The sequence below is a fragment of the Leptosomus discolor genome, chromosome 3 (genome assembly GCF_034619465.1).
Source record: "Leptosomus discolor isolate bLepDis1 chromosome 3, bLepDis1.hap2, whole genome shotgun sequence".
Lineage (NCBI taxonomy): Eukaryota > Metazoa > Chordata > Aves > Leptosomiformes > Leptosomidae > Leptosomus > Leptosomus discolor.
Genome location: NC_141393.1, coordinates 71761839 through 71883734, shown reverse-complemented (window position 1 = coordinate 71883734; position 121896 = coordinate 71761839). Strand labels below are relative to the sequence as shown.

General features: G+C 53.3%; 4 protein-coding genes across 9 annotated transcripts; all 4 read right to left on the bottom strand.

Moving 5' to 3' along the window:
• Positions 1 to 463: 463 nt before the first annotated feature.
• UAP1 (UDP-N-acetylglucosamine pyrophosphorylase 1) lies at positions 464 to 8513 on the bottom strand. The gene is made up of 10 exons (XM_086462545.1): positions 8195 to 8513; positions 7904 to 8108; positions 6889 to 7064; positions 6436 to 6608; positions 5079 to 5272; positions 4552 to 4695; positions 3940 to 4128; positions 3428 to 3475; positions 1294 to 1360; positions 464 to 1028 (listed from the first exon to the last, which is right to left on the bottom strand). The coding sequence occupies exons 1-10, from the start codon at positions 8511 to 8513 to the stop codon at positions 936 to 938; spliced, it is 1608 nt and encodes a 535-aa protein (XP_086318671.1). The 3' UTR covers positions 464 to 935.
• Positions 8514 to 13109: 4596 nt separating this feature from the next.
• UHMK1 (U2AF homology motif kinase 1) lies at positions 13110 to 25253 on the bottom strand. Of its 2 annotated transcripts, none has more exons than XM_086463467.1 (8): positions 24955 to 25253; positions 23451 to 23745; positions 20474 to 20665; positions 19598 to 19692; positions 18572 to 18648; positions 15292 to 15390; positions 14243 to 14331; positions 13110 to 13749 (listed from the first exon to the last, which is right to left on the bottom strand). In XM_086463467.1, the coding sequence occupies exons 1-8, from the start codon at positions 25251 to 25253 to the stop codon at positions 13603 to 13605; spliced, it is 1293 nt and encodes a 430-aa protein (XP_086319593.1). In that variant the 3' UTR covers positions 13110 to 13602. The 2 variants fall into 2 exon arrangements, with proteins under 2 accessions (XP_086319593.1, XP_086319592.1); XM_086463466.1 differs by having other exon boundaries at positions 23451 to 23743; positions 24968 to 25253.
• A 2474-nt stretch (positions 25254 to 27727) lies between these two features.
• On the bottom strand, positions 27728 to 73797 carry NOS1AP (nitric oxide synthase 1 adaptor protein). Of its 5 annotated transcripts, none has more exons than XM_086462938.1 (12): positions 73693 to 73797; positions 63438 to 63509; positions 41624 to 41716; positions 41184 to 41257; positions 40436 to 40544; positions 40057 to 40198; positions 38698 to 38861; positions 38016 to 38183; positions 34685 to 34850; positions 33966 to 34115; positions 28316 to 28583; positions 27728 to 28220 (listed from the first exon to the last, which is right to left on the bottom strand). In XM_086462938.1, exons 1-12 carry the CDS (start codon positions 73795 to 73797, stop codon positions 27728 to 27730), a joined length of 2004 nt encoding a protein of 667 aa, XP_086319064.1. The 5 variants fall into 5 exon arrangements, with proteins under 5 accessions (XP_086319064.1, XP_086319065.1, XP_086319066.1 ...); XM_086462939.1 differs by having other exon boundaries at positions 38722 to 38861; XM_086462940.1 differs by lacking the exons at positions 27728 to 28220; positions 28316 to 28583 and adding an exon at positions 38299 to 38319 and having other exon boundaries at positions 33712 to 34115; positions 38016 to 38164; positions 38694 to 38861.
• A 45428-nt stretch (positions 73798 to 119225) lies between these two features.
• TMEM121 (transmembrane protein 121) lies at positions 119226 to 120164 on the bottom strand. The gene has a single exon (XM_009952401.2). It carries the CDS (start codon positions 120162 to 120164, stop codon positions 119226 to 119228), a length of 939 nt encoding a protein of 312 aa, XP_009950703.1.
• Between the last annotated feature and the right edge of the window lie 1732 nt (positions 120165 to 121896).

Genomic DNA, 121896 nt, shown 5'->3' with positions numbered 1-121896 from the left:
TTCCAGACCTGTAAGGGAAAACTCCTGCCCAGGGGGCTATGGGTGGCTGTGCCACCCTGCCCCAGGGCCTGCAGCAGGACTTGGGAGCAGCAGAGGAGCCAACTGAGAACCATCTCCCCTCCCAGAAAAGAGGGGAGGCAGCACAGCCACTCTGACGAAGGACACGGGGACACCATGCCAGGCTGGCTTCACCGAGAGCGCTCTGATGATGTCGCACACCCACTCGTTCCTACCTGCTCAAGGCTTGCCACCACCTGCAGAAACTCAAGAGGAAAGCGCAGCCCTTCGCTTCCTCCAGAAACGCTGCAAACGAGCACCGTGGGTCAGAGGACCCACCTGTGACCCCCCTGGGCAGCAGCTGCTGCCGAGCTGGGCACTCGACATGACACAGTCAGACCTCTGCTCTATGAGTAGAGCCTCTATAGAAAGTCACTGTCACTAAAGCACCACCAGATGACAGACAGGAGGGACTCAAGAGTTTAATCAGGTGCTTCCAGTTCTGCAACGTACAAAGGATGACCAAAAGGGAGGGCATGGGCTATGACAGGGACCCTAATAAAAAAAATAGTCATGTAGATTTGAGAAAAATAAAAATTCAAGATTAACCCCAGCCCCGTACCATAAAAATTGTCTGCATGTACAATGACTATTACTATATACATGTTTAAAAATAAATGTACACACAGCTTGGAGTGCAAAGAGCAGCACCATAGCTGTGCTTCATGGCAGGGGAATCCATAAAGTGTTCGGGTTTTAAATTAAAATATAAATAGAAGCATACAGCATGCCAAAAACTGAGTGGGTTACATCCTCCTCTGCACAGGGCCAGAGCGAGCAGGATCAGCCCCTACCAGTTATAGCTATAAACCTTCATGTGTCCGAATTCCCAGCCCGCCAGGCGGGACAGGCAGCCCGGCTTGGGCACCACACTGCCGCTACATCCCGTTCTTCACCAGCTCGTGGATCCCATCCTCGTCGATAATCAAAGGTGTGCGAAACTCACGGTCCTTCACATACTTTTCCAGACCCTAAGGGAGGACAAAGCAGCTCATTAGGAATCCACCATGCACCATCTGCTCCGTTGACCTGCTGAGCTGCTCACAGGTGGCTCTGGTCCCCTCCCGTGCTGATGACTTGGAGGGCACTGCCTTAAAAAGCTCCACAGTGAATTCAAGTCATGCTTTCGTGGCTTACCCCCCTCCCCAGCCAGGGCTCACACACACCCCCTGACAGCTTCCCCACCTTCCCAGCTAATCTGCATGGGCACCCAAGCTCCGGAGAGCCAGTACTCACTTCTCCTCCGTAGGAGACAAGGGGAGAAATTTCACACTGGATTGGCAGGTCGTTTGCATCCTTCAAGCTGCAGAGAAAAAGTCAGGAGAGTTAGCCACATCCCCCAGTCAGGGGATGCGGATGGGGCCCGGAGATCCCACAGACGCCAGTGTAGGGGGTCAGAGGCTGTCTGGGGCATCGGTGGCTGCCGGCCCACGCAGACCCCACCAGCACAGAGCTGCCCTGGGTTAGTCAAGCCTTGCGTGCTCTCCACGGAGATGCGAGCTCAAGTTTAGAAACCAGCAGCGACTGAAAGGGAAGACAGGTTCAGATGCAGCTTTAATGAGGATCTACGTGCCTTTCCGTGTGTGCAACTACAGCAGCGCCTGTGCCCGCAGCCTGGACCACAGCCCCAGTATATTTGATGCCGCATGCAAGCTAGTCACCCCTTCCTCCTCCTCCACCTGCATCCTTGGGGTGATGAGAGATTCAATCACAGCACCTTCCTGTTTGGCTGGTCACAACAGGTCTTTTTTAAAAACACAGTCCTTGTTTAAAGCACAGCCTTGTTTAAAGCACAACCTGAGGGCACAGGGTAAGCCTGTCTGCTCACTCAGAAATACTCCCTCTGGCACTGCCTGCTCCTGCTGCCTTCGCCTGTCAGATCAACTGTCTCGGCTCCTCTGTTCTGCACGCAAGGCTGAGCTGGTGAGGACAACGGCAGACCCACACCAGCACTGCCCGCCGCAGCCCAGCCCCGAGAACAGCCGCAGCAGTGCTGCTGGGCAGGGGTCTGCGTGGGGTCCCTGACCCCGCTCCTCCTGCCATCAGCCTTTCCAGGACTCCCTGGGTGCCCCCTGGATCCAGCCGGCCCGTAAGCCTGGCCAGCGGGTGCAGCCGTGTGGAGGTGACGAGGAACCATGGCAACACCCCAGGGTGCCCCTTCACACCCACTCACCCCCGCAGCCAGACAGGCATCGCAGGACGTCACCTGTGACAACACCCTCTTCGCCCAGGTCGAAGCCCGTCCCTGCTGCCACGCACTTGGCTCAGTCCCCTCCTGTCCCAGCTGTGAGTAAATAAAACTCACCCATCCTAACCCAGCCCTTGCACTTGTGTTTACCTTAGAGTCATTTCAACATTAAAAAAAAAAAAAAAAAAAAAGGATGGCCATTAACTGTCAATGAAGGATAAAGTGCATCCTTTATCCTACATTATAACTACTGTGATGGCCTAGTTATAAGCCCGAAAACATCTGGAGTCTGGAATTAAAAACAGAGACCCTAGGTGTACCCCACCAGAAAATACAAGCTCTCCCGAAGGGAGGGGAAGGTAACAAGCTTCCTTGTCTGCAAGTCATTGACACTCACCAGCTCCAAGTCCCAGCCGCACAGACGTGCCCTGTGCCTACAGAACACGCTGCTATTACAGAAGTTGCTTTAACACTTCTATCAATCCTGTTTGCTTTTGTAAACTTCCAAGCACTGAGCCAGGGGCTTTCCCTGGTGTCACGATCCAGATCTTCAAAACCTCAAGAGCTGAAGTCACACAAAGCACAGCTGGCCGCCCACGCTGAGATTTGCACATGCTACATCAAAGCCTGCCTGACGTTTACTTAATGGTTTTAATCCCATTTCAATCTGCCTGGATGCCTGGCAGACACCGGGAGGTGGCAGCCGTCTCCAGCTACGGGACCGGCCGGGATCAGTCCAGGCTCTGCTACGCTGTGACGGACAGGGAAGCTGTCATTGAAGGGACACACCAGCATGTTTCCCAACAGCACGCTGCCTGCGGGGTGACCTTTAGGGGCTGCGTGCAGTCAGCGGCCAGCTGCCTGCTGCCCTGCATCTGTACCATTGGCACAAGACCCTTCCAGTTGTCCCCGCCGGCTGCCTCTACGGAAAGGAGCCCAGGAGGGAGCAGACGCCGCCAACCGCCCGCCACCACGAGAAGCGGCATCCACGGGGTGCTGCAGTGAGGCATGCCCCCCTCCCAGCATGCGGCCCCGAGCCCCCCGGTCCTGTTAGTCACTACAGGCGCCTGCCCAGCAGCGCGCCCCCAGCGCAGCGACCGCAGCCTGGCACGCTGCTTCACCTACAGCCTGTTAGTACCTAAGCACAGCCCCGCCACCATGCATGCTGCACGGTATAGTTACTTGTCATTGACATCTGCTGGGGTGGCATCTGACCTTCCGTTTGTGACACTACGTGGGAATAAACAAGGGTTAGCAAGGGTGGAAAAAAACAGAGCAGAACAAGTCTGGGGCTTGCTGTTCCCCAAACAGGGGTGGTGGGAGGTCTCTCAGTCGAGGGATGTCATGACCCCAGCCTGGCTGCTGCACAGATCTGCTGGTGTGCTTGGGCTTTAGGGAGCCAACTCCTCCATGCATGGGCAATCTTGGCAGTGCAATGGAGACTGGTAGGATTTGTTTCGTGGGCGTCGAATCAACAAGAAAAGCTCCTGCCAACTGACCGAGTGCCCCTCCTGCAGCCACCGCCCGGCCTGCACCCGGCTCGGCCCCACGGACCACCCGGGAGAAAGGACCCACAGCTGGTCGCTCCAGCAATGCTGGTTTCAGGAGTGCTGAAATGGAGAAGGGCTGGGGACTGCCCAGTGCTTAACACCCAGCCCAAAAAAGATGCAGGAGTGCCGGGGGCAGCAACTCACCGAGGGATGGCAGGGATGCGTGTGCCATTTTCGTCCACGAAGTGCCCTCCCGCATTGAGAACCCAGCAGTGGTGCAAGGACATCAAGGCGTGTCGGGCTGTGGTGGGGTTGTCCTTGCCGTTCTGGCTGTCCGCATTCTTCAGGGGAGAAAACTCGTCCTCACGCAGCACCTCGTACACCACGAACTTCCTGGGGGGTGAACAGGGCGCAGGTTTGGGAAATGTGGCCGCTCCCTGTCACTTTGGCTTCTCCCCCGCCAAGCTGACTGAGCTGGGGCCATGGCCCCCCAGAGCCCACACCCACAGGATGTCCTCACAGCCATGAGGGAGGGGAGGAGAGGACCTGGGCTGTAGGTTCAGCAGATGCTCCTCTGGCCCAGGGGCAGGGCTCAGCTGAGCAAGAGGCACGCAGCGCCTGTCCCTCCCGCTGCTCGTGTCCCTGCTCATGTCAGGGCACAACAGTCCACTGCTGCTGAACAGCACAGGAGCTGGCATCCTGTCCCCACCCTGGGGCACTGCCAGTGAGCACAGCCCTGGCACAACCCGCAGAGGCTCTCAGAGCTGCCCAAGGGAGGGCAAGCAGCCTGCTCCCCACAGACAGAAAAGGGCGTACTTGGAAAACTGGAAGATGTCAAAGACAAACTTTTCCATCTTGATCCCATTGGGCTTCTCGGGTTGGATCAGCTGACCTGTAGCGATGTCCACGTGTGGGATCTTCTTCTCGGCTACATGGTGCTGCAGCTGCGGTTCGTAAGTGCTGCAACAGGCCAAGAAAGAGCTGTCGCTTGCCTGAGCAAGGCCTGTCTTCAGCCCCTCAGCTCAGACACTACTGCAGCAGGACAGACACTTGCCCTCAACCCCAGCCACCCTGAGGCACAGGCTGCTCATCCCCACGGCAGCCAGGAGAGGACGGCCCCACATGCCTGTGTTCTGGCACCAGCAACCACTGATGGCCAAGGGAAACTTTATCTCAAGGAAGGGGGATCTTGTAGAAAGGTAGGGGTCAGGCCACCCGTGCATCCCAGCATGCCTGCAAACAGCTGGAGCTCAACCAGCAGAAAGCAAGGTGCAGGCAGCCAGCTCCGTTTAGCACTGGCGCTCCTCCTCCAGCAGACCGGCAGCACCCCAGCAGATCCTTACTTGACTACATCTTTCAGGAAGGCGGTGGTGAAGTAGTGATTGGCAATGTTGCCCGCGTTGAAGAGCAGCCGCCCATCCGGGCCCCGTTTCTGAGCAGTGGCCAGGGAGATCTCGCTGTACTCCACCACTTGGTAGACACCATCCACTCGGCACACCACGCCAACCGGCTCCGTGGGGTTGGTCTTCTCCACCACCTGCCCAAGGGAAGCACTGTCAGGGAAAGAGCCCCAAAGCCCTGCGCTTCAAATACACTCCCTTGTATCTAGCAGCCCCTGTGGAGGCATTTTCCTGCACAGGACAGCAGAGACGGTGCAGGGATAAGGATGCTGGAGCCCTCCCCTCCCAGGTGCTTCTGGCGATGATGACCAGAGGAGAGTGGGTGACAGGGTGCCAGGCCCACCCAGAGGGCACAGGCAGGATCTGGCAACAAGCCCATGTGTGGCTGGCAAAGGGCATGGGTATTTTTAGCACCCAGCCTGCACATGAGCAGCCAGCTTGCTGTGCACAAGCAGAGCCATCCTGCTACACCTGATCTCCCTCCTCTTCCTCGCACCCCATACATCTCCCTCTGGGCATGGGCACCCCTCAGCAAATCCATACCCGTCACTGCCACCATAGCAGGGCGGCGTGCAGGGACACAGCACCTTCCCCTTTCCGCACGCTAGGGTTTGTTTCCTCTTCTCACTTGGGCCAGAAGGAGAAACTGCTTTCTCTTTGCCAGCTCACTTTCTGAAAGCCTCAAGGCCAGCAAGCCCTCTCACCTGTTTTCTACAGCCAAGCCCAATGCAAACAGCCCTTTTGGCTGTTAACCCAGCCTTTAAGTAAAGCTTCAGGCGTGCAATGTCCTACCCACGAGACACAGGGCTGGGCTAAGCGTCAGCTGCACTCACCGTGTCCTGGTCTGCTGCCCAGGACGTCACGGCTGGGGACAGTTGGCAGCCTGTGGCAGGGATCTCGGCTGCCTGTGCTCCCCGCAGCCACCCAGGAAACAGCTGCTCAGTGTCTGGGTGGGGACTGGGCAGCCCCACAGGGCTCCTCAGCAGCTCTTATGCCCAGGGACTAGGGGACCTGTGAGCCCTGGGGCTGTCGGTGCCACATCCCCGTGCAAGGCGGGAGAGGAGCAGCACCAGGCAGCGGTCAGTGATGCTCCACATCCCCCAGGATGCCACACCCAAGGGGCAGGTGGGACTCTAGCAGCACTTGTTACTCCCCCAGCAAGCTCCTGGTGCTTAGCTATCCCTCCTGGCTGTGGCAAGCCGGCAAAGGAAGGGTAAGGAGTCAGCGAAGCCAGGCAAGGAGCAGGACAGACCCCACCCTGCTCCAGGGAAGCGGTACCTGCCTGCCCTTGAAATCATACCTTGGCGCCGCAGTCTGCTCCCTTCTCCAAGCAGAACCCGATGAACCTGGGGTCAGCCACCTTCACCAGGATGTTGTCCACGCAGTAGACATGGACACTCTGCACGCCCCTCCGCTCCATGTCATCCACAATGCCGTGTGCCCCCAGGGCCCGGTACAGGCCACCGTTGCCATCTGCAGCGGGAACAAACCATTGGGGCCACAGACACACCCGGTTATCTCGTCAGTCACCCACACTCATCATCCTTCCCCACGGAGCTGGGCTGGAGGGTCACCAGCCCAGGCATACCCCACCCTGCTAACTCCTTGCCAAAGTGGACAGCTCCCAGCCTGCGTCACCCATGGGCCATGTTGTGCTGCGAGACTACCCCACGCAGGCTCTGGCCCCAAATGCTTGTCCTCAGCACTTGTGTCTCGCCCCATGCACCCCTCCCGCCAGCTCCTGTCTACTGACCTGGTGCCATAGCAATCTTGCCCTTCTCCTCCAGCAGGATTTTCCCATCAAACCCCAGGGCAGGCAGCATGCCCTGCTGGAAGAAGATGACATTTTCCTTCTTCAAGCCAAAATAGCGATGCTTCAGGAAGAACTCCTTGGTGGACTCCATAGTTCGGCCGCTTGTCATGATGTACCTGTCGCAGTGCAGAAGAGACCCGATGAGCAGGGAGAAGAGGCAGGGTCTCGTGCCCCTCACCCCAAGTGTGGTGAACCACTTCAGCCTGTTACCGCCAGGACAGGCTTCTTCCCACCACAAACATTTAGAAGTATCTGTCGCACCTCATCAGCGAGCCAAAGAAGAGCTTCACCCCTCCTTGCAACATGCATCTCCAAAACTCCACCACACCCTGTGCAGCGGGGGACACACCCAGCTGCAGCAGCCAGCTCCTGCCATGACGCCAGCCTCCTGCTCACAGCACCACTGCAGCCCCCGGCCTCCCAGCCCCCCGCCTTGCATGGCCGCTGTCCCACGCAGCGGGCTGGCCACAGGCAACATGGCACACGTTCCCAAGGGCCATGGGGTTGAGCCTGACAAGGTGGCATCTGCCAGTGCCACCCTCTGGGCCTCGATCCGTTAACTCCAACAGGCTACGCCCATAGTAATAGCGCTGATGTCAAGAGGATCCATGTCAACCCCAGGGCCCTTGGGCTGCCAAAGGGGTCTGCACCAACCCACAGGTCCTTGGCCTGCTAACACCAACAAGGCCCACTCACACCGACCCACAAGACCTTGACCCACTAAGGCCAAACAACGGGGCTTTGACCCAGCCAACACCAATGGAACCACACCAACCCCTGCTTAACCCACCACCACCAACCAGGCTGATCCCAACGCAGCCCTGCCAACGCCAACCCACAAGATCTTGACCCAACCATACCAATAGGGCCCTACCAACACCAAACCATAAGCCTTGTCCCACCAAGGCGACCCCGCGGGGCGCAGACCCACCAAGGTCCAGGGCAGGGCGCTCACCAGGGGATGTGGCAGGGGGTGCCGTGCTGCTCCTCCGCCAGCTGCTGCAGCCGCCGCAGGCGCTGGGCCTGGAGGTGGAAGAGGGTCTTGCGGGAGGGCAGCCCCACGTCGCACATGCCCTTGGGGTAGGGGACGCCGAGGCGGGTGCCCTGCCCGCCGGCCAGCAGCAGCGCGGCCACGCGGCTCCCCGCGATCTCCGCCAGCCCTGCGCCCGGGAAAGCACACACGCGTGGGGCCCACCGCACCGGCACCGGCACCGCGCCGGGCCCCGCCGCCGCCCCCCGCACCTACCGCGGCTCTCCCAGCGCGGCAGCAGCTCGCGGTCGCGGGAGGCGCTGCCCAGCACATCCCGCGGCACCGGCTCCATCCGCGCGTCCAGCCCCGCCGCCGTCGCCGCCCCACCGCCGCCGTCCCCGCGGGCGCGGCGGAAGAAGCGGTTGATCTCGGCCACGTCCATGTCGCGCAGCTCCGCCGCCAGCGCCCGGCGGGCCGCGCCGCCCAGCTCGGGCCAGAAGCACAGCACATGGCCCTGCCCGCCCGCCGCCAACCGCTGCCCCAGCGCCGCCGCCCCGTCCCCGGTCGCGTCCCCCTCCGCCGCCGCCGCCTCCATCCCGCCCGCGGCCACCGCCACCGCGCCCCCGCCGCCCCTTTATAGCCCCCCGCCGCCGCGGGGCCGCCAATGGCAGGCGGCGGCGGCACGTCCCGCGCCCTCACTGGCTGCGGGGCACGGCGTCACCATAGCGGCTGCGCCCCGCGCCACGTGGTGCCCACCGCCCGCCCAATGCGCGCCGAGGTGGCGCGTGGCGGCCCACCCACCCACCCACCCCGGCGGCACCTCCAATCGGAGCGGACGCTGCGACGGCGGCGCGCTCGCGCCGGCGACTGCCATGGCAACGCCCGCCACGTCAGCGCGCAGCCTCCGCGCCGTTCCCGGGAAAGGGGCGGCCCCGGGCCCCATCCGTCCATCTCCGCCCCCCACCCCCGGTCCCCTCGAGGCGGGGCGGGAGCGGGGCTTCCCGTAACAGCCCCACCCCCTTCCAGCTGTTCCTCCCCGCTCCGGGCCCACGCGTGAAGCGCGAGCGGCGGCCGCCGTCCGCCCCCTCATTCGGGGAAGGGCGGGCCCTCCAGGGAGCGTGGGGCAGCAGCCCCCCCTCCCCGCAGCAAGAGCGGGGCAAAACGCCGACCCGCACCCAAAAAACAACGCCGAAGAGGGCAGGGCAAAGGAGGAGCCCCGCAGAGAGCCGCCGGCGTCCCGGGAGCCTTGTCGGGCTCCGCCCCGGCGCGCAGCGCTGCGGAGACCCCTCGCCTCGTCGTGAGGGGAGCGTGTGGTAACGTCAGCGCGGGCTACAGCCAAAAAACCTGGTCACCCCGCCGCGGCCGCACCCCCCCCCCCCCCCCCGGCTCCGGAGCCGCGCACCGCCCGCGGTTGCAGTTGTGCAACTCGCAGCACCTCCCGGGGGAGCGGCCCGCGTCAGCCGAGCGGCGACTTTCCCTGCGGCTGATGTCACTTCGGAAACCGTTACGCCACAGCGAGCGTGGAAAGCGCCCGTGTGCGCCGTGAGTAAGCGGTGCTGCCGCGGGAGGCACAGCCCCAAGGGACAGGGAGGGGACGCGGCGGGCACTTGGCCGAGCCAAGGTCGCCCCCCGCCCTCGGTGCTCCCACCGGGATTCTCAGCCACACTCGTGCATGGAGCAAACGAGTTCCCACAGCCGCGGGGGCCACGCACAAGACCCCAGCGCCAACACAGCTGGGTCACAGCCCTGTCCCCCCCCTCCCCCCCGGACAGACACCCTGGCGCAAGGTGGCGTTTCACCGGCAGCCCCACAAGACAAGCCTCCAGGACAACCGCGTCGTACTGAAGCATCGTTTATTAATCACCTGGATCAAGCACACATCTGCTCAGCCACGGCGCGTGACAGGGTACAACAGTCGACATCTAACCCGAAGGGAGGCACGTGGTTACAGGGTCCGGCACAGCAGGAGGGCGCGTACTGAACGCTCTGGAAGGACAACCCTGGTGCAACGCGGTGCTCAGGCTACGCTGTTGGGAGGCTGGAGACCAGTGAGAAGGAATTGAGGAATACAGCTAAGATCAGGGCTGACTTGTGCTTCGGCCAGTCATTGAGAAACCAGTTACCCTCCTTGCATATAATAAATAGGTGGAAGAGCAAAGAACCTTCTCTCTCCGTCACTGCTCCCACATAGACATCGGTGGCAGAGGAAGGACAGTTATTCTTCGTTTGGCAGTGGCATTTCATGTCAGACCAGCTACGAAACCCAACTACCACCCAGGAATAGCTGAGTGCCAAAGCGTTTTCCATTCACACGCACGGTCTGAGGGGATGGTGCCTGCCCTGGCATCCCACCGGAGCAGCACCAGCCTTCCCTGTCTGTCTCCAGAAGCTTCACCTTTCATCCCTTTCCCCTCCAAAGCAGATGTCTCCCCTTCAGAGGCAGCCTGCGGGTCTTCACATCTAGCTGTCGCCTGGCTAGGACTACATAGGTCAGTGCTACACCGAGGGCTACTGAGAGGGAGCTTTGTCAGCAGCACAGACCAAGAAACCCAGCGAGCATCTGACTGGAAAGCCGCAACACTCCTGCAACTCAAGCAGGCAGTAATTTGGAGATGAGGAAAGCCAGGCCCATCCAGGCACACACCATGACAGATGCCATGGATTGAATCACCACACACACTGCAGATACAATCTCAAGTTAAGAAACTCACAGGTTTTAGCAGGGCTGAAACTTACACCAAGCCACCAACAGATCACTGAGACACCAGAGTGAGCTTCAGCTTGATAGAAAAAGGCTTTGAAGGCAGAGGGTGAGGGATAATGATAAAATGCTTCTGCTCTGAGAAGCTTCTAAACCTCCCTGTACCCCTCAGCCTGCAGAAGGAAGCCAGGGGCTGGGTCCAGTGACAGGACAGAGATCAGCGTCTTCAACTCTTGCCAGCAGGAAAATAATAACAAAAAAAGCAGCTTTGGGGTTTTTGCCCAGCTCGGTGCTCAAGCCTGGTCAGTAAGCATCTGGAGAGAAAATCTGGTAGCAGGAGTTTGCATCTTGAAGATTTATTCAGCTCCTATTAAAGCAGCTGAACAAAACCCCAGCCAAACTCTGGTGGAACAGCTCTACCATGCTGCAGGAACAGGTTGTAGCTTCTCTCTAAAGATAAATCCTGGCACAGCTCTTTAACTTTAGTTGCAAATCCAAAGCATAATTCCGACCAAAAAAAAAAAAGAGACATGCTTGAAAGACAACATCAGCTCTTAGTCCTAGACAAATGCATGTGAGAACTCAAATGCATATACGACCTGCACTTGCACCCTGACATCTCCCTGTTCCGATATCGCTGCAGGTGACAGACCTCACACCCCACACCCAGGGGAGCTCCCCATGTCCCCATGTGGGCTGGCACTCAGTGGGGCAGGAGCTCTCAGGTCTGTTGCTGCCAGGTGACAGGCACACAGGGAGCCAGTTTAATGCTGCTGACGCAACAGCATTCAACATCTGAATTTCTGGGCCAAAGTGCTTTCACCCCTGGCTCAGCCCACCGGGGACAGCAACAACTGAGAGCTGAGGAGGTCACTCAATACCTACCAATACTTAGAGTACTTTAAACACTGCTCTTCACGTAGGAAAAACCTTCACCCAGTTAATCATCCCATTCCTCCCAGACACTAAAGGCGCTTCACTGCAAGGACAGTTCAATTAAAAGCAATGAATCACACACCCCATCTATGCAAAGCCGCCTTACAGCTAATGTACACCAAAGTATCATCATTCCCAGAAAAAGTCTGATCAGCAAATCACACCTTAAAATCCACTGTGGCATTATTTTTTTTCCCCTGGAAAACCTACCACCTCAAAGGCAACATAAAAATTCAAAGAGATTGGTCCTTTCTGGGGCAGCTTGGGAAGGTGCACAGTAGACAGGACACTACACCAGCAGAGAGAGGAACCCAAGACTTGTGAAATGCTACAGACATTGGGTCTCCTGACACACTGCACACACATGCACAGGGCAAAAATCAAGAGGAACTTTTAAGTGCAGGATTCCAGCAAGTCCAACATCAGCAAGATGCAAAAAGTAAACTGCAAGGTAATTTAGATATTATTCCAGGGAAGGTCAGAGATGGTTCAGGCAGCTGCCTGCAAGTATTTCAGCTAGAGAAAAAAAATTCACTAGGGCTCTCCTCCTCAGCAAAATTGGTACCAGGGCCACAAGCCAGAATACACTGGTCCCCCTCTAAGTAGGGCTGTTTCACCCCGCGCTCGCCAGGAGCAAAGCGCCCACCCCTGCAGGGAGAGGCTCCGCTGGGGGTATGGGTTTGCACACCCCTGGGAAACAGCCACTGCCTACTCCATGCGGGCAGCTGCGCAGGCGAGCTGCTGCCTCTGCGTTGAAGCCACATGAGCAGAGAGCATGCTCAGGGGCGAGCAGTGATGCTGCTCACCCAGGTTCCCCCCCCCCCCAAAACACACGGCTGTTGTCCCTAGCACTGGGAAAGACCTCCTCCTAGCCAGCCAAGTCTGACCAAGCCCTTTCCATACAGGATCTCAGATTGCCTCGGGTCCTTTGTGTAACCTATGAAGGACCAAAAGTGTCAGTGCTTCTAACCTACAAGTCTAATGGGTTAATGCAAAACCGAAACGCACAACACAGAAAAGCCAAGCGTGGGACCTACGACACACAAATATTTGTTCTTTCTTAGAAGACTCGCAGGCCAGGAGCCCTGCTGAGACACAAAGAATACTGCGCGCTGTAGCACTCCTTTCCAAAAATACCACCTAAAGACGCTTACGTATTACAGGTGATTTGGCATCAGAGCTAGGGAGCATCAGTGCCAGCACAGGGTATATGCTAGAAAGATGACTCCACATGACAGGGTTTTCACATCACCTCAGGCTACAAAGTGCTTACAGGTTGTGTTGGGACTGAGGCTGGCACTGCTCTGACAACATGTATCCATCATCAGTCCCTGCCCACCGCAGGCCTACAAGCAAGTTCAGCTCACAGCAGGCAGCGTCACCCACACCTCGCTGCCTAAGCCCAGCATGCTATCTGTGCCCCATCAGATGGATGGCTCTTCACGAGGCAGCAAAACGGCAACACCGTAGGCTCAGCAGATCTGATTCCACTGCCTCCCTCTGCTCTATGTGATGTGAAGACTCAAAAGTCCTCCCGGTCTGGTTTAGAAAGGATGGCGCTTCTGCTTTCTTTATTTATTATCAACAAAAAGCAGGGAAGCCTTCCTCCTCCTCCCCCGCACTGGAGAAGAGCACATGTGTCAGAGGAAAGCTTAACAAAGAAATCCTCTTCCTAGAGCAAAGTCAAGTGCTAAGGCCAAGACTTCAAATAGTCTCACTTCAAACCACTTGAAAGCGCTTGTCAAGATCTGCTTGGCCTCCCAGGCTCCCGCAGTCACCACTCCTGCCGCCCGAGCGCCCGCTGGGGCAAAGCCACACACCCAACGTAAACGAGCAAGCACAACACACACACAAGCACACGCTGAAAGCCATCCCGGCCTCCTCTGCACATCACAAAGCAGCAGTAAAGGTTTCAAAGCCCAGTTAAGTCCTTTGCATCTCTCCTTCACAGATGACTCAAAAGCAGGGCTAGGAAGCTCTTTTGTACATTCAACTGTAAAACATGTGAGGAAGAGGAGCAGACAACTCTCCTGATTGTTGCTACTGCCTACAGCAAGTTTTGGTACAGATATCCTCTCTTATAGGCACTCAGGGGGTAAAACGTAGCCACAACAAACTTGCCATCAAAAGTCTTTCCAGTCAGCATTTTTTGGGCAGCTTTGGAATCACCAGCGTTTGCATATTCAACAAAGACCTGAAAGAGAGAGAGGAGAAATTGCACTTCCAGGGCCGCTTGCCACCCGCCCCCTCCCACCCCTGCAACCAGGGAAACAGTTCCCGAACAAATTTTTCCCCTTTATCCCTGGTTGAGCCCACAGCGGCAGAGCTAAAAAGGAGCGAGTTATATCTCTGAACTGGAATTTCACCTCTTGCTCCTTATTTCTAAGGGCAGCATATTTGGTGAGGTGGGAGAAAGGATGATGATGCTCTACATCCTCAACACCTCATCTCCCACCCATCAGCTTCTCCCCTTCCCTCCTGTATCCCATCTCCCCTGCTAAAGCTGTTTAGGGACCTGCCAGGTTAGGCCACCTTACATAACCGGGAAGGAACCTGTGCTGTCCTTCAAGACAACCAGCTATTTTTAGCACTGTCATCAGCCAGGAGATTTCCAGGAGATGAGCAGCAGTCCTGCAGCACATGGAGTGTATGTGGGAATATGCAGCCTCTCCTCTCTGTTCACTTACTTGGCCTTTACCAGGATTCTCCTTTGGAATCAGCAAGGAAACCACCGGTCCATATTTCTGACACTCCTCCCTTATGTCTTCTAGGATATCTGAGAAAGCAAAGAGCTGGTTGTCTTTCACTGTGCAAACTACGATGAGCCAAGGAACAAAGGAAAGCCAGATGAACATGTCAAGAACACTCCGTCAACATATAGCCTTTCCCTCTCAACTGAAAATAAACAGCTGAGATACACCACAGCAGAAGCTGACACTGCTTAATGGCAGCGTAACAAGACGAAGAGTCTGAACTGAGGCTCAGCACAGACCTGCAGGCAGCGAAACCCTGACAGCAGGGTTGGGAGCACATGGACAGTGCTTTTTCTTGCACACAAAGCGTGGCCTTCCAGTAGCTAAAACGTTTGGGATTTGTGAGTGCTTTTTTTTTTTTTGTTATGGCGCTTGGAGGAGGGGAACTAAAGGAGCTGCCACAAACCCTTCTTTGTGTGAGCAGAACCCAGCCTTTTAAACTCATATCCCCAGAGCTCTCTAGCTTTTGCCACTCACGTGGATCTGAGAGCAAGCAGAAATGCAAATTCCACCAACATGCCTTGCCACCTACCACGTATAGGTTTTGCTACAGTTTAAGAACTCCAACAAGATATTTCAGTTCTCTGCTGAGATCTTGGGTAAGTTCATCAGCAGACTTCAAAGGATCTCTGCTACTGGGCTCCAGAGTCCTGTGCACATCCAGCAGAAGCTCAGAGCCACAAACACATTATGAGGTCTGTGGGCATTCAACCAAAGAAGAAAATCAAAACAAACTTTTTTTTTAAAAAAAAACAACTGAGATCCTTCAAGAACTCACTACAAGCTCTGCTTTTTGTCAAAATCTCTTAGTCAGAGTTGGTGCAGCTGACCCACTTGGTATCGAATCTCAGCTGAGCAGCTCTTTCTTCGCTGTGCTTGTGCCTCTTAAATTGCTCTTCTGCTTGCTCTCGCACCCCCAAACCCAACCAACCAGAGTCTGTAAGACGAAGTTGCTATATGGGAATTGCACAGCTTGCACCAACCTTCATATTCTTCTTCGCACTGCAGAGAAGCATCGCTTAGAACATTTAGCAGCCTCAGCACAGGCGTGGGGAGCATCACCAAATCTTCGATATGGGGAGCTGTTTGACACACACAGAATTAGAGAAAAGAAATCAAAGTCCAAATGAGGAAGAAAACAGGAAATTGACTCAACAGGCACTATCATACACAAGCACTTACTGCTCTTTGCAGTAGTTTTGCTTCTCTCCACTATTACCTGCATTTACAGCCTGTATTCTCCCTCTTTCCAACTTACCTTCACTTATGCACTGAGAGACTCTCCCAAAGGGTTCAGTGCACTCTGCAATTAAACTGAGGCCAGCACTTGAAACTGCTTTCAAAATTACAAAGCTAGCAGAAATTAAGACTAGAGTTATGTCTGCTTAGCTCAGATTCAGAAATTAATGTGACCTCAAGAGCTATGCTAGTCAAGCAAACTGCCCCGTACATACGGAGAAGCAAGATCAAAGAACTACTCTGCAACGGACATCTCCTGTTACTGCCACCAGACAAGCTGAAAACAGGCCGGCCAGCTTCCGTAACTCCCATTCTTAAGGCACAAGCCCCAGCTCTCTCCAGGACACTTTTCAGCTCTTCCCTAAACACCATGTAAACCTTCCCCCCTTCAAAATCCAACTGCAATGTATTGTTTAGAAGACCACCATACAATCTTGCAACAGAAATGGGGAAAACTACTTAGCTACTTAAACAATGCAGTGCTATAGAATGAGGCGTGGCCACAAGGTGGGCAAGCAGTGATCCTGTGAACAACTTTACAGGGGCAGAAATAAAGTGCGCTGCCACGGGGTGCTTGGCTCTAGAAAACAGGCAGCTCCAGGATGGCCTGGAACAGAGTAGCATGGATACAACTGCGGAAGAAGGGAACAGCCAAGGCGGAAAGACTAACGCCAAACTAGGAGAGTCACATCCAAGAGGACAGGTCTAGAAACTCAAAGCAGCAGGGGCAGTGTCACTTCTCCAGGGACAAAAACTTGATTTCATGTTCCTGAAAGTGACTGGCAGGCCAGTCATGAATTTAAGATCTGGGAGTCCAACTTGCAGTACCTGGAGAGTGTTAATGTTTTTTTATTGGTATTGGCAGCTACAGTAGCCGAACCTCACAGTTCTCCCACTTGACAGTGGGAGAGGGGAGAGAAGAGGGAAGAAATGGCTCCAATTCTCCAGTCTAAGCCTTCTGACTATGTTTGCAAAGATAGCGGGCTCTTATTTCCTTGGGAATTTTTTGGAAAGGAAATACATACTGTGTGCTTAGATTGTACGAGGGATCTGACATCTCCACCAGGCAAAAGACAGAAAATGTTCATTTCACAGTGCAAGAGGAGATGCTAAACAAGCACACACGCTATGAATCTCCTCCTACCTGAGTCCTTACGAAAAGCTTAGGTTATGAAAGGCCCCATCAGTCTAGACAACGCCCAGACAGCACTCAGGGACAGCCCTTTGAAGAAAGGTGCTGCATTCAGACAACCAGCTCCAAGTGAACCTCTGGGACCATTCTTCCACACAACTGTTGGCAAGCAAGAGACAACACTGGATGAACTGGGGACTGAAAGAACATTTAAGTATTGCCTCGGCCTTATATGCTGTCCCTTTTATTCAAGTAAGTCTGCCCTTCATTTCACATGTCTTTTTTCAGAAAGGGAGACAAACCAACCCCTAGGACTCAGAGCCGTCTGGTCTTCCTGTAACCAAGTGACAAATGCATTTCTTGCAATGCCCTTCTGCCCTAGGAGGTACTTTCTGCCCAGTCCGTCTGCTCCTCTTCGAAGTGCCAGGTGATACCAACCACACTGACAACACAGAGCCTGCAAGCAGCTCAGGAAAGAAGTTGATGAACTGGAAAGTCAAGACTTGGCTGTAAATGACAAGGAAAGACATTCTCAGCTGTCTTTGCTCTAAACAGAAAAAACATGTCCAAACGAAAGGCAACGACAGATCATTTTCTGACTTCCTAGGAAAGCAACAGTAAATGCCTCTTTGTGCAGACAAGCATATGTTCAAGTTTGGCAAAGAAGAGAACCAGCAAAGAACTAAGAAAAATTGAAGCTGTTATATAAACTTGTGGCACTAACCACAGAAGCACCTTCCTAGGTACAGTTAGAGGTCTGTGCATTCAAAACTAGGCCAGAAAGCACTGCCAATATCCTATTCCCTCTGCTCTAAAGCCATATTGGCTGCAAGGTTCAGAAACGGAAGGTGTCTTTGATTACAACAGTTCCCATTTATGAGATGCAAGATGTTTGAAAACAGGAATGGATTTGTTACCTCTGCTTAACACACAGGAATGGCAGTATCTTGATGTGACCTCAAGAGGCAATACTTAACAACCTTCACTGCCAGGTACACCAAGCAGCTTAAGAAAAGCAGGGCTAAGGCTCAAGGGAAAATGCTAGCCCAGCCAGAAGCTGGATGCCCAAAGCATTAATTTATGCTGCAGAAAAGCTGGATGCAGAGCTCTTCACTGGTGTTCTTGAGAGCAGACAAGCTCTGGAGAATGCTACCGTGTTGGTTTTGGAACAGAAAACAGGGAGGTACCCGAGCCTAAGCAGGGCGGTCTCAGCCCATCTTTTGCTGCCAGCCTGCAACCCACATGGGGGCGTCCTGGGGAAACACTACCGTTTTAGTAAATCGAAGAGAAAGTGCCAGATGAAAGTGACAGTGACATCTGTCCATGACCTGCCACACAGGCACCAGAAGACACAGGCCACTCGCTGCAAAAATAGGCTCACACCACAAGAACACACTGGGACTATGCGACCTGTGCAGAGGAGGCAGCAGCAGATGGTACCACCAACCACTGCCCCAGTCGCTCACATTCCTGGCTGCTGAACTGGAAAACACTTGGCCTAAGAAAAACCATCCACTCACTGTAAATAGCACTGCACTCTTCAAAAGCACGTTAATGGTCACAATATTAGGTAAATAACTTGGTTATTTCTGTCCCCTCAGATGAATGCTGCTGCCAATACACTCTTGGTCAGTTTGACCTGGGCAGAATCTAATGGAAGTCCAACCAGGGAAAAGCGACAGCCCGCAGGGCTAGAGGGGCAGGGCAGCACCGAGAGCACAGGCATCGCTCCAACCTGCCTGCTGTGCTATCACAGAGGGCTGGCGAGCGCTGCAAAGAGCAAAGCAGCAGCCACGAGGCCAGAAGCAGAAACAACACAATTTAACTGCACTCTGTGCAGCTCCCGGGACACGCTGAGAGCGCCGCGAGCAGGGGCAACGTGCAAAGCTTACCAAAGGGAATGCTGAAGAACGGGCTGCACAAAGCCTTCTCAGCGGAGGCTCGCTTTCCTTGGTCACAATGAAGCATGCTGGAAGAGAAAACACCGTTATGCTCTTGCACGTGATGTTCCTGCATCGACAAATTCAACACGGGCTGGAAGCCAGTACAGAGGAATACCCTGTCTTTGGGGTGCTTATGGTACAAAGAGAAGAGTGAGAAGCACATCTTCCAATTCACAGCTGAAGCACACCAGAAGGATCCCCTGAAAGCATTTTGGGTACACGGTACAGTAGGCTTTCCTCCTCCTTAGCACCAAATGATGGAAGTTGCTCACTTACAAGTTCACAAGGAACAAGGCATGTTCCAGCTCCACCTCCCCAGGCCGTTCAGCCCATGTCTCAGGCACACACGCATTCTCACGAAAGTGACTGCACCCAAGGAGCTCCTACATCTTTCCACAAATGGGATTCAAAGCAGCTAATAGCCCAGGGCTTGCCTGAGAACATTCCCTACTCAGCTTTACCAGTGGCTCCTGATGCTATTTCTGCCAAGCTGTGTCCTCATTCACTCTGCAGCCTCGGAGCAGAGTCACAGGACAGCAAAAACAAACCCCTCGGCAGACATCTCAGTAGCATAGAGCTCAGAGAGCTGCACAAGTGCATTTGAATCTTGACAGCAGTGGAGAAGCTGTCTGTCCCCCTCCTGCATTTCTGACATCACTCCCCCACAGCAGCAAAGTCTCCAGCTTTCTCCAAATACAACGTCATTGGCAGGAAGTATAAAGCTTTGAAACAGCAAATTATTAAAATCATGATGGACATTCTTTATGTGCTTACTGCAAACTGCGCCAAAATCAGAGGAGCCGAAGCATCTCTGCTAACCCTTGCACTTGTTACCAGCACAGTGGCAGGGAGGTTTCTTTTTTTAAAAAGAAAAAAAAAAAAAGTGTTAGGTGTGGGCTCTAAGTTACCAAGAGGGAGGCATGAGACTTTACTGAGCATACCTTTAAGGAACAGTTAGTAAATATGACAAGATACCTTTTGATAAGGTCTCTGAGGTGATAAGCTGGAATGGCTGAATTGACCACCCCTTCACTGGCAAATATGCGATCAATGATGGCGGAACTGTTTGTCTGGAAAGAAAAAGAAACAGTGCTTAAGGAGGGCAGGAGGGGGCAGGGCACGGGAAGACCAGTGCAAAGCTTGCAATATCCCATCGTTTTCTGGGCTGGACGTAGAGGGCTCTGATACTGTGGCGTTTTGTGAGAGATCCCCAATGCTCCAGCGTCACGTTAAACCATCAGGCCCACACCAGATGAAGTTTTCTCATTTGCCTGTCCAAAAGCGAGAAATTTCCACATGCAGGCAAATTTGCTACTACTATGGATGTTCTGATACTCTTACTGGCAAGGAGAGCACAAAAAAAAAAAAAAAAATCTATTTCATACAGAACAGAGGACAGAGTCAGGATCCAGGCTCACAACACAGAACCTTCCTCTCATTTTCTTGGGATATAGACTTATAAGAAGATCCCCAAATTAGAGCTAACTTTAGACTAAAACCAGCACATGATTCCTCTGTCATTGTGCTGCTGAACTAGCTGGCAGCCATCAGCCATCCATTTTGTTCGTCCTTCTGTGCCACACTACAGCCAGCATAACTCACCTCCCAAATCTTGGCAAGACACATGCTCCAAACAGTCTCCTGGAACCCTCAGCTTTCAGCAACCTGAACAGAGGCAGCATTCACACACACCAGTCCCACAGGGCAGGCAGGTCTTTAAGGCTCTGGAACCTTAATTCTCTGGAAATGCTCTCTAGTTGCCAGGTGCTACCTCACAAATCCAGGTTACAAACAACAAGCAGGAGGACTCGTTTGGTGCAAACAAAAATGCCTGCAGCAGCTCTCGCTCACCTTCCATTCCTGAGATTGGACTGTATGTTTCAGTTTCATTCCTGAGAACATTTCCAGTAAAACGATTCCCAGACTCCACAGATCCACAGCAGAGGTACACTCCGTCTCACTCTGGAGCCCTGCCTGTGCCAGGCAGTTCTGCAGTTCTGCCTCTGGAGCCCGATACCCGTCTGTCTGAATATATTTCACATCCTACAGAAGATCAAACACACACAAAAAGTTAATTTTCCAGATTCAGGTTCTCCACTCTATCCCTAAATCAGTTCACAGAGGCCCTTCCAAATGGGTCACCAAAATACTATCGCTAAACTGACCAAAAGCATTGCACAGCCAGTCGTGTTAGGCTGGCAGTCCAGCTCACTATACTGCTGTGTTGATGCGGAAAAAACCCAGATTGTCTGGAGAAGAAAACATCTCCCAGCAAAACAGCAGGCATCCCACTAGCATCTGATCTCTCTGAAAGACAGCACTGCTGGGAGGAAGAGGTGGATGACACTGCGGACTGGCCCATTAACTTCTCATAAGCACAGAAGACGCTAGAAGTTTCAGGATAACGGTCGAACACCCACAATCCTCTCCCACGTCAGCTGCATGAGAGCACAAACAACCCAGTCTGAACAGTAACAGCTGCCATTATTCAAGTACCGATGTTCTCTGGAACAAAACATTGAAAGAACGAAGCAGGCACCTAACACTCAGACAAGGAAATTATCAAAGGCGCTTCCCACGCACCTCTTTCTTCTTCCCCTCGCAGCCAGAAGCGCTGCAGCAATCAATACCTGCCCTGCTGCCATGGCCGGCAGAGTGAAATAAAATGCCCACACGCTGCCTGCTTAAAAGAAAACAGGAAATTATAGAATCACACAAGGGCTGGCTGGAGGGGCTGCTCTGAAGATCTCCACCCCAGCCTCCTGCTCACAGCCAATACCCCATCAGTCAGCTGCGGCTTTGTCCAGCCAAGTCTTGTAAGTGTCCAAAGACAAACTGCACGCTGCGTCGTTTTAACACAGGAGGGCTCATTTTAGACACACTGATGCCACTCAAGGAATGGCAGAAGAATAGGCAAGCCTACTTCCCGGATAAGGTGCAGAATTGGGAGTTCTTACCAGGGGAATATATTCAAACCAAAATTATCTGGTTCTATGATTGAAAATAAAGTTTACAAAAGACATTTTCAGGCAACAGAGCTCGAAAGTGTTTTATGAACTTAAAAAAAACCCCTAATACCCAAATTGCTCATCAGTGTCCCTCCTATCAGCAAAGAGCAGAATCTCTAGCGTGGCAAAAGCAGTAGTTTAGCAGCCCCACCAAACAACATTTAGAGATAAACACCGTGGTCAACAACGACCATTGCGAGATGGGATTTCACTCCCACCATCTAAAGCATTTTGAGAGATGTAAGCGGCTGAGACCTTGCTCTATGTGCAGCCATTCTCTGTTAAACAGTAACAGCAGGAAAAGTTATGCAAGGATAAGCTCGGCAGAGTTGTCACAAATAAAAGCAGCGTAGTCTTGACTCAGATAAGGAAATCATGCACGTACGCCGCTGGCCAAGGCAGGGGTGGTGAGGGGAAGCACATTCAAAGCAGGGTCAGAAGGTTCACCCGGGTAGCCAGCGTATTTCTGAGAATGGACAAAGTAAACTCAGCCCAAAGAAAGCAGATTGGAAGGAACCATGGAAGCAAATAAAACACCTGATCAGCTATCATGAGGCAACTCGCAGAGCAAGCAGCACAACCCTGACCTGAAGGAAAAAAAAAATATCTGCCTTAGACACAGGACACCAGGAGAATGTTTTTTGCTGATAGACAGCAACAGATTACCAGCGCAAACCAGCGTTCAGCCAAGAACGTGGGAGAACTGAAGAACAACATGGAGGAGTCAAGAAGTACAAACATTAAAAACAGCTCCTGCACCAAAGAATTCAGAGGCACGTCAGCCACACAGCCCTCTGATATTTACAGATCAGTTGGCTGTACCGTCAATACCAGGTAAACCAGTAAAAAAAGTATAGGAATTTGAAACCTCTAAATGAGTAGAGTGCAGGGGGGAGTAGGGACAAGCCAGGACAATGTCTGCACAGAAAAATCAGAGCTCGCTTACTAGACTTACTGCCCATCACACAGTGACTAAAGGCAAATTTGCTAAGAGGCTTCCTGATGAAAAAGCTTTACTGATACCCCTCACAGGTGGTTACTGAGAAAGGGAGGGGTGAAAGGAAGCTCTATCAACCTCCTGAGGCTCTCTGCTTTCATCACAGGCCATGGAAGAGAATAAAAAGGGCAAGGACAAGCTTACAAAACCCACTGTCACCAAAACAAAAAAGTAACAGCACGAAGAGGGAGTGACAGCCCAGCAAATGGAAAAAGCAGAGCAGAACAGGCAAAGATCTGTCCGTGTCAGTACAGAATGGCCACTGCCTACCCACAGCCAGACTACTGGCTTTCATCAACACAATGACACGGGAAAAAAACATCCAGACTTCCTGAGAAAGGGAAGCTGCTAAAGATAGGATGAGAGTAAAGACAAGCACAAGGATGCTGCCAGAGACAACGCAACTGACTGGGCAGGCTGATGGTGAAGCCTGGATTACTACTGATGATGATAAGGGAGAGTAAAAGGAAATTCTACAGATCTGAGTGCTCCCACTCGTCTGACCATGTGAAAACTAAGAAACTTTCCAGGAAGCTGAGACACCACTTTTTTTCAGTGCATCATTAACTTTGGAATTTGTGGTTACATGTAGCACAAAGGCTAGGACATCAACAGAAACCAGAGACATGCAAGGAGAATGGGAACACAAGCTTCTGTTTCTGAGGCCAGAAAACATTTTAGCATTTTCCAGGAAACCCTCAGCACCAGCTCAGCTACTACTCTGATCAGGTCACACTGACACCTACACTCACGAGCTGAAAGAGCTACAGACCCACACAACTCAACACAGAGCCAACTGCTTTGAGAGCAGCACGTTCCAAACCTGATTCCCCTCTTTGAAGCTAAGTCCAAAGTCAATGAGCTTAAAGCACTCCTCCTCTGCGCTCCACAGGATGTTGCGTGGCTTGAGGTCTGCATGCACATAGCCTTTGTGGTGCAGGAAAGCCAGGGCTTCGAGAACATCTCGGGCACAGTGCTGGATCATCCACATGGAGCAGCCCTGGTTGCTGGAGTGCAGCAGCAGCTCCGACACGCTGATGTCCAGCAGCTCCAGGAGGAGACAGCGAGATGGGCCATTCGCAGAGTAGTGGTTGGTGAACACGCCGTACAGCGTCACTATGGTGAGACACATTGACAGGCATTGGTAACAAGCAATTACACGGCCATCACGCTCCCCTCGCTCTCCACTACTTCCTAGAAGACCACAAAAGGTGCAGGAGGCAGCTCATCTGTTTCGATTACAAACCACGATGTTCAGAGAGATGGAGAACCAGACTTCTGAGGGAAGCAGCAAGTGAAAACAAGCCATGTCACCCCTCTAGGCTTCAGAGAACAGGCTGGTCTCACAATACCCCCCCAGGCTCTGCTAAAGCGATGGGGCTGGGCACTCCTGCTCAGGACAGTCTCTGGGACATGGATAAGCAGGTCCCAGCAGGTAAAATGGAGGTAGTATCACTTTCTTTTGGGCCATCTGTCAATCACTTCCAGTGATCAACCTAGCACAGTGGGAAACTGAGCTCCGTCTGGGTGTCCAGGTATATTACAGCGTTAAAAAGCCTTTCACATGGACAAAAAAAAAAAAAAAATGAGCATCGGGAGAACCTGGGGGCTTCCAGCAGCTGTCTCTGACGTGCAGACTTGCTCCCATCCCAAGCCCATTCCCACCCACGCAGGCAGCACAGGGGCTCCTGCCAGAGCCAGGCCGGCAGACACCGCCCCACCACTGCCCCGTAGGCAGCCTGGCTCTTGCTGGGGTAGCTCAGGCAGCCCTGCCCAAAGGAGGACTCGGGGTGCCCCATCCGGGGTGCCCTACTCTGCCTACCCAAAGGGTGACACCCATGTCCTGCCGGCTCTTGCCCAGCCCAGGGGGCGCTGGGGCAAGTGGGGCCTGAGTGACCTGCAGGCCCCCAGCCTAGAGAAGGGGTGGGCTACCAGGAAGCCCCCACCATAGGGACGCTGCTTTGGGGTGTCCAGGCAGGGGGCCCTCAAACCTGCCTGCCCAGGGGTGCCAATCTAAGGGGCATGCTGCTCTGGGGGTCTCTAGCCCTGCCTATGGGGATCAGTTTGGGGGCGAGGGAACCCATATTCCCAAAGGAGTTGGGGATACCCCTGCCTGGTTGGGAGTACCTTTTCCTGGTTTGGGGGGGGGTGTCCCCAATCAGATGGGGGGGGCTGCTTTGGAGATACCAGCTTGCCCTGGGGGAGAGGACTCCGGGGACAGCTGGTGTCTGCGGCGGCTCTCCGAGAAGGGTCAAAGGGGTTCGCGGAGCTGGGGCGGGGGGGAGGGGGGGTATCGGGGGCTGCCCAGGCTGGAGGACGGGGGGGTGGGGGTGCCGTTACCGATGTTGCGGTGCCCGCGGAGGTGCTCGAGCGCGGCGCGCTCCTTGCGGAAGCCGTACTCGGCGCAGTCGGCGGCGGGCGGGCGGGAGCCGGGGCGACGAGCGGGGCCGGGCCGCGGCGGGGGCGGCACGAACTCCTTGACGGCGCCGGGGGGGGCCCGCGGGTCCCCGCAGCAGCGCACCCGGTAGACGGAGGCCGAGGAGCCGCTGCCCAGAGGCGCCTGTACCTCCCACAGCCGGCCCAGCGCCTCCAGCAGCGGCGCCGCGCCCCACACGCACCCCGACATGGCGCCGCCCTCGCCTCACATCGCCCCCCCGCCGCTCCCGCTGCCCCGCCGCTGCCGCGCGATCGGCACCGACCCCTGCGCCGGCCGCTGCCGCGCTCCGGCCGCCATGACACCGGAAACGGGGCGGGGCGGCGGCGGCACCGCCCGGCGGCACCGCCCCTCCCGCGGCGCGGGGCGGAGCCGGCGGCAGGGCGGGGCTCCCCGCCTCTCAGCCCGGGAACTGGCGGGCTCCGGTACCCTCAGTGTCCCCGGGGTCCCCACCCCTCAGCCCGGGCTCTGGCGGGGGGTCCCGTCCCCTCGGCCCGGCCACCCACCGGAGCCCGTCCCCTCAGCACCCCCATCGCCTCAGCCCAGCCACCCACCGGGGCTCCCGTCCCCTCAGCGCCAAGCACCGCAAGGAGCAGCCATGTCACCCCCTCAGCCTGGGCACCGCCAAACCCCCCCCGCAACGTCGCCCGGCTCCCCAAGGCTGTGCCTGGCTCCTGGGGTGGGAGCGCCCTTTGCAGGTGTCAGGCCTCCGGCAGCGCTTTTTTGGGGACATTTCCCTTAACCCCGTGGCTTTAACCCGTTGTCCTGTGCCATCAACCCCAAGCCTGGCGCCGGAGGGCAGCTTTCCCTGGCACCCCTCAGCTCCGTGGGGCTGCTCCCTCACTCCTCTGCTCTGCAGCCCCCATGTAGGAGTGCCCGGCGGGTCCCCGGCTTCATCAGGGGGCTTCGGGGCTGTGCCGAGCTGGTGCAGGCTGTCCCCTCCCATCAAGGGACTGCTACACGCCAGTGGGTAAAAAAGAAAAAAAAAGTTTATTGTGCAATCTGCATCTTTTGTCCCAAACTACACCCACACCCTAGACAACATAAATAGAGGGACTGGACCAGCAGTGAGGTTCCCCTGTGATCGGCGGGGTTGGAAGATGCTGGTTCCCCAAGGAGGGTCTACGAGCCCTTGTTTCTGTCAATATGTACAATGCAGTGTAGGTCTAGGCAGCATACACATATACATACTCATATAGATTTCTGTTTGTGGGGTGGCATTGGCCATGCACCGCATAATCACATTATACACAGGCTGTGTCACACCTCAGCACCGACTGCCAGCTGCCCGCGGGCTCTGTGCGTCTCTGGCGTCCCCTTCACTCTTGAGCAGGGCCCTCCCAGGGGCCAAGCACTGCGGAGCCCCGGTGCTGCCATGGCACCCACCACACCAACAGGCAAGGAGGCAGAGTGGCGGCTCCCAGGACAAAGGGATCTACGCTTGCAGCCGCCTTCCTTCAGCAGGACTGCAATGCGGCTTTGAGTGGTGGAAGACATTTCTTCAGCCCGACCACCCTGCGTGGCCCAGGAGGAGCTGCGAGCAGAGGTGCCCCATCCACGAGCCCCTAGCCTCCTCCAGCCCAAATCTGGTCTTTGGAGCTTCTCCTCTCAAAACCACCTTTGTGGCAAGGATGCATATAAAAGCTCTAAGAAAAAGTGCCATCTCACAGCTGCTTCCTTGCACCAACCCAGGGGTCCACAGCGTGGCGAACCTCTCCTGTAATTGATTGGGAAACAATCATAGAGCCGTATCAGAGGACCGTGTAGCTTCTGGTATCCCAGTCTTGCTAAGACATCACCGCTGCAGGAAATAAAGGAGAGCGGTGGTGCCGGCCCACGTGGAGTAGGCTGCCTGCCTGGGCAAGTCAGTCCAGACTGTGGTGGCTGGGACGAGACCAGGACACAAGTGGGAGCCGGAGGGAGGGTCTCACGGGGAGTTGAGCTCCCTGCCAGAGTACCCTGGCCAGCAGCCATGTGGCCCCAGGCGTCCAGCCCTGTTCCCTGCCAGAGCCCACACCATGAGCCGGTCTCCTGTGGTGGGGGCTCCACTGCAAAAAGAGATGGCACTGGGAGGACTAACGCCAAGGGCTTGGCACCTGAAGAAGGCCTTGGGGACATCTGCCATCCCAGCTCCCTGGCACTGGGCACTAGGGCTGGGTGAACTTGCTGACACACCAGGATGGGGTATCAGTGTAAGCTGGGACATACTCCTGGCTGCAGCAGCCAGCCCAGATGTGGGGAACCATGGGGGACACGTGGGAGACACTCGCCCCAGCACAGCTGACAGGGTCGGGGGCAGGCTGGTGTTTCTGCACCCATGAACAAGGACACGGGCTGCTGAGCGGGCCCACTCTCGGTTCCCAGCTCAGCATGGGCTCTGGCTGCAGACAGGATGGTGGCACCATGGCAGGACGCGAGCTTTGCACTGACATGGGCGAACAGACCAGGGACGGGGCTGCAGAAGCCATGGCAGGACAGGCTGTGTCCCTCCTGGGAATCTGGGCAGAAGTGTGGTGTCACGGCTCCCCACACTCCACGCTGTGGCAGCAATGGCTCCTGACACTCGCCCCTTTCCAAAATAATGACCCCAAAAATGGCAAGTGGCAGTGAGAGACATGTTTGGGAGAGCCAGCCCCCACAGTGCCCCTGTCACGGCTCCCCTGCTGCTACTCGAAGGACAGTAGGTCGGGATGGGGGCCCTCCACCTCCCAGCCGGGGGTGCATGCCTCTGGCCGCCCTGTGCTTCCCAGTGGCTCGTGCTCCAGCCCCTGTCTCCGGGAGGGCTTCTCTGTGCGGGGTGAGGTCTCAGTGGCCCTCTCGCCTGCTCGCCATTGGCTCTCCAGGCTGCCCTTATGGATAAGGTCAGGCACAGGGAAGGCACTGGTGGGCTGGTCCCCACTGGGCTCTGGAGTGCCTGTCATGCTGGGGACCCCAGGACATTCTGGAGGGGACGGGTCCCTCATCCCCAGCTGCTTCTCTGCAGCGTCAGGGTGGTCTGTGGGTGGTTCAGGGGGCTCCTCCATGCTGCTCCTTAGGCTGGTCCCCACTGGCTGTGGCGCGATGAGCATGTCCTGCGGGGTCTTCAGGGCACGTGGCGTCCGCTTCTTGGCAACTGGGGGTGGGGGGTCCAGCCGGGGAAAGGCATCCAGCCCCGCAGCCCTGCAAGCACAGAAGTCACACAGAGCCCCATGCTGAGGCCCCTCCAGCCTGTCCCAACAGCCTTGGCGCAGAGTGCACACCGTGGGGACACTCACCCATCCTCACTAGCTGCCTGTCCCGTGTCCAGCATGGCCCCAGCGCTGGCGTTCACCTCCATCACCCCCACGCTGGGGAGGCAGGCCGGCTCCTTGCGGCGCAGGAGGTCATTCACCTTGGCCCCCATGGCCTTGCCCAGGTTGCGGAGGTGCTGGGTGCCCGCGGGGCGGGAGGGCTGCGGCGGGGTGCTCGCCACGGCAGGGACGTGCTGTGGCCGCGGGGTGGGTGCCGTGCTGGCGCTGGCGTTCTCAAACATGCTCTGGTCCACTGGAGGGGGAAAGGGAACAGAGAGGGGGCGTGAGCCAGGCTGAGGGGGGACCCTGGCAGGGACAGCATGTCCCAGAGCTGCCTGCCATGTCCCAACCCAGCAGCATCAGAACACAATTTAGGGGACAGGAAGGCTGCTCCTGCAGCCTCGTAGAGGCTGTGGGCAGCCAGGCCATGCCAGGGCTGCACAGAGCAGTGCATGCAGTGGGGACAGCATGGGGCGAGACAGGGTAGCAGCAAGCCCAGGGCTCCATGTTGGCACTGTTAACACACCGAGAGAATCTCTTACCTGACACTGAGCGACTTGGGAAGCAGGTTGTGGAAGGAAAGAGAGAGAGAGAGAGAGGATTTACAAAGAGAATGGCAAGAGGACAGTGTGCCTGTCCCTTCCATGCTGCCGGGTGAGGTGTGCTGCCGATCCCGTGCCTGGAACTGTCACGCTGTCTGCGGAGATGGGACTCCCATGGGGCACTTCTCGGCCAGGCACCCATGAAGCAGCAGGGGGTTCTCTAGGGGCACCCACAGCCTGGGCTCTGCACTGCCCACCCCACCAAAGCTCCCTCTCCAGCCCCGGCTGGCTGTCCCCTGGTGCTGACCAAGCTCCCCAGATATGCTGGGGGCTGAGCACACTGCCCAAGAGCATCCTGCTGCGCACCGTACACATGTGTGACATGTGTCATCCCTTTGTCACATCAGCCAATGACAGCATGGGCACCATGGCGCAGGAGCCAAACACCAGTGTCCAGTCCACCTTTTCCATCGGGGCCATGCCCCACGACACCAGGACAAGAAGCCCAGAGGCCCCGTGCCCTTTAGTCCCTGCCAGCCCGCCTGGTGAGCCTGGCACCCACCAGCTGCAGCCAGGCAGGGAGTGCAGGCAGCCGGCACTGCCTGTGGGGAAGGGTCCCCCTTGCACCTCCCGGGCACGGCCATGGCACCATCCAGCCTCACACGGCACAGCGAGGGCCTGCGGGCAGACAGGCCGTGGAAGGGTTTGCCTGGGCATCTCCTCCTGCACAGGTGGGGAAAGGGGACTGGGTGGGTCTGTGGCAGCGGGTGCTTTCTGGGAACTTGATGGGGTTCTGCAGTCACACCCCACCTCTGAGCTACACTGGTTTCTCTCCCATGTCTTCCCAGCAGAAATCCTCAAACCTGTGGATGCTGCCCCTGGGACCACCAGCTTGGCCCCCCCGTCGCTGCCCTGATGCCAGTGCAGCTCTCTGTGGGATGACTCCAGCGGGCTGCTGGGTGAGCCTTGTGCTGTGCCGGCGCCTCGGTGCTCGCCAGCATCCTGTGCCCGTCTCTACCCATGTCCCATGGTGGGAGGGACGGTACCCTCCATGGTGGGGGGACGTATTGGGACAGAGCCAGCCACTCCTGCATCCCATGGAGACAGACAGAAGGGTGCCCAGCACTGCTCCCAACCCTGTGGGGGGGGCTGGGCTTTTACAGGGACCCCCAACTCATTGCAGGCCCTTTCCTCTGCAGCCCGTGGCCCCGCAACCCTGCTGGGCACTGAGCTCTCTGCCCACGCCCGCACCATCTACCGGCCCTGGTTCTCACCCTACAGCTACTTCGTATGCACCAAAGGAGCTGCCCAGCAGCACCCGAGCCTCTCCTCCAGCCTAGCCACCAGCACCCAGGAGTGCGAGGAGCCTGATAACCTCTCAGAGATCATCTGCTCCTCCTCTGACTCCTCAGATGAGCCCCAGCCCCCCAACAGGAACAGGCTGGCCAGCAGCAGAGCCAGAATCACCATCCGGGACATTTTCGCTGCTTCCCAGTTGCAGCCAGTGCCCCAGCACAAATACCAGTGCATGTCGTGCTGCCGCATCTTCCCCACGCTGTGGTCAATCAAGACCCACATCCAGAACAGCTCCCAGGAGGGCTACAGCTGCAAGGTGTACTACCGCAGGCTCAAGGCCCTGTGGGAGAAGGAGCGCAAGGCGCAGGAGTCTGCAGCCCCCAGGGTGCCTGTGTAGCCCCATCAGCCAGGCAGCCGCCGCGGGAGGGCACTGCTCCATCGCTCCTGCCAGCGACAGAATAAATTGTTTTAGGAGCAGCCAGTCCTGTCTGCCTGCTCCTCTTGCCTACATACCACTTTCACCATCCTTTAAAAGAGAGGCTCTTCCCGACTTTTCCTTTGCCAGCGGACAAAAATCTCCTGAGCCCCTGAGAGCACTACTTAGCATCTCTGCATCTCCATGGGGAGCTCTGCAGATGCTGGGAACGCCCCTGCCCCCCGGCACCCTCAAGCTGTTGGGTCAGCCCTGAGATGAGCCTGCACTGTGCAGTGGCTGAAGGGGAAGACTGAAACTGCTCTACTCCCAGCAATGTTCGGGGCACCTCACTCTCACGGGCAGCCTGTGGCTGGCACCACAAGCAAGGGTCCCGGAGGGCAGGATGCTTAGGTTAGAAGGGGTCTGTGCAAGGCCAAGGGATGCCACTGCTGGTGCTGGCTCCCCGTATGGAGGGGAAGAGAAGTACAGAGAGAGAGAGAGTCAGCGAGAAGGAAGAGACAACAGAAAGTCTTGAGAAATAGAAAGATTTATTTAGCAAAAGCCAGTCGACTAATGACAACACCCAAGGGTTAAGTGCACTTACATTGACAGACTGGTTTCCCAGACAGATTGAGTCAACAGTTAGTAACACGACAGTTGTAGGAAAAGAAAGGACAAAAATATAGCTATAAAACCCCAGTCAAGGTCCATAACAAAAGTGAGAGGCTAGAGAGGCGTCTTGGAGGCAGCGCTGAGTTAGGAGAGAAGGATCATTTACACATGTACATCCGTTGTGCGGCAGGAGACTGGCAGGGTCCCACCTGGCTCTGGCAGTCCCTCTCAGCCCATGGGGCATCCACCACTGTCCCCTGTGGGCAGAGTGCTGGGCAAGAGCCCGAGCTCACAGCTGGTCCTGACAGCTCCTCGTGGGGCATCGCCCGGGCTGCCCGTGTGCAGCAGGGACGGGCAGGAGCAGTGGCAAGGGGAGAGGCTCAGCCCTGCCTGCTTTCTGAGGCAACCCAGTGTGCAAGAGACCTCTTGCCTGCTGCTGCTCCTCCTGGGCACCACCTTCATCTGTCCTGTGCGTACGGCCGAGCTCCTGAGGTCCCCTCTCCAGCACGACCCATCTGCCCACGTGGAAATCCCTCTCTGAGCTCACCTCCACCTCTCTCTCTTGGTGGGGACCAGCCCCCCACTCCTTGCCTACACCTCCAGCTGCTGCAAGGTGGCAGGGGGATGTCAGGGCCCTCAGCAGAGAGGCTGGCACAAAGCGGCACACGACAGGGTGTATAGAGGTATCGGTGCCCAGAGGACAGGAGCACCCGGGACACCCTGCAGCCAGCACCAGCTTCCACTCTGTCCCCTCTGTGGTTGGTGTGGGTCATCCCCTGGACACCAGGCCACTGCTGGGCACACTACAAACATGTCATTCCTTCCCACTAGGACTCTAGCTCCTCACAGCATCCAGCCTCCTCCTATAGTGCAAGCTGCATAGCACAGCTCATACTGACCCTGGGGGGTCTCACTCTCATCTCACTCCTCAGCAGCCCTCAGTCCCAAGGGGACCAGGGCAGAAAGAAGTGATGGACCTTCCTCAGCTGCTGGGCTAAGCCCTGGAGGAGAGCAAGAGCTCGTGTCTGGGAGATGCTCAGCTAGGGGTTAGTTGCAGGCAGATCTAGCAGAGACAGAGCTGGAGAAGGCAAGAGCAGCATGGAAGCAACAAAGTGAAGCAGAAGCAGGATAGAAGGGTGGATGGTGAGGAAGACAACTATGCCAGTCCCCACTTGGTTGAATGTTTCCACAAGGAGCAGGGGACACACCAGGACTCTGGTTCATACCCCTTCAGCCACGGCCTCTTTAGAGGCCGCAGCAACAGGCAGCTGATAAATGTGCTTGCAGAAAAGAAACAAGCTCTGGATCCCTTGGAGGCCCCCACAGACAGCTCTCAGCCATGGGTGTCTTGGGGTCTGGTGGAGGATCCTGAGATCTTGGATTCACTTTTCTGGAGGGCAAACCAGAGATGTAAAGGACCTCCCCTGCAGACACCAGCAGTTCACTCCCCATTGAGGGGTGGCAAGCGTGCCCATCCCTGCGCATAGCCAATGCCAGCACTGCATCCCCCAGCCCTGGTCTGGGGGCAAACAACTGCTTGGAAATGGGAGGGTTTGTCTATAAAGCAAAGCAGGGAGTTTGAGGTCCGGGGAAGTGCTTGAAAACGTGACTTGAGAGCACCAGAAAGGCTTTGAAGCCTGGCAGCCATGCAGAGGAGCCCAACGACTGGACAATGAGGGGAAGGACACCTCACAGCCCCGTGCTGCGTGCCCTGGCTCCCTGCTCCGTGCCTTCCTCTCCGCTCCACAGCCTGGGAGAGGAGCAGGCAGTGCCCACATGCCCTCCACCTGCCTCAGGCAGGGACAAAGCCTGTCCTGGAAATGCCACCCTGCCAGGAGCTGCCTGTGTCCGACCACCCCGCACAACCTCATCCCTTCACCTCCTTCCCAGGCTCATCTCCACTGACCCCCGCTGCCTCACCTCACTCACGCACCCACGCCGACAGTGCACCGTCACCAACCCTAACGGTCCCACTGGCATGGCTCTGGCCTCATCTCCCACCCTCTTTACCACGCAGAGAGCCAGGCCCCCTGCCAGTGGCTCTGTCCCTGCTCACCGCCCCAGCACTGCCTCCTTGGTCCCTCTTGTCCTCGCTCACTGCTCTGTGCCTGCTCTCTCATTCCCCCAGCAAAAACCTCCATCTGCTTTACTGCTTCCCCACCAGCAGCAGTGGCTAGTCTGGCAGGGAGTCCCTTGCTTCTGCCTGACCTCAAAATGCAGCTTGCAGGGGGACAGGGACCAGGGGGCAGCAGAAGCTGTCAGCTCACTGTCCGACGCGAAGTGGGGACGCTCCAGCTCAGCACACAAGCCCATGCACACTGGAGCACAGCATGCCCAGCGCACACCCTCGGCACGGCTCCGTCCTCACCTCCGCCGTGTGCTGGAAGCTTCACGCTCCCTCCTCTGCCCCCTCTCCCTCCGGGCTGTCCCATCCCTGCCAGGGCCAGGGGGCTACGGCCACAGCCCGCCCCAGCTCCGGTGGGTCCCAGCTGCTCCGCACCGCCTCCTGCTGACCCCTACACTGCGATCTCGTCCTCCAGGCTGTCACCCAGGTCCTGCCTGGGCTGGACGTGGAGCAGGCGCGGCGGTTCCTCCTGGGACCAGGAGTCACGCTCCTCGCTCTCGTCCGTGTTGGACTCGTACTCGGAGGCGATGCCCGACTCGCGGAATTTGATGAGCTCCAGGCTGCCCAGCGCCGGCTCCGGGGCAGGCGGCCCCGAGTCCGGCAGAAAGCGATAGCACTCCAGCTTCACCAGACAGTCGTTCCTACCTATGGGGCTGCCCAGGGCACTGGGGAAGCCCGAGCTGGGGCCCAGTGGCGGCTGGTGCGTGTCCTCGGGCTGCGGGGTGGTCGGGTCGCAGAGGACAGGGAGGACGTTGGAGCGAAAGGTGATCTCCAGCAGACTGTCCTGGGAGCCTGCTGCAAGAGAAGGGCACGGCTGAGAGGCAGGCAGTGCCACCCTGGCTTGCCTGGGTGTCCCCCAGCCACTACAGCTGGCTGCCGGCTGGCCAGAGGAGGACAGTCTGGGGCCGTTTCAGTGTCAATCTCCCCACTGCCACTGTTTAGAGGGGCTCATTTGGTGTCACTGGTGACAGGAGCTGCTGCTGGCCAACAAAGAGCCAGTTTTGCAGGATAAAAAGTTATCTGTCTCCCACCCCAGCTCCGGCAGGGAGCTGATGGCCACATCTGCTGGAGAGGAAAGTCAAGGAGGGGTTGTTGGGCAGGTAAGGAGCTGGCCTAGAGCACGCAGCCACTGGGGAAAGCAGACATACAGCCGACAGATGTATGCAACTACCTGTCTATACAGCCCTCCCCATGCTCCTTCCCACGCTGCATGCAAGCACCCTGCTGCACACACACAAGCCAGGCCAGATGGGTGCTAATATTCCCCTACAAAAAAAACACTGGAAATGCACACAAACCCCACATACATGTCCTCCACAGACCCGGCTAGCTGTGAGGGGAGAGGAAGGGGCAGGAGCACTTACTGGTGTTGTTCCCTGCCAGCTTCAGCTCCAGCTCCTGCACCTGCTTGACCAGGAGCGAGATGTGCTGCAGCAAGTCCTTGTTCTGGAGCAGGAGCTGATGCACACGAGCCTGGGCCTCCAGCCGCGCTGCCGCCTCTGCAGCCAGCTGGTCCTTCAGCAAGTGGACCTGTGTGAGGGGAGAGAGTGGGTGAGCATGTAGGAAACGCTGCTCGAAGGCTAAGAGCTTCCACTCCAGATATCCCTGCTCCTCTACCAGGGCTCACCAGCATCCCACCAAATGATTTGATGAAGAAGCCACTCACAGATGTGATGGGGAGAGCGGGGGCAGGTGGCAGTGTCACACCAGGGCATGCTCAGCAAACCCAGTGTGTGGTCCCCTGACCTCTCTGATGGAAAAGCCCAAGGCAAAGAGAGGCGGCACTGACCAAACCATCGGTCACGCACACGTGCCACGGATGCATGAGGGAAGAGCAGCCCAGGAGGAAGCCAGATGGACATTGATGAGAAGACACGCTCAACCAACTGGACGGTGCTGCAGATGCACGACGGTGCAGCCACGTGCTGCGAGCTGGCCCTGGACGAGCTGTCATTCCGGGCAGGTTTCCCAGAGGCAGGGTCCTGCCAGCGGCGTCTGTCACTAGCAGGGGCTGGAGCATGAGAGCCGCCCTGGAGCTGCAGGCTGTGACAGGAACGACACGCCTGGAGCAACACAGATGGCAAAGTGCTGCTGAGACATGGTGGCTCTGGGGACGTGAGCTGGCTGCTCGTTCTGGCCCTGGGAAGCAATGCCTGGACATCAGCCCACGTGGAGTCCACAGGCAAGAAGCCCATTGATTTCAGCATAACTACCCATACGCAAGCATCTATATCACCAGCACCATGTCCCAGGGAGTGTGGGATGCTGCTGGGTGAGACCAGCCAGGAGTCCCCGCCCAGGGGCAGCTCTCTGAACTCAGCCCGAGCAAGGAAACCGCAGGAGCATACTCTGGACAAGAGGACAGCAGTGCAGAGCCACCCGGGGGCCACATTGACTCAACATCCCTTCTTGCAACCCACCCATGACTCCTACAAGAGCTCCTCTCTCCAGCAAGGACTAAGCCAGCCAGGCTCGTGGGGCACCAGGGAAGCATGTATTTAAAAACAAACTCACAAAAACCCAAAACACAACACACCCCACCCTGCCAAACAAAAAGACAATTCTACCTTGGCCTAGAAAGTGACCTTGGGGAAGAGGGGGGAGCTCTCTGTAGCCTGCCAAAGCTGTGAGCTACAGTTGCTGGGCCCCAAAAGCAGCACAGCTGGGGGTCACTTGTCCTCCTGGATGGGTACCAGGAGGCAGCACCAGGTCTGCTGGCAGGCAGGTGTTCCCTCGTTTGTCCTGAGCTGCCCAAACATAGCCAGCAAGGTGGCAGGGCAGTGCCCTTAGCAGAGCAGAGTTGAAGCACAGCGAGCCTGGGTGGTGGCAGGAGGCCAGGCAAGGGGCTGGGACTTGCAACTGTCCATGAAGCCAGACTAAGGGCAAGGGGGTGCAATACCTTACACTCTGAGCAGGCAGCACAGAGTCCTTTTGGTTTGCCTCTGGGCCCCCAGCCAGGTGAGACATGCCACACCACTGTGCCAGTGGTGGGACAGTGGGGCACAGTGGCATGGTGGGACAGGGACCCTCTATGCTGGTGGGTGAAGCAGAGACCTTGAGCTGAGCTGGTAGAAGTGGAATCATGTTTAAATGTTAAATGGGTGCCAAAGCTCAGTGCTGGCAGCATCAGCCTGGAAGCTGTCCTTCCTCACAGCTGGCAGTTGTCTCCATCACAGGCGCCTGCAGCAAGGCCGAGGTGATGCTCAGGTGATGCTGGGAGAAGATGCGAGAAGAGCCCAAATGTCATGTCTTGCAGAGGGGCAGTGGCTTGTGCCACCAGCCCCCTGGGGACAAGATCCAGGAAGGACTCCTGGCCTTATTTCAAGAGAAGGAACCTTCACAGGTATCTGGAAACACCTTGCAAAAGCAAGTCTTTGGTCAATGAGGAAACTAAATGACATTTTACCCTCAGCCAAGTAATTAGAAGCTGAGATAGCTATAAACTAAGCACAGATCCTGGGCAACACCATGGTTCTCCCAGTTTTGTTAGTAGAGAATCAAGCCTGTGCCCATCACCATGTGTTCAAAGAAAAACTGACTTGGTACTTTTTGAGAGAAGAAGTGCCACTGACAGAGCTGTTGATATAATGCATGCAGTCATCTGAAAGGCATTTGACATGATAGGGCCCAACTTTTTCATTAACAAATTACAATGATACAAAATGACCACAGCACGCATGCTGAAAGGATTAGAGAGCAGCTAAGTGACAGCTCCTGGGACAAGAACCATCTTGAGGTGGGCAGAGGTCCAAAGCAGGGCGTCAGCCCTTGAAGAGAGAGGGATGAGGCCACCAGCTGCCACCTCAGGAGCCAGCCAAGAAATGGTGTTACTATATTTCAGATTTTTTTAATCTGAAAGTAGGAAGAAAAAGAAATCACCACTCAAGGTTCTGCAGGTACACAAAGACTGGAAACTACCAAAGGTGAGCAGTCCCTGCCACAGAGGGACCTGGCTTTGCCTGGCAAGCTTTGCCTGTAGCAACATTATACTTGGGCAGACACAAAGGATCCCCTGAGGATGCAGGTCCCTCTTCCAGAGGGGAAAGCAACTTCCCAAGCCCATGACTCCAGAAGGCACGCAGGGTCTCAGGGCAACAGCTTGGCCAGAAAGATCAACACTGATGTTCTGATGTGAGAAGAGGAACACCGCGGTAAAGTGCAGAAAGGCTGCTGGAGCCGATCCCTCAGGCAGGAAGAAAGTCAAGCAATTGCAGAGAGCTCTGTGAGGGGTCAGGGAACAAGTGAAGCTAAGGTAATGAGTTGGATAAAGCAGCCAGAGCTGCTTAAATGAGAAATACCTGCATGGAGAACGAGCTGCCAGCTGCACAGCCCAGGCAGCAGTCAGCTGGAGCTAACGCTGAGGCCAGGCATTGGCAAGCAGACAGGGGCCAAAGGACTGAGAAACCTGGTGGCAAGCAGACCTAAGCACCTCATCTTTTTGTGGCAGGACCAGGGCAAATTGACACTCTTCTCCTCTTGCTGCTCAGCCCAAGGAATGGTCCCTCCCCATCCCCTGTGCCCCAGCTTCTCCCACAACCACTACCTGAGCACCTCTGCCCAGAGGCAGCCTGCCTTCCCCATGGAGCTGCCTGCCTTCAGCACCGCCTCCAGGCAGGGGATGCTCCAGCAGCACTGAGGGGCTCAGTCGCGTGCCCCAGCCCTATCATTGCCCCCCAAAAAGAGCAGAGGAAGAACCTGTGCCACAGCCACTTGCGTCTGCTGCTGCTGCTGCTGCAGGAGCTGCTGGAGAAGCTGCATTTGGTGGTGGGCAGAGAGGGGCGTTCCCAGGTCAGGCAGCTGGGCAGACGAGGGCAGCAGCATCTTGGGTGACGCTGTCAGGATATCTTCAGGGTGGAGGCAGCCCTGCAAAACAGTGGTGTCAAAAGTGTGATCCCACGTCCCTCGCCACAGATGCAGCACAGAGCAGCCCGCCAAAATAGGCAGGAAAGAAGCTTCTGCACTCAAAGCAAATGCATACTTTGCTGGGGGTGCTGAAAAACTTTGAAGACAGTATTTTTTCAGTTTTGACAACAGCCCAAATACTTTTGTAGAAAATTCCCCAAAAGGCCAACACTTCCCATGGGATTTTCTACTGTATCAAAAAAGGTTTTTGTTTTTCATGGAAAAAAATCCCTATCAGCTCTGCCCCAGACACTTTCCATGTGGCTGCACTTAGCTGAGCCTCAGCACAGCGCTCTTCGGGAGTGCCCTGGGCCCCGAGCCAAAGGGCAGCCCTGCGGCGGGCAGATGGCTTTGATCTGGGAGCCGGGGAATGCTGCACAATCCCTCCTGATCCCCGGGGCCCCAGGATGAGCATCAGAGCTGCGGGGCTGGGGCCGCGCTGTGCTCCGAGAGCCGAGGGCAGGGACCCACGCACCTTGGCGTCAGCATAGGCGCTCGCCTCCTTGCCCACGGCATCGAGGTCGGTCACGCCGCGGCTGAAGTCGAGGATGTCGGCTCCGGGCAGCGGCAGCTCCACGGCATCGATGTCCGTCTCCTCCGCCGAGGTGGCCGCCCTCTCCGTGCCGGTGAGGCGGCAGGCTGCAGGAGCAGTGTCAGAGCAGAGCACAGCCCGCTCGGAGTGGGAGCTTGCTACGGTGCACCCATGGTACGGTGAGCGACACCCACTGCCCCCATACCACCCACCCTCCAGCTCTGCGAGGAAGCAGGTACAGAGCGACCCAGCCGCGCTTCCTGCTGCTGCTCGGGATGGAGCTTGGCGGCCAAAAACACACCCAGCCCCAGCCACCAAACCTGGGGAACAAAACCCCTGATATGGGACAAATGGGCCATCAAGAGCAGAACACACAGAGAAATCTAAGGAAAGGTAAACAAGAGATTATGGGGGGAAAAAATAAAACAAAACAAAAAAACGGATGCTCAGAAATCCCCAGGGAACTGCATATCATGGCCAGGACACTGTGTGGAGGAAAACCAAACAATGACCAGTCCAGGACAGCCCAGTGATTAGGTCATCACGACAGTGCTGGTTGCAGAGCAGGCAGGAAACACATGGCACAGCCCAGGCTGCTCCTGTTGGGATGGGGGGAACTAGCATCCAGCACGGGGCTGCAGGGCAGGCAGCCCACACATGGACAGGCAGCAGGACCCCCCAACATCCCGACGGGCACTCAGGGGTGTTTGACCAACCTTTCGTAAAACATGTCTGCCCTCCAGCACAGCCGCTGGCACCAAGGAGCACAGCTGGACCAGCAGCCCTCCAGTCAGGAGCATCCCTGTACCCTCCAGCCACAGGGTTGAGAAGGGAGAGGGAGTCCACAGGCTGCCTGCAGCCCCGGGAGCTTGATGCAAGACCCCAAGCGCAGCTTCACACATGCAGGGAATGGCAGAGAGCCAGCCCCAGCCCGGCAAGCACCTCGGGACACAGGGAAGGTCTGTGCTAGGGCCTCTTCTGTGGAAGCAGCGAGGAAATGTTTGCAGCGTGTGCAGCCGAGCATGGAGAGTATTTAGGCGCCCAGCAGAGTCCCAGGCGCTGCTAATAGGCTCTCAGCAAGGGGGATGTCTGCGAGGATGATGGCTAACACCTAGTGAAGGCTCCTTGCTGGGCAAGATCCCAGCTTGAGCCCGATGTGCTGCAGGCCAGACTGCTGTGCAAATCCGTTCTCCACAGGTGTCGCCCAGCAAGGAGTGGTATGGGAAGACTGTGACTCTGCAGACTGCGTCTGCCAGGCTCCAGGACACCCAGACCACCCCCACCTTCGCCCTCGCAGAGTACCTGGGACATCCAGGTCATCCCCGTTCCTCTCACTGTCTCCGTCCTCCTGCCCGTCTGCGTTTTGCTGGGTGTGCTGCAGGCTCAGCTTATGGCAGACCTCAAAGGCCTGCCCCACCGTCCGGACGATGCGCATGGCTTGGCTCTGCAGGGGGCAAGGAGTGGAGGAATGTAACCTCAGCTGGGCTGCCCCTGCCCAGTGACCTCCCAAGCCTGGCGCAGCTCTTGGGGGTCTCCGTGTGCTGCTGCAGGGACTGAGGCACCAGAGCTCAGATCACCAGGGTGCTCCGGGCTGCCAGCTGCAGCGCAGTGCCATGGGGTCCTCCCCCAGCCGCCCCACTGAGACCCTGCGATGGTGACATGCACATCCCAGCATCTTTACCTTCTTCTTGGATTTGAAGACATTGCACCTGAAGACATTACTAGACCCATCCCTAGCAATATAGCTGAAAATCTTCAGGTCCTGGGAGTCATGAGACACATAGAATATCCTGCAAGGACAGAAAGGAGGGTAGGATATCAGCTACAACACACATATTACCCACAGTGCCCAGGAGACAGGCAAGGCCGCAGCCAGCACTTCCCAGGGCACGTCCTAGGGTGCTGGCAGATGCCCAGCCTCTGCAGCACGTCCCTGCTAAAGCCCATCAGAAATTTTTTTGGCAGTGGTTTTGCCTTGGCTGGGAAAATTAGCCTGCTGACTCAGCATCAGCAAGCTTTTTGTGAAGGCAGCATGGGGCTTTCTCTGCTCAGCCCCCAGGGACAGAACTGGCAGCCCAGGAACCTTCCAGCGACTGAGGAGAGCAAACCTCACTCCTCCACCTTGCCTGCTCGGAGAGCTGGCCTCCTTGCTCAGGCACCTGCTGCCCCCTCCCTGGCACAGCTGGGGCCATTCCTCACTCGCATTCAGCTTTCCCCCGACACAGACACCCCATGCTCTCAACTTTTGCCAACGAGATGGAGGAAGACAGCTAGTGACTTTTGGAGAGCACAGCAAGAGAGGGCAGCTGCCCTCTGCGGGGACAGCGATGGCTCTTCGTGGTCAGTCCCCAGCACGGTGCCAGTGTGGTGTAGGGTAAACGGAATGGCAGAGCCACCCAAGTCTCTGTCCCCTCACCAAGCAGGCTTACCTGTAGATGGGATCGTGCATGACGAGCATTTTGTTCTCATCCCAGGCCCATTCTTTTTTCTGCAATGAAAGAAGCTGAAAATCAGCACGTCAGATGCTGCCCTTGAGATCAAGGACAGGGCAAAGACAGTCCAGGGACAGACCTGGGAAGCTCTTGTCACAACTCTGCTGCTGCTCTTCTGCAACCTTTCACCAAGGGCCGGGTCCTGCAGGGGACCAGTGATGTCCCACATAACCTCCCACAGGTGCCCCCAAGCCCCTCCTATACCCACAGCAGGACTGGCTCAGCCACCCTGCAGGAACAGTGCTCATCCGTGGCTGATCCCAGCCCATCCCTCTCTCTCCCAACCCACCAGTTTCTCAGAAATTCAAGGACACTGCAGGTCGCTGCACCATGAGGGGAGGGCTCTTACTGCTGCCCCAGGGACCAGGGCTGCCTACCTTCTTCTTCTTCTTCAGAATGACCTTCACACCATCCACTGACACGATAAGACTCACTTTCTTCTTCTTGATATTCTTGGCTTTAAACTCATACTGCAGGGAATGGAAGAAAACACCTGAATTAGCCTTCCTGTGCCAGGAAAGCCCAAGGGAGGGCTGAAGAGGCTCCAATAGGAAGGGGCAAGAGGGACAGAGAAAGGTTTCCGCAACCCCATGTGCCTCCCTGAGCACATGCCCGCACCAGCCTGTGCATCCATGCTGGGACAGGACAGGGGGCCTTTTTTGGCCCGCACTGTCCCCGTGCCCAAAATCCAGGGGAGCACACCCCAAAGCGATCAGGCCCCTGGATGTGGATAATGCTTTGCTCAGCCCAGGATGCTGCTGGAAATGTTAACTTGTGTTTCAAAGGCACTCGCTCTGCCCCTCCAAAGGGCTGTACCTTCCTGGAGAGGGACCCCCACCTCTACAGCCCTGCCAGCCCCCAGGGCTCTGCAGCCCGGACGGGTTTGTCCCGCTGGCTCGTGGCCATTGCTGAGCTCTGGTAAGGGAAATGGCATTTTGAGTGGGTTTTTTTTGGGCTCAGTATAAAACTGAAGATGATTGCTGAAGACTCTGTGAACCTCTCCAGGGAAAAAGGGATAATGCAATTACCCACTTCAATTAGAAGTCACTGGACAGGAAAAAAACCCCACAGGACCTCCAAAGATCAGTGACTAAACACAAAGCTGTCGTCTGGCCCAGGGAGAGAATGAGATCCCCCAAAACCCAGCCACTTTTGCATTTAGAGTCTCCCAAGCAGGGAGGGGGCTGGTTGGGTAATAGGCTAGATGAGCCACTAGGCTGAGTAACCTCCTGCTCTGGGACTTTTGTGGAGTCCCATAACCAGTCTACCATGGGTGCACCCACATCAGGTACCTGATGTGCTAGTCCCACAGGCAGGGTGCTGTGCACAGCCATGGGGACAGATACTCTGCGCCCGCCCAGCAGCAGAAAAACCTGCACCTCACGAGCCCAAGGAAGAGGAATTTAATTTATCCTCTCATTATTTCACCAGTGTCTCTGGAAAAAGAGCACAGGGCAGTCGCCCCGATGCAAAGCCCTGCCTCCAGTCTGCGCCAAGCCTCCATGTGACATTTCCAGCACTGCATGATGTATTAACTTTGGCAGCCAGAGCCAGCAGGCAGGAAAAGCTGCTGGCCCTGACCTGTGATCGAATGATAAAAGACCTGAAAATACAATTCCTCAAAGCCATTTTGAAGTTGCCCACAGGGATGGGAGATACTGATGACTCAGAAAACAGCGAGGGGAACGCAGCTTTGCCCTCCCCAGTGTACAGATAAGGCAAGCTGTGCAAGCCCACCCGCTCTGGGGCTGAAGCCATGGTGATGGGCTAGAGAAAGCAGAGCTCAGGCTCCCACCACGGCTGCAGTCAGCTTCAAAATCTCCAGCACATACACATATGCTGCTTTGCAGGGCTTATTCCTCATGGAGAAGGGTCTCACCAGAGTCCCTCACCAAAGAGCCCACGGGGGTGAGTTTCCAAGTCCCATCTCTCATATTCCCCTTCCCTGACATTACAAGCAGAGGTGAAAATGCACCTAAGAGTCCCCTCTCTGTGCCTTCCTAAGACCCCCAAACCAGTACCGAGACCACAGCAGCGTGTCTGGTACTGAACACTAAAGGAATGTTTCGATTTAGCCCTGAAAAAGTGAGCTCCAGCCCAGCTACCTTGGAGTAATTAACTCAGCCCCTTCTGAAGCTCTGCATGCAATTTTTCCAGGGGCCGCTGGCTGAGCTGGATGCTCTCCGCAGCACCCGGAGTGACTGCACGGCACCTTGTGGAACTGCAGCCTGATTTATTGGTCCTAACAATCATTGATTATAAACATCAAGTTGCATCTCCGAGCTGCTGGAGCCACGGGGTTTCTACTCTGGGCCACCCCAAGCGCTAATTAATGTGAACTTAGAAGAGACAGCAACCCTGAAAAATACCTCAGGGTTAGAGAGACTATTTTTAGCCTGGTTTTTGGGTGAGTAACAGCCCCAGGACAGCAATGCAGACAGGCCAGCCAGGAGGTTTCAGCAAAGATGCTGCCCAGCCCCCGCATATGTTTTGGGGACAGAACCAATGCAGAGCTCCTCGGAGAGGCTTCCGCAGTCTCCGGCTACAGGCAGGAGATTCTGCCCAGGCTCGCCCCAAGGCTGGCAGAGGGGAGTGCTGTGCGGAAAGCTGTTTTCCCTCTGCCACGCTGAAGCCAAAGTCCCCTTGTGCTGATGGCTCACGGTAAAACTCCAGCAAGAACTGACGGGAGCAAAGAAGTCAAATCCTCAGAAGGGCTGACCAGCCAGATTTGTTAAGCCCTTGCGTAAATCCCAGCCTTTATTCTGATGCTGAGGCAAAAGCCAAGCTCCTTTGCAAGTCCGAGCCATGCGCTTAGAGAGCTACTGCAGACCCTGCCCCAACCAGAGCTCGTTAGCGCAATCATTCCAACGAGTCCAGGAGCTCTCTGGGATACATTTCCCATGCAACAAAGCGCAGTTCTAGCCAATAAAACACTAATGAACTCATGTCCATTGGGGTTCTAATGAAACACTAACCGTAATTTAATAACAAATTAGTGAGGAAGAGGATTCAATAAAACGGCAATTCAGCCGAGCCGCCTCTTGCACCTCCGGGCTGCACGGGGCAGGCACGCCAAGTCCCATGGGCCAGGGGATGCATTGCTGATTTTGAGGGGCTTTCAAATTTGAGTTTGGGTAAATGGGTGCAAGAAGGGAAGAAAAGCACCCGCGTGAGAGAGGCAGCAGACCAAACCAAAAGAGAGTGTGTACCGCTCTGCAGAGCCCAGCAGGGCCATCAACGCCACTCGTGTGCTGCTTCACGTCTGCTTACAGCCACAGCATGCAATTTGCTCTGCCTTGTTCACAAGGCTAATTCAGCAAACCAGAGGGGTTTCACCCCAAGCAGTAGCTTCGGCTAGGGTCAAAGGGAGTGTTAGGTTTGTACTGTTTTTTTAAATGAGATTTGAGCCACAGAGACTGTAAGGGATGAACCCAAAACTGTGCAGGGCTCAGACCTCGCAGCTCACGGTGCAGCAGTTCACATTAGCAGTGACAGCAGCTGCCTTGCCCAGCCCTGCTCACTGCCCTGCCGTGCCAGGATGCTGCTCGCTGGTTACAGCAGAAGAAAGGCACGTCTCACCACGAGTCCATGTACACCCCAGCAAGCCCCTGCAGCTCCCAGGAAGGCAGTGGCTGATGGTCACAGTCAGTACGAGGCACCAGGTGAGGCACCAGCCCAGCAGCAGTACTTGGGGCTGGGCTGGGCGCCCTGAGTCCACCCCGGCTTTCACCAGCCCGGGAGGGGTAGTTGGCCCTATGCTACCTCCTTGGACTTCTCCAAAGCAATGGCAAATCCTTTCGATTAGCAGACTACAGATGCCAGTATGGGCTTTTTGTTCCTGAAGGCTGCTGGATGTCTCAGATGGTCTCACCGACATGCTGCACATTGACAGGACCTGCCCTTGCTAACACCTGCTCTGCAAGTCCGTTTACTTAACGAGGCCATAGAAGACCTTTCTCTGTATGACTGATCAGGACCTCCTTGGGTTGGAGCTATCCTTGACCACAGCTCTGCCTGCTGTGAGCACAGAGATCTGCCAGGTCTGCCCATGTTTGTCAACATCCCTCCTTTTGCTGTGAAACAGAAAAAGAAAGCTTAAGAGGGATGCAAAGCACTAGAGTTTTAGCTTTCCCTGTTGCTGGGAGAAGAGCAGAGACGATGGCAGGGTTGGAAATGCCACCAGAGGGACTCTGAGATGGTGTGCACAGCCACAGCAACTGTTGCTGCACCCAAAACCAGCAGGTACTGCCTGAGCCAGAGCAGAAAATGTACACATTTCTAGGGATACTGGATCAATGTCATACAACCCTTGCTGGGAATACACCCTGCATCCCCAAAGGTGTTCTAACAATCACAGTATTGCTGCTAACGAGCTTCTCACCAAGCCAATGAAAAACTGAGTGTGTGGCAAAGCAAAAGCGGGGTTTCTCAAAGCCACCAGTGTGGGACCCGCTCTGCTGCTGGGAGGGGATGCTCGAGGGGGCAGCTTTGCTACACATTGCAACAGAAGCAATAGGAACACCTCTGTAATTGGGTGCAGGGACCTGGGCGGTGGCAATTCACCCTGTGCTCTCTGGATACTGCACTCTGATTTTAGGTGACTACCACAGGAGAAAAACCACATTTCCCTCCCTTGAGGGAACTCAGCTACTGATAGCTCTAGTTTGGAGAGCTGAATCCCAGCATACTGTTTAATAAAGAAATGATACAGAAATAATTATCCAGCTTGGGATCAAGAAAGGAAAGAGGATTTGTGCAACTTTCCCATGATCCCCTTTGGTTTCACATCATGTAGCATTTCACTGTATTACTTATAACTCACTAAATGGTGTAATGGGCAGAAGAGCTTTCTTGGCCTTCAACCTAGGTAGTTTGCCCATCTTGGGCACAGTTCTAGATCTTTAAATATCTGTAATCATACTACAACTTTGGGTTAATTATATTAATTATTAGCTATAGCAATGCGGCAATCTCAGAAGATAGACAAGAAATAATTTCAGGGAAATGCACGGAAAGTGGAAAAAGCAAGAGAGAAACTTGTCTGTTCCTGGACTTGCACAGCTCCACAGTCAGCCTCCAGCTGAAGCTCTAAGCACTCTACTAAAGTTTTTAAGCAAAGATTGAAAATGCACATTTCAGATATGCCAACATTTAAAAATAAAAACATTCAAGAAAAAAGAAAAAGGTGGTCTTACTAACGACAAAGTATTAGATCACTTGTAAACTCCAACCAGCTATTTAGTGAATAAAGATTATCCCTTAATTTTACATTGTCCACCAAAAAACATGTTCATCGTCTCAATTAGAAAAGAAACCTCTATTTTGTCAAGCATGAGGGCCTTGCCATTGACCTCAGGTTAGTGGAAGTCTATTTTCAACATCTGTCTTTTATGTGGAGTTCACTATTTAAATAACTTTAGATGGAAAATAATGCCAGCTGGTGTACGCATCATTGCGCAACACATTCCTACTGGCAGAGTATTAATATTGCCCTTCCTGGAGAACACAGTACATATGTTGCTTAATAGAGGGTGCATGTAACCTTGTCAGCTTAGACTAAAATTATGTATGAATCTGAGTGTGATGGGTATGTGTGAAAAGCATGGAAAACGCAGCACCCTTAGAAACGTGTTATCCATCCCTGTCGCACTGTTTCTACACGGTAAAAGCGTAAGAAAACTTGTAACCACGCACTGCATGCAAGGTTAGGCAGATCAGGGAGATGATGTCTTTCTAGATTCATCATCCCCCCACACTCACAAGCAGCTGAAAAAGGTTTACCTGAATAAAAATGCCCTCATTTCATTCCAGCCCACCTAAACTGCAGCAGGTACAGATTTAAGTCTGCCCACTAGCACTCTCCAACAGTAATGGTAGGTACCAGGAATGCTATATGGTCAGATTGTGCTAGAAGAATACAGATAAACAGAGTTTTTGTTAACGGATGCTCTCCTAAATGCACCGAGCTGTCCCTGACCCCTTCCATCTTTATCGCTCTCCTCCTCAAAAAAAACCCAACCAAGTACACTTTACAAGCTTGTGCTGGGGAAAGAGCGGTGGTCTGCGAATTCAATTAATGGGGAAAAAGGAATTGCCACAAAACTTGTTGCTACTCTGCTAGCTCAGGAGGCAAGAGAAAAAAAAATCTGCTATAAGAAAAAGCATAGAAGGGGATATATTTTTTGCCATAAACCTGTATTTCTTTGTATTTATACAGAAAGGGCACGGAACTCTGAGCAAAGCCAGATCCCACTGAGCCACCTTTGTTGAATGCGAAGGGCTGGCTGGCGAGGACCCTGCGACGTGAGCAGCCCGAGCTCTGCCTGCGATGGTGCCCATTCGCCTCTCCCACAGTTCCAGCAGCCCACTTAATCACAGGAACGAAACCACGAGTGCAGGGCTGGCAGGGGAACAGGGCAGGGTGCTGGCAACTGGTGCCCACCTCCCCCAGCACCCTGGGGCAGCTCCTCCTCATAGCTGGCTGGCAGAGCAGCTCATAAAATACCTTTACAGTTAGACTTTAACCCAAGGTCAGCTCAGGCTAATGAAAGCAGGGAGACGTGGCAGACTAGTGAAGGCTTTCCCAGCACTTTGGGCACTGTTCTCTTGATGAAGAATTAAGTTATTACAAAATGACAGCTGAGCTTGAGTTCAATCGGCACAGACTCCATGGCTCCAAGAATTAATGACTGGGGGGTGGAGAAACCACATACCTCGCAATTTCTGCTGCTGAAAATACAGGGAATGAAAGTAAATCTCAGCAATGTACCAGAGATCAGGCGTAACCTGCAGGAGGGGAGCCTGAGAAACCTTGCTGGGATCCTAACGGCAGTAATTGGGAGGAACAGCAAAGAACAGCACCGTACAGAGGAAGAGAATTTCACTTTACTGAACCACACAAGGAAATGGCACCAACACCGGTGCCCTCGGATGACTCACAGCCGCCTACGGGCTGTGCAGGAAAGGGAACCCGAGAGGGACACGGGTCTTCCCTGGCCGGGGATGCCGAGCCGCCCCAGGGATGGGCATGGAAAGCAGGGAGCAGAAGGAGCAAGAAGGCAGCACCTGGTGCTCGCTAGCCCCTCGTGGGGTAAACAACACCTGTAGCTCAGCACCGGGGTCCTCTGGGAGTGCTAGGAGCAGACCGCAGCCAGGAACATCTCACCTTTATTTCCTTCTGGCACTTTGTTAACAGGAGGAGGAGCATGACTGCCAGCGTTGGAGGGGCTGCAGCACGCCGAGGCAGGCAGCCGCAGCACAGTGAGCACAGGACCGTGACATGCCCCTGTGTCCTGTGAACCAACAGTTTCTTGGGCCAAAAGGCTGGGAAATCCCACGCGTACGTAAGGCACACACAGCACCCAGCTTGCCAGGTGCAGAGGTGCTGTGCGCTGTGACTGGCAGCACGCATATGGGACGCATCAAATGCAACCGTGCCTGATAAGGATGGGCAAGCTACAATGCCATTGTGCAGGATGAGCCGGAGACCTCAGAAACATGCAGCACAAGCTCAGGCACACTTCTGCAGGCAGGGAAGAGGCACAGAGAGGGCTTCCTGGATGAGTCTCAGCAGGGATTGCTGAGCATCCAAGAGAAGCCTAACCATTTCAGCTAAATAAGAGAATACAACCAGGATCTCTAAATACATTGGCAGAAAGAAAAGAGCACTGGAGAGTAGAAGGAAACAATTTAAAATACATCTTTGGCACAGTAGCAAACCTGCACCCTGCCCAGGAGGAGTCTCACAGATCAGAAGAGTGTCCCTAACCATCCCAGCCACACAGGTTGGGTCAGGGAATAGCAGGGTGGTGCCTTGCAGACAGTTGGGCATGGTCTCCCACACAGCAGGGAACAGAAGCAGCAACTGTCCTGAGAGCCCAGCTCAGATGGCTGGGGCAGCAGAGAGCCAGGGGTCCTTGCCAGCGGGGTACCCATCACTCCCTCCTGCTGCCCTTGCTGTGGGGGCCCCAAAAGCAGAACAGCACCTGCCAGCCTGCCCCAACCCGCATCTCACTTGCCTATCACCCCAGCTCTACCAGGGCAGCAGCAGATGTTGAGGGATGAAGTGTCTAGAAAGTGGAACACCTCCCAAGAGGATGATCAGCATCATCCAAGAGGCATTTCTGAACAAGACTTCAAGATACTGACAGTCCACTGGTTTTGGGCTGTGCTTTAAGCCCACAGGGGACTCAAGCATGCTGGAGGGAAGTACACTGGAATATCTGCTTAGCCCTCTAGTCTGATCAGCGATAAATGGACTAAAACCCATTTTTAGAAGACTGCCTTAAGCCATCCTACCAAAGTGCTACGCTGCTGCCTGTGTCTATCAAGGACTCCCCTTTGCCACGGGCATGCAGTCCCATTGTGGTTCCAGTAAGCCCACGCTATAACCCCGATTCCCTCTTGCAGCTGTAAGGTACGCCCAGATGTGGGCATGCCCACACCCCACACATTGGCCGGGTGCTCACCCATCAGGTGCTAGCAGCACCTCCCTGCTCCCTCCTGGGGATGGAGACAGAGGCAAGGACATTGGAGAGATGTGGGGAACCCCACGGTGAGGTCGTTTTGCTTTTGCTCCCCTCTCCTGCTGCCAAAACCTGGGACGAAACCAGCCTGCAGTGCTCGTGCCTGCAGAATGGACGGCTCCCATTGCATGGCACGGAGTCACAGAGATTTTTGGGGGCAGAACCAAGGTTCCCACCAGCTCCATCAGCAAAATGCTGGCATGGCACGGACAGACAGGCTGGACACCTCTGCCATCCTGCTGGCTTGGGTTTGAGCTGCTCCTCAGACTTAAATTTCCCACGTCATCCTGTCTACACCTCAATGCTGGTGGTTTTGCCAGTAGCTAGACTTTAATCAAAGGGCATGGTAATTTGGAAAGGGGCAGGGGGAGTAATGAAGTATTAGATGCTTACTCTTGGACTTAACGATGCTTTTTAAAATCTTTCACAGTTCCTCAGAGTTTGCATTTGCACATATGGGAAAATGTGTCTCTGAGGTGCATGTGTTCTCCTGAAATAAAATATGATTTTGGTTTGTACTGACAAGGTCAGCGCCTATTTTCCCACCCAACTTCAGGTTTAATTTTGGTAACCGTCTGTGACTGTCGTGAGTACTGATGGGTATAAATGGGAATCGGTCTAAAAATACCCATGTTGTGCAAGCAGCAGAGCAGAGTTAAGGTTGCTGCTTTGAAACAATCCCTGGATAACCACTTATCACAGAAAATATGTTTTCCAATAACATTGAATATTTCACAATAAAGTCCTTCTGCTTGGTTTGTTATTCCCTACTAGATATCAGATACCTGCCTTGATCCACTTCCTCCAATCTCCCCTCACTACCTCAAAGTTTCACAAGTTGAGGCCGCAAACTGGGACACATACATAGGCCATCTTCAGTCCAGGCAGTTTCACAAGAAACTCAGAGAAATCAGAACTGGTAAAAATTAAATCAATACCGATCATAGTGTTAAATGGAGAAAGTTCCTCTAGGTAACAGCTTATTCTCACCCCCTCTTTTGCAGACTTCCATTTACAAGATGATTTACCTCCCTTACAAGACATCCTTAGGGGTTCCATACCTTCCTGTTCCAGTCTTAAAGTGTTGTTGGTTGCTTTTTTTTAAAAAAAACAAAACAAAACAAACAATAAACTTAAAATCAGAGATTCAAAGGAGGCTTGAGACACATCAATGTATCTCCCTTCCCAAGGCAGCCTGCAGCCGCTCTGCACGCTGTGGAAGCCCAGCGCTGTGCAGGGGGATGCGGCAGTATGACGCACACGAGGGACACAGCCAGCAGTGCAGGAGCACACTTCCCAGCAACAGCTCTCAGCTCCACCCAGCAGCTCACCAAAGAACAGGTCCCTGTGCACACGTTATCATTCACTTCATTGGGGCTCAACTAATACCAAGCTTATAGGTGAAAGCTGGGGACCCCACCCCAGCACAGCCGTATCATTTCTCTCCCAGCTCAGGCACACGCGCGATGGCTCCAAGTGGGAGTGACCGCTCGTGGGCTGGGAAAAACAGTGCTTCTCAGCCAGGCATGAAGGTCAGTAGAGATGGTGCCACAGGCTAGGCCCCAGCCTTGAAAACACCTCTAAACCCCTTTCAGAAATCCAAGAAAGTGGCAGCAGCACGGACCGGACCTGCGTGGGAGGCAGCAAGCTCCTACCTGCCTTCACATGCTGCCATCTCTGATGACCAAGCATGGCACGTGCGAGTTAACGGGTGTGTGGGTGCCCATGGGATACTGGTCGAACTGGTTGCAAAAATAACCAGGCTTTGAGTTGCTCCCTTTGGTTAATGAAAACAAGGGGCAGGCTCCGCATTGCATCTGCAGGCACTGCTTTCGCACAGCTTTTCACAGCCCTGGAGATACGAGAGATGAGCTGTGCACATTTTAATATTTACCACCTGTTGCTAAAATAAGCAGAAGCACATTCCTTGGAAACCCCACATCTGACTGGAATTTGTGGTATTTTTAATTAGATACGCATTGGTTCAACCTATGCGGGCAAAAGCAGTGGGTGCACAAGCTGTTGGGCAGCGGCTCCTCGCAATCGCCCTTTGAAGAACAGGAACCTAGAAGTAGCCTCTACTCATCCAGCCTACAGTGGGTTTGAACCCATGTGCTAGAATGAGCTTGGCTTAAAGAAAAGCATTGCCATTTGCAGCAGTTTGGTCATGCCCGTTTGCGGTAACCCCCGATTCAACTCCAGACTCTTTCCGGCACTGGCAAGACCTGATGCCCCGGGCACAGAGTGCCAGGCGCTGAGCAGTGCAGGCAATGCCCAGCCCAGCACCTTCCTCCATCTCAGCAGTAAAACAAAATTTCTGTGTTCAAGACTACCTTTCTTCCCCAAATGCTTCCTTCCTAAGACAGACCCTGCCTCAAGGCAGCTGAGATCATCCCCACCTGCACGGAGGGGGCTGGAGGCATGGCTGACACAGCAGAACAGCAGAGTCACCCCAAATCCACGCCAAGGGCAGGGTGACAAAGAGAGGGGCACTGTAAGAACATACCCACGCAGTGCTTCAGAAAGGTGTCAGCTCACCAAAGCGAGCCAAATCAGAACACGGCGAGGTTTACACCCCAAGTTGCGAAACACAGGATTTATTTTGGTATTTTTTTTTACTGCTCACCAAAGACCTGTTCTCCCACAGTTGCATAAAAAGCTTGAGTAAAGACCAGTTGAGAAGGCAGATGAGAATAGCCAGGCAGAAGAGCAGTGACAAACTGAAGGAAGGCAAGCTGGTAATACTGTAACTAAATCAGCAATTACGAAATTCAGACAATTAATAAAGAATGAATGAGCAGCAGCATTAAGTGCTTAGCACACCAGAAACAAGCCAGCTCTGTGGGGGTCATTAGATGCTGGCGGTGCTCAACAATGGTTCTGGGTTGTAACTGGAGCAAAGAGGTAATTATTCATATCACACTTGTTTCATGGCTCTTATTTCAGCAATAACTAACGCAGGTATTAAAAATAATTCACTAAATTCTACAAGTCAAAAAGTCAGAATAATGTCCTTTAGAGAGATTTAGAGAGAATTATAGAAAAAATTCCAAGCAAATAGAAGTTCCAAGACTTTAGGCGGAGTTAGAAAACGGCCAATATAGGACTCAAAACCAAGCAAAAGGATTGCAGTACAACTCGGCACATAACTAGTTCTACGCAAGTTGAAATCTTGAACTATCTCAATGAAATTAAAAGTCGACTTCACAAAGCTATTAGGCTGGCTAAGAAACTTAGAGAATACATTGTCATTTCCCCCTTTGCATGCATTTTGATAAAAGTATTATCTAAAGTGACCACGCAGCCCAGATTAAGGGGGCTGAAATCTACCTCACCAGCGGAGCCCCAAATGAAGCAATGACAGACACACAGATGACAGAATGCTGCTGTGTTTCCAGCAAACATCACAGCAAGGAAAGCACAGGAATGCCCATTTTTATGCAGATCTGGAAGACAGAGAGTATTTGTTAACAGGTCAAGTGTACAGAAATTTGGCATCTACTCATCTCAGGTTGATTTTATATGGTATTGGCCAAGCAGCCTCCCAAAGGAAAAAAGGAACAGAAGCTGCATCCACGAGACGCAGAAATGCATCCTAAAAAAACCCCTGCAGACATTGAAAGGTGTCATGCCAATGGAAAGGACACTATGAAGAGAGTGTGGTCCTGGGCACCCAAGCAGGGCAAAGTGCAGCAAAACAGAAAGGTGACATTATCTCGAAATGTGGCACTGTTGAAATCACTACTAATATGATCCACCCCAACATAACATGTTCTGTTTTATGGTACGCTTCAAAGAAGCAATAGAAAATACACTTACAAAAAAGCGACAAGAACATGAAGCAGGTTTCCCAGACTCCTAAATCCCAGAGGTTAAAATAACTTTTATCCAAAGGGTAGGCTAGATGGGGACTTGTCCACAGCTCAGACCTGGCACTTGGAGAAAGCTTCCTCACGTCGAAGGCTCATTGACTTTAGGCTAGCTGGGAGCTGAAGTTGGATCCATTCAAACCACAGAAAGACCCACCTTTTTTTCACAGAAAGCTCAAAGGGACCTACAATCGAATCACACTCACCACCAGCTTTGGGACAATTAGTCTGGATTTATCTTTTTAGATATTGAGGATTTCTTAGCATGTATGTAGAGGTCAGCAGAGATGTGCTTTGTGTTGCCAGTACTGGAGAGATACACACACCCCCCCGCAAAGCTCCCAGGGATCAAGGAGTGTTTGAAGGAATCCAGACCAATCTCATCTGTCATATTAAGAGGGAGTAAGAAAATGTCATTGGAGCAAAATGCCAAAACAAAACTGGAGGCTTTGGAGGTAAAAAGAAAGAGATGGCTCTCTATAATGTGTATCATTACTGCAATTCAAGAATAACACTGTAAAACATCACAGGTGGGGCTGTTTTCAATTAAAGAGTTAAGCTAAAATTTAACCATCTTTGCTGAAGTTTCCTGCAGTCAATACCCACTTCAAGACGATTTTTGCAGTTTCTGCTGAAACAGATCAGCAGTTTCCATAGGCAAGCATATGGCAAGGAGAAAGGGTTTGGTTGGGGTTTTTTTTTCTGCAGCATGTTAAACTCATGCTGATGAAGACCAAGAGACAGATTAAGAATCACTGGGATCCTTGTTCTCCATCAGTGAAGCCTGGCCCGAGAAGGAAACATTTTCTTCCTTGAAAATTCATCCAAATTTGGCTACATTCTTCATCTAGATCCTTTGCCCTAGTAGACTTCACTGCAGCCTGGGAAAGTCCAATCCCTCCAAAAATCCCAGTTGAAACACATCACTTCACCCACCAACCATCATGCACAGGGACGGTGGAGCAGCCGGGGGCTGCATCCATGGCCACAGTGCCCTGGCGAGAAGCAGCAGCCCTTGCCAGCCTTTACAGCCTGCCCACGGGGTGAGGAGGTGGGAGCATGAGGAGATGGGAGCATGAGGAGGCAAGGGACCTCCAGGGGTTTCATCGTGCTTTGCACACTACAGACCTTCTCCGCTGGGACTGGGAGAGTGCTCGGCTCCTTTATCTTGTTCTCAGCTGTGCTTGTTGTTCTGCTGTGCTACAATAGACACATCCCTTCCTCCAGCTCCCTAATTAAATGAGATCCATTCCACAGACCAGCTCACACAATAGTTTTTGCAGCCCTCCTCTTAAACAGATGTGATCCTTTCCTCTGCTCCCACACGCCGCAGGAACATGCCGTAACGCACCCATCCCTACAGCTCTCATGGCCACAAAACCCTGCGCCAAAATCCTTCTCACCTTGCTGCGAGCTGCGAGGCAGGCTCTGACACTGCTCTTCCCCCCCAGCCATTTGGGGTACAGCATCCCCTGGAACATTTTCCTGCTGCACCAAGCCAAAACCACCAAAAATTAATTTTAGCAGTGAAGAAACTGGGGCACATGGTATTTTTTTGCAAGGCTGCAGCTTGGCACTTTGCCTCTGTTCTGAGGTGATGCAGCAGAGGAGAACACTCCAACAAATTAAATCAAGGGGTCCTTGGCCTTCGAGGACCAGCAGAGAAGCACAAGAGCAGAAAGGATCATACACAAGAGCAGCATTTGAAGTGTTGACTTCAGCTTGGTTCAATTTTAATTCCATCCAGTTCCCTGCACAGAGATGCCTCCCTTGGAAGGAGTCTGACAAGTCACTTAGTATCCCTACGTCTCAGTTTCTCATCCATAAAACAGATATTAAATATTGCTTGACCCCTGAATCCCTGCTTCTGAGGTTTTTTTACTCTTTGCTCTCCTTCTAAGCTATTTCTCCCCTTAATCACAGAGCAAGAGCCAGGTATCATCTCTGGACACACTCATGCCTGGCTGGAAGAGGCAGCCGCCCAGGATAGGGCTGCATGCGTCTCTCCTGCTCAGGTCCATGCAACATCGGCTTCAGCAGTCAGCACAGGGGAGCAACTGGACCCCACTGCATTGCTAGAGTAAAACGCTGCCGTGATGGCAGCAAAATAATGAAAGCCCTGATTTATTAAAAACCACAGGAAAATCCCATGTTGCAGTAAACCAGAAGAAAAACCTCTCCAAATAAAAGCAATGCCAATGGGTACAAGGAGACACAAACTCAAGGAGATTGGAAAAGCGGGATGGGTCCAGCTCTCCATTGTGCTGACCAGGAAAACGCTGGGAGATGCCAGGACGAATTGGAGACCCCGAGATCAGCAGACTCCTCTCTCAAGCCCATTTTCTCCTCTCAATCACCTCTCAGGTGCACCAGGAGCTTACTCTTATGCACAGTTAGGATTTTACTCTAGAATGCAAAGATAAGTGGAGACGGTTATCTTTGCCAGCAAGTTTCTAGCAGCAGAAGAGACTGTCAGCTCTTTGTGACAGTGGTGAGGCTGGAAAGCCCTGAGCTGGATGTGTTATGGCTGGTGACAATGAACACAGCCCTTTCCCTCAGTAACAGTACTTTCTGCAGAGGTTTATGCAAGTTAGAGGGTCAGGGAGTCAAAGGCAGCTCTGTCACCTTGCAGAAGGAGCAGAGAGCTATCAAAGGATGACAGTTTCTATAAGAACTCTTCAAACTCCCACAAACAGCAATTACCAGTGCTCTCATGACCCCAAATCTCCCAGAACAAGCTGCAGACCTTCCCCCTTGACAGCCAGGCTAAATCCATTCATGCCTGTGAGCCAGAGCATGCAACAAATCACTCTTTTTCTAGGCAGGAGGAAAAGCCAGAGCAGCCACATGGAGAGCAGGAGAGCCACCTCGGCACCACCAGCAGCTTCTGCAGCATTTGCAGTGCCGCAAAGTACGTTATGTGCGTTAGTGCTGCAGCTATGCTACGTTTCTGCGGAAAGCAAGGTTTGCAGCATCAGATTCCCCTGCTCCGAGTGCAGCTAAGCCCTGGCAGCGAACTGGGCCTGCTGCGCTACCAAAACCATGTGTGCAACATGGGGAGCCTCAAAGGAAGGAGCCACGGGAAGCCAGGGGCACCTCTTCAGCACACACCAACACCCCTGCACGTGCTCTGCTGAGCCCAACAGATAATGCAACCCGTTAGCGCAATGCTTAAACATTTCTGAAGAACAAGTGTGAAGCAGGAGGAAGAGGAGGGAGCACAAGCGCACAAAAGGGGACAGATGTTTGTGAAATGACTTGACAGGCTGGCCATGAATTTAGAGAGGGGGTGGGAGCTGGAAGATCACTCCCAGTCTGGAAAGGAGTGACGGTGAAGGTCTGCCCTTTCCCCCACGTTCGGGGAGCCTGGCAGATGTTATTCTCCATCCTCTCCCTCAAGCTCCCAGAAGATAGTTGCCAATGGCTCAGACAACGGCATCATCCAGCCGGTAACCCGTAACGTGACTCACTGCAAGCGCCAGCGGGGAAAGCCCCCAGCCAGGGAGCGAGATGAGTCACAGGGAGACGCCGTCAGCTTTCAGAGAAGGAAGAAAGCCCAACCAAAGAAAGGCCAACCCAAGCAAACACAGGGCAAGGATGCATGACAGGGATGTTGGGGACATGAGGCACTGCTGCCTCCCAGCTTTTTGCTGGCAGCTCCAGTCCTGCCCCAGGCTCGGTGCCTACTTGGCTCCCGGCCCTCTCAAAGGCATTTGCCCGGCTACAGGCCAGCATCACCCACCAGGGGCATTGCAGCCTGCACTGGAGTGCCCAGCATCAGTTGACGTGCTCCTGCCAGAGCCCTGAGCACTGCCTGCCCATGGGACACTTGCCCAGAGCAGAAGTGCTGAGCTCCTCAGAGAGACAGGTGGTGTGGGGAAGACCACGCACCAGCATGCACCTCCTGGCTCATTAACTTTCCCAAAGCATGCTCCCTTGTATGGGTTATGGTTTCCTCCATCCTCACTGGCTCCACAACCAAGCCCTCCGTCCAGCTCAGAACCCCCTGCTCTTTCCCAGGCTGGACCCCCTGGCACCAAGCTCTCCTCCCCACTGCAGTTTGGAGCCTGGCCACAAGGGACACGCTGCTGCCCCAAGCCTGGCAGAGAACTCTTAGCTAGGGCATTGCTGGAAGCCAAAAGGCAATGAACTTTATCACAACTTACTTATGAGGCCAGCTACTAGAGGAAGAGGAACATGCCCATTCCTTGTCTCCTCGGGACCCATCAAGTCACATGTCTGGCTGAGCCCAGTCATTCTTGCCACGGCATGACCCGGTAGGCCAGGCAGACAGCCAGCACAGGCAGTACTTGTTCCCGTCTGCCTGGGAGCTCCTTCCCTAAGTCCCTCCGTCAAGCAGTGCCCAAAGCCCCATCCCTACCCAGCTTCCTCTGGGACTCAGACCTCACTTTCCAGCATTAATGGCTCACACTTCATACCTTCTTACCAGTTCAGATGCCTGCCCTTCTGCCACATGAAGTCATTTACCTCCTTAAACTTGTAATTTCACTACATGTGCATGACAACAGAGTGTACGAACAACTCATACCACTTAACACTGCCAGTAACCTTCATAGCTTCTCTGGAAAGCACTCGCCACATGCTGGCCATGGTATGAAAACAGACAGCAAAGCCAGGGCCACCACACTTTGGCCAGTTCTCCTGTAAACCATTCCTTCCCTATGGACAGTCTTGGTCAAAAGGCTGCTCTGGTGAATCTCGGTACTAACTTAACCAGTTTATTGATTAAATACTAATCACAGGATGAGATCTTGACCTATGTATGCCTAGTAGGCAGCACATTGGCAGCAATACCATACTGGCCATTATTTTATTACAGAGTTAAAGTGTCACTGGTGGTGACAGGAGAAATACAATGAACTTGCCTGGAAGCCTTCACCCTTTTTTACTGCGATGGTCAGAGCACTGAAAGAGCAATTGAAATTACTACAGATATCCCTTTGGTTCCTCCAAGATCTAATACAACTTAATCTTGTTCATCTCGGATAATCACATCAAGTCATTAGCTCACCGATAATTCACCTCACGGCAAGTGCCATGACTTGGCAAGAGCAGGCTGTGCTCTTCAGGCAGCCAAAGCCTGAGCATCTCCTGGCCATCCCACTGCCCCCTGCCCACTGTGCAGGTCCCCCGCAGGCAGCCGTGGGTGGGCTGCCCCCAGGCAGGGCTCATGCACGCAGGGCCAGCTTGCTTTCAAATCCTGCTTTGTTTTATGGCAGGGACAGCCATGCTGCTCCTTGCATGGTGAAAGGAAAAAAAAAAAGCATCATTGTAAATGACCTAACGCTTTTAAAACGCGGCATGGTAGGAACAGGGGTATCTCAGAAATACTTTAATTAAATGAGCTCAAAATCACACTAGGCACTCTACACAAATAGCTAGCCAAATGCATCAATTTTCACACCAAGTCCGACTGTGCATGTGGCTTGCAAAGGATGCAAAAATCTTGCTTTAAACAAGCTTGTTGAAATTCATAAATTTTGCCAATTTGCTAAAATAGAGCTCAGCTATGCAAAGCAGCAGAAGTCCCACAAAATCAGATGTACCTGACAAAGTAGGAGGTGTAGAGGAGCTAAATTTTAAAGTGCTTGAAATGCCTCCTTGTTTTGAGCCTGCAAAACTCAGCTGGACACTTCCCAGAAACAGGCTTGCAAAAGACTTCCACAGAAGCAGCTTTTAAGAAGTGCCTATATAGGATTTCATCCTTTCTGGCACCAAAGAAAACCTGGATTAAAGCTGCACTCAGCAACCCAAGTAGCAAAAAAAGGATGATTCCAATTTCTCTAGAATGACCACACCAAGCCCCAGCCAGGTAGCACTGGCTGCACTGGAGACATGCCAGAAGCACAGAAAGAAAAGTATTTGCGTATATTTACAACATGGTAACATTAAAAATATACAGTTATTGTTGTCATTTATGCAGCTAGCTTTGGCACTTCAAGCTGAATTCTTCAACAACTCATAGTCCTTAATAGTTGGGAAGATGCACCAGTTGGGCTCTTCTTCTCCAGTACCCTAACACCCTCATCGGCGTACGACATGTCCCAGACCACTCTCATGAGCTCCCATCTGAATTTCTCAAGCTTTGCCTGGGACTGACGCAGAGCAGAACACTGTGGCCTCTGGGCTGTTGCTTCCCAGGACACCCTGGGCAAGGAAAGTCCCCTGGGCTCACACCAACAAGACAAGCTGGCTGCAGCTCTAACAACTATTTAATTACTATTGATCTTGAGACTTTTTAATGTTCAGGTGCCCACAGGTAACTATCTGGACTTACAGATCAGTTTCTCAAACCTTGCACCCAGAGAAGCCAAGGAGCATTTTGAAGGCCAACCTACCCCAGCAGTTTAGGGCATGAAGCAACATGGACCGGGCCACCCTGTTTTGGAATGAGGAGGAGAAGGGGTTCAGTTGTATGAACACAAGCCCAACCACTTGCCAGGAAAACAAGCCCTGGCCTATTGTATGCATTAGTACTGACATGGCCATCGGGGCTCTGCAAGAAAGCCAGAAGACGTAGACTTTGGATGAAAGCTGGAGCAAATGCTCACAAAATTACTGTCCAAGTGCATCCTTGGCATGGCTAATGTCCCATTCCACCAAGTCCTTTCAGGGCCAGGGATCTGCACCAAAATGCAGAGCAAGACAGGGCTGTGTCCTCAGCAAGCCCAGCCAGTGCAGGCAGGAAAAGCAGGAAGGCAGAGGCAGCTGGCTGAGCACCTCCCCTTCCCTCCTCACCCCCTGAGCTGCGAGAATCCTGGGAATTCTCCAACATCCTCCTGCTTCTGGACAGAAATCCTCCCTCTGGCCAGGACTGTGAGGATGGCCATGCTGCCGCCAGACCTTCAGCAGGGGTGAGGAAGGGGACGGTACCCCTGCCCTGCAACACAGACTCACTGTATAAAGTCCCTCTCAACCTAGATCCACAAAAGGGACCAGATTTGGGCTTAATATATACATCTTGCTCTGATGGAGCCGTTCTGCCCACGGCTGCTGCTCTGCCTTGCTCTCGGTAGAGCGGCACCAGGGCAGCAGAGCCTGACCAGAGCAGGAATTCCAGCAATGCCAGCTATGCCGTGTCCTCCTCTTTGCCCCCAAAGGGTCAGGTCTCCATCTAAACAGGAAGACAGGATCGGCCAGACCCCAGTCACTCGCCCTCCGAGTCCAGACCGCCAGGGAGGAGAGGGGAGGCAGCGCTGCAGGAGCTGCTGCTGCTCCTGGCCCCATCCCTCCCTGCTCTCAGCCCAGCAGAGGCAGTTATGGGGGGCTTCCAGGGTGCACTCCCCCTCAGGACCCCTGCTGTCAGGCAGGATGCTTCCTCACTTCTTTGCAGGATCTTTTTTTTTGTCATGTAGTAAATACAAGCACAGCTCAGTGAGCAGCTAGGGCAAAGGCAGCACTAAGAAAGGGGAGCTGCAGCAGCAGGGCAGATGGCGAGGGTCCCCCTCCCTCACCAGCAGGGACTAACTCAGAATAAACAGACTCAGCACTTTCCCCCTAAAACAGGGACTGCATTAAAAACCCTACAAACCTCAGGGTCAGAAGCTGCTTTACACACCACACACAGAACCATTGCAGCCTGCAGCTGAAGATCTCCCACCACTTGCTTTCTGTGCCTAAATAAGCTTTTTCTTCCTCTGGTTTCCCCACGGCAATACTTTGGGATCACTTTATTCCTTAAAGAACACAACTACCCTTCTGCTTTAAGAAGGACATGCATTCCTTGACCTCCAGCCAAATTCAAACCAGCCTCCGGCACCCAGCCCAGCCAGCGAATGCCCTTGCAACGCCGCGGTAAGGTCTTGCTGCTGGGTGCAAGGCCAGTGCAAACCACAGGAAACCAGGGAAGGGCTGTATGCGTAAACTCCCATCAAACCAACCATCCTGGCATCCTCTTCACAAACAGCACCCCGCGACAAATAAACAGACATTAAAAGCCTCTCTGGCAGATCTGATCTGCAAACTCATGACCCTTCAATGACTTGCATCTCTCCTGTCTTACACTAGATCAAGGAGGCCTGAGCACATGTTGCATGCACATCACTCACCATAAGAAATCATTATTTTACCCTAATTTGTGTCCTTCCCACACCATTCAGAACTTTACCTACGAATTTTCTAAGCTATGCTTAAGTTTATTTATACTGGTCAACAACGATGTTTTAGTGTTTTGGGTTTTTTTTTCCCTGAGTTTATTTAAGCCCTCAAAGTTGTGACAATCCTCCCATACTAATGTGGAGTTATGTGATTTCATGGCTGGAGCTGCATTCTTTCAAAAGTCTTATCTTGAAAGGCAGCAGAGGAAACCGCTGTTTGTAAGAGCGCTTGATGGCGTAACAGTTGTTCTATCCAAACCTCGTCTGGAACCAAGGTGAGCAAACGTAATACCATAAAGGACTTCTCAACTTGTGCACCAGCCACAACATTAACCACCACCAAGAGGACAGGGCAGCAGATAGGAAAGCTGTTGAGAAAAGCCCACAAACCATGTACACCCTGGAAGTTTGAAACAGAAGAGCCTTGCAATCTGTCTCTCTGGGCTATGATACTCCTCTCCTCCTCTGGCAATGAGAAAAGAGGAAATGAGGTTACAGCAAGACTCCACAGGAGGGGCTGAGAGAGGAGCAGGGTGACAGTCGAGCCCCAGTAGGGCTGCTCAGCCACACAGGTCCGATGCTTACGGGATCCCGTAAGGCCACCAGAAAGACTCAACGTCCCTGCGAGTGTCCACGGCTCCTTCCAGTTAAGAGTACTGTTCCCAGGAGAGAGCCATTGCTGGAAGACAGGGCAGACCCCTTGCTCCGACCCACGGAGCAGACAAAATTACCTGCGCCTGCACCCACACTGCCACATATGTCAGACAAAGGTCCAACCACTGCCCAAAGGGCTGTCTCGTGCTTCAAAGAGCAGTCAAGCTCCTGCTGTTTTAAGCCTGGGGCAGCAAGCTCACCGGGTGTGTGGTCTGCTCACCTCCCAGCCCACCCCTGAACACCTTCCAGTTGTGCAGGAGAGAGGCCAGGGTGCAGAGGAAAAGCTCCTCTCCTGGCTATCAGCCAAGCATTATATGGTAAGAGCACCCTGCATCCTGACTATAAGTATTTTGGGAAGCCAGATGACTTCATTACTAGCTGACCTACTCACTGTTAAACAAGCTCGCTGCCGGCTTGCCCCAGAACTTGTTACTCAGCACTTTAATTTGCACGTTGCCATTTACCAGGCACTAACCTGCTGCCATACCCAGGCAGCGCCCGAATTTTCCTGCAGCTGAAGCGCTTATGCAAGCTGTAAAACACAAAGGTACCTCTTCCACAGGTAGGTTGCTGATACCTTTGAATTGGGACTGACACAAGAGGAAATCCTCTGAATCATGGACATGCTACGGTTTCCACCCAGCACTGGCAGCTCCGCATCCCACATCCACCTTTCACCCCATCCCTGCCTCTGCAGTACATGCGCCTGCACAAGACGCAGCACCATGAGCGTGGAGATGACCCTCCTACTGCTCGGGCTGCAGCTAACCCCAGACACAGCATACGGGATGCCCAGGTACCACAGGGCACAGCCAGCACTGGGGATGCTCCAAACATGGCGGTGTGGCACACGAAGCTTGTAGGCATCACACCCGGGTTACAATGAAGAGGGGGATGGTGAAAAATACAGTTACGAATGACCTGGAGGATGTGACTTATGGAAGGGAAGGCTGTAAGCAGAGAAAGAGGAGCGGTGCTCCCGCCACCTCGACGCACAAGGGGAAGGAGTATCCTTGCCACACTCACCCTGATCCGACGCATGGCCGTCACGATCTCCACGCGGCTGTTTGGCCGCGGCACATCCAGGCTCCCGATGTACTGGAGGGAAAGAAAGAGCAGATTAGTTGAATTTCCATGGCACTGGACACCTCACGGTCCCACCACGGCCTCACAGCATCCCCAGAGGGAACCCAGGGTTACTTCTGGGGAACAGGTGGCGTTTTGCCCACTGCACTTGAAGCGTCACACACCTCCCACTATGAAGCTGTTCCCTCACCACAACATTTCAAGGATTCAGCAGCCCTTACTCTAAGAATAAAGTAACTTCAGTAATCAGGCCAGCAGGACTCATTGATCAAAGTACATACGTATAAGCCAATATCGCCTTTGCTGCATTGAGTCATCTATTATAGACCTGGATACTGGAATATCCCTAAAATAGCTGGGGCAACCTGTCCTGTGACAGGCCCTTCACTATTTAATTACAGCCCTGCCAAACCCTTGGCTGTTTTTGCAGCAATGCTGAGCCTCCAGGCCAAGCCTGCAGAATAAAGGAGCTGCTTTGCTATTCAAAGGGGACCAAAGGCAGCACCGCTGTGACCCAGCACGGAGAGCTGCCGAACAAAAACCTTTTTAAAAATAAAATGGAAGAGGGCAGATTCAGAAGAAGGATCAGAAAACAGACAAGTGATGAAGAGTCAATGCAGAGTGCTAAAAACATGTAGTTAAAAGAAAAGCGTTTTCAGTCTATTTACTAGCCCCCTGTGCTCCCACGCTTCATCTTGACACGAGCACTGACGTAACCCTCGGCAGCGCAGTGTGGGCACTAAACCGGGCAGGGCTACGTGTTCCCGTGAATACAGCCATAACCTTTGCTGACACCACGAAAACTCAGGTCGCTGGTTTCAAGCGCCAGCGATGAGACGGGTGCTTAAATGGCTGAACATGTCACCGTACAAGCAGAGGCCGCCGAGAGGGGTTACTTCTCACCCAGCATCACTGCGGGACTCCTGGCTCCTCTGCGCTAGGATGCTGCTACCACTGCTATTGAGGGCACAGCGCGGGGGCTGCACAACCGACCCTGGGTTTTGTGCGTACACGCTGTCCCAGAGAGCCCTCCTTGCTAACCCTCTGCGCCCACACCCCAAATTCAACAAGCCCCCCCCCCTCATTGAGGCCATCCTCAGCTGCATGGCTCCTGCCCTGGGTGCAGACGGAGGCAGGCGTCCAGCAACCGGCACCGGGCAATCAGTGGTAAGAGCAAATGCGAAGAGAGAGGATATAAAAATAAACCCCAAACAGCTGGCACGTTCATCACGTGCTGAGCAGGCTGCCATGGTGCAGGGCAGCTTTATGTAACCAGGGACTAAAGCCCATGCTGCTGGCAAAGGCAGCATTAACTGCCCAGACCCCAACTGCTGAATGCCCAACTGCAAAAGTGCACATCTTGGTAAGTTTTCAAGTGCAACGACTAAACATAGCCTTCCCATCCCTTCAAAGGTTCAGGTCATATTAAGAGAGGCATCTTTGACATCAATCGATTCCCTTTTCTTATATAAAGTCTGGAAACCATCAATAAATAGTAGGAGATGAAGAGAAGGGCTCAGGCGGCCAGTGCCCTGGGCACACCCCACCATAAGGAAGAACCCTTTCCCCATCTTCCCCCACCAGGCGAACATCTCAGCTGCACAGCACCTCTCCCTCTGAGCCTCCCCACGCTGCTCTTCTGGCAGGGACCACCCAGCACTGTTTCCCACTCACCTGCAAGGGAGACTTCTTAGCTTACACAAGGAGAAGGACAGACTTTTGCAGCCAGAGGATACCTATCTTCTTCCAGCTATTCCCAACAGCACAAGGTCACTGCCGCTGGAGGGGCAATCGCTTACTTTCTCCCCCCGTTTTCCTTCCCCAAGCGAGCACAGGCGTGTCCTTGCACGTGCAAGGACAGGGCAGGCAGTGGCAGCTATCAGCTGGGCAGGAGATGGCCCCATCCACCGCTGGCTCCCACAACCACATGAATTCGAGCAATGCCATCTTCCTGGCTGATAACCACAACCTTGGCCAGCAGCAACCATCAGTCATGCCCCTCATTGCGTGTGTGAGACTGTCAGGGCTGGGCTGTCCCATAACCAAGTGATGGAGCAGAAACCAGACATCGCCTTGGACCTCCTTGGATGGCCCTCCTGGGAAACAGCACCAGCAGTAGGAAGTGTCTTGATGCCGTCCTATCTACTCCCCTTTATTCAGCTATTCCCCTCCAGCCCATGCTTGTGAGCACCCAAACCAAGGGGCTCAGGTCACAAACCATGCAGGATTCGCCTCTGCTCCCAAACCCAGGCTCCAGGACACCCTGCTGCATCCCGCATCCTGTGAGAACGAGCCCCCACCAGAGCCCACAGCACCTCCAGCCCTGACGTGGGCTCACTTCATGCAATTACTATGCACACAGCTCCAATAACATCCAACTCTCCCCCGCTCTGGAGGCAGGTATTTTTTTCAGGTTTCACAAAACTCAACAGATGGACAAAGACCCCCCCCCCCCCCCCCCGATTATTTTTGCCTTCAGGGCAGATATCACATGTGGGAACTGCAATGCAGAGGAGTAACCCTTCACAATGTGGTAAGTGTCCTCCCAAAAGTGTGGACTCAGAGGTTGGCCTTTCAGCTAAACTACTATTTCCCAGGCAAGGAGCATGGATGGCCTGCGAAACCACCCATATTTACTAGTGATTTGCAGGCGACAAGTGCACCGAGGGCGCTCCTGCTCCGCTCTCCTCCAGCCCTCCTACTCACAGCATCGACTTCCATTTCGGGAAGAGGCGTGGGAAAAAGCAGGCGAGGCAGAGGCGAGGATCAGCAAAACAGCTAGAGCCTCCAGCGTGTAGGACTCCCCGCTCCCCCCTCATCCCACCCCAACACCAAGACCCAGCTCCCCCCTCCCAGGGCAGGAGCCCGAGGGACCCCCAAGCATGGGGGCTCCCAGACCCCAGGCATGGGCTTTTGCCTTCCTTTAAAAATCCACCATGCCCCAAGTGAGGTGCCAGGCACAGCAGTGGCCCTGGTCCTCGCAGGGGCTGATGAGCTGGCTCCCAGGGCTCAGGCTGGCATCCAGTCCCGCATCCGTACCGGCAGGTCGACCCTGCGGGAAAGGGAGGCGGTGGGGCCGGGGCTGAGCCCGGGGAGGAGAAAGGAAGGCGCCCCAGACAAAAGGAAGGAAAATAAAGCTGTGTGAAAGAGCTGACAAAGAAAATAAACCGATGAAAGAACCCACCCTCCCCAACCTCCGGGAGGCAAGGAGGAGGAAACTCCATGGACACATGCAGGACGCAGCTTTCCCAAATAATCACCTCCAGATCCATGGCCCCACCACCCTGCCAGCAGATGGGGGGCAGAGGTGGAGACCCCCCTGTGCACCCAAGAGCCAGGTGGGATTAGGGTGTCGCTGATCCCTGTACTCTGAAGGCAGGGGGCATGGCTAGGTCGGTGGGGACGGCAATCCCAAGCAGCCCCCTCCTCCCTGGCCTAATTACGACAAGAAAGGCCACCCGCTCGGACCGCCAGTGAATGGGCAGCCAAGGGGGTCCCTCCTGTAATGAGGCACTCTGGCAGCCCCACAAAGGCAATCCTCGCATTGCAAAAGGCCAGAGCTGCTCCAGGCTCTGTCGCAGGGCGGCGGCACTGGCAGGCAGGCACAAAGCACCTATTTCGCAGGGTGCTTTCAGTCCCCTGCACACCCCACTGCTCCTCATCCCAGTGTGTGGGACTCAGTCTTCGATCAGTCCTTCCTGGGCCCCTGAAAAGGGCAGCCTCTCTACCTGCCACAGCACAGGCTTGTGGCCATCACCCACCAGGCTTCTCAGCACCCAAAGGGAGCTTGCTTGCTGTCCCCCTCCCATGCGAACTCCCTCTTCTGTCCCAAGCACAGCTGGAAGGGGCCTCCAGACACAGCCCACACCATGCACCCTCCACCCATGACTTACAAAAGACCTGTCCAGTTCAGGAAAATACCAGTCCTCCCCTGGCCAGACAAAAAAAAAAAAAACCAACAAGAAAACAAAGGAGAGCATTTTGCCAAAGCAATGTTTGCACAAGTCACTTAGTTTCTCATTTTTCCTTGAGGTTTTAATACTTCTTGTTTTCTGCTCTGTCAGAAATGAATTTTCTTGAGAAGGTGCTGTTTCTGTGGCAGCAGGTGGTGGATATCTTTGGGAAAACCAAAGGTCAATTGCATCCCTGACAGGGGAACACCTTCCAAAGGTGTTGATGGGATCTCTTGCAGGTGGCAGGCAGTGGTGGGCAGCGAAAGCCTTCCTAGAGAGGAGCTGCTGTCTTCCTGAGGGAGGCATGCTGCTGCTCTGCCAGCCCGATACTGCACGCAAAGGTCAGGGCTGAATCATACCCAACTTACAGGGGAGCCTGAGTTGGCTGGCTGCCGGGCTTCCAGCTTCGAAAGCTGCCCCGAGTCAGAGAGCTTGCCATGGATGAGGAGCCACTGCTTCTGCAGAGGAGCAGCAGGCAGGCAGGCAGGAGGGCAGCGCAGGCAGAGGAGACACGCTGGCACCAGCCCCAGGCTGGAGCATCGCACCACGAGCTACGCAGCCATCCTTGGGGCAGGGAGAGCCTCGTCTGAGCAGATGGTCCTGCACCCGGGCTGGAGAGGTGTTACCAGAGGTACCGGCAGCTGGGTGGGAGGCATCAGATATGGGGTGTGAGGGACCCAAGATTTCTGAAGAGTCCAGGGTGGCACGAGGCTGCACCAGGTATTGGGACACTGGCCCCATGACACACGGCTGTGCCACAAAGCAAGGGCTGAAGTGCTCGGGCATCACTCCCTAGCCAGGCGCCCCAAGATCTTAAACTTTTATTTCCCCAGCACCTGGGGAAGCACCCAGCCTGTCTGCAGTCTGGCTGATAAGGGCTTCTCCCCAGGCTGCTGTCATCACGGAAAGCAAGGGGAAATACAGTTGCTGGGACTTTTGCTGTCCCGCTGCTCCTGCTTTCCAGTTGCCCACGCATGGCCTCTGCCCAGGGAGCCACGGGGCTGGGCTGGCACAGCCTGAGCTCTGCCCTGGACCCAGGAACACCCAGCCTTGCTGGAAGGAAAGGGAGGAAGTTTACTCAGACTGCAGTGGTGTGGGCTCAGAGGCCAAAAGGGATGGAAAAGTCAGGATGCCAGCTGACTTTGACAGAAAAAAGCCCTGGCTTTCCAGCCTGAGCCCAGCAGGTGGGTGCAGCAGGCTCTCTCCTCCCTTAACCGGGCTCTGCACCCTGAGGACACCGGGGTGCACCCAGCCCTGGGAGCCAGGTAGTTTAACACAGTGTGTCGGACCAGCCCAAAGCTGGGCAACCAGACAGCAGGCATCAGTACAGGGACACCTCATGCCAGGCAGCACGGGTCAAGCTGATGCCCTAAGGATACGACTGCTTACCTCCCTGCTGGTCCTCGAAATGCTTGCGTTGCCTATGAGCTGCGCAGGTGCTCGAGCTCCGGGAGTCCCAAGACAAGACCCCAGCACTCACCCAGAGCCATGTGCACCGCACCCACCCTCCCCTCTCACCAGCCAAAATGGGGCTCGTGTGATAAGGGGAGACACCTTTGCAGCAGGATGTGGCTGTGTAGCAAGGACACCAGGACACAGAGCAAGTGCGTGCAGCAGGAGCTGAAGTTTTTCCATGTCAACAAAGCAGAGTTGTCCACTCACCCCCCTTTCCGTACCCCACCCAGCCCCACTGCCCGCAGCCACCCCCCCACGCAGGGGCTGACCTTCCTGCACTTACACCCAGCTATAGCCTTAACACGTGTTCGTGTACAGGGTGCGCAAGACCGGAGCACTTCAGCGGACAGAAAGCAGAGCTGGGAGCATCCCACCCCCGTCGCTTCTTCCTTGGGACCTTCTGGCATCTGCCGAGCCCAGGCGCTGCCCAGCTGGGACCCACAGTCTGGGCACACACAGCTTTGCCAAATCCTGGCAGACTTTTTTTTTGCTAAGAGCTTCACTAAGCAGCCTGTGAACTGACTTAACAAGTATGGCAGAAATATGCCACTGTTTCAGACGAGAACTTTTGTGGCACTTGTGAAGGTTATTTATAGCCTCAAGCAAGCAATCCTGGGCTAAATCACACTGCAGCTTTGCTCCAGGCTGAGCAGTCCTGACAGAGCACACCATACTCCAGAGCTGCCAGTACAAACAGCCCCCAAATAAATCTGCCAAGTCTCTCCCAGACAGCTAAAGAGGTGCAGAGCTTCACACAACCTGTCTCTGGCTTCACAGCCCTCTGGGAAAGGGAACCTCGCTGGGAAAGGAGCCTGAAGCAGAGGATGAAAACCGAAGACCCCGATCTGAGCTGCCTGCAACTCAATTCACTTCAAATGCTTTTATGTACAGCCCCTATATACATAAAAATGTACACAAGAGTGGAAACACACGTGCAGTCACTGCTTAGTGTTCACCTGAAGCTATAACCCTTTTCCTGATAAGGGAGTTATCTTTGCAGCAACCACCAGGCTCTGCCAGTGCTCGCAGCCTTGGGAAGGCGGTGGGCAGGTGAGCTGGAGGAGTTCATAGGAAGGGACTAAAATCTCCTTCATGTCCTATCTCCAAACATAGACAGCAGCAGATGCTCGGTTCAACTTCAGTTTCCCACGCACAAAAGCAGAGAAAAGTACTGACAATCATGAGAGAAAATGCTTGGTTGCCAAGATCCCTTAAGGGGAAAAAAACCCCTTCACCACCCAAACCCAAACAACCCACCTGCTGCCCAGAAGAACAGCAATCCTCCCAAACCGTCAGTCCCACATTTATCTGCAAACAGGTCTGGTCTGAGGAACACCAGATTCCAGCACATGTCTTGTCCCAGCCCACGGCAGTCTTGAACCGCCCGTGGACCAAGGGTTGCTTGGACAGCCCCTTCTCCCCTTGCCTGCAGATGGGGGAAAAGCAGAGAAGGTCCTTGCACCCATCTGCCCCTTCGCTGGGAACCACATACATTAGGGCACTGCAAATGGATTAACAAGTCTTGGGACCGAAGGATTAACAGCTCTTTCCAAATAATAGGTATTTGCTCTGGACCTTGCTCTGGACCACACATCTCCAGGGCAGGAGGAGAGCCCAGCCCAGCCAGCTCCTCAGAGCGGCTCTAACAGGGGCCAGTAACACCTTCCCCACGCGAACCCAACAGCACCCAGCACCCCTGCACTCAAACAGACGGGGGTTTGGCACTCCAGAGGCAGGCTCCACCACCCCATTTAATTCCCTCTACATGCTGATCTCTGTGGAGGCGTTGGAGTGGCCTGAGTCATGATTTCTGAATGCGCAGAATTGCTGGTGTTGCACAAGGTGGCCCTTGGGTTTTGTCCTGCAGCACCAAGGCTTTGGGAAGATAAGGAGTAAGCTCGCATTCCGCTCCTCCTCTTCCGGACTGCAGGAGCTGTGCTGGGTGGAGAGGTGGAGGAGGACAGGAGGTGTCTTTACTCTCTACGTACCCATTTATTTAACCAGAAAACCACTGCGCAAGTGGAAATTTCTGTCTGCTCCCCTGTGCCATGCTGCAGCTCCCAGTTCTTTCATCTGAATGCTTCAGCTAACCCAAGAGGCCAGGCTTTTGATTTTATTCAACAATTCAGACTGCAAGATGCAAAAGAAAAAGAACGCCCTGCCTCCCTTCGGAGCCAGCTCCTCCAATTCCCAGCAGCCTGGCCGAGGCGCCTCTGGGACACAGAGGAGTTTGGTGACAAGAGAAGTGGCCAATGAAAACAGATCCAAAAGTGTGAAATGCATTACTATTCCTAAAAAGATGGAGTGGGATTTTCCAACTATTTGATTTATCTCCAGAAAATGGATTATCATAATCCTTAGAGGACTTTGCTCAGACTCAGTGTCCCTGTGCCAGAGCATATGGCTACAAGAGGCTTCAGTGGGGATGAGCAGCACAAGTCTCCCAATGGCATCACGTGTGACAGCACAACTTGGTTCAGAGCGAGTCCATCGCTCTGTGCTTGAAAAGGGCCCAAATCCTGACTGCCCACAGCCACCCACCCCAGGATGCTGGGACTCCCTCAGAAGAGGGGCAAAGGGGGACAACAGCATGAATGCCAGCAGCTACTGATGAACCAAAACATGCACTACATCCACTACATGTGCCGTTCAAAGACAGCAGCATACAGAATAGGTTTGAATGTGAAAAGAAAATTAAAAACTAAAACAATAAATCAGCACATACCGACTCAGGCCTGCATTACCCCCCTGCAGTGAGCCCCAAGCAAGCTCGTCAGGAATCCCAGGCTGCCGGAGCAAAGAGCACTGATCCAGCTGCTGAGGGCTGTAACGCCAGGATCCCAGCCACCCGCGCTATTAGCAGTCCCAGGAGGCTTTTAGGAGACAGGCACGCGAGTCCTGGCGCCCCAGATGAGCATTTTTCTTCTTTAATCTTCCCCGAAAGTTCTGCTCTAAATCACAGTTCCTCATTTTTGTGACTCGTGCTGGGTGCCTGGCTGAAACAAGAGCCATGCGGGTTTAAGCGCTCGGGATTCTTGGGGATAAAAGGAACTAAAGGAGCGTAAGCATTTAATTAATCTCCAGCAATCTAATAAAAGGATGGAGTAATTGCTTAAGCCATCTGCATTCTGCATCTGGCATGAGGGGCTGCTGGAGAAACCCACAAATTCAGAAGCTGGGTTTCATACAGACTGTGCTTGGCGTTAACGCATGCCACAGGATACCAAACAAGAGAAAGAGGAGCTAACAAAGACCAATACGTACCACCCCATTAATGCAGCCAGACCAGCAGCATGGAAAAGAGATGAGCCATGAGCAGTGAGGGGTAACTGAAGCCCTATCCCACTCCTCACCCCCCAAGCCAGGTCCCCCAAACCTGGCACGGAAGAGGGACATGGGATTTAGAAGGGAAGTGCTTTGCAGCCTCCCCGCAGGTGAGGGGTGAGCAGGCGCTGGCAGTAAAACAGCAATCGGCTCCAATGATCCAGGAGCAAAAAGCTGCAAAGGTGAATTTGAACAGTTTTTCCCAGGAAACAGTTGCAAAGCAGGTTTAAGTTTGCTGTGTAAACAACAACTCTGCTGTTTTGCTCTCTGCAGCATGGTGCCTGCTGTCGGGCAGGCGGTGGCCTCTGCAGGGGAACCCTCCCAGCTCTGAGAAAAGGGGGAAAATAACACTTCGACACCCTCCAACGAAGCACAGCCTTGCCCCCAGGGCACTGCACACAATTAGATACCACATTAGTGATTTTTTTCCCCCTGCCAGCACATGTGCTCCAAGGACAACGGTGTGCGACAGATGCCTGCTTCCCCGCCACTCAAAAATGTTTTACACCAGGTTTTTTTCCAAGTCAACCTCACTTGAGTATCTCGTCATACTCAAGTATACAGTGATAACTGTATCCCCCAGGAACATTGCCCGCAAGGGGGGCAGAATTTTACACTTCCCTTTTTCAGATTTCACGGCCAGCTACTTCCCAGTGTACTGCCAGCCAGTGCTACCTGCTCGGGGCTGGACAACGGCAGGCAGGTAGCTTGGCTTTTTCCCAGCCTGCTGCGAGACTGCAAGCCCTCAGCCTTGTGAGAAGCCACAGCCTGAGTGAAGTAAGAGACTGAAAGGTCCCAACAAAAAAAAAAAAAAAAATCTAAAAAAAAACCCCAAAAGAGAGCTTCCTGCCAAATCCACTAGAAAGAATGGTTTATATATGTAACAAGAAATAGCAAGCTTTTATTTCGGGCAGGCGGCCCTGACCTCTTGCACCACACCGCAAACGGCACGCAGTTCCTCCATCTGCTCACACGATGAGTTTGTCCCATTAAAGGAGCACCAAGGTACAAGGCATCCTGCAGACACCAACTGTCCCCCACCACGCCGGCACTCCAGCATCACCCACAGCGCTGGAAACGCAGAGCAAAGCCCGAGCCCTCCGCTCTTTCCTGGGAAGATGCACACAAACCCTGGCTCTCCCGGGCCAACGTCCCCAAGCAACACCACACAGAGCCACGGAGGGATGCAGGGCCAAGAAGGGATGCTCGGGTGAAGCAGCAGGGTGATCCCGCTCCAGCTGGACCCATCCGACCAGCTTCAACACCCTTACAGGATGGGAGGGAAGCCTCACCCAACTCTTTGCAGCTGAGTTTGGGGGCGAGCAGGCAACGCCAATGGGAGGGAAAGTGGAGAAAATCCACGGCTATGCGAAAAGAGAACTGGAAAACAGGGAATCCCGGGGGGCTGGGGTGCCAGCGTTGGGCGGGGACCCCCGCGGACCCTCTCCGCGCCCGCTGCCCACCTTGGCCTCGAAGCAGATGCCGTGCTGGAAGGCGTCCTCGTTGTGCAGGGGGATGCGGAGGTCATGCCGGTCGTCCACCAGGTTGTACTTGGACTTGGCGGGCATGGCGGCCCCGCGGCGGCCGGGCTGCCCCTGCAGCGCGCCCGGCGCCGCCGCCGCCACCGCCGCCGCGGAACCTCCGCCCCTCGCCACCGGCCGGCCCCGGGGCGGGGACGCGCCGCCGCGGAGCGCGGAGGAAGGGCGGGGAGGGGAAGGGGGGCGGGGGTGGTCTGTAAGCGCGGGTCTCTGCACGCCCCCCCCCCGTCTTCCAGCGGGGAGGGGCAGGGAAGCGTTAAAAAATGAGCACCCGAAAGGGGCGCTGGGGGAGTCACCGCTGACATCTAGCGCACGGGGCTGGGCCTGCAGCCCGGCCCCGCCGAAGTTTAATAAAAAGGGGAAAAAAAAGAAAAAAAAAAAGGCATCACAAGTGGTTACGGTGGTGAGGGTCCAGCTCAGCCTCAGGGTGCGCTGAGCGAGGGGGAAAGCCCTCGACTGGGAGCGGGGGCAAGGAACGTGTCCCTCCCCGGTGGGAGAGCCCGGGCTGCTACGGGCGCTGCATCCAGGTTCTTTATATCAACACCGGACATGATGGAAATCAACTGGGATGGAGGTGAAAAATCTCCGTCTTGCACTTGATGAAAGGCCAGTCCTTGTGACCAGACCGGACCCCACTGTGCCCTACCTTATAAAAGCCCTGGAAGCTGTGAATGTGCTCCCCCACCCACTGAAAGTACCCCAGAGTTGTCCAGATGTGCAGGAACCCACTCAGATAGTTCTGACTGCAAGCCCAGGCTGTTTCACCCCTCACCCTCACATGTGCACCCTCAGGTAGGGCTCCATCCCTCCACGTTTTGATACCTATGGATGCTGCGTAACAGCTACAAAGCCCATCTCACTGCAGCAAGATACTTCCACTGGCCTGCACATAGGCCAGAGGCACCACTTGGGACAAGCCTTTCCCAGGGCAGGCACGTCCCCCTGCTCCACAGGACACCCACAATTCCCAAAGCCCTTGCCTTGCTCTGCTTGCATGATCCTACACACCGCAGACCATTTCCCTCACGTGCTCCAGGTTTCCAAATGACTGCAATGGAAACAGCGGTGCTGGCTGGTGACCCTTTCCCTGGGCATAACAGACTCAGGACCATTGATTTTTCAGACTGAATCAGTGTGCTGAAACTTCCTATGAGTTTACAACATAGTTCAGAGCCAGACACAGCGTTTCAGCCACATCTGAAAAATTATTGGTTCCCCTCAAAGTGAAGCGGGCTTTCCACCATGCCCAGAGGCTCAGATAACAGACTGGGCACAGACAATTACACGGCAAGCTGAGGAATCCCTGTGCCCAGTCATGCCCACAAGAGGTGTATGGGAATGGCTGCTGTGCTGCCAGCTTCCTCACACCAGCCTGAGGATGGGATCATACAGAGCTGTCAGCACTTGGACAAGGTGGGGCAGGGGATCAGTGCTGCGCATTGCAGAAGCAGCAGCTTGGTGGCTGGACTTGCAGAGATCCCCTGGGCCAAAAGGGTGCAGAGAACTGAACACCCACAAGGCACTTAAGCTCAGTTAAGTCTGGGAAAGGCAGAAGCCAGTGGTGGGACAGTCTTGAGCCTGAATCTGCTTGTGGTGTTTGATGCTCTGTGTTCTTGGTGAAGGTTTCTGTTTACCTCTAGCAGAGGTTTAGCTGACAGCATTGAAGTCCCAGGTGCCGGGAGTGATACAGCCACTGGAGAAGTCCCCTGGAGGTCTCTACTCCAATGTCTGCTCCAAACACGGTGAGCTTCAAAACGAAAGCAGCAGCTCAGGGCTGCGTCTAGGTGAGTTGTAAGTATCCCCAGGGACAGACATCCCACAGCTTCTCTGGAGCCCAGTTTCTGTGCTGAATTTGATTGAAGACATACAGTCTTGCCAACTGCTGGCTTTCCACAGCTATAAAGTCCCTGTGGATTTGGTAAAGTGCTGAATTCCTGTGTGGGACGGTTTGCAAGCATCTCTTCAGTAAATGGTGCCTTCAGGGAGGTTTTCCCTCAGGCACAGGCATGGATGTTTGATAGCAACCCTTCAGAGCCTGGCGAACAAACCAGCTCCTCCCAGGCAATCCCAGTGGGTTTGCCTGGCAGCACCGGGGCTGCTCACAGACCCTGGCGGGTGGTAGATTCCCTGGGCAGTGCATAGCCTGCTCCTCTGGCCTTGTCCACGGCCGCAATGGCTGTTCTCACTGACTGCTGCAGCACCTAGAGCCAAGCTGGGGACTGCTCTTAAAATACTGGGGATGAGCCTCACTCTGCAGTTGCTTCTGGACTCTCAGCTCCTGGTCCTCTCGCATCAGCAGCTCAATACTACTGTGGCATGTGGAACAGCAGCTTGGGTGGGCAGCAGCTCTTCCTGCAACCAGTTTGCCCCAAACCCCCAGCTGCCCGTTGCCCCAAGTGTGATTTGGGTGGTACTCGCAGAATCTGGTGGTGCCCCAGACAAAGTCACACAAGTTCTGCAGGCAGTTTAGGATACCTACGGATTTTCACATGATTCCACCTTCCTGTTATGAATGTCCTGGTTTGAGCTAAACCAGAACTAATTCCGTCGCCCTTACACCATGCCTGCCAAACCACCTTCCTGGGAGAGCCTTTCGGGGCTTTTGATCCCAGGACGTCAAGCCTAGTCCACCACCGCCACAACCAGAAGGTACAGGAGATCCCTGAAGAATGGGGGGAGGATTAAACTCTCACACTGTGTTTGTCCTGTAAGTTCAGAACATGTTTCCTCCCTTTCAAAATCAATAATTAGAAGCCCTGGAGTCAGACGTTGAAGTTGTGTAACCGGTTTGCTTGTTTTTGCAGCCCCATCCATTTCCGCCCCGTGCGAGGACACGGTGGCTCACCCGCCTTGGCACGGCGGCCGGGGACAAAGGTCCCGTGTGCCACCCGGGCAGGAGGTGGGGACCTCACCAAAGCCGGGGAGACGCACGGGGCGGGGGGAGGGGGGGAGCCGTGCACTCCTGAGCGACCCGCAGGGCCGTTTTGAAGGACTCCTCCACCCCCCAGCGCTGTGCCGGGCCGGTGAGGGGCGCGGAGGAGCGGGGCGGCGGCGGGGCAGCCCCGCCGGGGGCCACCGGTTCGGTCCCCGCTCCTCCCCGGGCGCTGGGGGGTCCTGCCGGGGCCCCTCCCGGCGCAGGTGGCGGCGGCTCGCTGCCAGCCGCGGGCGGCGGATTTGTAGGGCTGGCCTGCCATCTCCTGGGAAGGCCGCGAAACGCAGCGCGGAAAGCCCAGACGGGACCGAAGGGGCGAGCGCCTTCCCCAGCCTTGTCCCCGCTCCCCTGCGCTGCAGCCCGGGGCTTTCGGGGCTTCTGCCCTTGCTCCAGCCCCAGCACCCCAGGGAATCGCAGCCCCACCCGCGATTCACAGACTTCCTTTCTTTCCGCCCTGTGAAGCCGAGAAGGTGTTCTTGCAATGCTCTTGTGAAAGCCAGACAAAAAGAGCACATCACCGTGTGCCCGCTGCGGAGACCCCCTCCAGCCAGGGCCGGCAGCAGAGCCCCGGGGCTCCACTTCATCCTCCAGCAGCAGCTGCTGGGGTGCCATGGGGAGAGCCGACTGTCACCCCAGCTGGCAGCACGCTTGTGCTTTGGTCTGCGCTGAGCGAAGGACACGAAAGAGTTGTTCAGGAGTGTTTTCAGTTCACCCATAGTGGGTTTTAAGGCTTCACAAAGCTTTGGGAGGTTTCAGGACTAGAAGAGAGCTGATATTGTACAAATATTTTATAACAGTAGTCTGGCCTACAAGTGTCAGCATGCATTGTCTAGTCTTGCCCTCGAAAAAAAACCACTGAAAATACTGCAGTATTTCCAGCAAAAAGATATGTTACTGTAACATCCACAGCCCATAACAGCAACCACGTGCAATCCTTTATCTAGCCTGGGAGACGTAGGGAAACATCACATTTGCAGAGCACTTTGTACCTCAAACACTGTTTTTGCCAGCAATGGCAAGGCTGCAACTTTCCCCACAACTCTTGTGCCACACTGCTGTGGGAAGAGAGGACAACCACCTGCAAACAAGGCAGTGCTGAGCACGCACCACAGCCCCGGGAGGCCAGTATCCCCCTTCTCTTGCTGCTAGTGCTCGCAAAGCAAGTGATTCAATGTACCCACAGCTGGTTTCCCCGCAGCCATCGTTGCACGTGTTGCTTCCACAGAGACAGTGCAGCTCAGTGGTTTTGGGGAAAATACACTGTGTACTGTTTGTGCTCGGGAGGCCCCTCCTCCGGAGAGCAATAATAAAAGGGCTTTTGGCCAGGTATGCAAATATTTTTTTATTGTGCTGGATGTGGGTGGGAATGAGAAACATCACAGAGCATGGTTATGAGAGGAAATGAGCAGATGGCAAATTTTGCAGCCCTAAGCAATAAACTGCAAAGCAAATTGGCCCTTAGGCAGGCATTCAGACAGGAAAGTTAGGATCCAGCTCATAGTTGGGTGCTCCAGATTGCTTTAATGTCCTTCCATGAAATCCTACAGCAGCAAATTCTTTCAGGGTCACAGTCCTGCAGCTGAAGAGTGCATTAGAGCACACACCTATGCGACATCAGAGCATCCCAAAGCTCTCCACCTATGGTGAGCTTGGGCAGGGAGCACCTTGTCCCTCCAGTCACCTGCACAGTCCCAGGTGAAAGAAGCACTAAGCAAGGCACGCAGGTCAACACAGCTAGCAGATGCCTTTTCTGCCTAATAAAACCTGGCAATTAACATCTAAAGAGCAAGAGCTGGGAAGGAAGCAAAAAACTTCAGAAAGGGGAGGAAGGCAAGCCTGCTGGAATTAAGGTCAGGAACTTGCTGGCATTTGCTGACATTTTATTCTGATGAGCTGGCAGAGCTCATTCTCGTCAGGCACACACATATGTATGTATTTATTTATTTTAGAGGTGGAACTGGGAACAATTTTAAAAACACAGGCCCACCTTTGCTATCCACTGGAGTGCAGACGGACTGTTAATAGAACCACCTGAAAATACAGATTTTGTCTTTGTAGACATTTTGATTCTTTGCACCATGATTTCCTTTCAATTTGCAGTTATCCCAGGTTTTTGGAAGCTCTCCATAAACCCCAAGTCTCGAAACATTTTTGTTTCAGAAAGACAAACACATGGTGCTTCTGAAATAAATACACTCCCTGGAGTGGAGCAGGTGCCGGCTAAAATTAACATTCCTCCCTGCCAGCCTCAGTCAACCTCACCACAGTCTCCAAGTAAGCCATGAGAGCCTAGAAGGTTTGGGGCACCCAGGGTCCCATTGCCACAGCAGGGAGCTGGTGGCAGTGGGAGTCCATCCCTGGGAACCTTCCACAAGGCTCTATATATGGGAGCTACTCAGGACCTTGAGTACTCCCACCACAGGCTGAACCAACACGCACATCCCCTGAACATTTCATAGCCACACAGGAGCCATCTCATATGCTATTCATCATGGCCAGTCTCACTGGCCCATTAACAATAAACATGCCCAAACAGTATTATAAGAAACACACACTACATAAACATCATTCTTAGCCATCCTCAGCATGATCAGTTGTAATAGCTGTCAGTAACCTTATCAATAAATGTATTAGCAGCTGCTCATTATAAAAATCAGTACTTACCTCCTCAATGTACAGCATTTCCCACCCCCCCAGCAAGCAGAGCACACAGACCCAGCTCCCAGAACCTTTAGGCTGTATCTAGACACAAGCAGAAAACATCTGCAGCAAGCTGCTAAGGTCTGGACACAGAGCACATCTTCTTCCACTGCTCCCACCCAAGAGACCCTGCCTTCCTCTCTGACAAGACCGCCTCACTACAAGATAAGTCATATCCCCTTAAAACACCACTTCTCCAGGTGCTCCCACTGAGTGAAACAAGCTGCCCCACGCTGCCTGCCAGACTATGGAGGGGAAAAAATAATGCAGAAGTGGAAGAAGCCAATAGGCGGGCTTGCTCCTGGGTGCCTGGCAGATTCACCTGCCCATGCAATGAGCTTGGGCTGCCCACAGCAATGGGGCATGGGTATTGCTGAGGGCAGATGCCCAAGAGAAAGAGGGCAAAGACCTGAAGTGAGAGGGAGCTGTGCTGGCAATCCCACAGAGGGGAAGCAGGGAGGGCACCAAGCGACCACTCCATGTGTGTGACACCACAGGGTGCCGGCTCTGAGAGCCATCGGTCTGAAATTCATCCACAGTTTATTATGGTGCTGTTCCCAAGGTAGGATCACTGCAGAAGGAAAGGTCTTGAGGCTGTTTTGTCCAGATGCAAGGGGATTTACACAGCAAGACCTCTCCTCTCTGCAGTTAGAGCCCAGGACACCCAGCGTTGAAGACTAGCCTTGTCCTTATGATCCCAGTCCAGAGGGCATGATTTTGGCCATAGCTTTTGTGTTGCACCAGACACAAGAAGGAATCTGAAGGAATATGGCTTTCCTCAGCTTCTATACCAAGGAGCAAGGAAGAAAAGCATCTTCTTCATTTGTGTGACAAGCAAGTAGCCATATTCAAATGATATGTTAATTGCCACGTCTAGCTGTCAAGCTACTTGTAGCAATCGCTCACTTGTGGCTGGTAAATAAATACAATGCTTGGCATTCTTCATTTGGGAATTCAGCTTATGATCTTCAGACATGTTATTGCTCGGTTCCCAAGTGCAAGACACCAAAATGAGGAGGAGCCGTTATCCTGGGTGCTCACCCCCGTGAGTCACTGCAGCTAATTGGAACTACCTTTGATATGTTTGTAATTAGCCAAGGCTTATTTGCTGTATAATCAGACACATGGCCCCTTCCTTTAATTGCCTTGTAAACTGCCAGAACGATTAATTCTGACACAGGCCTGCATTTAACTGGGGATTGACATGCGGTGACTTATGAGGGTGTGAGGCGGGGGCTGGGACACCCCCGTCCAGCCCACCAGGTTGGAGGAGCATCTCTCCTGGTAGGTGCAAGTGGTTGGTCCTCACCTTTGATACACATGAATGCGTGCACACCTTTCCCCGTGCAAGGGGACATGAAAATCCCATGGCTGCCCAAATCACAGCCGTGCCTGTGCAGTAGCTGTGCCCATAGGCCGGTGCCTGCTGGGGCGAAGTCCACGGCAAACCCCTCCCTCGGTGCTAATGTACACCCCTGGAGACACGTGCTGGTCCCTACCCGTACCTGGAAAACCTCCCCCAGGTCTGCCCCTCTCCCACAGCCATCTTCCCACAGCCTGTCAACAGGCGACGGCCTGCAAAGGCGGTATTTCACTCTCACTCCCACATATTTTATGTGCTAACACCGTAACTGTGATATATTCTCCTAAGGGACCTCTCATACCGCAGCAATGAACATCTCTGTGTTTGCCGCTCAACTTTCTTGCCTGGAGATGTATTTATATGAAAAAATAATATATATCATCCCCCAAATCCCAGCGACTGAACATGCCAGGGAAGAATTAAAGCAGCACAGCTAATAGCCCTCTCTGGCATCATTACAGAATTTACACAATTTCACCGTGGCTGGACACTGTTAAAAGGAAGGATGAACAGCTCAGGTGGGCGTCTGGGTGCCTGAGTGCTTGCTGCTACCGGGACAGATGAACAGCCAGAAGGAAGGAGATGCAGAGAGGGGCAAGACCTGAGCCCCACTGGCTCCTTGGTGGGGCACTAGGGAGAGGGGTGGGGGATGCTCAGAGCCCCCGATGCCCAGCCACTGACTGCTGGGGCCAGAGCGTGGCTGGTCCTCAGTGTCCCCAGTGCCACCAGAGGGAGGTGGCAGGCCACTCTGGATGGGTTAATGTCCCTGTGCAGGCACCTGCCTGCCCAGTCCATGGGAGATGTGGAAATGTGCTGGGCATGCCAGCGGGGTGACAGCAAATGGGCAAGAGGGGGACATGGGGATGTGGCTGCAGGCTGTGTGATGGGGACAGTGGAGTGTGACCAAGCCGTGCAGGAGGAGCTGGGATCCAGAGGGAACCATTTCCACAGACTCAGCTGAAGGTGCCATCCAGGGAAGGGTCATTTGTCCAAAAGTGTGGGGCATGGTGTTTGCCCTGGGTTGTGAGCAAGTGCCTGGGGCTTCACTCAGCCAGGCGCAGGGGAACACGCCAGCATCAGCACCAGCATCAGGCCCTGCCTGGAAATCTCTTGCAGAAAAGGGGCTTTCCCCAAGCCTGGCCGGAAAGCTGCCCGGCAGAAAAGGACCTGGGGGTGCTGGTCGACAGCCAGCTGACCATGAGCCGGCAGTGTGCCCAGGTGGCCAAGAAGGCCAACAGCATCCTGGCCTGTATCAGCAATGCAGGAGCACAGAAGTGATGGTCTCCCTGTGCTCAGCACTGGTGAGGCCGCACCTCGAATGCTGTGTGCAGTTTTGGGCCCCTCACTGCAAGAAGGTCGTTGAGGTGCTGGAGTGTGTCCAGAGAAGGGCCACGAAGCTGGTGAAGGGTCTGGAGAACAGGTCTGATGAGGAGGGGCTGAGGGACCTGGGGTGGTTTAGTCTGGAGAAGAGGAGGCTGAGGGGAGACCTGATCGTTCTCTACAACTACCTGAGAGGAGGCTGTAGTGAGGTGGGTGCTGGTCTTTTCTCCCAAGTAGCAAGTGATAGGACGAGAGGAAATGGCCTCAAGTTGCACCAGGGGAGGTTTAGATTGGACATTAGGAAAAATTTTGTTACCGGAAGGGTTGTCAAGCATTGGAACAGGCTGCCCAGGGAAGGGGTGGAGTCACCATCCCTGGAGGTATTTAAAGGGTGTGTAGATGTGGCACTTAGGGACATGGTTTAGTGGTGGAGTTGGCAGTGCTGGGTTAACAGCTGGACTCATGATCTTAAAGGTCTTTTCCAACCTAAACAATTCTCTGATTCTAGGATTCTATGAAGGGGCAATGCTGCTCGTGCCAAGACACAGAGCCTGTCGGGATCCTGCACAGACGAGCATTTAAATCCCAAATGTTAAATTCTGAGTGAGCAGAAATGCTGACATTATTGAGAATTTTAAAATTCAGAGATTCTGAAAGAGCAAAGACTTTGAAAATTAGAATTAAAGACCTAAAAAGTTACTAAACATGAACTAATATATCTATTACAGGCTGGGCAAAGCTGCTGGCTCCACAGACAATTCTGCATCCTCCAGGTGCCCAAGATCTGCTTCCCTGGAGGCTTTGGTGCTGGTGGAAGCACAGGGAGGTCAGCGGGAAGGGCAACATGCCAGCGGGAGTGTTGAGCAGGAAGAAAGCTTTTGAGATTGTCCCTTTCTTGCCTTATTTCTGTTTCAAGGACCGGGTTATTTTGGAAACATGCTGTAAGTGGAAAGAGGCCCGCAAAAGAAGTGGGTAAGGAGGTGAGTGCGAGTGCTTAGCAGGAGGATAGCAGCTATGCACCAGAGCCCTTGGGTCCCTCCTCAATTTTCCATTCCTGCTCCTTTTGGAGCTACCCTACTGTAGCCAGCTCAGCCCCGCTAGCGCCAAATTAAAGAGGACTTTGTTTCCAAACAATTGTAAATGCATAGTTTGAGAATCTGTAATTTAAACGCAAATCCTCCTTCTCCTAACAGTGATGGATGGTTTTTTCCTACTGCTTTGAGAGCCCTTGGATCCTGCACGGCAGATGCCTCCCTGATTTATGGCTTGCCTTTTCATGCAACTGGAAACACACAGCCCAATTCTAATTACCGCACTCTTGTAAGGATAGTTTCCTATATTGCTTCCATCTTATTGCTGGGGCACCCCACTCCACCTTTGAGCAGCTGACTTATGTTTTATGGGTAACCTTGGCATGGGTTCAAATAATCTCTGTTGCACTCATTTCGCTGGCAAATAAGTCCGTGTGCACCATAGATAGATGGCATGCTAGAAATTGTATTTTTTGCTGAGTTTTTTGTCAGTGAGAAGGGTTAAGATGTGGGGATGGGGATGATGGGGCAGAAGGAGAAAAGCCGATCCTGGCAGTATTTGCCCGCCTCTGACGGGCACCGCCAGAAGAGAGGGAGGGATGGATGGGGCCACACAAGGGTCTAAAAATAAATGTTCTTCCTAAAGAGATTCTTGCTGTTTCAACTCTTTCCCAGTACTTTCTGTGTGAGAGTGGTTAATTCTCCTTGGGAGCCCATTCACTCAGCAGATGTTGCTTTTCTTTGTGTGATTAGCCTGAAATCAATGGAAAATAATCCTGTCCTTTAACAAATACTGGAGCATACGATTCCAGTGCTACAAGGTGCTTCAGCAGCCCGAACAGATGCTGAAATTACTGTCAGTAAGAAAAGCTCACACAGACATATTTATGCTTTTAAAATAGCATCACCCGAGTTTATGTGACAATGGGGCAAAAATGCCTGTTTGCAGCTGCAGAGCTTGGGCTCCCCAGCACAAGGACAGTGACAACCTGGAGTGAGGCTGGCAAGGCCACCGTGGTGGCCAAGGCAGAAGCACAGGCTGTACAAGGAGAAGCCAAGAGCTACTTTAGCTCAGCCCGGGGACGGGGAGCTATCTGAGAAGCCTCCACCCCTGTGCTCCCCATTTGTCTGCAACGCTCAGCCCTGTGTTGACCGTCATGGCCACTTGGCTCATCCTGGCCAAGCAGCAAACGCTGCTGGCAGTGATGCTACTAGCAGAAATGCCAAAACCTGACCCCAACAGACCCCAGCGATGCCCACCAGCTGAGGGTTTCTGGCTCACACTGACTTCTTAAAATGAGCTTGTCAGCTATGGTTTAATTCACCTAATGTGTCTTTTCCTGATAACTTTTGAAATCAGACTGTTGTGCTGTCTGGATTCAAATGCCAGCAAAGCCCAAGTATTTCACGTCTGTACCATTACCTTTACCAGCCAAAGTAATAATCTCATCAAAGAATGAAATCAGAATTACCTGATGAGCACAGAGTCCCTGTAAAAGCCAGAGGGTGGGGATGAATTTTCTTCCTATTGCCCACTCTAAAATCACAGAATCCCAGTAAACTTGCCCTTTATTTGCTGCTGTGAAGTTACCAGACATGCTGTCCCCAACACTGACCCAGTCCAGCCCTCCACCACCTCCTTTATGGTCCTTCAGTCCACATACCGAGCTGGAGTGTGCTCTGGTGCTCACCTCTTGCTCTCCTCCCTCTCTTGCAATTTGGGAAAATATACTTATTTCTGATCACCTCCCTCCTGCTTGTACAATCCTGGGGCAAGCCCCCCAGCATGAGGACCCCTGTGTCACCACTCTGTGTGGAGCCCACACCTCAAGCTACCACCAGTCACATCCTACTACTTGTTCAAGTGATAATTTTCCCCACCAAGAAAACCTTCGGGTCGCATAACGAGTACTTTTATTTCAACTAATTTCCAGTCAATGCTGTTTCATATTTCAAAGTCATTTCTTGTGTACCAAGGAGAGAGGAGGGAATAGCCCATGAGAGCTTTTTTGAAGATGGTGTCTCTAATCTTCCTCTGAGACACATGAAAATGCAAATCCTTTCCAAATGGCATTAGATCATTGAATCCAGCAATATATTTGTATGGCAAATTTGCTACCGGTCGCTGAAATCATTGCTCTGCCTCAGTGCAGCTCTGGAGTGCTCTCTGCTGTGATGGCTCCAAATTGGCACCTCCCTGTCGGCTGAAACATTGCTGGGCACAGGGGGCTGGCTGCTGGTGCGTCCATGCGGGCTCACCCGAGCAGCTGGGCTGGCCCTGCCTGGCACCGGGATGCTGGCACCAGCCCTGAAAAACTTCTTCTCTGCCTTGCCCAGATCCCAGGATTGTTTCAAGGAGCCAGGAGCTCCGCTGGGCTCTGCTGCACTGCAAGCCGGCAGTGAGCTGCCTGCAGGCTGGCCCAGTGCCTGCTCCCTCCAGCTCTGGGGGGGAGCTGGGGACAGCCCCCACAGATGGGGAGACATGAAACCCGTTAATCATCTCCCCGGCGCTGTGCCGTTGCATGAAATTGGATTTAGCACCATTAGCAGAGCGGCTTCTGAGCAGCTCCTTGACTCCTGCTGAAATCACTCTCCCATTGCAAAGCTGATTAACAGGGTGCGTCCACAGTATTTAATTAACCTAATGAACCCTGACGATAAAATTAGAGTCCACTTAATTCCTAGTCCCCTGCTGTGGTGTGCAGATGAAACAGCTCACGGTGCCACAACAATCTGCTGCCGCTTGGCATTGGGTGCGAGGGACCCGGCGCCGGGGCTGGGGGCTCCCGTGCAGCCCCGGGCTGCGGGGAATGAACGGGTCTCTTTACCCACTGCACTTGTAAAACTCTTCACCACCCCAAAAGAGAGGATTGGAGATAACGGATCGACAACTCAAATCAGAGCAAATAACTGGCGGGCTGGGGCACCTGCTGCCTCTGCAAAGGAACCCAGGTCCCACTTCCAGGCATTTCTTCTCATAGGGAAGGAAAAGACAGTAAATTAAAGGCTTGGGGACTCTGGCAGAGTCCAGTTGTGCTGTCCTGGATGTTACAGATGCTGGCACCCATAGAGAGAAGGGAGGCGATGGGTGGGGCAAGGAGGTGGGTGCCTGTGCAGCACACCTGGCTGGGCTCTCCGGGGCTGGCACGGCCCAGCCGATGCGCGGTCCTGCCGCAGATGGCAGCAGCCGGCTGGATTGGTGCCGCCAGCCCAGCCTGAGCTCATCCTTCCCCTGTAATTGCTCCAGACATTTGGAAGGAAAGGGTTGAAGCAGAGAGGTTGTGGTTTTTTTTTTTTTTTTCTGGTATAAACAGAGCTCTGTCTTAATGAGAACGAGCTGGGAGCCGGCCGCAGGGGAGCCGCTTTCAGGATGGCTGGGGAGGAGAACTGCCAAGCACCCCACACAGGTACAGGGTGCCCAGAGGTGATGTGAATTCTCCAGCATTTGATGCTTTCTAGTTATGACTGGGTTTCTCTCTGTGTGAAGACGGATTGTCGCTCGGCCAGAAACGCTGGGCTTGAGGGAGGAATCATCGGGTGAGCTTCTCTGGCTGCAGCTCTGCAGATCATAATAGCCCTTCTGGCCCTAAAGCTTATGAATCTATAAACTAGATAATTACTAAAATAGCTATGCCATTTCCCTGTGACATAACAATCATTTAAAATATATTTTAATATACAGAATGTAAAAGAGAAATGTTCCAGGGAAACAGAAATGTCAAAGAGCATCAATTTTGCCACTTGCAGCACAACAAGTGGCTTTTTGTGATGGAAGTGTTGTTTTTAGGAAAATGAGAAAAAGCTCCTCTGCCCCACCAGGTTCCCAGGAGCCCCGTTCCCTGACCCAAATTACATTCACCTCTCTGCTAACCCCTACACCTTGCAGCCTGCCCAGTAGCCAGGTGTCTGGTGAGATGTGACAGTACAAGTAAGCTGTAGCATCAGGTCGCAGTCTAAGGGAAAGCTGCCTTTCCTCACTGCAAGTCAATTATTCCCTTTGTGCCCAATTTCTAGAGTCCAGATGGCTTTCAGCCTTCTTGGGTGTAACAGCTCTGTGGAGGAGTTTAAAGGGCCAATTTAAAGGCAGGTTTGATGACTGAGGAGCCTCATCCTATACTCACTTTGTGCTTGGCCCTCCTCAGGCTGCTCCGTTCAGAGAAACAGATCCAAAACACACGGGAGAAAAACACTACTGAGCCCAGAATGAAGAAGAAATATGATGCACTATTCCTGGAGACTTAGAATTGCAGAAATGTGACCCTAGTGTAAGAATTTCTGGGAGACATTTCTTGTCTGGATTTCAGTACGCCTTTAAAGTCTCAGGGCATGAGACTGGGGCAGTGAAACTAGGGAGAAGCAACAGTTTAGCTGCCCAAGCTCTTTACAATTGCAAGATGATAGACATAGAAAAAAATGAAAAAGTAAAGTAAATGAAGAATGAGTAATATTTTTTTTCCATTTTGAACTTGTAATAATCTATACTGTTGCTTGTCCTGCAGATAAGCAAATGGTGCTCCAAATCCACTCGGAGTTATTTAGTATGCTTTCAACATGGAGAAAAATGGAAATGAAGTCTAATAAGGCTCCTGAACTCTTTCTTTACTACCCTCAGAGACAACTGAAAGGCATTTAATTTCCTGCAACCCAAGAGCACAAACTGCACTCAGACACTTTATAAAACCCATCAGGCGTCCTTCTGAAAGATGTAGGACAACATTTTCAAGAAGCTGAATTGGAGCTGCATGAGCAAACTGCCTGGCCAGAGCTGCGCTGTGCCTCTGCCTGCTCTGATGTCTGCCCCGCTGCATGGCTCTTCTCTCGCCGTCAGCGATGCAGAAATGAGCCTTCGACAGCACCTGCCACTCCCTGAGCAGCAGCAGTGCCCTGTGCCTGCCTGTCCACTGGCAGCAGAGGTGCAGGGCTTGTCTTACCACCTGCATATCCCCTTTTAAAAGGTCAGAGCTCCCTGTGCATCACGCCCGGTGCCCAGCACAGACGGACAAGATGCCGAGGTTGCTGTCCTTCTGCGGGGGCATGCTGAGGTCTGGTCCCTCTCCCAGGGCTGCTCAGCAAGATGGGGAAAGTTTGAGGGATCTGTCTGTCAGAGCAGTCGCTGCCCGGCCATGGGTGCTGAGCCCTGCGTGTGGGGTGAGGGTCCAGCAGCCCTCCCTCAGGGCCGCTGCCACTTTCACAGCTGCACGGCTCCTGCAGTGCGTGGGAAGCTTGGCGAGCCATTGCCCAGGGCAAGGTTATATTTAGGATGGTTTTTGTTTAAGCGTGCTGGCTTCCCATGGGAGCAGTTTCAGATTCTGGCTCTAAGTGAGGGGCAGAAAAGCAATTCTACCTGTGGGCTGTATGGCACGGGGAGGGGGCTCTGCTGACCCACAGCATGGGGGGAGCCGTGGTGCTCAGAGTAAGAATAAGCCAGAATTAGGAATAGTAACAGAGCTGCGCAGGAACGATGAGGGCACTCCCTTCCGTGTTATCCTCTCCTGATGGTAATTCAGAGAAGTGGAGAAGGCCAGGGAGCGCTCACTTCCCCCATTCAGGTCAGAAATAGGGATATTTTTGCTGCCCCCACACCCAGACGAGCAGCTCCCAGAAGACTTCCAGGTGCTCCTTTCTTGCAAGCAAGAGCCATGCCATTTGGTCAGCTCTACTTCTTTGCCATACTCCTTAATCTTGCAGCAAAAGAACTCAGGGAGCAAACTGCTTGTGTTTAAGGGAGAGCCCAGTTAAAGGAAATGCTCCCAGTGCCTTTGGGAAGAGCTGCGTGTAGGGGAAGGGGGTGATGTGACTGCACACTGTCGGCTTGGGCATCCCCTCTCAGGTCTGCACTCTTCAAACTCTTTGCTATGGGCAATAAAATGTTCAAAGTGCGGGAAAGATTGCCCTGTGTGCCGGTTCCTGTTCCGCACCCTGAGGCGTGGGGGACAGCACGTTTGGGTGGCCTTGCAGAGGAAAGGGGCTGGATCCTGTGCACGGATGGACAGCTCGTTTCTGCACAGGAGGCAGAATTTCTGTATCAGACACGGAAGCTGGAAAGAGCCCAAAACCTGCAGCTGTGTTGAGCAAATTGGATCTTTATATTAGAAACCGAACAGGAGGAATCTGTGAATGAGAGCAGCTTGATGCTAGCTATTTTTCATCTGAAGAGGGATTCAACAAGGCGAACCCACTTTCCACCGTTACCTTGGCCACAAGATGACGGAGATGACAGTTTGATATTCACTCCCATCATATCTCCTGCTATCAATGCAAATAGCCCGTCAGGCTTCTCCCACCCCTGCCTGCTTCTCAGTCTGACACGGTCCTGCTGGGAGCACACAGAGCACCCAAGCCCCAGAAGTCTGGAGGGCAGAAGGGCTGAGACACAAATCAAGGTGAGACGTGTCGGTGACAGGAGCCCTCCACAGCCTCATGCGCTGCCAAAAAACCCAGGGAAAGGTGGCTGCAGGGCACGGGCAACTAGAGACAGGCATCCTGGCAGATTAGCGCCAGCTTTGGTGCTGATGGAGGGGGTTGTCACAGACCCACCTGGTTGTGGGTCCCTAGGACGCACACTTGGGTGCTCACTGTGCTCTCCGCATGCGCTGGTGAGGACTGGAGCACGAAGCAAGTGGGCATGGGCTATCCTGGCTGCCAGACCATGGAGCTGGGCTCTTGACCATGCCCCATGGCTTTATTTAAGAGAGAACTGGCTTGCAGCCCCACAGGGGAGTTAGCTACCAATACTGTGAGCTGTGACTCCACTTCCAGCCCCTTTGCTAGGGGAAAACCCAGCCCCTTGTTTTGCTGACAGCATGAAATGGGAGGTAGGCTCTTCTGCAGGATGCACACGACTGTGTCTGGTTAAAAGCTCCAGCCAGCCAGCAGCATCCAGGGCACAATCCAAGCCTGAGCAGGGGCTGCAGCTTGCAGTGAAGGTTTGACCAGGGTCTGTGCTGCCTGTGGTCATTAGCTCCTGGGGACAGCAGCGCTCCCAGCCTCGAGCATCAGCTGCAGCGGCAAGCCCACCTGCAAAGGTGCTGGGGGCTCCTGTTGCCTTCGCTGGCACAAGCCTGCCTGCAGCAGCTCCCGTGCCTGTTGCAGCACACTCGGCAAGGGCAGCTGAAGTTAAATGTCAGCTGTGATTTTGCATTTTATCTCTAAGTGGGGGTGAGTGACCTTTCTGGTTGCGGTCAGCGTGTGTTCCTGGCCCCACGGAGGCAGGCACAGGTGCCTGGGGGAGGAGGCACCGGGCCACGCAGTGATTTTTGGCAGAAACAACATTCATTCTTTGCTGTTTGCTGTTTCATTGCTGCCCTTGAGTCACTGTTAAATTTGTCAAGAGTGATTTACAACTGTGTCAACAAGTGGGATGCAAGCTGCTGGCCCACACCGTGGGGAGGAAGCAGGGGAATGGCTCCTCAGCCTCACTAAGAACTGGAAGTCTTGAAGAGAAAAGCGCAGCTACTCTCCTAAGCCGCAGGCTTGCCTAGTTGGGTGTTGCTGTAATTGCTCTGCATTTCCCAGGGTCTGACATCGCCCCTGGACATTTCTCTCGCCATTCAAATGTGTCTGAGTTGTCTTGGCAGGGCTGAAATTCAGACTACGGTTCACGGGTATTCAGTATCCTCAGCCTGTTTCTGCAGTGTGCCAAGAAGTGACATGCTTGTCTCCCTGAAGATGTCACAGTCCTTCCCTTGCAGGGAAAGCTTTGCATGTCGAGCCCCAGAATCACCAAAGTTTGCTGTTTGGTCCCTAGTCCAGCCCCTGGCTCAGGGCAGGAATATGGCCAGTGCTGGATCTGGCCCTGACCATCTTAGTAGCCTTTTGTTTCTCCGTGTCTCTCCTGAACTGGGGCCAGGGACCTAAACAGGGCTCTGTTTCAGGTGCAGCCTTGACAGCACCACGCAGAGGGAACTAATATCTCCCCTCCATCTCCTGGCCTCACTCTTCCTAAAGTAGCCCAGGATGCTGTTGCCTTGTCCTGTGGTGTGTCAGCAGACCAGCATGCCGGTGGGCCTGTTTCTGAGGAGAAGGACACAAATCCATCTCCTCCCTGAGATGACAGAGAGCTGGGGCACCAACCACAGGGTCACCCACCATGGAGCAAATGCTCTGGCTTACGGTGGATGGAGCCGGATCAACACATGAAGGAGATGACTGAGCTTCTGCATCACCCCAATCAAATCAAGCACCCTCTCCTTTGCAAAGCGCTGAAGGGTTCAGCAAGCCAAGCCAAGGAAAGAAACGATTCACTTCTATTTAACATGACACGTCAGTGCCTGCAGAGCCCTTCTGCTCTGTTGGAAACATCGCAGAGCCCTTCAGTTGGCACCAGGCACTGCCTTCTCATGGCAACGGGCCCTGCTCCTTGGGTACTTCTCTGCCGGCTGTGTCCTGACTCTGAGCAGAGGACTGCGGCAATTCCTGCTCACGAATCCCCACCGTAAAGCTTGTCTGAGGTCGGGTGGGGAAGGACACGTTGTTGCTCCCTGGAGACCTTCAGCAGCAGTATGCGGGGTGCATGACATTTTCCTTCTGCTTTATCGCTGGAGCAATCTGGACAGACAGCAGTTGTCTGTTGGAGTGAAATACTGCTGCCGCCACGCAGTTACATGTAGCTGATGTTTATTTTCCAGAGAGCTACTGTAACCACTGACAAATCTATAATAGCCCATAAAAAGCAGCAATGGAAGCAACTGCATACTGGAGCAATGCATCCCATTGCCATCAAACGCGTCCATGAAAACTGCCATTCTCCCTCCTTTACCTTCAATAGGTGAAGAAAATTGCCATGCCTTTGTACTGTGGGGTCTCAGATCCAGCTGGGTCGTCTTACCACCTGAATGGCATGTCATGCCAGGTCTGAGGCAATGGAAATATCCCTTCTCCATTTCCCTGTAAAATTTCCACATGATGACTGGGGTTCCGCTCCTCATTGGGGGCTATTCACGTGTGAGTCAACTGTGGTTGAGCTGATTTAAATGTATCGTCCTGACAAGAAAGCCTGCTGGTAAAAAAAATTACCTTTATGAGAAATCCTCAGAAGGGTTGGAGTGATTGTCCTCGTGGCTCTGCAGAAGAAACTCTTATAGCAGAGCATGGGTGTCTGCTAGGCAAAGGAAGATGTTTGCTAAAGTCAGGGGCTGCTGCACCGGGGAGGGTTTTGAAGCTGCAGAGAGAGCCTGCTTGCAGAGGAGAAGTTCTGCTGCCTTGCCCCCCTTTCACATATGAAAGGGCTTATAAATAATCTGATTCCCACAGCTCGACAAACAGCATGCACTGGGGTTGCTCTGCAAAGGGATCTATTTAAGCAGGAATTCCTCGCTCATCTCGCTTCTTTGGCATTCTGCTCCTCCTGCTGCAAGCACAGCCTATTGCTGTTATTATTGTTATTGCTGTTATTATTATTATATATCACTTTTTAATTGCTTGGTGAATTTGCAATAGCTTTGAAAAAAAAAACAAAGGAAGACATGTAATTTGAAATGCTAAAGAGAGCAAGAGTAAAGATGGGGAAAATGCAGCGCATCTAGTAGGATTGTTGAAGAGGTGATGAGGACATTCTTAACCTTAATTATTTCAAATCAACTCATTTTGTAGAGTGTGTAGGTTTATGAATCAGATGAAACGTAAATTGATTCATAATTTCCTTTAATTTTCTGCTCTTTGGAGAATTTAAAACCGTATTAACATAACCTGTACCAGCCAGTTACTAAGATACAGGAGAAAATGAGTATGAGCGAAGCTGGAAGACTGGCATTTTAATACACTTGAGCCCACCTGCTGCGTGGAGTTTGTGATTGGGACTCATCAGCATGGGGCTGCTCCTGGCCCCCCCGAGCCCCCGGCTGCCGCTGCCTCCCACGTGCCTCACGGCATGAGAAACAGGACTCAGGGAAGAGCAAGGTGGGCACGGGTAGAGGGCAGGATCCAAGCTTGTTCCTGCTGCTCCACGGAAATAAAAGCAACACAAGAACTAATAGAAAATTTAATATTATCCGTCACAGAGCGGTAGATCCACTGCCCAGTGCCCTCCAGGCAGCCTCACCTTGCTTTTTGCAAGTATTTTTCCTTCCAGTTCCTTTCATTTTCACGACATTCTCCTCATCAGTTGCTCTCTTGAAATCATCCTTCTGGTGCCTGTTTTCTGCTACCCAAAATTGCGCATTAAGGAAAATGTATGAGTCAATCATGTTGTGCAGTGCTGGAAAAAAGGGTCCCACTGTAAGTCCCAGTACATAAGGACTGCACAGAGATTTTAAAAGCTTCTTGCTCTCTGTCGCTGGATGTTCCGAACCAGTTGGCAATGCAAAGCAACACCGTGTCCCCCAGGTACCAGTTCTCTGCTGTGGCAGGCTGCACAGGGATGTGCAAGCCTCCGAAGCACTGCGTGAATGTAACACTGGCATTTGTCATTTCTGGGTTCAAAAAGAAAGCTTTCCTTTAGGAAATAAGTGAATACAAGAATTACCAGCTACAGGAAAAAGATAATCAGGTTTCCTGGACTTCAAGAATAAGGATGCCTATAAGCAAAATTACTTTCTTGCTCTTTTCATTTGTACCAAGCCCGTGCTGTAGCTGTTTCCTTTGCTGTGCACCTGGAGGCTGAGGGGGGACGTGGGCAGAGGTTTGGGGACAGTATGTTCCTGTCCTTCTTCAGTGTAAGGTTCTGGCAAGCTGCGCTGCAGTGGTCCGGGCTGACCTTGCTTGCAAGTCCTTTTGGGCAGTGACAAATGCCTCATCGGAGGCTGCTCTTATTTCAGGTTGGACAGAAACCAAAAGTAAAAAGCACACGAGACAGCTGGCCGTGTGGGAAGCTGGCTCTGAGAGCTCTCGCTCTGCGACGGGAACACTTCATTACCATTTTCCCTTGTCCTGCACGATGTCTCTCTTGAGTCAACCGTACTAGTGTGGGTTCGGCAGCTCGGGCATCTCCACCGCTGCACAGAGCTCAGCAGGGATGCATGCAGCTGCCTGGACAAGTCACCGTGAAGCCCTTTGCTTGGCCGCCGTGCCGGATCCTGCAGCGGGCGGTGGGCACGGGGAGATGTGAGGAGGCAGCAGCAAATTTGCTCCCCACCTGGGCAGCTGTCAGTGGAGCAAAACACAACCCAAGCAGAAACGTTTTGAGGTGGCATTTACTGTTTGCATTCCCAGCTGCAGTCTTGATGCTGTTCCCAGCAGGCAGGGATTATTATTCCCTTGCAAGAGTGCCAAGGCAGGGGAGATGCACGTGCCCCAGATGGGAAATGCAGTTTGTGGTGAAAGAGCTGCACAGGTGCGTTCTTGCCAGTGTATTAAACGCACTGAGTAAAACAGCAGGTCATGGTAATATTAATCCAATAAAGCAAAATCAATAGTGGAATTCAGTTCAGGAGGGAGGGATTTCACGGCTGCCTCTCGCAAGTGCAAACACACATTATGTCATCAGCAGAGCGGTAAATCAGCATTTCTGAGACCAGCTGCCCAATTACTGAGGCTGTTAGATGACGGGAACTGTAAATTGGATGTATGCAAATACATAGCATGAGACAGTAAAGTAAACACCTCCAAAAATTACTGAGAAATCTCTGGACCAAGTCACCAACGAGGCAGTTAGCCAGGTACGCAGGCTCACAGGGCACGGAGCAGAAAATGTGCCTGGATGCTTTCGATGCTCACCACCATCCCCAGGGCCCTGCCAGGCCAGCTCAGAGACTTGCAAACTCCCTGTGACCTGCAAGACCCCACACCTACAGCTGGCAGTAGCACCAAGTGCCTGGTGGGGCTTGGGCTGTCTCGCAAAATGCATCTTCTCCGTATGCTGCTTTACATCTCCTTCAGTGACCTTTGGTGTCATGGACATCTGGGTTTCTACAAAGCTAGTAGCTAGGAGCTGCAATACATGGCCATCTCCATGCTACCGGTCCTGAAGATGAGGTAGCCATCACGTATTTCCATGTCCTTGCTCTGAACTGTGCACCTGAAGTCTTTCCTGAGCACATGCTGTGCTAAGAAATTATGTCAGTTTTGTCTCTCCAACAACTTAACAAAAATGAACATTTTTAATTGCTTTCCTCCAAGTACAATTTCTTCCCTCTATCATACTTACAGAGATAAGGTAAAGCTGCAATTCAGAGGGAAGCTGAAGAATTTGAAGTGGCGGTGATGGGAGACCTCAAAGCGTGTGTTTGTGCCCACAGAGGTGATGAGGAAAAGTAATTAGTTCTGCATAGTTGCAGGGAATACACCCATGCCAGAGCACACTGTGAAAGCCTGCCTGGAGCACACCTTCTCCTGTGCCTTTTTTTTTAAAGGACTTCTGCTCAACTTCTTTCTCTAGTTTTAGTTCCCTGATATCTATTATCTTCACTCCCAGGTTTTCCTCCTACTCCATGTACTGCTTGCTTTCTCTGAGGGTCTGTCCGTCCACCCCTCCCTGGTCTGGACAGGCCTTCTTGCACACTGCTGTGCTCCAGTGCAGGTTTGGGGGCTGGAGGGATTCATGTAGGTTTTCTCATTTGAGCACCTGCATAAGCATAAGCGTGGGTGTTTCCCAGCTCATCTGCAGAGGACACTGACAATTTGTGGGTGATCTGACTCTGAGTCGCACTGAGCCCGCCACATGTCTCGGTAATCTCCTAGACAGCCAACTGCTCCTACAAGCAAAGTGCTCATTACATTTTCAGTTTGAAATGTGTTGAATTATCAGTGCTGGACATTGTGGTCTCTTCACCAGCTACTGAAAAGACCTGTTTAATATTGTACATCATCTCCATGGACAGGTGTTTAAAGACTGTAGTCAAGTTTCTTCTTTACCCAGATCTTTAATAAGCTCATTAAATCACTCATTGGTGTAAGGACAGCCAAAGAGCTAATTATCTTGCAGGCAGGGCTCAGGACCCAAAGCGACATGAACATGGCCTGGCAGAAGTGACTTCTAGCCTGGCTTACTAAGGAAAATGGCAGTCATGCTCCTTGTTCACTACTTTTCTGTCTGTCTATCAGTTCCATCCTCCTCATCTCAACCTGTCACAGCCCTATTTGTCAGAGGGCCGTAGTGCCATGCAGATGCATGCTGGAAACCTCCTGGGCGCAGGGGGCTAGTCGTAACCCTCCTGGTTGTAACAGTGGGGGGTCTTTGCACCCCAATTACTGTGGTTAGCCACGGGTTTATTGTGTGTCTCTCACAATACCAACAAACCAAGGGCACCCTGCTAAGGAAGGTATTGATCGTGAATTAATAAATAGCAGCTAGTGGCATGCGGAAAACAGACTCCACAATCTGTGAGATTGTAAAGTAGGTATGTTTATTCAGCGCTGGGCAGCACAGGGGTAGCCCCACCAAAGTCGTGCACACCCCAACGAAGCAACTTGTCTTAGATTTATACAGTTAAGCATTACATATACATAAGGTTTCCCAATATGCCCATACATATGTATGACCTGTCCCCGCTTCATATTAAAATTAGTCCCAAGAAGTCATTTCCATACACTTCTCCCATCTGCGCTTGTGCAGTGCCTCCTTGTGGTGGTCGTTGGGGGTCGTAAAGATGAAGGCTGATGGCTTGTCTTTGTCACCGCTGGTAACTCCTTTTCCTTGCGCAGACTCAGTTGCTCCTTCGCTCTTGCCCAGACTTCAGAGTCGGTTTCAGCCAGTTCTTAAGACAGGTTCATAGTTCTTATTGGAGACTGTCTATTGTAGGAGGACACAGGACTTCTTGCTTCAACTAATGTGTACAATGGCTAACAGAAACATTAAGCAACCTCTATTAATTCGATCCCCTGGACTATACAGCAATCTAGGTAATCATAAGCAATGCCTTACCTACTAAGATTCCCTTAGCTCCTTCTCTCACTAGCCTGAGATGAGCACATTGTGGAGCGTGATGGGCTGCTGGTCCTGGCTATGGAGAGCTCCTTGACAGAAAGATGAAGCCTCCTCAGAATACCCCGGGGGCTCCCTGGGCCAAGGCCAGCACTGCAGGGGTAGCAGCGTGCAGCGGTGAGCAGAGCGTGGCTCCAGGATGAACGTCCTCCCCATTGCACCAAATTGCACCCGCCAGGGTCTCTCTCAGCCCCACCAGAAGGACCCTTGATTTCACTGCTGTCTTGGCCCAAGACAAGGGCTAGGTGCTCCGGCAGCAGGGGCGGAGGAGGAGATACTTCCTCACCCTGGTGCATCAAGGACCCCCACAGTCTGGTTGCAGCAGTGCAGTGTCATCTCCATTTGGTCTCTAGCCTGTAACTGGGTGAGGAAAACTTGAAGCAGGACCCTCCTCGCTACTTTCCCTTTGCACTGCCCAAACTGCAGTAGCCAAGGCAGCAAGGAGGAGCAGCCTGGCTCAGACCTCCTGCTTGCCCACGGGGGACGCTGCCCTGTGCACGCCTGCCACGGCACACATGCAGCTGCAGCCAGCGAGAGCCTCTCTGCCGTTTAGCCATCCCTCCAGCAGTCCTGATGGGATGTTTCCAAGCTTAGCCTGGCATTGTGACACTGCAAAAATCTCCTGCCAAAGCCAGCATCTGCCAGAGCAGACAGTGGGTTAAAAATAACCCCGCATCTTCAGGAGTGAGCCTGGAAACTGCTCCTGGGCAAAACGCTGCCATGCTCCCGGGCAATGGAGTGAGAGGACATGTGCGCCAGAGGCCAGACGAGGTTTTGGAAGGGGTTTTGGACTTTTTGCCAGCATTGGTCCCCAGGATCAAGATTTCATCCCATGACCTGGGGCTGTTGGACTCTGTTCCTGCAATGGGACCTGGGTGCTTCTTTGATGGATGGAGCAGGCAGCGCTGGCCTGGCTTCCTGGGTGGCACATGTGAACAGACTCAGCATCAGTGTGGATGGTAAGCCTTTGCTTCTGCTCCCCTAGCACATCCCAATTTTTAATTTGTGTTTGTTTTAGTTTAACTATCCTAATCTACTTTAATTGGCAAGACAGCCAAGGTCATCCCACTCCAGCTAGCTCCCAGAGAGAGCTGCTGTGCCTGGAGGGGGGCCTGGCCCCTGTGAGATGCTGGGGGATGTGGGTGCTCTGCAGGACAAGGCAATGGGCCCCGCAGTGCCAGGAGGAAAGGGTGGCTTTATCAGAGCCCAGTGTCGGCAGGGCAAGTGATGTTGCACTTCCATCCCATTGCTGGAAATTTACATATTTCATTATGCATTTATTATAATTTAGTCTCAAGCCAGCCAAGTGCATAATGAGTTGTATCAGCACTGGCATAAGGAAATGCAGATCCTGCCCGTCACTGGCTGCTCACCCACGCCACGTGTCCTCAGGTGACAAGACTGCCCTTGACAGGGACACCCTGCCACCCAGTGACCTCCCTGAGGACAGGGCCTTTGGCTATCAGGACTGGGGCTAGCAGGGCTAGCACAGGGACGTATGAGAACTGCTGGCTGTCCCCAGGGGACGGCCGTGGTGTGGGAACAGGCAGAAACAGGAGCTCCGGGGCTGGTAGGATCTCACCAACCACCCTTCCAGGTGGCAGACAAGCAGTGGGACCAGCAGAACTACAGAAGCCGCCAGGAGGCTCGAGAGCCATACTGCAGTGCACAGGGGATGAGCCCTGGGGGATTCGCTGCCCTCCTCTTCAAACTCTGGACCTCAAACAGAGCCCTTGGGGTGGTGATGGCCCTTCGGGGCTCTTCTGTGACCTGTCAAATGCTGGAGGGTGCTGACAGCCTCTGGGGGCTGTGTCTTGTGGGGATCCCAAGGGCGGAGCTGGTCTTTCAGAGCAGGCTGCTGCTGTCCCAAGGCAATGGCACGCTCCAGAAGTGTCTTCACAGCCCGGTCCTGGAAAGCCAGCAAACACACAGAGAGAGGGAAGTGAAAGCCTGGGCTTTGCTGCAAGGCTAGCTCTCTCCCCGTGCCCATGCATCGCTCCCAAGGCCGGTGCCACTCTGAAAGCTACCTGGAAGGTATCTGCTTATCTTTCCTTGCTGGGGCAAAAAAGCATTGGAAGTAGGAGTGGTATCTCACACAGGGATGCTGCTCTTCAGACTGGGCTGCTCCAGAGCACGGCTTCTGTGCCTGCCCCTCCAGTGCCGAGCTGGCAGGCTTCTCCCACCATTGTCTCATGGAGTGGTAAAGCCAGAGCCACTGCCTGGATAGTGCTGGTGTGCAGGAGGTTGGTGACACTCCCCACAGCACCACGCTGCCCCTCAGATTTGCAGCATCCCCCACAAATCTGTTTTGGGGGCTGTCCTGCTCTCTTACTTGGCCTAGAGGCTTGGATTATTTTAATCCAGGTTTGATAATGCAATTAATTCCAATTGCTGATTCATGATGTCTGCTTTCTGAACCATAAGTGCTTTAATATTTCATTTTATGTTGCTTTCAGGGTTACATAGTTTATTTGACAAGAGGTTGGGACAGTCATTAGCGTGTGAAATCAGAAATGCATGCATCAGTAACTATGGCAACTCTGGAGAGAACACCAGTTTCTAGAAAAATCAAGAGTTAAGCTTAGATGAAAATGCTGAAGCAGGAGAGATCCTATCTGCTGAGGGCTTAACGTACAAGTGAAAAGAAACCCCACAATCTGAAATATTCAAGTAAACTGAGCCCACCCAAACCCGGCAGTGCAGGCAGTCCTGCGACTCAGCCATGCTGGTGCATCCCTGCTCGAGGGCAAGCCTTGCTCGCTTCTGAAAAATAAGTGCACGTAGCAGCTGAGCCCGCCAGCCTCATCCAAAGACCTCTCGTGCTGCCCCTGCACCCCTCTGTCTGCTCATGGGGGTTTGTCTTTCCTAGGAGCAAGCCGACTCTATAGCACAGCTCATGGAGCAGCAAAGCCCCAAGCAGAGGGGATGTGCCAGGGGATGCTAGGAGCAGCATCCATAATTAATGCAGTAAAAACAACACTGCCCGTTCGGGCCCTCTCATGATGTTAGGTGTCAGATGCCAGTGCAGCTGTTTTTCATACAACTTGTAGATACAATGTTTTGCGGCACTGTGTGAAGGCATCACAGAGTTCCCCCTAAATAATTCAGGTTTTTTCATAACTTCAGAATGCAGGGACTATTTCTCACTGTGGTGAAGTCTTTGCTTTGTGCTCCTGAATGCTTATTGCCTCCACAGTATTTCCCTTACCCATTATATAATTGAGAAAGCATAAACAAAATAACAGCACTGGGGAGAAGTTCTTAAGACGCCATCTCCTCTGCGGAGCGGTGAGGGCTGAGCCCTGTTTGTTAGGGCTGGGGAGATTACACGTGTGCTGGGTCGCTACTGATCTGTGAGCAACCAGGCACCAAGTCCCGGTGCTGCTCTGTGGACAGCGTCTCCTTGCACCGAGCAGGGATTTCGATGCCATGCTGAACAAGGCACTATAAATACTTCAGCAGCCCAGCGAAAGGCAGGAATTAAAGGAAATGAAGTTTTTTGGAAGAAGCTGCTTTTTCAGACCCTGATTTAGTGATGTTAATACCGCTACCTGTGATTATGTTTGCCCTATTCTCAGTTGCTTTCCCAGTCTAATCAGCCTCGAAGCGTTCAAATGGAAATCTTTCCCACTGCTTTCCGCTTCACACTGATTTGGGAGGAGGAGAGGGAAGGAAACAGCCACTGGATGGTGAGGGCCATGGGGAAATCAGGGATGGTGTTTGAAGGGTGGGAGCTGTGTGGTGGAGTTCCACCCTGGGTACCTGTTTTACACAGCAGTTCTGGTGTCAGGGTACTGTAGGAACTCCTGCTTATGTTCTCCTGAAACACATCTACATATGAAACAGAGAGCACTTAGAAGTGACCCTGCATGTAACAATTGCATCACAGCAGGCATAACGCAGGTCGTTCCTGGCTGCAACAGAGGACATTTCCATTAGCATGTCTCTCTGAGCCAGAAGATACCGGCTCTGCACCCAGGGGACCTTCTGCCAGCCCCAGATTGTTGAGGACCACATGCTCCACCACTCTTCTTGTGCGGGACAGTTAGTCTGGGATCGTCCAGGCTGGCCCAGCAAGCTCCTAGCACCATGCAGACTGGCTTCCAGCTGCCTTTACACCAAGGTGGACACGGTCAGACTGCATGGTGTCGATCTTCTAAAGCACCTGGAGCTCGTGAGCTGACTTCTCATAAATGCACTGCCGATTATCACCCCCAGAAGTGTTTTCAGGCGTGGGCCCATGGATACACAGGCATAATTTGCATGGTGGACATTCAGAAAGAAATCATAGGGCTTATCAGAATGGCCTTGTGCTACTAGAGATCAAGCTTTTACAAAGAACCGATATATTTCATCTGAAAAATCATCAGGAAATTTTTTGATGTTGAAAACTGCAAATTCCTTTGAACCCTTGAGATACAGACATTCATGGCCCATTCATTGTGCTCATCAGAAAGACGGCACCATGTGCGTGGGGTGCGATTTGCAAAGGCACTTAGCATGAGCTTGAAACCCTGACCCAAATCCAAATTAAATACTTTTCTGGCAAAATAGGTTTATTTTAGATGAGTTTTCACCTTTACCGAGAGTGCCTTGTCCTCTGCAAATTATCTGCAGGCTGGAAGTGTGTACATTTATTATATAGATAATAAAAGTAGCTTTTCCAAATGGCAGGGAAATTCCTTCCCTATTTTCTGCTCTAAGACAGACATGATGCTTTTCCTTTCCACCAATGTTTTGTGAGCATAAGCTGATATTCTTGAACATTCACAAATAAAAAGGGTCATAAATGCTGAAAAGGCAAAGCAGCCAGGTTCATTTGCAATAATATTGCAGATGCATTCATTTTATTCACTCCGCTTGATGAGGTTGAAGGCTTCTTGGAGCAGGTTGGCTCGAGAGCATCTTGACTTCTGGCTTGCATGTCTTTGGTCTCATATCTGAGTTTTGCCCTGAGCAGGTTTTTTGAAGGAACTAAATATGTATGGCAGAGGGAGACCACATCTTAGAAGCAGCCCATAAATGTTGGCAAATGCTGGATGGGTGCAGACCACAGGCGCTCAAGCCAGAGCAGCCGGACAGGGAGCAGCAGCAGGACGTTAGCATCAGAACCAATGAAGCTGGCTGTCAGGACTAATCCCGAGGGGGAAACGCCGTAGTCAGAAATGCCTCCTGATGGGACTGCTGGAAATCTTGCCGCTGCCTCTGCTTCAGAAGGGCCAAATGATGGACTGGGCATCTGCTGCAGGGAGCATCCCACCACGGGCAGGAGCATCCTGACCCCCGGGCACCAATGAAGTGGGCAGGAGCGCCCCGACTGCCCAATGCCTGTGCTCTCCGGCAGAGGGGAAGCTCAAAGGTCCCTTATTTTTACGGATTTGAACTCCCTATCATGTGTCCTTGGCCCTGGGAGACGTCTCTTGCTCACCTGCTTTTCTGACTCTAGTGGCAACAGAAGTTGCCCTGTCTTGCTTCATGCCTTAGGCAGGGAGAGCCCAATATGATGGGCAGGATTTTATGCCTTTCAGGAGAAAGTGATAAAAGAAAAATTCTCCTTGGCTCCATGCCCAGCTGCCTTTGAAGTCTCCTTTCTCCTCCGCTGTTGTCTCCTTTGATGCAGTTGCTTTGGTTTGCACTGCAGAGGCTATATCAGAGCCCTCCAGGCTGGAGGGACGCAGGGTTTAGGGGAAGAGCAGTGTCCGCAGCACAGCCCAACCCGGTCTCTGTCCTGCTGCAGCATCCTGCAAAAGCAATGGATGCTGCTGGCGGTGGCTCTGGGAGGAATAAGCGTGGAGCTTCACGGAGCAGCTTCCAGCTCTGCCCATTTATTATTTAAAATTGTGTTCCTGCTCATTCTGAACCAACTCAATAAGAAAATAATACAACAGAAGACTGTTATCTGTGGGGTGCCACCAGAATTAACACCATTGGGTGGTAATTCCCCTTTCAATTTTCAGATACTTTAAGATCTATATATGAGCCAATTTTCAGTCTATAAACTGCAAACATCTGTACCTCACGTGTGTATTAATCAGCCTGATGGGTGATACTATGGCAGATTCCTATGTGTAATGTCAACACATTTACTTTTATCAATCAAACTTGTAACTACATGGGAAAAAAAACCCAACATGCAGGGTTTGACAGGATTCATTCTCCATTAAAGCATTACGGACTGGAATTAATTTTCCATTGAAGTGTATGGACCACGAGCCGGGGTGCTCTCACACTTCACAAGCTTCTCTGCCCATCACTGACATTTGTCCTGCCACAGCTACTCACTCCTTCCCAGCCTGTCACCCCCAGCTCCTAGGGACATCGCTGTGAAAGCTGATTTTACAGAGAAATGATCTGATTCTTCAGGCCTGTCAGGTGGAGACGCTGTCACACAGCCGCTCTGCGTGACGGCAGCAGAAGGCACCTTTATCCTAGACGTCTTCCTTCATCATCCCCAGCTAGGGAAAATAATTTGAAAAGTGACTGACATCTCTTAGGCAACGCTGGAAAGAAAACCCATCTGGAGATAATTCAGCTTCTGCTTCATGAGTTTGCTTAATTTTCCCGCATCCTGGCAGTGTGTGTTAACATGGAGACAGAGTCTTTGCTTTAAACAGATCATCAGCTCCGATTATTGACTGTGCTCCTCATGTCAGCGCCTGACTGGAGGACACGGCAGCAGAGACCAGGCCCAAGCTGCAAAACCCCATTTGTGGTCCATGCCCCATCAGCAGAGCTGCCATCAGGCTCCAGGGGAAGGAACTGGAAGGGACAGAGGTGAAACAATTCGCAGGGTTTATAACCTGCTCCCTGGTGTGACTCAGATCTCAGTGTGTCCCCTCAAAGTGTCATGGCGAAGCAAGCAGGGGCAGCTTGCAAAAGCAGAAGGCTCAGACAAAGCTTCCTACCCACTAATTGCAGCCTGTCCGAGAGGTGACTGACGGGCAGTTCAGCTAGCCCCGCAGAGATGGCTTTCTTGGGAGGCGATGTGGCTCTGCTCAGGTTTCTGCTTCCTGGGCGGGAGAGCAGCAGCATGATGCTGGAAGCCCAGGAAGGAGGTGTTTTGTAGAGGGAATAAATGGCTGCATTTGGAAGCTGGAAGATGGAGTCTGGCGATGGCCTCAAATTAAATGGAAAGATGGCCCTGGATCTCAATATATACATGGATCAGATGGAATGTTAAATTAAGAAGTTATGGGTTTAAGGGCAGAAGTGTCAGCCCATGTAGTGGGGAATGTTCCCACGCCAGCATCCCTGTGCCAAGAGATGTGCAACACTGCTGGGAGCTGGTCCCCCAGCTCCCTGGCAGAAGACAAGCCAGAGGCTGTTGATAGCATCCTTCTGACAGGGAGATGCACATTGGGCCATGAATTTCAGGTGGATGTAAAGCACACAAGATTAAGATTCAGTGCCAAGAGAAAAGGCTCTGGGGATATGGTCTTTGTGAAGCCTGGAGGCTAAGCACCCAGGGCTTGCAGCTGGACTTCTGATGAGCAGACCCTGCATCCGTCAGGGAGATGCTGGCACTCGCATGAGAGGTGAGAGCCTGCAATGAGAGCAACTAATGCGATGTGAGAACGGACAACTTGGCAATTTCTCTGAGAACACCAGTGTGCTGGAGGCTGCCTGCAGAATAAAGCCGCTGAAATTTCACAGCTCTATTACCACGCTCTGAAAGGCAAGCAGGTCTCTGCTTTCTGAATGAGGACTGCTGGCCAGCCCTGCATGCTTTGATAGCCCAGAAAATCTAACCTCTAAGTGTAGGTGCAGCAGGAGCGGCCAGCTGATGATGCCATGAGATGCTGGTGATCATCTTGCAGGAGAGATAGCAGGATGCTGCACTCCATACTTTACCAGGGGAAAGCTCTGCTCTTAAAAAAACCCCTCACCAGGAGGCAGCCTGGAGGTGAGCAAGGAAGAGCTTGTGCCCAGTCTGCAGGGGCTGTGGCCAGCACGGGTCCCTGCACAGGGTGGATATTAGATGAGGGCTTTTGCTGTCTCCCCTGCAGAGTGAACCCCCCCATCCTGCGTGCCCCTGAGCCTGAGCCCTGTGAAAGCTGCCCCTCTGCCCATGCTCTGCGCTCGGCGTCCTGCACAGCTGTTGCCTTGAAGAGTGCTCCAGTTAGCAAGTCTTTAAGGAAAGCAACAGTTCATACCCACTTTGTCTTGAAGAGCTGTGATTAGTGCTGCTAGGGCCTTTGCAAACCCTCCGGGGCAGGCTGGGAAAGCAGCCTGTGCTGGAAATGCTGCCTGCTGTAGCAGGGCCAGGGACATTTTCTGGTCGGCTGGCAGGTGGGAGCAAGGAGAGGACCTCTTTGTTAGTGTCACAGCATCAGGAGATTCTTGGGGGTGAGTGCTGCTGCGACAGCTCTGGGATCCTCCAGGCTCGTAGTCCCTCTGGTGCCTTTGCTCAGGGACAGAGGATGCAGCTTTCAAAAGCACCTAAATAGTTCAGGAGCCTGCGTGCCCTTGGAAGTCCTTGTGGTGCCCACAGTTGTACAAACACCCCACAGCGCCAGTGACGGGCCCAGGGACCCGAGAAGGCTCCAGAGCCTGCCATTCCTCCTCCCCCTCACGAGGAAGGCAAGGCAGCGGCCACTGCGGCTGCAGTGAGATGCCAGGGACTTGTCTGTCTGCATTTTCTTCATCAGCATGACCTACATCCTCCAAATGTTTTCCAGCACCTCTCCAGCTCAGGCAATTAGTTGCCTGTGAAAGAAGCAACGCTCCTGCCCAGGATGACTTTCTTGGTAGAGCAGCTGGATTGCTCCACGCTGGCAAAGCTTTGCAGAGCCCTGCTGTGACACACAGGAGATCATCATCTGCCCAACAAAGGTGGGCTCCAGAGAGCTCCCAGGTGTGTTTTAGCTCCCCGCCACCTCCAGGAGGACACAAGAGGAGACCCACCACAGCCTGGGAGAGTGGGAGACTATTTACCAGCTCATGGGCTGATCCAGTATCTGGGCATCATAGCCCCGCCGCAGTCCGTCAGCCTGCATCTGCATGGCTCAGGGAGGAAACGCATCATCCAGGGGGTTCAGCGGCTGAGATCTGCCTCAGGAACACAGCTGCCATGTGGAAAATAGGATCTGGTCAGCTCTTCCCCCTTTGCGCACACAACTGCTCCTTTTTCTTTCCTAATCTGGGGGCATTTGCAGGAATTCTAACATTTTCGCTGTAAGCGAAAACGCAGCATTTTGGGTTTCCAAACAATTGATAGTTTGCCATGAAGACATGTATCTCTGAGGAATCTCTGCCCTCTCATATCCTCCAGACTGAACCCCTTTAACCAGTGCTCTTGAGCCAGCCCTGCACTGTCCCTGCTTCCCTCCACTTGCCTGCTTGCAATGAGGAAGAGGAGGAGGATTTGGGCTGGATTCTGTGTTTGCACTGCCTGCTTTCCCCTGGCTTTGCAGAAACATGAGCTCCTGAAAAACCCAGGAGACAGGACAGCATAATTAAGGAAAAGAGGAGCTCCAGATGACATTGGCTCTAGAAAACAGTGCTTTCCCCTCCTTCTCTGTGCTTTCTTATTGCATCAGTCTCTTGCTGGGGGCATGAGTCACATTGGTTCTGGTGAGGGATGAAATTAGCTCCAATGTGAAACGGGAAATAAAAAGCCATTCACCAACAAGACAGCTGCACAGGCACGGGGCTCAGGGCAACGATCCTCTCTGCCTTTTTCTGCTCTTGCGCTTTTCACAAGCAGCTCCCTTTTAATTAGATGGGACGCAGTTCTAAGTCAACTATAAATGATATCATCAAACTAATAGAGTGTGATCATATCCTGGCTTTTATTGGCCTAGGAGCTGATGCTGGCTGCCATGGGAACTGTGTATTTCACGTAGCTCATCGGCTCTGGTTTGTAGGCATCAAAAGAAGGGAAAGGAAGAGGTGATGAACCCCCAAATGTCCTTGCTTTGCAAAGAACCAACGAGTTGTTCTCCCCAAAGACTCATGCGCTGGGACTTTCTTATCCCCTCCTTCTCAGCCAAGGCTATTCTTCAGCATTGCCCTTCATCTCCTGACAGGCTGCTGCCCCCGCTCTCCTGCCCCATTGCTCACCAACCGCCTTGCTGAGGCTGGGCTGGGTGAAACCAAGAGGGACGGAGAAGGGAAGCAGAGAGAGAAGGGAGGATCCTCCTGCTGAGCCACACAGCCTGCGTGTGAGTGATGAATGGAGTAGTGTGTGCCCTGCGCTGGGGCTGTCCCCAGGAACAAACACCCTCTGTCCCCAGACGCACGCCCCGCAGGAAGCCGTCCCATTGCAATGTGCCTCTGCGGGATGCAAAAAACAGAGGCTCCCTGAAAGTTGTCAGAGCGGAGTGAGAGAAGTAGGGCAGAGGAGGCATTCCCTGTGTCCCACAGCCACGATGTTCCCAAAGTGCCGGGCAGCAAGGTGGGCAGCAGCGGGAGGGGAGAGCAGGGGCTGCAGCCTGCACCCCACTCAGCCTGCCGGTGTGATGTAGCATACATTTGCAAATGCAATCGAATGTAAAGGAGGAAGAGATGGAAGGAGAGAAAGACAACTTGGTCCTGGCTACAGCTAGTGTTTCAAGCTTGGCAGGAGGCTGCAGGCTCCAGGTGCACCCGTGCTGACCTGGGCTGGAGTGCATCCCAGCTGGGTCTGCCCAGCCAGCTGCCTCCAGCTCAGAAAGCTACCGACTAAACTGAGCCCAGGTGAGCTGACTTGCAGCCCGGCTGCCCACACCCTCTGTGCCACAGGGACCGGCAATTAGCCTCCACGGTGCCTCATCAGCTGCTCCCCAGCTCATCAGCGCTCATGAAGGTCAGAACATGGCATGGTGGGTGTGTATCTGCAGGGCTGGGCATGGGGGGCAACTGCAAGGACGTGAGCTCCTGCAGAGATCGGATGGGACCTGCGTGAAAGGAAAGCTTCTCTGCCAAGTGTGTGACTGCTTTTCTGTGGCAACAGACCCAAGTCCAGCCTCAAAGACGGAGTTGTGATGATGCATGGCTGTGGGTGACCCAGGGGGCAAGGGGCAGCCTTGCCTGCATCCCACCGGCTGCTCAGCTGGGCCCTGCCTGCATCCCAGCTCCTGCTGCTCCATAACACTGCAGCTCTGGCTGCTGGCATGGCCTTGCCTTGCCTGGCTAGCTGCTTTCTTCTTCTAGGATTTGGGTTCTTGTGAAGGAAAAATACCATAAGCAGGAGAGGTTTGTTATAACTGCTAGGCTGAAAGGCTTCTTCCCTGCCTGCCTGACCCTGCTCCATGATGACCCTTTGAAAAGATCTGTCCGTACTCTGTGAGCGAAGACATTGAGGATGAAATCCCAGGACTCAGCTGAGATCTTCTCAAACCACCCCCTGCTGCATTGATTTTTTTTGCATGGGACTAATTTTTTAATCATCAGAGTGATATAGGACATGATCAGAAGCAATTAAAGGCTGGCAGGCTAATTAATGTCAATCAGCATGGTTTATGGGTATCGGTCTTGTCAATCAAACTCGATATTGTGTGTCGGTGAGATTGCTTTCGGTTCTCAAAGCTAATGCTCTACAGAGAGCTTTTCTTTCCTGAGATGCTCATTAAAATAGTACAAGTCCTTCAGGAACAAGTTAAAGGACATATTTAAAAGTTCTTTAGGCTCTGACAATTACACATAGATCCTTTGCTAAATCCTACTTGGTGCTGCAGCAGATTAAATGCCAAGCTTGCTACCAAGCTCCTGAGAACTGTGCTAGGTATATCTCACCCATCCTGGGGCTAGTGTGCCACTGGGAATGTGCCCTGCAAAGATCCAGCCTTGAGGACATGGGTACAGCAATCTACTCAGCCCAGTAAGGGAGTGATTAAATGGGCACCGTGGCAAGGCTTAAGCAGGACGGTGGCAGGATTTTTTCCAAGGACAGTCTGGAAATCTGAAAGGGGCCATTGGGTGGTTTGCAGAGGGAATTTTGGGAAAAAGAAGCAGAAACCTGTTGTAAGCTTGATCCTGACAAAAGCAAATGCCCAGGGTGCTTTGGAAAGGTTGGGTTTGTAAGCAAGGAGACCTTCTGCAGCTGGGGTATTCCCAGCACCACCGCTGATCTCTCCACAAGGCCCCAGGTATTAGCTGACTGCAGGCATTGGCAACCTTTCCAGCATCCCACATGAACCCGTGGAAGAAGAACAGAGCCGGCTATGAAAGCATAGCCTTTCACTTGCAAGTCCGTGTGCCCTGAACCTGATGCTGCTCTCATTAAAACAAAGATCAAAGAGTGTTTACGGTGCCTGCGTTAGAATGGCACAGGCACAGTTGCTACTAGCATTTCCCACCTTTTAAATCCTGAACCACACAGCACTCATATTCTTTGCACATAATAGTATGGATGTAATTTTCTACTTTTAAGAAAAATGAATAAAGGAAGAACTCTATCAGGCGGAGCCCCTGGCAAGTGCCTGGCAGAGGTGTGAGGCAGCAGGGAGAGGATCTCGCAGGGCACAGTGAGCCACAGGAAGCGATGGTCAGAAGTCCCAACAGCCCAAAGCAGGGGTGGCACAGGCTGCAGGGTACCACTGGGCTGGTGACATCATGTTCCCAGCAGAAAACTCCTGGCCTGTTGACAGCGTTGTGCTTGGGAGGTGTAAGACTTGTGGCCTTCCCTGCTTTATGGGCAGTGTAGTGACAGCTCCTTCCTACGCAGAGCTGGAGAGGGCTGAAACACTGATCTCCATCCCACTGTTTTTTATAGGCCTCCCTGGGTCTGAGAAAGACTGGTGTATTATTCAGCAACCTCATCAAATATTACAGTTCTGCCAGCAGGTCTGTAAGTGGTCACCATTAAATTTATCTGTGTCATTGCTGGGGATCATATTATTAAACTTCAGAGCTGTATAATTTTATCCTTTCTGAATGACTTACAGTCCTTTGCCACAGCCTGTCAGCTGGATGTGTCTGAAGGACCACAGCAGGCTGAGCTCAGCTCCGGTTACCAGCGAGCTGGGAGGTCAAGCCATGCAATGCTTCACAGTGCTGGTAGCCCCAGCACGCAGAGAGCTGCTGCGACCTATGGGGAACGGGGAGAGTGTAGCCATTACATGGGAGCAGAGGGATTTTTATGACACACTTATTTCAATGGTACAAAATCATATATTGACATTATGGTGGAAGATCCTTTGCCCGGTTATCGCTTGAAGACATCCATTTTATCTAAGCAAATGCTTAATTGCTCCTCAGTGGACACTGGTCATGGGACATTAGGCATCAATAAAAGACAACTTTTAAAATATGGGCTGCATACGCTTTTCAGTGCAGTGTGGTGGTTATGGTCACAGAACAGATTTGCTTCACTGTGTTTTTGTTTTTTCATTTGTATCCCATTTGGGCAAAGTGGCTGATACCTCTGCCATAACCACGTCCCTGCTTCCCAGCCCCAATCTTTGCCCTGCAGCTTTCCTGATGCAAAATATCCCATCCTTGAGGGGACGACTGCAGACAGAGCCACACATTTTAGTTCCTAGCTGATGTGGGAAGAGCACGGCCCTGAGACAGAAGATGAGGCTGCAGGATGCTCAGCAAGAGCACGGAGACGCCAGTTGTTCTGAGGACACGGATGCTGGAGGGAAGCATTAATATTCTGGGCCACCACATCTCCCTGCCATCTGTTGCACCAAAGCACAGGACACTGAAATAAACTTCAAAATTCCCTGCGAGGGAGAAAACTCTGGATGCTATTTCTACGGCAAGCTGTTCAAGACTTGCTCAAATCATCTTTCTGCTTTCCAAACATAGCGTTTTTCAGAGGTGTCCTGCCTTGGGGAGATGGGTTTGGTAGCTGTGAGGCTTGTAGGAGTGTGATCATACATGCCGGAGGTGCATGGTGTGCTCCAGCACAGCCAGCCCAGCTTATTGCTGAGGATGAAGACAAGGCAGAAACCATGCGGTCTCCAAAGAAGCTAGTCAGGATGAGGCAGGGAGCTGCAAGCTAGCAGTCCTTGTGGAGCAGTTTGTTCCTGAGCAGGCAGCACCATTAAAAGCTTTTGGATGTTTCCTGAAATGTCTGATGGAAAGCAGAGGTTTCCCCCAGAACGCCTGCAGGCTGCTCAAGGTTCTTGTGCTGCCCTATCTCCGGCTAAAAGCCCTTCCACCAAGGACCCATCTCCTCCAAGTGCTTATGTCCTGTTCCCAGGAGTAGATCAGGAGGAAAATTTTATGAGGGTTTATTCTTTATTTGGCATTTGGGACTCTCCCAGTATAATACGCTCACTGCCTATGGCCCATTCCCCTGTCTCCACGTATGTGCAGGTAAAGATTTATGCTATTCCAGGTGCCAGCCTCACAGGAGAGATTAATGAGAGATAATTTCTTACAAAGAGGTTTATTGAGTTCTCCAAGTTCATTCACCAGCTGTGAAGTGAAACATCTGAAAACAGTTTTTGAATACTAAGTTCTCCTTGGCACTAGCGCAAAAAAAGGGGAAACAGTGCCTTTTTCTGATCGAGGTATTTAGTCTGCTGGGCAGAGCAGGCTTCATGTGCAAAGCCCTGGGAGCTGAGACGCTGGGTTATTAGATGCCTGCTGGCATGGCCCACCCAGGGTGTGGGAGGATGTGCCTGGCATGCTCAAGGCACGGTGCTCTGCTTCTCAGCATCCTCAGCCCCACAAGCTCCCATCAATGTTATTATTTCACGGCAGATTTGGAGAAGCAGGGGAGCCCTGGAGACCAAGGCAAGGGTGATCACTGAGCTACAGCAACGTAAAGACGCTAGGAAATACGTTTGTGGCTACAACACCCTGCAGACTTCATGTCTGCTGGCCTTATGGCCCGAGATGTTGATTTGGTGTCCTAGCAATATCTCTTCTGCCACATTATGCTTTAAGGGTGAAGAAAGAAGGTCCTTCTTTGGACCTCAGTCTGGTCCAGTCCCCTCATTGCATGTGTCTTGTTGACCTGCTTCTTGGGACACCTTCCTTCCCTCTGCCCTACCCAAAAGCCAAGCAGGAGCCCAGTGCTGTCTCTTGCACCTGCATGCTGGGCTGGTGCAGGGAGCAGAGCCCGCACCAGCATCGCCCGGCAAAATAATGCATGGCCTTACAGTTGAAGATGCTGCTGGTTTGCTGCAGCCAGTTTTCTCCCTTGGTGCATGGCTCCTTTGAGCAGAAGTCACCCATGCTTGAGTTGGAGGAAACTGGTAGCTATTAGTAAACTGTTTTTTAAAAAAATCCTCCCATTAACAATTGGGCAGGTGGCTGCACAGGGGCCTCTGAGGTGTGTCTTTGAATGCAAATATTGGCCATGAGGTGATAATTATGCTCCTTTCCCATCTCAGGCACATTCCTACCCCTGCCAATGGATCATTCTACTAATTTTTATCTCTGTTGCACTTAGGTGTACCATGCCCATAATGCGTTTGCATTTTCGCACGGCCGTTAAGGGTACATTAGCTGGGAAGAGCTGATGGGGAAAATCACAGCTGTAAGGACAGATTTTGGAAGATGATTTACCATTTCCCTCAATGTGTTACAGCGAGTCCCCAGTGAGCCATGGTCAGCCTGTGGGCTCTGCCTCTGGCATACATCAGTGGGGAGGATCAGGGCATCTTCTTCACTTATTTATTTATTTACACTTTGATGCCCCTTCCTTGGAGGTGATATTCCTGCTATCATCTGCAGCATTTTTCCTTCAAAATCCCCCTCCTGACAGCGTCCCAGCAACAGGACCGCTGCTTCTTCATGTCCTGATGAAGAACTTGCAGAGACATGTTTGTGAATGGCTTTTGCACACACGAAATGCTGTAACATCAGGGAAGCTCACATAAAGCAAAACTACAGTACTCACTCTTCCCTATGACTGGTCTTTGTCTTCGAACAACTGTAAAAGAGGGCAATCAATATACCTTGCCAGGGTCTTTTTAATGTTTTCTGAGCCATTATGGTCATAATGCTTCTTCAGGCTGCTGTGTCAATACATTTGAGACACTGAACATGTCAAAACCACATAAAATCTTTATTAAGGTGAAATTAAACGAGCAAGCCCAAATCAGTAACTTAAATGGATATTATCCTTCAAGGATGCCAGACCTAAAAAATAGACACAGCTGAAAAATCCAGGGCATTCAAAGTTAGGATTAAATTAATGAGAAACTCAAACTTTTGCCACAGAGCCTGGGCAGGAGGAATTTATGAGGACAGCAATTGCTGTTGTGGTGCTCCGGACATCTGCCCTTTGGTTTTTATCGCAGCATTGGCCTGAGCTAAAAAAGTGCAGCGAATCTGGGGCAGGCAGGAGGAAAACAGTTATTGCAATAATGTTCAGTCTTCCTCTGTTCAACAAATTAACCCAGACTGAACAAAAGAAAAAAAAAATTACTTACTTGCATATGGTTTGAGGTGACAGCGCATGGGGCTGCATTGGGTGGCACCAGGATGCATGCCACCCCATGGGGAGGGCATATGGGTTTTGCAAGGGAGGGAATGGGGAGCATTTTTACTCTGTTGTTAAATACAACCTGACCGCCTCGATCCCTCCCCGCCGTATGGCGCAGTGCCTGCTGGGCTGTGCAACACATTGCTGGTGTGCTTGAGGAGGAAATATCTGTTTAGTACCTTCATCAATGACTTAGACGGTGGGATTGAGTGCACCCTCAGCAAGTTTGCAGATGACACCAAGCTGAGTGGTGCAGTTGACACGCCTGAGGGATGGGATGCCATCCAGAGGGACCTGGACAAGCTTGAGAAGTGGGCTTGTGCGAACCTCATGAGGTTCAACAAGGCCAAGTGCAAGGTCCTGCACCTGGCTTGGTATAACCCACTGGTATCGATACAGGCTGGGGGATGAAAGGATTGAGAGCAGCCCTGGGGAGAAGGGCTTGGGGGTGCTCGTGGATGAAAAGCTGAACATGACCCAGCAATGTGCGCTCACAGCCCAGAAAGCCAACCACATCCTGGGCTGCATCAAGAGAAGTGTGGCCAGCGGGTTGAGGGAGGGGATGCTCCCCCTCTACTCTGCTCTGGTGAGACCCCACCTGCAGGGCTGCAGCCAGCTCTGAGGTCCTCAGTACACGAAAGACATAGGCCTGCTGGACCAAGTCCAGAGGAGGGGCACAAAAATGATCGGTGGCTGGACCACCTCCCCTATGAGGACAGGCTGGGAGAGTTGGGGTTGTTCAGCCTGGAGAAGAGAAGGCTCCAAGACCTCACTGCAGCCTTCCAGTACTTAAAGGGGGCCTATAAAAAAGCTGGGTGCAATGTTTTTAGCAGAGCCTGTTGCAACAGGACAAGGAGCAATGGTTTTAACCTAAAAGAGGGCAGATTTAGACTGGATATAAGAAGAAATTTTTTACAGTGACGGTGGTGAAACACTGGCACAGGCTGCCCAGAGAAGTGGTAGAAGCCCCATCCCTGGAAGCACTCAAGGTCAGGCTGGACGGGGCTCTGAGCAACCTGATCCAGCAAAAGATGTCCCTGCTCACTGCAGGGGGGGTTGGACTAAATGATCTTTAAAGGTCCCTTCCAACCCCAAACATTCTATGATTCTATGAAATCAGAGTGGTGCAGGTTAGGAGGTAAAATATCCTGCTGCTCTGCTGCTTGCGGGACAGCATCTCCCTGCACCCCACTACAGCTTCCCCGCAGCCCAGGCTGCTTCTGCCCCCTGCACCTTCCCGGGGTTACTTTAGGAGGTGGTGCTCCTTGGTACCCACAAAGCAGCAGTGGGTGTTTGGCTGCTCCCTGGCCACACATAAGCAGCCATGCCCCGGGGCTGCAAGGGAGCCTGTGGTCTGGGAAGAACTAGAGTGGAAGCACTAATTAAACCTCAGGAAAAAGGAGCGGGTGCTGGGCTGGGAGAGCAGCCTATCCCCAAACCCCCAGCTCTTGGCATGTAGTCTGCAAAGTCTCGCACTTCAAAGTCCTGGCCTGACCTCAGGGCCACTCTTGTGCTGCATTGCCCTGGTGGGTGCCTTTCTTCTTCCAAACTCTCCCAAGTACTCTTGGACCCAGCAAAGACACCAGTGCTATACTCACGTGGAGAATCTAGCTGCAGGACCACAGGGCGCTTTCAGCTCGCTGCCTGATGCCAGCCACCCTCCTCCCAACCTTGCACAGAGGCTGCAGCATCAGGTATTTTGGCCAAAGGAGACCACTGGAGAGCAAGCAGGGCATGTGAGAGCTGCCAGGACCCCAGGAAAGAAAAGCTACAGTTCATGCCCCACTTGCCTTCCCAGTGCCCTTGGCTGGGGAGCACACCAGTGCACAGGTCAATACAGCAGCAAGATGCTTGTGCTGCTGTGTGCTGGATGCAAGCTCCCAGGAGGGTAAAATATTTGGTGATTCACCTGAGGCAGTGAGAAGGGAGGAGGTACTGCAGGTACGAGGCCGTTCGAACACAAGAGCCGGGTCCAGGCTCTTCTCACAGACGGTGTTGGGCATGCAGCAGCACAAGCCCATTGCTGCCTCTTCATCCAAATGTTTGGGAGGGGGACAGGACCCAGATGGATTTGTCTGGGCTCGATGCTTTGCAACAGCCTGGTATGTTTTGCTTGGCTCTGCTTACTTGTGAGCTCCTGTTTTGCAGTTCTGCAATGCTTGGGAAGTAGATGAGTTCAGTCCAGCCCATCCCCGCTGCCCAGGGCAGATTGTCTGTGGCTGTGCAGGATTGGAACAATTTGCTGCCCTTTGGGACCAGACTGACAGAAGGCTCGGGAAAGGCTTGGGCTTTGCACCTCCAGAGAGTGCCATTGCTCTGATGTCCCCTGCAAGGGGTGGACCTGGCTCCTCCAGGGGCTGTCGCTTGGCTTGGGAGGAGGCACTCACCTCAGCACTGCCCAGCGGGTCAGTAACTGGCAGGACAGCAGCAGCTGGGCCCCTGAAGCACCGCAGGCCTCTCCCTGCCAAGGGCACAGGCTCCCTTGTGCCCATGGCGTGTTTTCAAATGGCAGCGAGGGATTCCGCCCCCGTAGGTTTTGCACTGGAGGGCTGGGAATTGGCGCCCGTTCTGCATTATGGTTGTGCTGCTTTCACTTCAGCAGGTGGGAGTCTATAGCTTGCCAGGAGAATTTCACATCACAAAGGAGCTCTTTTGCCAACACACCTTCTCAGCAGAAAGCTGAAAAATTGCTTGGTTCCAGCCTATTTAGTTTTAATTGTTTCCTTTAGTTCTCATTGCCCATGGCAAAATATCACCTTCCCCTAACAAACAACCAGGCTGGGAGCCAGTCACCCTGAGCAGTCACTACCACCATGCCATCCCTCCTGCTGGTCTCTTAGCTCCCACAGGTCTTGTCTCTGCTGGGCAGGGCTGGATTCTGGGGAGGAGGCAGCGGCAGCTTGCATTGCCCTCAGCAAGCACCAGGCAAGGAACAGTTGCAGTGCTCCCATTGCTGTGTTGTCTCCATGTCTTCGAGGTCTTTCCTGGCTGCTCTGGCTCTCCCCTCTGCTCACAGACACCTGCCACGCCGCCTTTCCCAGCTAGCTGTCCTCTAGCCTGCTTCCCAGCCTTCCTCTGGTGGCTGCTGCGGAGGAGCTGGTTCATAACACTTGCTTCCAAAATGGCTTTGAAAAGAAAAAGTGGCGTTGCTGAGTAAGAAACATGATGCACACAGACCCCCTGGGGCACGTTGAACAGCAGAAGGCGAGAAAAGCACCTCCTCCCTCCCTTCACCACAGAGAGGGCTTCGAGCACCAGTGAGCTCAGGTGCCTTACAGGAGTGACACAGTGCACCGCAGCCCAGGTGAGCATCGCCGCCAGGACCAATCTTTCCACTCCTGCTCCTAACGCAGGGGCTCAGGGCAGCCCTTCCCCAAGGACATCCCTCCCCACAAAGACAATAATCCCATGTCAGCTGTGGAAAGCAGGGTCTTGCAGCCTCGGGGAAAAGGTTGTGGGGACTCCTAAGCCTGCTCGGAGGTTATGGCACCAGGAGGATAAAGCACCATTCTCTTTCCATGCAGGATCCATCCAGGGAGCACAGCGAGACATTGCCCCAAACAACCTTAGCAACAGATCAGGCTCAAAGGAATATTAACTTATTCCGATATAAGGCATGGCTGCAAAGCTAGCTATCAGGCTGAGACAGAACAAAAAGACACACAACAACCTGTCAAGAGTAACCCCCAGGTAATTTGTTTTATCCCCAGGATAAAATACCACTGTGGGTGCAGTCTGATGCTGGGCTCTGCCCAAGCTGGCATGTCCCAGCCCCAGGCTGTGCAGCATGGCGCCAGCGGCAGCACCGCACTTCCAGCACCTCCAGGTTTTCCTCCACTCGGTTCTGGGGAAAAGCTGAAAACAAAGGCTCATAAATTAATTACCTAAAAGAGTGGCAGAACGTTATTAGATACTTGGAGTTAATTGTACTGATGTTAATCGCATGTATTTTAATGGCACCAGTAGAGATGTAATATGCAATTCCGTAAGTATTCCAGAATAATTTAGCAATTTAATTAATTTCTGCTAATACCTTTTAAATCACCTGCCGTCTTCTTCTCATGTTCTCTGAGGGAAAGCAGGAAGAAACTTTCCGGTTGGCTCAATCTATTGCAAACTCACTTTTGTTGGCAAAGATATCATTTTATTTCTCAGTGGAGTTATTCCCAGCAGAGAAACACCCCCAATGTCATCCCTGGGTGACAGGGTGATCAAGCAGGGCTGTGATTGTCTGGTCCTAAATTTGGAAGGCTGGATCAGGGCTGGGTGAAATGTTTTGGACAGATCATGATGGGCTGAAAAGATGGAGACTAAAATGATTTGTGGATTTATGTCAAATTCAGTCAGCGGAGCCAGGAGAAAATGTGGAAGAGAAATGTAAACAGCATCAAGCATTTTTTTACCATCTCCTTGAAATGAAATGGTTGGTTTAGAAAAAGCAAAAATATCCCATTTCAGTATGTTTGAGATGCAGCTTTTCTGCTTGTCTCCTTGTGCCTCCCCTCCCAGGTGTAGGCAGCTGAGAGATGCCCAACCCCTCGTTTCAGCTGGAAGAATGATTTATTTGCTTTTCTGAAGGTCACAGCACTTCAGGACTGCACTTGGGGGTCCAGGGAAGGTGGATATAGGAGACAAATGATTTGGGCCATATGGGAGTTGGTCCCCAAGCTGCCCCCTCCCTCCCCATGCTGGCAGAAAACAGACCACCAGAAGCCATTGCTCTCATGGGGCTTTTATTGTCCGGCTGGCCCTCACCTCCCGCCCCGCTGCCCATGGCCGGCCAAGCCCCTCACCACCACACACACCAGCAGAGGAGACCCATGCCCATCCCCGAGCCCAGACACCTGCCCGGGGCAGCACATCCTTCCCGGCTCTTTTTTGGGTTGGTTTTTTTTTTGAAATATTTTATTTTAAAAATATAGTAGCTGTGGAAAGCAGCCCTCTTTATAAACACTTGATGCCGGAGTGAAATGCATCATCGCCATCCTTATTACGAAGCCCTCCTGGGTGCCCCTGCCTGCCTGCGGCAGTGCTGGTGGGGCCAGGGTGGCTGCACCGGCTGCTGCAGGCAGGGAGCCTTGCAACGGCAGGGAGAGAGAGAGAGAGAGACCCTACTAAAAATAGAAATATTGTGCTGAGTTGTGTGGAGTGAATGAAATACATAAAACACCAGCTTTAGATTAGCTTTAGCTTGTTGAATATTGCTCCCAGCAGAGTCGGCGCAGTGCGCTAGTGGAGGCACAGTCCCCTTTGTCCCAGGGCAGGGGAGCCATGCCAGCCCCTGGCCCCGCTCCCTGCCGTGGGGCTTGCTGAGCTTGCCCACCATGGACCAAAGGGACACTGGCCCCCGGGGCAGCCCAGGAGTCCCCCGGAGCTATTATAAATAGGAAACTGTAAACACAACCATTGGAGATAAGAGACATCTACGATCACAGAGTTTACTGGTTCAAACGCCCCACCCTCCCCCCCCAACCCATACACCTATGCCCCTGTCCCCACTCCATAAAAAGGTCTCCAGTAACAAAATCTCCATTCCAGGCTTGGAGTAAAGGTGAGGTGCTCGAGGAGTAAAAAGGGACATTGCAACCTTAGTGGTCTTTGCTCAGGAGGGGAGAAAGTGGCAGCGGGGAGAAAGAGGGTTAGCTGGTTCAGGTCCTTTGCAAGTTCATTTGGTTTGTCTGGAGGACTCCTAGGGTTATACCTGAGATGAAGACGTCTAGGGGACACTCCATAGCTCAATTAAAACGTGGTTGTTGTTTTGTGCCTAGAAGAGCCCTCGCTGATGGGATCTGTCCATCGTGCTTGCCCCACACAGCAAGAGAGCAGCATCCCATCTCTGCTTGGCACGGGGCTATCTGAACCAACGCTCGTCTAGGGGTGATCCCTCATGTGTCAAGGATCTCGCTGGTGGGCGACGGCTCATGGGGAATGCCCTGTGCGCTGTGGATGGTCTGGTTGTGGGAAAGGGAGTTCTGCTGGAGCTCCAGAGCGATGGCGTTCTGGGGAAACTCTTTCACCTGCCGCTTGTACTCAAGGAACGTGCATGCCTTGGTGGCGATCGCGATGATATTCTTGCCAATAAAGATGGTGGAGACCCTGCTGTCCTGGAACAAGACCATGTTGACGGCCCGGATGAAGATGGTGACAATGTTAATGGTGACCAGGCTGAGGACAGGGTAGAGCATCATTTTTTGTGGGGCAATGTGCTCCCCTTGCATGCTGATCTCACTCAGGGACACGCAAGGCAGGATCAGAAGGAGTATGTAGCAGTAGAAGAACATGAGCCCCTCTGCCCAGATGGGCAGGCCAGTCCTGTGCGGCTCCCACAGGTTGGCCTGGATATCCAAGATATCCAACAAGTCAAGGGCCACCCAGAAGAGGCGTCCCCGCAAGTCCTCTTTCTTTCGAAAGGTCCGTATGTACTCCATGCTGTCCAAGGCCACCAGCACCAGGTAGAGCCCCGGCACGCAGATGGAGAGAAGCAGGGTCAGGGCTTTCCGGGCCACCGTTTCCAGATTCTTCTTGTCCGCTTTATAATTCTGAAAGATGAAATACAGCTTGATCTCCAGCACGAAGATGTAGAGGAACCACAGGATCATGGCGTAGCCCCGCTTGGCTGTCTTCACCTCTGCCCCCACCCACACCGCCACGTAGCGCAGCACGATGAGGAAGCAGATGTCCCCCACCAGCACAATGATGCAGACACCAATCTTGCGGGGCCCCTGGTTCTGCTCCACCAGGTAGGCATCCATGAAGGCCATGCTGGTCATGATGACGATGGTGGTCAGACAGACGTGGCGCTTGTCAGGTGGCGGCAGCACCATGGTGAGATAAATGGCCCTCCCTCCGCGCCGGCGCTAGGGGAGCAGTCTTGCCGGCGGGGCACAGGGGCACATCCGCAGTGAGCCCGGGGATGAAGGGCTGCTCTGTCCCCCAGCCCCAGTAAGAGGTCCCTGGAGGAGCAGCAGCTCAGCTGGCAGCCCCGCTCTCCCGGGGCTCTGGGCTGCCCCTGCAGACCCTACCCCAGCTCTTTGCCCTTTGCTAGCTGTGCCCTGTAAGCACTGCGGCTCTGCCCCCAGCCCCAGGCTGGCCGAGCAGCCCAGCCTCAGGCACCCTCTGCCACCGGCAGCCAGGGCTCACAGGCGTGCAGGGCCTCCTGGACAGATGTCCCTCCTCTGTGGTGGGTCCCCCACCATGGTCAGGCTCTCCAGAGATCCTACAGCAATAATGCAGCTCCAGGCTCTGAGCCCCAAATCCTGGTACAGATCCCTGGAAACACAGTAGGCAACCAGGCAGCAGGCAGATCTGGCTGGCAGGGAAGGAAGAGGAGCTCTCCTCTTCCCAGTGAGAGCCCACACTCCTCCGGGGTCTGGGGTTGTCCTGCTGTGTCTTCACGGGGAACCACCTTCACACCTATCCCTGGAGGGCTGTGCCGTGCTCCTGCTGCTCCCAGCCGTACACACATCACTCCATCCCTGGGAAAGATAGCAGAGAATGAGTGTTAGGGTCCCTCTACGTGCCGGCCATGGGACAGCAAGGACAACAGCCCCCCTCAGCTCCCACCACACACAGTATGAGCCAGGATCCCACCAGGCACCATCCCACCACCAGGGCACCCACCACCATGCCCTGTGCATGGCTTAATGCAGAACAGCTTTTTATTGAGGACGAACACAACCTAGGGTGTCCTGTGTGGAAACACGGTGTGCTGCCCTTGCACAGGCACTCTCCATCCAAAACTCCTCGGCAAGCTCAACCCCTGGGTGCTCCCGCAGAGAAAGCAGGAGCACAACCCAGGTGGAGACAGAGAGATCGAGTACCCCATAACACCGCAAAGTCCCACTGGGGCCACAGCATTCCCAGCTCCAGGTGTTCCAGCCCCACTGTGTCCCAGCTGCAGTGGGGAGAGGGACCCATGTGCCCTGTGGAGGTCCCAGTCTGGGGGCAGTTCTGCTGAATTATGGCTGTGGGGTTTTATCATTTACTGAAGAGGGGAGAGCTCAGCTTCCAGCGAGGAAGAAATAAAGGTGAGCTCTCCGGAGAGGGCTCTGTTGTTTTTTTTTTCTCATCGCTTGAGCAGCCACCTGACAGAGTGTGAAGACGTGCTCGGCACAGCAGGCTGCCAGACCCCTGTCCATGGCTGCAGCAGGGGAGAGGGTAAAGCAGCTCACAGGGTGTGGGGCACATCCCTCCTCAAGCAGGGGTGGGGTTAGGGCTGGCACACAGGCTTGGGCTGTCACTGGCACGGCAGGAGAAGGGGTAGCAATGCTGTCCCCAGGGTGGCATGAGATCCCAGCAGCTTTCTGGACTGGCTCAGCTGCTCACAGCCACATCTCCTTCTCACCATGCTGTGCTTGTGTAATTCATTTGTTAATCTTTTCTGTGCAGGGACTGCACTCCTGGGAAGTGAATAGCTCCCAGTGCACTCAAGAGTACTGTCAAATTGCTTACACAGAGTGGAGGAGATGATAGATAACAATTACAGTCAAATATGCCTATCACATGCCATGTCACAGTAGCCCTACATGCACAGCAGCTCCCTGGGAGGCAAGCGCT

Excerpts from the sequence above, each read along its gene's own strand:
- UAP1 (XM_086462545.1), bottom strand. The coding sequence starts at position 8,513 with ATGGAGGCGGCGGCGGCGGAGGGGGACGCGACCGGGGACGGGGCGGCG. Across the intron at positions 8,109-8,194 it reads GCCGCGCTGGGAGAGCCGCG|GGCTGGCGGAGATCGCGGGG; the intron begins GTAGGTGCGGGG and ends TCCCGGGCGCAG. Across the intron at positions 7,065-7,903 it reads ACCCCCTGCCACATCCCCTG|GTACATCATGACAAGCGGCC; the intron begins GTGAGCGCCCTG and ends GCACTGCGACAG.
- UHMK1 (XM_086463467.1), bottom strand. The coding sequence starts at position 25,253 with ATGTCGGGGTGCGTGTGGGGCGCGGCGCCGCTGCTGGAGGCGCTGGGC. Across the intron at positions 20,666-23,450 it reads GCTTCAAAGAGGGGAATCAG|GATGTGAAATATATTCAGAC; the intron begins GTTTGGAACGTG and ends GATCTTCTGTAG. Across the intron at positions 19,693-20,473 it reads TCCAATCTCAGGAATGGAAG|ACAAACAGTTCCGCCATCAT; the intron begins GTGAGCGAGAGC and ends TTTTCTTTCCAG.
- NOS1AP (XM_086462938.1), bottom strand. The coding sequence starts at position 73,797 with ATGCCCGCCAAGTCCAAGTACAACCTGGTGGACGACCGGCATGACCTC. Across the intron at positions 41,717-63,437 it reads CGGCCATGCGTCGGATCAGG|TATGAGTTTAAAGCCAAGAA; the intron begins GTGAGTGTGGCA and ends CATTCCCTGCAG. Across the intron at positions 34,116-34,684 it reads GCTGGCAGGGAACAACACCA|CAGGCTCCCAGGACAGTCTG; the intron begins GTAAGTGCTCCT and ends CTTCTCTTGCAG.
- TMEM121 (XM_009952401.2), bottom strand. The coding sequence starts at position 120,164 with ATGGTGCTGCCGCCACCTGACAAGCGCCACGTCTGTCTGACCACCATC.